The 109613-nt window shown below is 41.0% G+C and overlaps 4 protein-coding genes across 6 annotated transcripts; all 4 read left to right on the top strand.

Annotated features, from left to right (window-relative positions):
* The first annotated feature begins 730 nt into the window (after positions 1-730).
* CFL2 (cofilin 2) lies at positions 731-6381 on the top strand. 2 transcript variants are annotated; one of them, XM_059473438.1, is made up of 4 exons: positions 731-832; positions 2245-2552; positions 2648-2724; positions 2816-6381. In XM_059473438.1, the coding sequence occupies exons 1-4, from the start codon at positions 830-832 to the stop codon at positions 2926-2928; spliced, it is 501 nt and encodes a 166-aa protein (XP_059329421.1). In that variant the 5' UTR covers positions 731-829; the 3' UTR covers positions 2929-6381. The 2 variants fall into 2 exon arrangements, with proteins under 2 accessions (XP_059329421.1, XP_059329422.1); XM_059473439.1 differs by lacking the exon at positions 731-832 and adding an exon at positions 2018-2116.
* A 21282-nt stretch (positions 6382-27663) lies between these two features.
* SNX6 (sorting nexin 6) lies at positions 27664-57200 on the top strand. Of its 2 annotated transcripts, none has more exons than XM_059474377.1 (14): positions 27664-27698; positions 27859-27906; positions 33340-33444; positions 35208-35318; positions 36751-36872; positions 38828-38951; positions 40181-40276; positions 41526-41631; positions 44043-44118; positions 45385-45424; positions 46553-46639; positions 47542-47701; positions 48756-48841; positions 55369-57200. In XM_059474377.1, the coding sequence occupies exons 1-14, from the start codon at positions 27693-27695 to the stop codon at positions 55420-55422; spliced, it is 1221 nt and encodes a 406-aa protein (XP_059330360.1). In that variant the 5' UTR covers positions 27664-27692; the 3' UTR covers positions 55423-57200. The 2 variants fall into 2 exon arrangements, with proteins under 2 accessions (XP_059330360.1, XP_059330359.1); XM_059474376.1 differs by having other exon boundaries at positions 27682-27698; positions 27856-27906.
* Positions 57201-57426: 226 nt separating this feature from the next.
* EAPP (E2F associated phosphoprotein) lies at positions 57427-62420 on the top strand. The gene is made up of 6 exons (XM_059474261.1): positions 57427-57551; positions 57991-58172; positions 58806-58895; positions 59236-59359; positions 60189-60308; positions 61805-62420. The coding sequence occupies exons 1-6, from the start codon at positions 57478-57480 to the stop codon at positions 62064-62066; spliced, it is 852 nt and encodes a 283-aa protein (XP_059330244.1). The 5' UTR covers positions 57427-57477; the 3' UTR covers positions 62067-62420.
* A 5237-nt stretch (positions 62421-67657) lies between these two features.
* On the top strand, positions 67658-73114 carry SPTSSA (serine palmitoyltransferase small subunit A). The gene is made up of 2 exons (XM_059474369.1): positions 67658-68059; positions 71270-73114. The coding sequence occupies exons 1-2, from the start codon at positions 67732-67734 to the stop codon at positions 71371-71373; spliced, it is 432 nt and encodes a 143-aa protein (XP_059330352.1). The 5' UTR covers positions 67658-67731; the 3' UTR covers positions 71374-73114.
* The last annotated feature ends 36499 nt before the right edge of the window (positions 73115-109613 follow it).

Below are 109613 nucleotides of genomic sequence, written 5' to 3'. Positions count from 1 at the left end.
AGCCCTGTCCAGCTTAGTATGGAACAGTAAAACACTGTCGGGAGAGCTGTCCTTCCTTGTTTTTTCTGTAAGTCATTTTCTCATCTTTTCAGGCACCTTCCACCCTACCTGCTGTGTCCCGCCCCACTGTCTGAGCAGCTCTGCCAAGACGGCAGAAAGAGCACTCTTTGTGCCGGGTCCCTTTGTGCACAGGGCCTTTCCTTGCTCAGCCCGGGGCGGCCGCAGCACAGATCCCTTCCAGCGGGGACAGGGCGGCGTGGCACATGGCAGCGGCACAATGCCGCCTGTGCCGCCTGCCGGGGCAGCCTGGCAGCGCCGAGCCGTGAGCAGGGGGCAAACCCTTCGGAGCAGCACAGAGCGCCTCGGCGCGGGGAGCGGCGCCGGGCGGCGCGGGGCAGGGCGGCCAGGGCGGCTGGCTCCGAGCGGCCGCGCCGCCATCGTGCCCCGGCCTGACGCTGCTGCTCCGGGCCCAGCCGAGGGGCCGCCTCGCCCCTCGCAGCCAGCCGGCCGCTGCCAGGGCCCGCTGAAGGGGCCGCCGGGGCTGCGGGGCCCAGGCCAGGCACCCGCAGTCCGGCGTTGCCGCTGCCTCGGCCGGGCGGCGAGCGGACCCCGCCGCCTGCGGGCCCTTCCCCGCGGGGGCCGGCCCAGCGCGGCCCGGCGGCGGCACGTGGTGGCGGCGCGGCCCATGTGACCGGCCCTCCCCGGCCGCTGCGGCTCATCCCCCGCCCGGCCGAGTCCCCGCCCGCCTCGCCCCCAGCGCAGCGCAGCGCTCTCTGCGTGCAGCAGCCCCGCACCGCAGGCAGCCGCCGCCGCCCCGGGACCCGGCGCCATGGTAAGGGCGGCGCGGCGCGGACGGGCGGGGAGGGCGGTGCGGGCGGCTGGCGCGGCCCGGCGGAGCCGAGCGAGGCTGAGCGGAGCAGGCCCGGCCCGGCGCGGCCCCGCGGCCTCCGGCGGCCATTTTAGTCTAATTTTAGCCGGGTGCGGGGGGAAGGGGACGCGGGAGCGGCCGCGGGGCAGCTGCGGGCGGCGGGGCTGGGGCCGGGCCCGGGGCCTGGCCGGGCGGGCGGCGCAGCGCTCCCTGCGGCACCGCCCGGGCGTGCGATACCCGACGGGGCGGTGAGGGGCGGTGGGCGCGGAGAGAGGGGTCCCGCACTCCTCCCGAGGAGCCGCCCGGGCCCGAGGGGCGGCCGGGAGCGGCCGCGGGGGAGCGCTGGGGCCGGGCGGGGCTGCCGGCGCGCAGGGACGGGGGCGCGGGGCGGCGGGGATCCTCCGGCCCCGCGAACAAAGCGGGGAGAGGGGCCCGCGGCTCTGCCCCCGGGGACAAAGCCGGCGGCTCCCTGCGAGCACCTGCCTTCCTTCCCCGGCAGCCTGCGCTGGCAGCGCTGCCTCGGCAGATGTAATTGCTGGACCGAGAGCAAGGGCGCTGCAGATGGGCTGAGCTCGCTTGCTCACTCGCAGCAGGGTTTGCTAAATTATTTTCATTTTGCCTGGAGTTGCCCGTTTGCCCTGCCGGTGTTTTGTTTCCTTGCTGTTTTAGGCTCTTATTTTGAGCGGCTTGCGAGCCTGATGGGGAGCTGTACAGTTGTAATCGGTGTTTTTATATGAACGAAGAGCAGTCAAACAATACTCCCGCAGCAGTATGAAGTAAAATTCGGGAGTTCTTAAGGCGCGGTGTTGAAGCTGACACAATGCAGAAAACATTTCTGCTGCTTGTAGAGCCTTACCTCACGCAACAAAATGAGAGTCATGACAGTGCTGGATGTGAACTGCTGCTGTAGTGTTTGCTCTACTAGAAAAAAAGAAAAAAGCCAACAAAAATCTATCCCCCAAAACCCCATCCCCTCCCATCCCAACCGAAAATTACAAACTCCTCTCCTGTGTTCAGTTCCTACCCCCCCATCCTCCCTCTTCCCCTCCCCCCCAAATAAGCCAATGCATGATAAGGTAAAGAAAACTGTTTGAGCAGTACAGTTGTGTGACTAGTTGGATGAAACTGCTATCCAGAACTGCTGAGCTGAAAATGCTGAGATCTACAACAAGAAACTACTGAATTCACGCCTCCTTTGTATTCTCTGCTCCGGTCCTACAAATATTACTAAATTCATAGTGTGTTCAGGTTGAGTATAGTATTTTTATTCTTACGGGGGCAGGCAGACTTCTTTATCTAGCACTGTGGGCTATCATCTTCTTCTAGTGAGTGTTAATTTTTGCTGTTTAAATTATTCCTTTGATCTCATTTTACAGGCTTCTGGAGTAACAGTGAACGATGAAGTCATAAAGGTTTTTAATGACATGAAAGTAAGGAAATCTTCAACCCCAGAAGAGATTAAAAAAAGAAAGAAAGCTGTTCTCTTCTGCTTAAGTGATGACAAAAAACAAATAATTGTAGAGGAGGCAAAGCAGATATTGGTTGGTGACATTGGTGATACTGTGGAGGACCCCTACACAGCCTTTGTGAAGTTGCTACCTTTGAATGATTGCCGATACGCTTTGTACGATGCCACATACGAGACAAAGGAATCTAAGAAAGAAGACCTGGTATTTATATTCTGGTGTGTGAAAGCAAAGCTTGCTGTCAAAATTGAATGTTCTGGAGCTACCACTGGATGACTTAGTAACTGTTTGTTGTTGGCTTTTTTCTTTAAAGGGCTCCTGAAAGTGCACCTTTAAAAAGCAAGATGATCTACGCAAGCTCTAAAGATGCCATTAAAAAGAAATTTACAGGTATGGACCTAAAAAGGCTTTTCTCGTTAATCACTGTGGCATTTAGATGTTGAGGTTCTCATAAGTACATTGTTGTCCATCTGTCTTTCAGGTATTAAACATGAGTGGCAAGTAAATGGTTTGGATGATATTAAGGACCGTTCAACACTTGGAGAGAAATTGGGAGGCAACGTGGTAGTTTCACTTGAAGGAAAACCCTTATAAAAAGACAGACAAGTGCCATCTGGATCTAAGGAGCTTCCATTTCTGCAGCTCGTTCAATTGGAATAGTATTAGTCTCCCCATCCCCTCCCCTCCTCAAAAAATAAGCCCCTTCCCCACCGCCCTGAAGGAGATGTCATTGTTAAGCAGTCTACCAGTGATTGCCATTAGACTGTTTGATCCTGGTAGTTTTATGTAGGATCCAAGGAATGCTTTCACGTCATACTCTTGGCCAAAACTGACGTTGCAGGCATTCCTTGCAACATGTTCAATGAATGTGATAGTTAATGTAAATAGTCTAGCAGACAGCAAAGGGTAAGCTAATCGAATGCCTTGAAAGTATTGTCCACTGGTCGGATGGTAGACTCTCTACAGTATTACTTACAGTTGCACTTGATTGCAGTTCCATGAGGCTCTTGTGCATTCATACACCTCACCTGCCTTGACAAGCCTATTTTTGTGACATGGCAGCACACAACACTATGCATTTAAAGCACTTTTTTGTAATATGTTTGACCCGCCCCCTCCCCAAGGAATGCCAATTAAGTTGCTGTAACTGTGTCATCAAATTATTGTAGTACCTCAGTTTCATTCCTGTTACATGCATATCTTTATAAATGAAGTAGCTGTTACGATGCCTTTCGTTTTCCATTGAATGTACACTACTGAACAGGAGTAGAAGTTATCTGTTTACCATGAGTCTTGAAACACTAAAGTTTTGTAAAACATCAGTCATGGTGGCAATTTCTGTATTAAAAAGAGCCTTAAATGGAACATTGTTCTTTGAGATCAAAAACTGGCCACGTTGCAATAAAACTTGTGGCTTATTACAGAACGTTGCCTTGTTTTCATTGGAAAATATAGTTTTTAAGTGTTTAAGCATATTTCAAATAACTTCTGTGGAAAGTATTGTAAAGGTAAACAATCATTAATCTCATATTGAATAATGCAAGTTTTTAATACTGATTTAGGCACTGCTTTACAATACTTTGTGGCTCTGTTCTGGCTGTTCTATAAAGGACCTGCTCCTAGTTTACCGTAAAGTAAAGAAGCTACCACTACTGGAGACCATTAGTTCCATGAAACACTTGTGTCAGAAACTCAAAAATACGAAGTAATTAACCATGCAGTGTATTTTGTACCTGAATGTTCTTAAAGTTCTACATGCCAGAGTAAAACCTTGCAGGAGTTTTTACAGCTCGCTGTCTTTCTGGGTAAGGTGGTGTGTAATAACAGTTACATGCAGAGTTTGAAGCGGGCAAAGAGTTTTTGTTTCTTGAGGGTTATAGTTAGAGTGACCCAGTACAAGAATTAGCCTAAATGAACTGTTCTACTTGTTAGCTTCTATGTAAATAGAACTGGAAAGTGTTTGCCACTACTGAGGCTTGCATAGGGGACGTGTTTTGGCTGGGAGCCAAATAATGCTCTCCTTATAGAGAATTTGATCTGCTCTGTGTGAGCAATCCTCCGTTAGCCAGAGCTATTTATGGCAAACACATGCTTTTGTATCTTGTCATCGTTATCCACAAATGGCAAAACTGGACATGATTCTCCTGGTATGCATAAAGGAGCGCTGTTAGGCAGCCACTGGCAGCTGAACTGTATATGCTGCTGAAGGAATGCTCTTTTATCATTACCTTATTTTAAAAAGTTGGTAGAGTTGAACTGTGGAGCTTGTAAATGCAGGCTCTTTATGTTCAGTTCATAGCCCTTTTTCTACAAGGAAGCAGATAATAATCCAAATACTTTCTGTCTTTTTTTTCCCCCCTCCAATAATTTAAGTAACCTAGTGGTACTGTGTTTAGGCTCTCTTGTCCTGTAGAACTTTAAGACTTTATTTCAGGCTTCTGGCTGTCCCTATGACTTGCACACTTCATTGTGTTTGCTGTTCTATGTAGACTAAACTTTACTAGAATTTAAGTAAAAAGGCATGATGACCACTGACTTACTAAGTGTATTAATGAGTCTTGGTTTTGTTCTACAAAACTCTCCTTTCAGGTACCTTTTAAGATTGCAAAATAACTGATGGTATGCATGTTGTCTAGGTGAAAAAAAAAAAACAAACCCACAACTTTTTATTCCTTAAAATAGTCTATTTCTGATCATTCATGTTGTATGCAAAGCCCAGTTTAATGTAAAGATATCTGTGCTTTATGTTTAACTTGACTTCAGTACAGTAAAATGAAATTATCTTTTAATTGATTTTTCACAAGGAATAAATTGTTTCTTTAGAAAAAGCCAAAATGGAAAATGTTAAATTTTAATAAACCATTTGAATTTTCATTTTAGACAGTAAACTTTTTTAAGGAGTATTGTGTTTAAATTTATTGTTTGTTTTTGCTGCAGTCCGGAAAAATGTCTGTGGCTTTTTAGTTGAATATTATAGGTTGTTTTTTTTTCTTTTTTTTTAACTAGCTTAGGTGTATATTCACTCAGTCCAACTAGCTATGAAATTGAAGCACAAACTGTCTTTATGTAAGATTCCTACCAAATTTAAGTTTTGGATCCAAAAGGATCAGCCTGCCTTCAGTTTGTTCTTGAAATGAATGACTGACTGACTGATGCGAGGTCCAATTCAGATGGCTTGCTTTTTAAAAAAACAAAAACAAAAAAACAAAAACCAATAAAGTGCTACAGAACTGTTACTGTTTGAATTATAAAACAAATGAGAGACAGCTGGCATCTGTTCCAAAATGGTTTGTCAGCTGTTGTTTTCTGTCATTATGCAAAATGGTGAAGGCCTCATTGTGATCGAGAAGTGGAGGAAAATCCTCTCAAGTTGAGTATCTTCTGTGTATTTCTGTGTAGACGTGACTTTTGGATATCTTGGCTTCAGTTATTGATAAAGAAATGTTAAATTTTTCATGAGAGTAGCTTGTGCAGAAATGGCATTTTTCTTCTAAAATAATGTTTCAAAGCCAGCAGTTTTGTTTGATTTGGTAAATCCTGGAAGAGGTATAGATAGACGGGTTTGATTTCTCTGAGAAGGGAAACCAAACCAAGACTAGAGTGTGCAAATGAGGTTTATGCTTGTGGTGATTTTAGAAGTGCAAAGCTTAAATTTGTATGGACTTGACTGTAAAAATGACTCCTGGTCAGATCATGAAGCAGAGTTTGAGTATGCTCTGTTAAATCCAAAGTGTTTCGCTAAGGGGAAGACTTTCCTTCTCTACCATTCCCTCAGAACAAGTGATGGAATACAGCAATTGCCACAATTTGATAATAAGCTTTACTCTCTTATGCCAATTCCAGTATAAACCAAATTTTCATGTCTGCCTATTTTTTATAAACTTCTGTAAGTCCCCTTTAGTTTGTGGTGGCGAGTTAATGATTGTAGAGTGAAAACACGGCACTAATGGTGGATCAAAGATCATCAATGTAGCACCTGTCTATTGAACTTCTTTGAAATATTTCTGATTTTGAAAACCTGGTATAAATAAAATTAATTTAAATGTCTTCAGTTGTTGAGTTTGTTTGTGTGCTAGACATCACCTGCGTTAATCACTTTGTAGTCTTCGGACTGGGAGCAGCCCAGATACTGTGAAAGAAGTTGTGGAATACCTGGACTTTTTGTAACAGGTTTCTTCTGCTGCCCATTCAGATCAATATCCAATTGCAGCAAAAGCCAGCACTAGTGGCTCTGGGGATGGATATAAAGAAATTTTTAGTGGGCTGGTTCTAGATAGCCTTTTTCTTTTGTTGGATCCCAGCTCGTGTGTTCAGAAAATTAGATGGCTTTCATGTAGAAAATGTAAAATGTATGTTTACACTGGCAAGTCATTTCTAATACAGGGAAGGAAGTGAACTGATGTGTGAAAAAACTGACTCCATGAAGAAAGATCAAAATATTACCATTTTGGTATCAGTGGCCTGTCTCTTGTTAATATAAGATTTCTTGGATCTAGGAATATGTTATCTGGAAGAGTTAATTTTGTAAACAAAGCTGTGAAGAAACAGCTTCATTGAATTCTCTGGAGAAGGCAGACTTTAACAATGTGCATTAAAAAACCCTTTACTGTTTATCTAACAAAAGCCTTCCCTATGGCTGTGGGGAACATACATAAGAATCTGCATTAAAGAAGAATGAAAGGTCTCTGAAGTTTTTTGAATAAAAATTACTGTTTAGCTTAAAAATGTTCTATTTTTACTAAATTCATATCCAGTGCTTGACCCTATTGAATTTGGACATTTTTCTGCCTCACCTCCCATGCTGTTGAATCTACAATAATCCCCATACATCTTACTCTTTCTTGCATTGCTTATCTATGCATTCTACTAGTAACCTCTGAAAAATAAATACAACAGTAAAAATTAAATCTTTTCATAGGAAGTTCAAACAGGTGACATAATTTATGTTCATTTAATGATTTCATAGAATTGTCTTTTTACATTATAAAACTTAGGGAAAAAAAGTGCTAATTGGAGGTACTGAAAGTAATTTTTACATTCCTAAGATTCTGTGACTGTTTTTAATAACTCATTGTAGATTAATGTTTCTGTTGTCAGCTTTCCTTTATAGATATTTAGAAAACTAATGATTGGAAAATAAACTTGAAGATGCTGCTGATTATTTTTAAAAGTTTCTAAATGTCAATTTGGATTATAAAATAATATACAAACTTCAATTTCCCACTGCTAGCCTAATTTTTATTCTTTTGTGTACAGGCTTAGAAATGTATGTGTAATCATGCCTCTCCTCTTCCACCTCTTTATTTTTAAAAACAGCTGTGTCACTGCAAATCCCTGCCATCTGCCCCACTGTCTTCTGTAAAGGTTTATGGACAATCTCCACTTGTACCTTTCAGTATCTATTTTCCCCTCTCTTGTTTGTGATTGTAGGAGTTTGGTTTAGAAAAACTAACCGCTGTAACACTGTGCTCCTCGAAACCTTTTCTATTATGCAGCAAGTTAAAAGCATCAGTTAATCTCTGGTGAGCGCAGCTGCAGGGTGTACATTGGCTTGGAAAAAGAGATGTCATTTTGAGAACCAGTTTAGAGAGCCTTATTTGTGTCTGCTTCCTCGTAGTGGCAGCACTTTCATCTGTGACCTTCTATTAAAGCTGATGTGAGAGCTAAGCTTTTCTTCCATTTTGGCTGTTTCAACAGAAAATGCAATGTGCTTGTAGCAAACAAGATGCAGGGAAGCAGAGAAGGTTTAGAAGCAGCAGTTTTTCATGGAGACCTGTACATCTGGTGGGCGGTAGGGGAACGCTTACAGCAGAGGATTTGTTTCCTTTTAATTTCAGTAGGAACTTGCAGCTGTAGTGACTGGGCTTATGTTATCTTTTGCTCTGCCTGAACAAACTGATTCCACAGTCTCAACTGTCTCAATGCTTTCATGCAATGAAATGTGAACACACAGCTCTTTATCAGTGAAATGTGGTTTACTCCTACAAAAGTGAAGCCCTGCTACAGCAGTGCTCTTAGTTAGCCATGTCATGTGGAGAGATGCACCTCGGCTGCATTTGAACAATCCTTAAAAAATGTGTGGGTTTTGATTACACCAAATACAATAGTTATGCTATTACACGGGCACTGAGGATGAACAGATGTAGTTCTTAATTAGGTGACTGCAAGTGACAAATATAATTCATGGTCATATTTTTGAATCTTAGCCCTGTTATTTAAGCATGACTTAAAGATGATACACTTCCCAGTCCACAGAATTCATTGCCTGCATAAATTCTTTTAAGCAGCAGTAGCATAATTTTAGCTCTTAACTGAATATACTGATGCAGAATCTGTCACCTGAGGGTTTTTAGTCGTCTGCTTGACAAATTCCTTTTGTAGTGCTGCATTATTTCTCTGCATCCACACTTCAAATTCAGTTCCCAGAACTCTTCTTCCAAGTAACCAGAATTCCTAAACAATATTTATTCTGTGTGACTAAAGTAGAAAGGCATCTTGTAGAACACCCATAGGAAACAAATGCACGGTATTAGCCTGCGTGGCCACTGAGCATGTTTGGCCCTGCGTGCCATCTCTGCCTGTTGGGTTATTCTGATGAAAGGTCACCTCATTCAGGTTTCTGTGGAATAGCCCAACACACAAAATTTGTGGAAACAGGAAAGAATGTTTTAATCCTGAGCAAATGTTTTTGCTCAGATAAAGACTTTGCAAGCTGGGTGTGATAACAACTTTTTAATTTTTTCATTTTACCTGTCCTGACAAAAACACCTGGCTTTGATTCTAGCCAGTTTTATCGATTTAGTTCGACAGGTGCACTGGTTGGAAGTATCTTCAGGACAAGCTATATTTAGATATATAACCTTTTGATAATTCTGGCAGTTGCTTTGATCTCATTATTTTAATTCACTTGCTTCACCTCCATTACAATTTTAACTGCCTAGTGTTCAGCACTGCCAATGTAATCTTGCAACACAGCTTGAGGAACATTTAAAAGCAGTCATCATCAAAACTAGTAATAATATAAATCAATTTTATTTATTTATTTTATTGAGCTAGTCTCAGTTTTGCAAGGACAATGATAACTCTCTTAGAAAGCTAGGTGGTTTTGCAGGGAGTTCCTGACTGACACCTGCCATAGATCTCTGTGATAAGATGGAAGAAGTGTTGGAGCATTCATATCAGAGCAGTTTGCTTTGCTTTCTTGCATAGCTGGATGCATTTCCTCATCTGGAAGATGTTGAGGTCACTGTGGTATCAATATTTAAAGTATTTCACCTTCTGCTTCTGAATAGAATGGACAGACTGCAATTACAGTGGAGTATGCTCCGTTTTTCTTAGGATAATACAGTCAAGGATCTCAGCTATGAATTTCATTTTTTTCCTGATTACCACAAGGGAGAAAAGAATGTGTCTCATCCCACTGTGCAGCATGAGGCCAAAACACAGCACTGCAATCATATGCAGGCATCATAAGTGTTTTCAGCTATTGTACCTGTTTGCAGCTATTGTACCCAGCAGGTACAAAATGTGACCTTGTCAAGTGAGTTGTGCATGGTCTTGGAAAACCCCAGAAAATACAAAGTTGAGATACTTCCAGTAATTGCTTTGTGCACACCAGATTCAAGAAGCATGTGGCTGGCTCTGTGTTTATCTGCAGTTATTTTGTGCACAAAGTAATAATGGAACATAAATATATATTTAATACTAATAGTAATTCAGAGTCTTATGTTAATTTAACAGCTATCTTCTATGGAAGATAGTGAAGGTAAGATTTTACCTTTTTTTTTTTTTTTTTTTTAGCAATGGTGTTAATAACCAGATTTTCTGCTGTAACAGCAAACTGTGGAAATGTGAGAAGAGTTACTTCTCTTTGCATCAGCATCTTATATTCTGTGCAAATACAGACCCTCTCAGTTTCTTCTTAAAATAGTGTTTGGATCACATTCAGTGCTTAACAGACAAGGATATAGGATTTTTGTAAGTCACATTTTACAGTATTAATGTGAGCATGCACATGTTTTTTGAGCTGTGAGATAAAACCTTTTAATTACAAAAGGGCATATTTTGGGAGAAAAAATTAATAACTTTTTAAATCTTATAGTTTCCTCTGCTAGCACTTTACTTTTTATTCCTGAAGGTACCCATTAGGATCTGTTTTTTCCTTTCTGTTAGTTTTTTGGTTTTGGTGTTCCCACTTTCCCCACACTGCATCATGTTTCAGCCTAATATGGACTGGATAAAATTGTTATCGAAGGAAGAAGGTATTATGTAGATAACATATACAGTTTCTGTAGGAAAGAATAAACTGTTTGCTTGACCCAGTTTTATGGAGCTATTTCTTTCTACAGAGATGGGATTCAGTCAAGGAAGAGGGACAAATGGGTTTGCTGAGAGTATTTAGCAGCACTCAGTGGGAATGAGATTATTATTGTAGTGCTTAATCCTGAAATAATCATACACCATCTCATCAACATTACATCAGCATCTGAGAGACATAACTATTCCAGCTAGTTTGTGATATTAGTCTGAGATAATTTTCTATATTATAAATTTGGAGTTCTCCAGATGAATAAAGAATATTTCTACCTGTGATCAATGTTTTGATGTTTTCGCAAACATCTGTTGTGTCTTTTAAAAGATGATTTCCAACTAGTGGAAATTTATTTCTGAAGAAATACATCTTTTATGGGTCTGAAAATTAAAGTGAAGGTTATAGAAGCAACCAGTTCCCTTAATCTTTTTGGGGGAATTCCTATAATGTTATCAGGCTTGATTTTCCATCTGTTGGGCACAGTATGAAAGAATGCACAGAAAAGCTGCTATGGTAACATAGTATCTGTTATCACTAACATTAAATTCATTTAATGGAACTCAAGTTACAGGCCATGCTGTATGCAAAAGGAATAAAAAATATTCTCAGATTAGAGTTTGTCATTTTCACAGACAGTAACTTTTAGTTCCCTTTGAACAGGTGTAAGTGTCCTGTTGTGTCTTTGTTTCGCTGAGGATGGAAATGACAAACCCAAGCCTTTCCCCTGCCTTTGGTTTTCTCTGTGTCCTATCTCCTCCAAAGCACTTTCCCCGTCCTCCAAAGCTTTATCCCTGAGATATTGCTCACCTGCTTCCTCTAATCCTCTTATTTACCTCACTTACCTCAGTTTCACTTCCTTTCATCCCTTTTTTACTCCCTGCTAGTTCTGATTTTCCTCTGGTCCTGCTCCTTCATATTAGACGTGTCCTTTAGTCTTCATCATAAACAGAGACCAAACAATAAAAAAAAAAAAAAAAAACACAAACCAAACCACTTTTTATCTATTTACTATTTTCTTTTATTAAAAATATGAATCCTTAGAAGAAATTATTCAAATTGTAAACCTGACTACCAAAGTTACCAAAGTGTCAGACAGTTTGAAATAATCTCTTGAGATGTTTGAACAGTTCCATTTTGTCCACAGGGTTTAACTCAGAAATCCAGACTTTACCATTTAGATGGGAAATTGCCATATTGGGTTATTTTATGCTCTCCGCAGTGCCATAAGCATGAACTCTCCTTTTTTTGCGATCATTAAAGCATCTGATTTCAGTTGTTAACTTCCATGAAAGTGGTTAACTTCTTAGAGTGTGAGGAACTGCATCAGATGCATGAATTTATGATATATTGAAAACTGAAGCTGTAGAAATAGTGTGAAATAAACTGTGTATCAACACAGAAGCTCCAAGTTAATTGCATGGCTCACTGGTTCATTGCCAAATGCACTGGTTCCTAGTAAAATTGAGAAAATCTCAGTATTATAAAATGTATAGAAAATTGCTACAAGCATTAGAGGCCATATTACAATACTACATGGTAAAAAAGTTAGATTCAATAAATCTTGAAGTAACCTTTTGTATAATCAGAAATTATATTAATACAATACCTTTTAAGTGTTTTTATCTGCTTCCTTTTTTGGAACCCTGTATTAGGCTTCTTCATCTCCTTGGGCTTTTCTCTGCAGTCAGAAGCACTAGGAATTGACAGCATTGCAATAAGGGTGTATGTCCTTCTCCTGATTTTAAAAAGAAAAGAAAAAAAATCTGATGAAGAGATATATGAAGCGGGGCCATCTGAGGGTGCTGTTTGACAACCTACTGAAGGCACTCCAATGACACCAGTGGGATAAGAGGGGGATTCCTGCACATGCTGGGCTGAATGCCCCCCCTCGTTTCTGGCGCTCATATCTGCCTGATTAAGCAGTGAATTTGTCAATTTACTGTTCTCACTTGCTTTGGAAAAGTTTGGGTGTTTTTTTATTAATTTTTGCTTGTTTAGGGAGGCATGATGCCTGAAATGTTTCAGATGTTTCAGAGAATTGCCTTGGTCAGCATTTGGTATGCAGGGTGTCTGTGGGAGAGCTAAACTTAGTGTTCATTGTGGGGCTGGAGCGTGTCCAGAGAAGGGCCATGGAGCTGGGGAAGGGTCTGGAGCACAGGGCTGGTGAGGAGCTGCTGAGGGAGCTGGGGGTGTTCGGCCGGGGGAAAAGGAGGCTCAGGGGAGACCTTATCACTCTCTACAAGTGCCTGAAGGAGGAGTTTATATCCAGGCAGGGGTTGGTCTCTTCCCCCAAGTACCCAGGGCTAGAGGAAATGACCTCAGGTCGCACCAGGGGAGGTTTAGATTGGATATTATGAAAACTTTCTTCACTAAAGGGGTTGTCAAGCATTTGAACACACTGCCCAGGAAAGTGGTGGGGTCGCCATCCCTGCAGAGGTTTGAAAGATGTGTAGATTTGGTACTTTGGGATGTGGTTTAGTGGTAGACTTGACGTTGCTGGGTTAACAGCTGGAATCAATGACCAACTCAGCATATGCCATGATTCTATGGTTATATAATGATTTTATGATTCATAACAGCCACCACACTCCTCCATGTTGCTCAGTGTATTTCCAGGTAATTCTGGGCTCCTGTATCTTGTACAGTAAATCCAACACTTCCAGGAAGAACTGGACATTCTCTGTCCATATATCACACGGCTGATGTGTATACTGTGTATACTGTGTTAAATACAGTGTATTTAACAAAGATCAGAACAATCAGGTGTTTGGGTCTCTGGTAGGTAATGAAGGATTCTGACATCATCATGTTGTGTCTTATCTGGACTTGATGATCTTACAGGTCTCTTCCAGCCTTGAACTTCTGTGATTCTGTGATTCTGTGATTCTGTGATTCTGTGATCTGGCAAACCTGGGGCAAAAATCTGGAAAGCCCAATGATCACTGGCATCTCAGCCTCTTCTTCTGCACATGCTTTAAAGTGTGTATTCTTCAGCACTCTGACTCCTGTAGTTCCCTGATGAAATTCAGTCCATCAGCACTCAGCTGCTGATCGTGCGGCACAGGACATGTAAAGGATTTCAGTGTTCAGGGTGAAGTTGGGAGTTGCACTGCATCAGCCACGTGCATGCCTGACCCCAGCTTGCCTCCTCCCTTCCCTCCCTGGAACAGTGAACTTCCAACCACCCTTCCCCCATGAAATCCGTGATATGAATTAGCTGAATTCCTCAGATTCTGAAGTTCTGACTCCAAGCTTTCAGGGACTGGGAATGCTGCCATGCCATGGTATTCTGAAGGGTGTAGGCAAGCATGCTCCATGTACAGCACAGTCACTGAGCTTTGACTATCTAAGGGCCAGCACTTCTACAGAGTTTGGGTTTCGCTTTGTCCACTTCATTAGTGAGAAAAACTTTTTTTTTTCAGCTTCACTTTCCTGTTAGCATTCCAGGTGAATTGTATCTAGTGGTGTTTTAAGTGGGAAAGTAAGTAGGATTTACTACAGACTAGTCAGAAAACAAAAATAATAGGCAAAATAGCTCACCTGATGTGTATTTGGAATTCAAGCAGTGCATGTATATGCTAAAAATACATGAAGTTGGGAGGGGGTTTTTGTCAGGATTTATGTAATCCAAGCATTATTAGGTGCAGTTCTATTAAAATCAGCAGATGTTAGAAATGCTTGTTAGAAGTTCATTGCTCTCTGGAATCATGAGAACACTGTGGTGTGATGTTAATGGCAGCAGGGAAATGCACTGGGTGTACCATAGATGAAGCCAAACATTTTGCCAGCATTATGCATATTTCAGAGCATGCTACACAGATTTGGAGTTTTAGGCTACAAAGAGTCCAGACTGAAAAGTGATGGCTCTCAATATATACAAGAAATGCAGGCATGATCCTTTTAATCAAAATTCTTTTAATTTAACCTAATAGCTCTCACTTTTTAAATGTACCAAAAGCAATGATAAATGCTGTTACCATGTGGCCATTTATATCTATTATATAGATAATATATAATATTATCTTTGATACTGCCAAGGTACAAATCAGTGCTTTAACACATCCTCACACTGACTGCAGCATAACTTTGCATCTTGAAGGACATTGGTTACTGGTCAGGATCGTGTTTGCCTGGTTTCTGCCTCCAGAACTGTACAAATATTCTGGTTTTTGGTGATAAGGGAGCAGACATTTAAAAACCAGATACAGTGATGTCTGTATCATTGTGGTGATGATATATCATCCTATCCAACTCACTTGGCACTTCAAGATTCAGCTCTTAGAGATCATAACATGAACATCTCCACATCTAACACATGCCTTACTTGTGTTATTTGTCTGTTTAGTACTTCTCTTTAATAAGCCAGGTGAACTTTTTTGAAAAATCATATTCAGTTGTCAGAACAATTCTTTATTTGTTTTGATGGCTTAACATCACCGTGAGTTTAATTTCATTCCTTCAGGAATCATCTCCTGATCGCTGTCTTTGATCAGAGGTAAGTAAACGTGTTTTTCTCAGCCTAAGCTCCAGTGATGAGATGCCAGGAAATATTTCCATGCACTCACAATCTGGGAAGTGAGATAGGCATCCCTGTAAGTTATTGCTATAAAAATCAGTTACTGCTGTGAATTCAGCACTTCACATGTTGCCAGGGTGGGCTCACTGAACAGGTCAAAGCTGCTGGGTTCACACCTTCTCACACGGGAATTGCTTGGTGCTTTGCGTTGCTGAAGGACAGGGCTGCCAAAGGTACAGCCAAAGGGACACAGGCTCACAAAGGTACCCAGATTCCAGCTCCGTGCTGTTCCACAGCAGCCAAAATGCCTGCAAGCCTGGCCACAGAGCCCCATACCTGCAGATGTGCTACAGATCAGGACTCCATGCAGCACATGTGAAAGCTCACACATTGTTTTTCTGTGCAAATATGACAGGAATAGAGAACCTGACCCCACCCAATGGAGCTTTCACTCCAGTCATTGGCTATTGCCTGCACTCAGGCCATATTGCCACTCTTCCTTACCCCTCCCTCGAATGTAACAAGTGCAACTTAATTTTTTTCCCCTAGTACTATGATGAGGATGATGTTTCAGAATCCAGCATTCGTGCCTTGAGGCCTTATTTAAATACTAGCCAAAATATATTCTTGGGCATTGCATTTTGTACCTGTACCATTCTTTATTTAGAATAGCCTTCCCTCCCCTCCCTGTTTTTTATTCTCTGATGTTATATTCCCTTTTTTTCATGTGTTCACACCAAGATATTTCTAGTAAAATAGCCTCCTTCATCCCCTTCACTGCTCTAGCAGCACCTCTTGGTGCCTGGTCCAGTCTGAATCTATCTTTTCAGGACACATTTGACCATGCTTTACCACTACAGATTATGAAGATATTAATTTCTCTGCATCACAGGATCCTCTGCCTTCTTGCACAGAAGTCTGATTATATCACATGACTAGTATATCTAATTCTTTTTTCTCCTCTGCTTTTACAGAAATTTCTTTTGGCCTGTTCAGATGATCACTTTGCAATGTTTGCTAAAAATTGCATCCTATTTCTGTTGCTGCAGTCCTTGAGGTTGTGAAGGTCTTCCTGCATGATACTCCAGTCCTCTTCTCTATCAGAAGTACCTGCCAGTTTTTTGTTTTAGCAGATTTCACTTGCTCATTTACCTCTTATTTTTTGTGCCAAGATCATTAATGAGAAGATTAAATAAGACTGTTCCCAAAGTGAATCTAGGAAACTCCATTAATAATTCCCTTTCTCCTGACAGAAGACTACTCTTCAGTCAGTTTATTATATGCTTTACAGTTCATATGTTAGTCTTGATTTTCATCTTAATTAATATTATAGAAAATACCTTCAGGAGTCCAGCAGGATTAGGTCTAGAATCTATTTCTATAAAGAACACAAAAATACTTTATCAAATAAATGTATCAAACAAGTCTAGAATTTAGAATTTATCCATGATAGTGGTGTACTTTTATCCTATTTCTGATCCTTCTTTATCTTTTATGATGTTTCCCTTCCAAATGTGTCATAAAATCCTGATCATTATTCAGCTCACAGATACATACTTTGGCAGCTACCTAGTTAATTTACTCTCTTTCTTAGTTAAATCTAAAAACTAATATTAAGAGATTGAGATCTCAATTTTATTGATAATAAATTAAACCCCAAATATTTGATTGTTCATTCAAAATTAAAATGCTAAAGCAAGGAAAAATTATTTTCTAACATTTTGTTAATAATTATTAAACAGTGTTTCAGAAATGTATAAAGGGGGAAATATGAAAACAATGAAACAACTATAAATGTTATTGTGGATGGCATTCATAAATTCTGTAAACAGCATTTAGCCAAATTTCAATTAAGGAGCATGCTGTTATCTCACTGTGGGGCCCTCCATGACTGCCTTGTCACCCAATATGATTCAATCAGACTCAGCTGTGACATTGCACATCCTTAAAATAAATTTCAGCATTGATGTGTTTTAGATTCAGAACCAGATGTAAACAGCAGGTGACCCAAAGGGGAGGGGCTTAGAAGAATTGGTAGAACATTGGGATGGGACTTAGACAGAAATTATGTAGATTTAACTAAGAGCCTTACTGAATCTGATTGAACCTTACTTGCTCTTCTAATTTGATTTAGTTCATACAAAGTTTACAGGTTACACACCATGATATCTCAAAAGCAGCCAAACCATTTTATGATTCATGTGGAAAGCAGAGAGCTGTGTACCTTAGGACATTGGGTCAGAGGCATTGCAGAGGGATGTGTCAGCTCATGAATCATGAGGATGGCACATTTTAGAGCTCCTTCCCATAAGCCTGTTGCACAGGTACTGACATGGTGTAACTCAGTTTTGGTTTGTCTGCAGGATTCAATACAATCTTGTACCACTACAGAACACTGGGGTGGTTTATGGATCAGAAATTAATGTACACACTGAGATACAGTAATCATGATTAAGTAAAATTCTTAGCTGTTGGTGGCTCAGAGCTGATTTTTTGAGTATATGCCTGGGACACAGAATTACATGAAGTCCAGAGCTAAGAAAAATCAGCCCAGACTGGAGGGAGAATCCATTGCCAGAACATATTATTGTAACTCCTCAGTCTTCAGTGCTACAGCTGGGTGATTATTTGAGATTTAAAATAAAAAATACAGCAAATAAAATGTTTTTGTGAGAAGTGAAAGGCAAAATTTAGCAAAGACCTTTATTAGGTGCATTGGCAATTGAAGGTTACACTGTTTTGTAAAGGCCTTTCTTTGTCCTAAGCACTGATTCTCTGGGTGGGGAGATTTCAAAGTCTGAATTCCAAAAATAGCATTGCCTTAAATGCTGGGAAATAAGCTGCACAGCAGGTTTGGTAAATCTGAAGGTTTTGCTCAGCCACTTAGTCATAGCTGCCCCCTCAAGCAAGAGATAGCAAAAGGATATTTTTTGAAGAGGTGGGACTAGAACAAACATAATGACCTGAAACTGCAGGGGTCCTTTGTATCTTATAAAAGAAGCAGAGGTAAAAGATTTCCTATTGTAGAGTATTATAAAATAGCTAGAGCCAGTAAACTGTATATAATGATTTTGACTTCATGAAATCAGCAAAGCTCCATTGACTTTAATGGAAAAACATTGATTTGCCCTAGCAGAAGAGCTGAGTGGAAGGAGGTGCATTACTGATTGTCTTGTTAATGTGGGTAATATTCCTGAAATAATTATCAAAAATAGAGATTATTAAGGATTTGTGTTTCTTTTGTAGCTCCATTCTGCAGGTCCTTACACTTCCAGTGACAAAGCTGTAACAGTAATACTGCACAAAGTGCAAAGAACACTTTCCAGAGGGGAGCCTGAATTTATTGTCTTTATTCCCCCTGATTTGGATGAGGATCCCTCACCAGTCCTGAGGCACAGCTCCCCTCTCCAACTGCTGGTATGTATTACTTTGTGCACTTGTACAGCATCTACCACAGAGGGGGGTACCTGAGAATTCAGCAGCAAATAACAGGATACTCAACTCCCTGCCCTTTGCATGGAGTCAAACATTGCCCTCATTGAAGATTTTTTTGAGTCCATACTATTCCATGTATCAGCAGGATTTGGCCCTACATGTCATGGTTACTGTGATAATTGTGGACAGATCTGGACATGGCAGTTAGGATAACAGAGCTGAGATTCCCAAACCCAAACTAATGTTCTGGATTTGGTTTTGTAGCTTGGGAATGAGAAACTTCCATCCCAGTGTGAGGACTAGCAACATTTTCTAGGCTGGCTCAGTCTCTGTTTGCAGAGCCACCCATGTGTGTAGGGAGATAGAACATAAGTAAATAAAGGTAGTACAGAAAGTAAACTTACCCCCTAAAGAGTTGCAGCTGGGTTAATGATAAAAGATTAAGAGCAGGCCTGATGTTACCAGGCCACAGCTGTAGCCCATCAGAAGAGTGTTATAAAAGAGTGGATTGGTTGGCTGAGGGGAGCTGGAGTCAGTGGCTGCTGTGAGGGCAAGGAAGAGTTAGTGCCTGGAGGAGCTGCCTGCAAGAAACATCAAGGAGGTATGAAACTCTAGCAATAGGGAGCCCTTGCAATGTAATGACAATAGAACTCTTGCACTATAATGACAGCATGTGTGGCTTTGACCACATGTAAAATTCTCACTTAGGCTGGTTCACCTGCTCACCATCAAATCCATCCACTCAGATGCAAAAATCTGTAAATCAAAAGGCATTAATGTAGAAAAAGAACAAAAGGAACTCAAAGCACCAATGCTTTCTTTCCCTCCAATGCATGTTGTCCAGCTGGGACATAAAGCATCTTTAACACTGCTTGGTTCTTCACTGAAGAGCTGACCCTGGACTTGTTCATGAACATTACGAGTACCTCTCTGTCTGACCACATGCAGTGCGTGTCAGGGGCTTAACTACCAAACTTTTCAGTTCCTCACATTGCAACACAAGGCTTGTTTGTGCTCAAGTACACAAATACAGTTTTGATTTCTACATACAGATATATAGCCTCTCACAGTATCATGTTATCTTTGCCTTGACCGTGGAACTATTGCAACTCAATAAAGTGCTAATAGAAACCCAAATGTTATTTCATTAACTTTCATTCCAGATTATAGCCTGGCCTGGACAACATCATAAAGCTGTGCTGCCTAGAGGCTGATGGACAAGTGCTTTAGTTATCTTTAGCCATGCATGCTCTGTGCAGACCTCTCTGTCATACAAGCTCTCCCAGCTGAATTTGTGCTTAGATGGGCTCAGTGTTTGCCTGATGGCAGATCCTGTCCATCAGTGAAAACCACTGCACTACTCTAAAACATCACAGCAGAAGCCACACAAATTTTTCCTGGTGAGCTCGCTGGATTTTCACAGTAGGATGCTTTACTGTAATGCACCTGAAGGGCAGGATGAAGTAATGTACTAGCAATGCCACAAGAAGCTTCCTGATTGGTTTGAGCCAACCTAAAACTGCAGGGCTGCTAAAAAGCATTGTGCTACCCTTAGTACTCTCCCTATGTTCTCATTATGCTGGCCTAAATGAAACTGATCCTGCAAGAAAAGCAGGTAACTTGGATTAGCTCCCTCATCTCTCTGCCCCTGGGGCTGCACTGAGGGAGCACTGGGACAGCAGAGAGAGTAAAGGCATGACATGGAGAGACATGACTTCCCCCTTAGTGGGAGCATAGCCTTTGATGTGTGTCCTGCCTCAGCTGAGATAGGGTAAATTTCCTGCCTCATAGCTGGTACAGTGCTGTGTTGCAGATTCTGTATGACAATAACGTTGGTTGCACACTCAGATGTTGCTGAGTGGTGCTTGCCCCAAGTCAAGGACTTTTCACTGTTTCATGCTCTGCCAGTGAGGAGGTACACAAAAAGCTGGGAGGGAGCATGGTGAGGACAACTGACCAAACTGGCCAAAGGGATGTTTCATACCACAGAACACCCAGTATATAAAGTGGAGGGGATACCTGGAAGGGCACAGAGTGCTGCTTGGTATGTGTTGGGCATCGGCCAGTGGGTAGTGAGCAATTATATTGTGCATAATTTAAAAAAAAAAATTTGAGTTCTGTTTATATTTTATTTCAAGTATTCAACTGCTCTTATTTCAACCCTGTGGCTTTGCCTTTTTCCAATTCTCCTCCTGATCCCACTGGGCTGGGGAGTGGGGAGTGAGTGAGCAGCTGTGTGGTACTTAGCTGCCAGCTGGAGTTCAGTGATGACAATGAGCTTAATCCAAACTACACCCTTGGTTGTTTTCCATTCATCATCTCCAGATGGAGAGAACTGGCCTGTCTGGAAGCATGGGCTGCAGCTCAAGCGCTGGTGGTCACACTGTGGGAATCAGTTACTAAGTGTAGCTATTATGATAAACCTGCACATCTTGGCTGCTTGCAGTGAGCACCATCAGTTGAGTCAAGCTGTCTCAGAAGATGTTAACTCAAAAGCAGACAGCTGGAAGTAAAACTGCAGTGAAGCTAAACAGTAAGTGCTTTCTATGGCTGCACTTTAGCCCATGCCTCTTATTGCAACTGGCTGTCCAACACAATTTAAAATTAACAAGCATTTGCATCTCCATAGCTGTTAAGTCAGAAAAAGAGAACCAAGAAAGTTATTGTTTGCCCAGATAATGTCTCCATGGCCCAATTTTTTTTTCTGACTACCCCTCAAGTCCTAATGCCTCTGGCTCTGCAGATACTACATAGAAAGGAACACATCTGGACGTGTAGAATTTATTTTACTGGACCTTTGAGCAAGCAGGAGTTTGAGACTATAAACAAAACATAGGATGTGTCTTAGGTGCAGCTGTGCTGTAATTTGAATGTCACAACAGATTTACCTGGAGATGGAAGCAGCTTTGCTTTTGGGTCAGATATTGTCACATTTGAAGAGCTGTTCCTGGCCATTAAATAATGCCTCAGATGATTGCTGGTTTAATGCTGCTCGATGGCATCTATCAAACAAAGCTTTTCTCTGGTAAACATGTCAGAAGTAAGATGTTTGGGGTTTTTCTTATCTTTGATCGTTTTGAATGAGATCACTTTGGTCAGAAAATTGTTAGAATGTTGGTCAGGTAATATGATATGTGCAGGAAGACAAAGAACACCCAGCTAGTGTTTGGCTGGCTTGTGAATGTTGCCTCAAGCAGAACATGTTAGTGGTCATCACATCCTCTCACACTGCAAGTGATGTCCTACTAATATTGGCATTGACAGGAAGCACTGGGAGACATCTAAGGTTTTCAGAGGAGAAGAGTGTCTCTTCCCAGAGCACAACAGCAAAAAACAGTGACCAAGAAGCTGGTGAGGAGCAGAATAGGAGAAGACTGAATCTAAGACTGAGGTTAAGAAGGGAGAAAAATGGAATGAGCTGATTACACAGAGGACCTAAAGATTTGGTAGTGAGGGGAAAGCAGCAATTTTGCAATAAGCTGGAGAGAACAGACAGCTGCCCTCAGTCAAAACCAAAGGAAATTGGGATATGGAATGGGGTGGTCCAACAAAGAGAAAGGAAGAGACAGACTGGAAGGAGAATAAGATATTAGGAAGGTAAAATGCTAAATATAAAAAAAAAAGAGGGGAAAATAATAAAAAAGAAAACAAATATTAGCATCAAAGGCAATATGATAACAGGGAGCAAAAGACTACTAGTCCCCAACAATGTTCTGACAACATAAGCAGCACTGTGCAGTCCTTCCTGATACCCACTATTGTACCAGTGACAAGACATGACAAGAACTGCTTTGTCTTCCCTGCCTGGTGCTGCCCTGCTGGGGAGAGCTGGCCTTTGAGGAATGACGTGTATGAGGTCAGTCTTAGCAAATCTGCTCCTTATCCTTCTTGGTCACACTTTCATCAACAAGGCCTTGTTTATACTGAGGGCTCTTTTCAATTTTACTACACCCTAGCTGTGACAAGCACTAGTGTAAATGGTCTTCTGGTATTTTTACCTCAGACTCATCTCAACATCTTAAAAAGAGAAATAACACTGCTTTGGAGAAGTCTCCCATAATGCTCTTACCATTGCAGTTACTGACTGACAGAGTTAAGACTGCTGTGAAGCTGATATCCTAAAGCATTCTTATTGCCCTCCACAGCACATGGATTAAACCAGGCAGCTCTAAAACTAAAAACCTGATAACTGACATGGCAAAAAAATCTCCCTGTTTTCAGCTGTCATGTCACCAAAATGGTTTTTCTTTTTATGTTATAATAATAAATTTTGTTACAATAAAGAACTAAAGAATTTTGTGCTGCGCTTGGTAAAAGTAAAACCCTTAGTCTGGAGCAAAGGTGAGGCAGGAAATTTTGGCTTTCTCTTAAGAAAAAGGACATTAAGTACTGGGAAGAATGATTAAAAAGAATTCTCTCAGAATGTTCTCTGAAATATTCCATGTTTCAACTGGTTTATAAAGAAGGGACTGGAGTTTAGGAAAAGAGTTGAGTTCAAATGCTTTAAATCCAGAGTAGGCAGCTGATGCTGATCAGTCTGTGACTTGTTTATAAACATTTCTCTGCATCCCTGTGAACCAGGGAGGAGAGAACTTCTTTATAGGCTCCTTCCTAGACAATCCAAATGCATGCAATAGGAGACTGCATCTCCCAGCTATGGGAGTCTCCTTTTGCATGCATTTGTAATGAAGAATTTGTGCAGATCAGTGATTGCCTACAATCTGTTATAGAAATATGATGGTTAGGTTAATAACAGCATGCAATCCAAAGAAGAAGAAGAAGAAAACTGTCAATATGTACAGAGCTCAGAATAAGTGAATTTTACCTGTGTGTACTGCATACTATATTCTTCCCCTTACAGCTTTTTGGTGTTAGTTCATGGCACTGGTGAAAAATGAGGCTTTAGATAGTTCAACTTTCTGCATCAGTGTAGTGCATATGGGCATTAGGTCATTCATGGCAGACAGTGTCTATAATGCCATGTCAATGAATTTTAAAAAGAAAGAATTTGATTATTTCCTAGGAAGAAGTGTATTGAATTGCATTACAATATAGCTTCATACATGCAGTCAGCATCTTGCACAAGGAGGCCAGGATTTTTAAAACTGCAGAGCGAGCCTTTTCTGGGTCCCTGCAGTCTGAATAGAAACCCACACATCCTTACTATTTGCATATGTCCCCATTATGCTTTGGAATTCACAGAAGACTATTCCACACTGAGGAACAGATATTTCTTTTCTTTTCTTATGGAAATTACTGTTCCTCAGAGTGTCTAGAAGTTACTGAGCAGTACTAAGCTATGTTTCTCTTTCTTCTGTATAATATTATACAATTTTCCCTGTCTGTTCTTTTAATCCTACATATCACATCCTATTTGTGTTTCTAAGGAAATATGATCCATTTGACAGTATTTTTTTGCTATAAAGTGATCTATGTCCATAACAGGTAAAAAACCTCTATTGCTAACTGAGCTTTTTAGACAGATTTTATAAGGTTTTGTAACCTTTTTCTCATTCAGCCTTTAACTTCTGAGATCAGTACACTTAGAAGTCTAGTTTTCCACAGAAATAAAAAGTAAATATTGATTAATCTTTTCAAAATTAATTATCTGCTCTGTCATTAAAAAAAGAAAAAAGCACCACCATCAAGCTTTAATGATATGGGTCCTTAATACAGTTTCAGTTAGTATCAGTAGAGAAAATTGAAGTATGTAAGGGTATAAAGTGTTTTTATCTCAAAACAAAAGGAGGAATCAATTTGTTACTGAGATACAGGAAAGCTGGTCCTTACAACCACAGCAAGATGCTCTGTTTGAGCTTCACCTTAGTAGTACATGAGGTAGTTTGAGGGAAATTTTGAGTAATTAGATTTAGAAAGGAAATTCGAGAAACTTCTCAAAAAGAAAAAAGTGCATGAAGAATAGTTCCTCACACTTAAAAAAACCCAACCAAACAAACATATCAGCTAATGAAATACCAGAACTACAGTTCCTGCCTATATAAAACACTTGCATCCATTGAATCACTCCACGGTGAGTCATCCAGTGCAGACAGTACTATATGACATGATGCTGTCGAGTGGGAAGACTGAAGATCTCCCCAGTGGTTCTCTGATAAAAGCCAAATATTTCTTAAATTATATGGCTTCTGATTTTTCAGGGATAACACGCTCAAACACAAAGGAAATGCCACTGGTTGGACAAACCTCGGCCGAAAAGAATTCCGAAAAATATGGATGTAGCACCATCTACCGACATTATGGGTCTTTGCAGGTGGATGTTTTTTCAAAATCGGGAGACCTACGGGTTACAATAGCGCGGCAGCGCTCCTTCCCCCATCTAGCACGGGTTCGGTTCCTCCTTGTATTTACAGCTCTGTAAACTCAAGATAATGCTGACCTTTGCCTCAAGGGTTTAGCATCTGAAATGAGACTAAGAAACATGGTATCTGAATAGAAAAAATGAGGGGAAAAGGGAGGAAAAATGAGACAAAACATGAGTAGCTGAGTGAGTCAAAGTGTGTCCTGGAGCTAAAGGAGGATGTTGCTACTAAAGGGAATAAGTTATTCTCAAGATGTCATTTGAAAGCCCCAACACTTTCCTTTCCCTTTGGCTTTGAACTGCATTTATATGGGCCATCCATACAGTTTATCAGTCAGTGGAACTCACTGTTGAAAGAGTTTCCCTCTCCTCTGTCCCATGTAATTTTCCTGCTGGTGAGATAGGTTGACAGGAGTAAGGGCCTGCTTGAAGACCAGAGTTGGTGTAGACAGCCAGGTGTGTGGAGGAGGGTAGGAATGCGGTCATACCAAAGGACTGTCAGATTGTCTCAGTTGCAACTTGTAATTCTTCCTGTGTTATATTTAGTTCATTGACTTATTATTTTTATATAGACATAGAAAAGAGTGTGCAAACAGTCAAGATGGAAACTCGTTAGGTAGGGTGAGCTCAGCTGTCAAAGGAAACTGCTCCTGGAGCTGCAGAGCAGGTTTATTAAAGTGAGTCTTGAGAGAAGAGCAGTGAGAAGAGGTAATGCTCTTCTCCCACCTCCTGGCCAGGCTGTCCCCATGGCACATACCATCTGTCCTGGCTGCTGCAGCAGGAACAGCAGGCAGCATGCACTGCTCCGCCAGTGGGGAGGAGCATGGGGAGAAAAGTGGGGCAAGACATGGGCCTGGGATAAGTTGATCAGGACAGGATGAAAGATTCGTATTTGTTTTAATCATCTTTTGGTTTCAAATTTTAGAGCCATAGTACCACTGCTGTTATGGAATACCATAGAATCACAGAATCATAGAATAGGCTGGGTTGGAAGGGACTTTAAAGATCACCTGTTTGAATGCCTCTGAATGCAGGGACACTTTTTATCAGACCAGGTCCCTTATGAGCCTCTGTGCCAAGCAAAACATGACCACACCATGCTCCCAGAGCCACACTGGAAAGCTGTATAACCTTTGGTCATCCTGCTAGATTCATACTAGTCAGCTGATCCACTTAGCTCTCCCCTGTAAGAAAAAATCGTGTCATTGTTCCACGTGAAGCACTTCCTCAACTTTTTGACCTGGATTCTTTGGTTCTAATAAATTGTATCAGCAGTAAATAATAAATATTAAGAAAGCAAACTCAATCTGTCCCCAATTTTTTTTTCCCCATAAAAATAGATGTTTGCTGAATGGAATGGCATATGATACTGAACCCAGAACGTGAACAGATACAGGTGAACCCCTAGAAATCAGTTTTCTGCGTGCTTTTGTCTTTACCCCTTCAGAATGACAAAGCTGGTGTTTAGCCAGAGGTCTTTCATACATCTCCATACTTCATAAAATATTTTTATTTCTCTCGACCTCAGAAGTAAGTTAGTATTTTGGATGATATTGCACACATCTGTATCAAGAGACAAACAGGCTGCATACTTGAAAATTGTTTAAAGAACAGCTTTTAAAATTATTTACAAAATGCATACTCAAATACATTTCTCCATATTAAGAACAATTTTCAAGAGACAATTTCCTTTTCTGAGTCCTAAAGCAGCCTTCTAAGCAGTGTGCATTCAGAAAGCATTATCTTCACTTATCTTGAGGCTACTCAAACACCGTTCTCAAGGTGCAGTTTCCTGATGGGCTTAATTCCACCTAAATACATGGTGCTGCTGTGGCAGTGCTCCTGCCCCACTCGCGCTTGTAACTAACGATGGATTTGGCTAGGGAGCCAGCTAGGATGGAAACCGCGCATTTCTTGCAGTCATAATTTGCAGGTGGGCTGGTGCCCTCCTCTGCGTGAGTGCAGGCCCAGGGAGCGCTGATGTCCACACCGGCCCGCATCCCTCGGCAACACCGAGATGGAGCGTGCTGATCACGAAACCCCACCCTGGGGCCGCTTCTTGACCGCTCTAGCTCTGATTCACACAAAAATGCAGCCTCGGGCATACAGCCCCTCCACGCTTACATGCGCTTTAGTGTACGGATGCTGACCTTTTCCACTGCCATTAGACAAAGCAGGATTTAAAGGCTCCACTCCATGGTGTGAAACAGGCAGCTGTCAATCTTAAACACGTAACTGCCTAAAGATCAAAGCCATATTATAAGCCTCTTAATTTCTCGCGCTGTCATCGCACAGTTTCACACCCAGGTTTGCACACACGTGCGCAGCCCGTGTCCCGCACGAACGCCGGGGAGCGGCGCAGGGCAGCGCGGAGGCCCGGCCTGCGCCCGGCGCTGCGGGTTCGGCAATGCGGGGCTCGGCGCGCCGCTTCCGCCTCGCTCCAGCGAACGGAGCCGCTCCCCGCTCGGGGCACGCCCAGCGCCCTCAGCAGCCGCGTCCCGGCACCCGCCAGCCCCAGCAGCTCACGGTAACACCGCGCGGCCGCCACACAAGCAACCACCGCCCTGGCTGCGGCCGGCCCCGCTCCCCTCCCTCGCCCGCAGCCGCCGCCGAAGCACCGCCCGGCGCCCTCTCTTCGCTTCCCTCCTCTCCCTCCCCTCACGGCCGCTCCCTCGCGAGAGGCGCCGCTCGCCGCCGCCGCCCCGCCCCGGCCCGCCCCGCACGCCGCAGCCCCGCCCGGCCGCGGCTCCGGCGGGCGCAGAGCGCCGCGAGCAGCCATGATGGTGGGTCCGGGGCGGCCGCGGAGCCGGGCCGGGGCGGGGCAGGGCGGGCGGCGCGGCCGGGCACTCGCTAACCTGTGCGCTTTGTCTCCCCTCACCCTCCCCGCCGACGGCCGTGCCCCTCCGTGCCCCCTGCCTGCGCCGCCGCCTCGCCCCCAAGCAGGAAGGCTCGGACGACGGCCCAGATTTCCTCTCGGAGGAGGACCGAGGTGTAAGTGCCGCGGGGAGGCGTCGGGACCCGGCGCCTGGGTCTGGGCGTGGGGGAAACGGGGTCGGCCCCTCTTCGGGGGCCTCCGGGCGCTGCTGGCCCGAGCCCGCCGTGTGGGTGTCGGACGGAGGCGGGATGCTGGGCTGCGAGCGTCCGGGCTGGCTGTCCGTCCGCCCGCCGGGATCTGCTCCTGGCACAGCCTCCCAATGATATCGGCGTCTGTGTGCGTGTGCCCTTCATTGTTGTGTCACCCAAGTTTTGGAAGGACAGTTGTTGGATGCTGTGGTTGGAATGGCTGGGAGGGGGTTGTGGCCGGAGATGGATGCTCTCCCTGCGGCCCCCGCTGCACACGCCCGGCGGGGCCGGTCCTGCCCAGGCTGCCCAGCCCCGGGAGCGCCAGCTTCCATCGCCAGCCGCGATCCAGGGCCTGGGTGATGCACTCCTGCCCTCCCTTCTCCCTTCAGGCCCACGGGGCTCTCCCATAGATAACAATGGGACATTTACACTGCAGGCACATGCTGCATAATAAATTCTTTATTGAAGAGAAGTTCTGTTGTTGGGACAGGATGCCACAATTGCGTTTCTTACTGACAAAACCCTTTTCTCTGCCCTTCTGTTTCTGGCCTTAGTTTCTCTTCTGACTGCTGTGTCCATCTTTATTTAACTTGCCTGCCTCACTTGAGCAACAAATCAGCTAACCTAGTATAATTTAGTCAGACTGATTATCCCTGTCACTTAGTATCTTGAGAAAGACCAACTGTGAGCAAGGTAGGAGAGCAGCTTCAGGGTCGCTTCGGTTCCCTTGTCTGTTGGTGGTTATTGAAGTGACTGCATACAGTCTATTACTAAAAATACAAAAATCTGAGACACACTGTGTTGGTGTGATGTTTTATGATGCACACAATAGTCAGATGGTAAATTCAGTGCATTTTATGGTCCAGTTTTTGGCCAGAAATTTAAAAAGGCATTCTAATATTGTATCAGCCCAATCCTGGCCACTATAAAGCTCTTGCCTTTATGGGTACAGCTCCTTTACTAAGAATATTGGATAAAAGAGAGAGGAGGTTGTCATTGTTGTCCTTTGAGTGTCTTCAGAGCAAGGATTGAAGAGCTTAATAACTGTGAAATTTTATTTACGTAGGTATTTTACACAGGTTCTCCCTGTACTTAGGAACAGTCTTTGATGTGCTCAGTTAAGTTGCCTGTATCTGAAGGTGCAGATAGAACATAACAATGTGGATCTGACCTCCTGTGAAACTTGTTTGTTTGGCTGGTTATTAGTTTTCTCTCTAAGGCTACAGGTCGTAGAGAGTTCACAAGGTAATTTGAAAACCTTAAGAAATCTCTTAGCAGTCTTGTTTGTATTGTTGTAAGACTTACCATCTCAGCTGGCCAAATGCAGTAATTTTTTTTTCTCCCCTGCATCTTCATCCAGTACTGAGGAATTAAACTAGAACAGTGGCCTTCTAGTTTCCCTAGATTTTTAAGGGTTTCTTGTTTTCAATCACCGATCACTGTGGGGGTTTAATTTTTTCTGTTCTGTCTAAATGCCTGGAGTTAAAACACAGGTTGTTATCTACATGATTTTGTTTGTGGTACAGGAAGTTAATCAAAAGCAATATGGCAGTCTGTTCATGAATGGATTTGCTATGCTTTAATATTCAAAACTGTAATACTTTTTTCTAAGTAGAAGTAGTAAAAATAAGCATATTTTCATAAAGTGATTCCCTAGTTCTGATTTGTTGCCTTTCTCTGCAATTAAATAATGAGTAGGTCAAGCCTTTACTTGAAAGCATGGATGGTGACTTCTAGTTGGAGTAATTGAGCTTTTAGTTTTGAAAATCAATACGCTTGCCTCTGTTGAATTCACATATTGCTGTGACAACTGTACTTCTACTGCTGCAGGAACATGTCTGTTGGCTCCAGTTGTGCTAAGTTTAATCTTGGGGTGGTGGGATGAAAGAGGGCTGGAATTTATGCTGATGCCACACAGAACAGTAATTCTCAGACAATGGTGTTAGACCATATGGAGCCTTTTCTGGAGAACTGTAAAACAGAGCACTGAGAATCCTCTTTGAGGAAGTAGCAGTGGGTGGTCTGTAGAAGGAACTTATTATAAATGGTCTGCATAGAATGAACTTGTGGGAATTGCTTTTCTGAATTTCACTTAGGAAATAGGATAGGATTGAGTTTGCTTGGTGTAACTTGGGTGCTGTTGGGATTTTTGTGCTCTCTCTAACATAAACAATACATCTTTGTAAAGTGGTGTAGTATTGCTCCATTAGTACTGCCTTGTGTATTTTATATCTGTATAATCTTTAGGTAACACTCATTCAGTGGAAATGAGCTATCCTTTAGAACAGGTCTGCTGGAAGCTTAATGCTGTGAAAACACTTCAAAAGCTTTTGTTGTGTAAAGGTATTCTTTGTCCCCTTGTTTTGTGTATTTGCCTGTAAAGAACCAGCTGAAGATAGAGTCCTTTTTACTCTTAACATTTTTGAAAGAGCTTAGAGCAGGGAAGTTACTGTTAATGGATGACATTACCTAGGAATGTAACACTTGGTTGTTTCCCTTGTCTGTACCAGATTCCCTCCATTATCATTTGAAGTATAATTGATCCTTAAGCAAGAGCTTAGATGTTAAACCCTCTCCTTGCATTTCGTTCTCAGTTAGTACTGTAACATCCCTTGGCCTGGGTTTTGGCTTCTGCCGTTTCCTAGACCCTTTGAAGAGAACAGGGACATTCTTGGTATAGCTTTGGTATAGTGTAGGAAACTGTAATGTAATTAAATCATGTTTTGTTTTGCAAGTTGTTCAGCATGGATGTAGATAACATATGTAAGCATAAAATTATTTTCCATTGTTGTATGTATTAGACTTGATGGGGCAAGATTACCCATCTCTATTTTTTCCTTACTCTAAAGTACTTTGATTTCAGTTTTCATCTGTATCAGACTTCTTTTATTTTTTCATTGTCTACTTCCTTTGTCACTAGAAAACCATCCATTGGTGGCAGTTTTATTTTGGAAGTAGTGATGCAGAGTTTGTTTAAGTTTGTGGTGTGGTGATGATGTTTATGAATTCAATTTCTAGTAATGCAATGTGATTCATTGTGTCACATGAGTATATTTAAAGTCCTTCAACTTTCTGATTGTCTTTGACACCTTTCATAAATGCTTCATTACCATTGCAGATGAAAACATTCCCTGTTGGCAGTCAGACTACATGGCATGACTTAACGTGTGATTAAACTCTTCAAGACTGTTACAAACTTAACTCAGTATAAATCAAACAAATAGTCCTTTACAGCTGTATGTCATGGGTGAAGTTGTCATATTTAGTTCTTAATTTTCTCAGCACAGATAGGACTTTTGTATATGAAGTTAGGAACAGTGCATAGGATCAGGCTGCGCTGTACTGGATATGCTCTAATGGCAAACTTGATCAGCTGTTACACTGAATTCTAGAATTTGGTATAGTACCACTTTGAAAAAAAAAGGAGGTGCAAAAGTATTTTGGTAGAAATATTTGTGACCTGTGAAAGATTAAAAAAATACCATTTAGATAATCCAAATTATTTGCTGAGAGTACTCAGTCTGTTAATGTGTTCTGGGGGGACCAGAGAAAAACAAACAGTACTCCAGACAGGGTAACCACAAAAACCTTTTTACATGCTGAAAAATGTGGTGTCATGACATAAGAGAGACATTGGTATGTCATTATATTTTTCTTTCCTAAATTAGATGGTAAGCACTTTGGAAGCTCAGTAGGAGCTAGGAGATTGTGCCTCTGAGAAGTGATCTGCAAGAAACCATGGCATGATAATAAGCCTTTGTGTGAGGCAGTGACCCTCTAAACCTTGGGAAAACAAAACAAAAGGCGGTGCCTGAATCACGTGTGTGAATATGTTACTGTGCAGTCATTTTAATGATTTCCAACTTCACTGTAAGGAAAAGCTGTGTGTCAGAGCTTTTGAACAGTTACATTTTGCTAGCCTTAGCAGAAAATGCTGGACTGCGCAATTCTGGTTTGCTTTAACACACTAGTTCTGAGATCCATGAGTCTGGTTGCTACTGCATAGGCAAGAGTTGTGCGTGTATTGAGGTTAACAGCAACACTAGATTGGGATCTGACCACTGTGATTTAATGTAAAGGTAACTTATGGGAAACAAGATGTGGCAGTCGATGCTTCTGTCCTAGAGCTGTTCCAGTGCCTCACAGTTACCTTCAAAATCTGCTTGTGTGTAACTTCCCTACTGTGTGTTGAGAATACTTAAAGCATTTTTGTACTTAAGTATTGACTTAAAAATGCAATCCTGAAGAAAATTATGGAGAAAAGTCCAAATCTCTGTTTGGTAAAGCATTTTTATACTATAGAATGGGATACTTGTACAAAAAAAGCAGCATCAGAGAAAACACCATGTCTCAGTAAAAAGTATGCCTTGTGAGCATGATGTTGAAATATTTTTTGACAATGTGATTGGAAAAACATTCCAAATGTCTGTTGGCCATGATGATGAAATTGTCATGGGACAAATTCCTCTAGAACAACAAGGTGCAAGGGTGAGGGGACTTGAATTTCCAGTTGGGCTCTAGATGAGGTTACACCAAGTACTGAAGCCTTTGGTCCAGTTACTGCCAAATATTGTGGTGCTCAGATAACGTTTCAGTTTTGCTATATTTTATCATTGTCTCTTTTTTTTTTTTCAATGTGACTGGAATTATTTTGTGAAAAAGTTCAGGTTTCATGTCTTGTGGAAAAACCCACATGTATTCCTTGCACTTTTACCATTTCTCATGCTCATTTTGAAGACATCAAAGTCTTGGGTTTGAGTGTTTTGCTTTGGGGTTCTTCAGAAAAACAATATTTCCAAGAAGACTTAGCTCTATGAAAGTTCAGGATATTCTTTTAAGCTTTTTCATTGTATGATGAGATATGTTGAGGAGAATAGTGTAAGACAGTGTGAGTAAATCAGGTCTTTAACTGCTTTTGCTTCTTTGAAATATAGAACCACTTTTCCCCTTAAAAGTACTTTTCCAATTGTTAATATCTTTATAATTACCTTTGCAAGTATATTTACAGTAGCTTGTCAGTTCAGAGGAATGGGGACAATAAAGAGAAAAACTTAGCAAACTTGTTGCTCTTTGGAAATGTACTTTGTCCTGAGCATCTCAATTACTAGCAAGTTAACAATCTACAGAAATTAAAATAGTGCACTATCAAGGCATACTGTAAAGGTGATTATTATTTGTATGGCTGTTCATAAGGAGTACTACTGGAATTTCTTCTTCTGTTGGAAATAATCTTTTAATGTTGGGGGGTTTTGTGACCTGTCTTCAGCATTGTAGGATCAGGGTTCATTTCAAAGGAAGAATAATGGAAATTTAGTTTACCTTTTATTTAAAAAAATTTAAGCTAAATATATTTTTCTGCAGCTAAGAGCAATAAATGTAGATCTCCAGACTGATGCTGCTCTGCAAGTGGATATCTCAGATGCACTGAGTGAGAGGGATAAAGTGAAATTCACAGTCCATACAAAGGTAAACCTGGGTTTGTACATGCAAAAATTCTTAATTATGTACAAAAGAGAGTTTTCTTAAACTGTTTGTTGAAACAAAGTGTAACACAATCCAGAGGAAATGAGAAAGTAGAATTATCTCATGTTTATGAGACTGTGTAGCTGCAGTGCATAAGAAAAAAATGACTAAGAATTAAAAAACTGTTTAGAAGAAAGTTATGTTCACTTTGTTTTTGTATTGATGTGTTGTTATGCCATTCCCATGCCTATTAATTAGTCTGTTTGCTGGTAGAATCTTTAATATACATGAATATACTTCAGTATAGTTTTTTAATTTGATTAGATCTTATACTTTGAGATTCTAAAACTTATTTTGTAATTGTATTACATTCAGGGATCATTTTTAATTACTGTTGTTTATGACTTTTTTTAAGATTTCAATGTTTATTGATTGCAGAGTGACAGAATAACTGAAGTTGAATAAAATATCTGGACATCATTTAATCCTATCTCCTCTCTCCCTCTCACCATTAAATTAGAGTGCACAAGAGCACAGTGCTCAGCATTTGTGCATTTGGGTTTAAATTACAAAATCATGGAATCACTTAGGTTGGAAAAGACTTCTAAGATTGAATCCAGCCATTATTCCAGCACTGCTGAGTCCACCATTAAACCGTGTAGGGACAAGTGCCACATCTCCATGTTTTTTAAGTACCTCCAGGGATGGTTGCTCAACTATTACCCTGGGCAGCCCCTTCTAAAACGTGACAGCCCTTTTGGTGAAGAAATTTTTTTTAATATCCAATCTAAACCTCCCCTGGTGGAGCTTGAGGCCATTTCCTCTTAGCCTCTCACCTATTACTTGAGAGAGGAGACCAGCCCCCACCTGGCTATGGCCTCATATCAGATACTTGCAGAGAGTGATAAGGTCTACCCGTGATTTTTATTCAGCCTGAACACCTCCAGCTCCTTCAGCCCCTCCTCATCAGGCTTGTGCTCCAGAGCTGCCACCAGCTCTGTTGCCCTTCTCTGGACACGCTCCAGCCCCTCAGTGTCTGTCCTGTCAGGAGGGGCCCAGGACTGACCACAGCACTCGAGGTGTGGCCTCACCAGTGCCCAGCACAGTCACTTTCTTGGTCCTGCTGGCCATGTTATTTCTGAGACAGGTCAGGATGCCACTGGCCTTCTCGGCCACCTGGGCACACGCTGGATCATGCCCAGCCACTGTGGACTAGGTTCTTTTCCACTGGGCAGCTTTCCAGCTGCTCTGTCCCCAGCCTGTAGCACTGTCTGGGGTTGTGACACCCAAGTGTGGACCTGGCTCCTCACCTTGTTGAACCTCCTACAGTTGGCCTCAGCCCGTGGATCCAGCTGGTCCAGATCCCTCTGCAGATCCTTCCTGACTTCTGGCAGATCAACACCTCCACCCAACTTGGTGTCATCTACAAACTGACTGAGGAGCACTTGGTCCCCTCATCCAGATCATCAATAAAGATACTAAATGGAACTCCAGGATTAAGTTGATAAAGATGCTCTCATCAACACATACTAGATGTGTTGATGAGAGCAGGCACTCCACAACCTCTTATGGCAACCCATGCCAGTTGATTGCTGCTCTAATTAAGATGAGGGTAGTTACTGTGGTATGAACTTTTGTTGTTCCCTCAAGGTTTTTTCTCATGTAGTAATGAAAAACCTTGTTTTTTGTTGAGCTTTTCTTCCTCCGTATCTCCTTCCTCCGTATCTCCTTCCCCCCCATAATTCTACCTCCTTTTACCCTTCTAGAGTTCCTTACCAAATTTCAAACAAAACGAATTTTCTGTTGTCCGGCAACATGAAGAGTTTATTTGGCTTCATGACTCTTTTGTTGAGAATGAGGACTATGCTGGCTATATTGTAAGTACTGGTATTCTTTTGGTTTATATGTGCCATTTTCTGTGGGCTGGATCAAAACTACTTGAGACTGCTTTTAAATGCAGTGGAAACAGCAGGTGTTCACTCCTTATAAAATCAGATAAGCTTCTCTAATACGTAATTTTATGCAATTACACAAAATTAATTGTTGAAGCGAGCTTGGAAGAAAGCTACAAGTAGCTGTCATACTTTCTTGCCCTTTACTCCTAAGAAGTGAGTAGTTTAATTTGTCTCCAAGTGTATTTTTATGCCACTGTGTTAAAAGTGTGGGAGAGTATATCTGAACTGTATAACTTGGTGGTATTGTTTCTGCAAGCTAATGTTTAACCGAGTTACACGGGGAACCTCAATATAAAATAACTTACAGTTTGAAGTTAATTTCAGGCATTCCAGGAACAGAGGTCTCAAAACAGGCACCATATGATACTGCATATCAAAAATGGTGCTGCTTTTCATATGTTATTTGCAAATAGGAATATTTTTTATCTTGGTATGAAAGTTTGGTATTCATTTTGTGTTTGGGGGGTGTTTGCTGATTCAGAGGGTAAACAGGTATTTCTGATTGATTACTGGGTAAATCATAATGAGTATAATCTGTGATGGTCATACCATTATTGAGCTGGTCTTTTCTTAGTCAGAAAAGCTATTTGAAGTGACTAGACCTTCAGTCAGTGTAGTAATAACTAGTTTCAGACAGTTGACTGTCTAGATGGATTTTTCTTTTTTTTTTTTTTTTTTGTAATATGTTAATGTATGGGCCCATATCAGTAAATTAAAATTTAAACATATTTGGTTCTGTGTTCCTTTCCCAGCACCAATTCAGGTTTAGTTTGACTCTGATGTTTCCTCTTTCAGTGTTAATATACTGTATTACAAAATTAACCTAGAGTCTTGTTGACTGGGGGCTTTGTTACTTCAACACATATGTCTTTAATGTCAGCAGTGCTGCAAGAAAGAGCTAGTGCCTGCAAACAATAGGGAATGATTTTCTTGGTTTCAAGTTTTGGGAGTTAGAAATGGATGGTGTGAAAACAATTCTGGAATTCTTTTTTCTTCTTTCTTTAAATGAGAAATAATCCTTACCAAATAAGCTAAACCAAAACCAATTAAATTTTTTTTTTCAAGTTTTAAGTCATTGTCATGGGAAATGAAGTATTATTTGGCTTCTGTTGTAATTAAACTGAAGCCATTACTTTATACTTTAGTAATCTTCAAGGACACTTGACCGAAATTGGTGTAATAATGCAGCACGAATAACTCATGAAAAAGAGACTTTATCCAGAAATGCTGTAATGAATGATGAAAGAGAGAAACATGTATTAAAAAGCTGCAGGCAGTCTACAGTTCCTGTACTGTGAATGGGTGTTGTTTCACTGAGAAAATGAGAACTTAAAAAAATTGGATTAAATTCCAGATTCCACCAGCACCACCCAGGCCTGACTTTGATGCCTCCAGGGAGAAACTGCAGAAACTTGGAGAGGGGGAAGGATCAATGACTAAAGAAGAATTCACCAAGATGAAACAAGAACTGGAAGCGTATGTAGACTTGATTACTACTTTATTAATTTATTTATATTCCAGAACTTTTAATGCTGTTTGCTGTCCCATGTTTCTGATCTCACTGTAATGGTTCTCTGTGAAACACAGACTTGAGAATCCAGTTGTTATATAACCAAGGTTACTCTTAGTGATCATGATCAGTGCCATTAGGAAAATTGTAGAAATAATTTCATGGAAGATCTTCTGAAACAGGAAATAAATTAGCTTGTTCTTGAGCATTCTTTCATAAGAAGGAAAGTACTTAGATCCTGTTCTTCACAGAAAATCTGCAAAGGGAGGAGATAACCTCTATCTTTTTTAGTTCTGGTATTCCACATTTGATAAGTATAATTAGACTTCAGGGTAATACACGCAGTGATTGGGAGTAGGGATTTGTGCATGTGGTTGGTACTGTAAACATAGATGCCAACCTTCTGTTCCCCAAGAAATACAAAGATTCCTTTTTTGACACTTTTTTTAAAATTTTTGCACAAGGAGAATATACTTCCTGAAAATACTATTTTCCCTTACTATGAACTTAATTTATATTGAAATAACTGCTCTGAAGCTTCTTGTTCCATATTGAGTTACACAGTGAAGTTTCTCCTTGCTTCGTCCATTTTCTTTATCATGCATTCACTTCTTTGATCTTTTTCCTGTCATTGGTTTCAGTTTTCAAGTGTATATTTACGCTGCTTCTAGACTGCTTCTATCAAGAGCTCTGAATTGGCAAGAAAAGTACATAGAACTCTTACAACTGCTGCTTTCTCTCCGAACTTCAGCTGCTGTGAGCAAATGTCTTGAAAAGCTCTGTATTAGTGATATGTACAACATAATTTATAGCAGAGTAGATATACACTTCATATGCAGAAAACTGGAAAGGAGCAGAACACTATAGATTTTAAAGAATCTGGTTTTCCAGCGGCCCTGATCATGATTCTCTTGTGGTCTGGTTAGGGGTTGGATAACACAGAAAACTTTGGGTTTCTTCTACTGCCACCTCCATCCTCTGCATCCTCCTTTTTTGTCTTCACTGAATGACTACTACTCTCACTGAGATCAAACATCTCCCAACACTGGCCCTGCTGGTTTGCTGGTATGTAAATCTTAACCTCCTTGCACATAGTGGAAGGAAAAGCACTGATTTTAATTTCACTGTTTGACCTCAGAATGGGAAAAAGAGCCCTTTCCTCATTTTTAGATGAGTTGCATCTTACTCATTGAATTTGCAAAGCACAATGAATTCTAGCAAACTTGTATTGATAAGAGTGCCTTCCTCTTAACCAAATTGCAAGTGAGTGATTGCATTGAAGTTGAGTTGGCTGAACTGGGCAGCTATGTGATTGTTATGGTTAAATGGGGGTTTTTTGTTGTACCTACCAAAAGCAGCTCTTAATTTCACTTTTAGAACCACTATGAAGTGAGACATCAATGTAAGCTTTGGCTCAAAAAGGCTAAGTGCTTTAACATGAAATAAAAGACTGTCTAAACAGCTAACAAAACTACATAAACATATAAATAAGTAAGGAGGGTGCAAATGGGCAAGGGGATGGAGATGGGGAGGAAGGAATTTGCGCATCAATACACAGTGCTGAGGGACTGTAGTCTGTACCTTAGTTTCTTGAATTTTGGGGTGCTTGGAAAAGGACAATGAAATGAGGTTACACTTTCAGCAAACCAGTGTCTGTTAGCTAACCATAAAAATTAGAGTGCATTTGTTGACTCTTCATTAAAAGTCTCTCTGTAAAGTGTTTGGGCTTCAAATTTCTCCCTAGTATTAACACTGCAGTATTTATTTATGTCTATATCAAACATTGGAGTGATAAACACCAATATATTGGCTTGTAATTTTGTACCCTTTCTAAGGATCTCTTAAAGCTGTTCACGAGGTTTATCTCAATCTAAATTGCTTCATATGAAATTCTTATGTCCGTCTTATTTCTTGTTTTTAGTGAATATTTGGCAATATTCAAGAAGACAGTTGCAATGCATGAAGTGTTTTTGTGTCGCGTGGCAGCACATCCTATTTTGAGAAAGGACTTAAATTTCCATGTATTCTTGGAATATAATCAGGATGTGAGTATTGAAAACTGAATTGCTGGCAAGAGAAATCAAGATGTGCTTTTATGGTGGGATGGAAAACTGATTAAGAGGGAATTACCTCCTGGAGCAAATTACATCAATTCCTTCATGCCAGACATACTTGTATTGTAAAAGTTAGAAATTCATTTAGTCTGTAGGAGTTCATTTTCTGCCACCTGGGGAACCAAATGCACTCTGTGCTTTAACCTCAGCATCAAAAAGATTACTGGAAATCTAGTATATTTTGGATTAAAAAGATTAGCTTTTGGTGGTGATTTCACTTGATAGTATACTTTTCCACTCTTTGAATTATTTTTATTTACTGTGGGGAAGAATGATGTAACAAAATGGAACACTAATTTTTTAGCATATGGAACTTTGGTGTAAATTCTGTTGCTAACAAAACTAGAGAGAATTTCTGATGAAATATTTTGATAATGCTAATGATGTGAGTGAAAATGGGGTTAATTTTTTTCTGAATATTGGACTAGTGTGGCTATCCACATGTAACATAATGAATTGAGATAATGGAGAGTACTTTTGGATTCATAACCTTTTGTTGTTGGAGACAGTGTTTGCTCTTATTCTGCAAAGAGTTTCAGTTACTTTTTAAAATTGCAGGAATCAACATTAAGTGGAAGAAATTATTACACAGACTGGCTCAACTGTGTGCATACTTAATTCAAAATATGTTACAGAGGTTCCTCTGTTGCTTGATGTAGAAATGCTTACAGATTCAGGCACTCAGTTTACTTAAACTGGGAGTAGTTAGATGGACAGAAAGAGAGAGTGTGAGGAGGCTTAAACCAGCATGATCCTCTGGAAGTCAAAGATCTGTCATTCACCAGAGAGTGAAACATGGTTGTGTTAACTCAACTATTGTTACATCAACTCAGCTATACTGTGCATGATAAATACTGTGTTATTGGTAACTGAAATGAACACTCTGTACAGCAGGTGCTAGAATGGTTGCTGATCTCTTTTTTTTTTTCTTTTTTTTTTTCCCTAGAATGGTGTTTTAGGTGATAAACAATCTAGTGAATGAGGTAGTCTTCATTCTGTATGCAAGGTGCCCTGTCCCCATTAGTGCAGAGTATAAGAATAAACAGAGAACAGTAGAACTGTTTTAAGTATAGCTGGTAGGGATATGTAGTTCTATTTGATTTTTTAAAGCTTGTATTACCTCCAGAATATGAATTAACATAAATTAATTTGTTTTTCAGTTGAGTGTTCGTGGGAAAAATAAGAAAGAGAAACTTGAAGACTTCTTCAAAAATATGGTTAAATCAGCAGATGGTGTCATTGTTTCAGGAGTAAAGGTGATTACTGCTTCACATAGCAAGATTTAAAATGTATTAACATTTGTCACCTTTTTTAATGAAGCAGAATTTTACATAGGTACAAAAATGGATTTTTATCGTGATATCTAACTTAAGGATTAGTGGCAGACCATGGGTGAGAACTTGTGGCCTGGATACAAATGAATTGAGAGCTTTCTTGTGGCCTTTCAGTACTCTGTGAAATTAAGCACCTTTTTTATACATAGATAACTGATAATCTTGTTGGGGTTTTTTTTGTTCAGGCCTGCCATTTTATATAGTGGAAAGAAGAACTAGGTCTGACAACTGCTTGTGTTCAGAAGTTACTAATGGAGTGAATTTTCCCAGTCTTTTAGAATCTGTCTGCTGTTTCAAAGAGCAGCAGTAGAGGTTATATGATTTTTCCCATCTCCTAGATGTAAGAATGTAACTGAGAAAAAAAAAGTAATGAAAATTCAATTTCGTTTATGCTTTTCCAAAAGCTACAAGATACTTTCATAGCAAGCAGAAATTCTGCAGAGAATGATTTTTAATCTCTTTTCTTTCTAGTGGTGACCTTCCATTTGGTAGCAATTTTTACAAGAGTTAAAAATGTCTAGGTTAAAATTTTTTTTTTTTTTGAAACTGCTGGAAAGTGGATGTGACCATGGATTAATTATGACTTGGAGAAAAATATGAAGTCCAAACAACTTCCGGTTTCGTGATACTGTTCAAAGCCCAATTTGTAGGCTATTCCATGGTGTTGAGCATCTGTGTTATTTTAGAGGGTTTTTAAAAATAAGTATAAGCCAGTTACCTCAAATTATAATATGGACAATGTTGACATTTACCTTTGTTTACCATATTGAAAGAAGTCTGTCATTAGGATCAGTGTTCTGAGCCAGGAGTTCAAATCATCTTGTCCGAGACCTCAGCCTCTGTGCTGCTGGGTGACTTTCATCCCTTCTCCCCTTTTTCTGAGTAGATTGCATGGATTCTATTTGTCTGTCACCCTTGGTGATCCTTTGCTATTCCTTCATATTTAGTTATATAGACCTTTAGGGTACTTGTTGCAGATTCTTAATTCTTACTAAATTCTTAATAAAACTTAAGGTCATGATATAAGTGGAGAAGAAATCAGTTCATATAAATGGTGTTTTAGAGAATGAAACCAGATGCATTTCCTGCAGTGAATGTGCAAATTTACTCTGCAATTGCTCTGTGGAGAGTGGGTGAAATCCTTTTTCTTAAATGTTCCCTTTTTTTGTAGGATGTGGATGACTTCTTTGAACATGAGAGAACATTCCTTGTAGAATATCACAACCGAGTCAAAGATGCCTCTGCCAAATCTGATAAAATGACAAGATCACATAAAAGTGAGTTTTTCAGGGTGAAAATAGTACTGGTTAAAGTGTACATAAGTTGTTAGTGAGGAAAAGTCATTTTTAGTTTACTTTTTGCATATAAAAAGTGAATTCATTTCTCCAAGTGTAGCCTTCCCTATCTAAAGAAGTTCAGTCTGAATTTCAGAGTTTAGGTTTTGCTGCAGTAGAGTAGATGGAGTAAGAAGAGCCTGGTATTCTTCCTGCTGTCTGCTTGAAAAGAATTGCACTTTAAGTATTAAAATTTTTTAGAAGTCTGATTTGGTCATTTAGGTGTAGAGGTGGGTAATATGGCAGTACAGGTGATTTTACTCCTAGTGCAGTTGTTCTGCATTGGATGTGGTTGTTTCCATTGAGGGCAGTCTCTTGGCAAACTGAGCATTGCATTACTTTACTAACAAAAGTTACCTTTGCTCGTAGCAAACTCCTGTTTGGGCCATTGGTTCTGGACTAGGATTCCATTTTTTAGCCATTTAGAGTGGGGACAGCAGTGTGTACATTGAGTAGTCTGGTTGGCAGGATCCCTTTTCTTCCTGAGACAAGATTTACCACTTGCCTGTTGATTTGTCTTCGTGAGCTGAGTGCTAGCCATTGTGATTTCTGAAAGCTCTAGATGGCCTTCTCAAGTGCAATTCATTTATTGGAGAAAATGAAAAATCTTTGGGTTAGACTATTGTGTTTGATTTAGGATTACTGTGCTTTGAGAAGCTCAGAAGAAATTGGCCTGTGTTGCCTTTGATTTTAAGTTTTTCTACCCAGATAAATCAAAACTGATCTTCCAGATTCTGTCTGTTCCTTGAAGTTTGGGTCTGATTTACAGATACTGTCTTTGCTGTCTACAGTAATATAGTTCATACAAAACCAGGTCACAAACCCTTCATGAATCTCCATTGATAAGATCTCTAAAATGGATATTGGATGAGATGTTAAACCAAGAATTTCCTGAGTTCTTCAGATGCATCTCTTGCTGTTGCATGAATGCTGAGTCTTTTGTAGTGTTAGTATCTGTGCTAGAAGATGGAAGGAGTCAGATATGGCTCAATGAGCTAAAGGCCCTGTATCTGCATTCAATTCCCACCTGAAGTGGTTTCTGGTGGTTTTGGTTGCTTTCTTAAAATGAGAACTGAACTTCATTCATGGTAATGAAGTGCCAAGATTTATTTACAGAGTGAGAAAGGCTTTAACATTGGCTGTAGAAGTGGGAAAATCCTTTGAAATTAGGTTGTAGAGGATCTGATGGGAAAGGATTGATCAAAGTCATGACAAAGCTTCATTGGTTTCCAGGCTCAAATCACATACAGTGTTTACTGTCAACTTCTGCCAAACTGTGAATTGGGATAAATGGCACCTTTTGGAATTCTGGCTAGAGGAGTAGAGCAATGACCTGGGGAACCTGTTTTGGAAATGGGCAATCTGTAGTTTATGGATAACATGATCAACAGAGAGCTGCAGGTCTTGCAAAGACACCAACTTGCTATTTCCAGCAGAAAAATCAATTTTTATGTTGAAATTGGAGGAATAGAAGGGGAGATTAATTGCTTCCTAATACCATTCTTCACTGTAACCAGCTGCATTGATAATGTATGTAGTAATGAATTATGTGCAAGCTGACCCACTCAATCTGTTAAGGTTGTGTTATTAGGAAAAAATAATTCTACTTAAAGGCATATAAACTTCAGAAATAACAAACAAATGTATTTTCCTGTTCATTGCTTGGATCTGTTAGTTTTCGTCATCCATTGAGTTAATGTTTAAAGCTTTTTAAAAAAGGTCTGTATGCAAAGATTTGGTTTTTATGTTTTTTATATTATATAGCAATACCTCACTAGTGAAATTATGCAGCCTTCTTACAAATGTTGCTTCTAATTTATTGTTTAAAGTGATTTAACACTAATGCTACTTTAACCGGTAACTGGTTATTGAAGAGGTAAGGGTTTTCTAAAAACAGGGATTTGCTAGAAAATGTGTTGAGTATATAGTGCTGTATTTTTTGTAGTTTGGGGTTTGTGGTCAATTAACAAAGCTCTCAGGCTTTGTTACTGTTAAACTGTGATTTTTTTCCCAAATGGTTTTAAAATAATATTTAAATTCAGACTTTAACCATTAAGTTTGTACATCTTCCACCAAAATAAAACATTAAAAAATTTCACAATTAATTCACCTAGCAGGTTGTAATTGCATAAAATACTCCTAGATAAATTACAGACTGCACAATTTGGTGAAACCACTGTTTTTATTGTGTGAAGTTATCCTTCCTATTAAGTGATGAGATTGCAGTTTTATTTCTACTTCTGTGTTCAAGCATGTCCTTTTGGAAAAATACCTATTTTTGAAGGAAGGAATTTCAAAACTTTCAGAAAGAAGAGGAATGAGGTACTAAAACAAGTGCTTGTTTGTTTTTCTAGATGTGGCGGATGACTACAATAGAATTGGTTCTTCGTTATACGCATTAGGAACGCAGGACTCCACAGATATATGCAAGTAAGATATTGTTAGTTACCTATGGGGCAATTTACTGTGTAGCAGTCTTAATGGTGGCCTGTGAGATTGGTAACTCTTGTTAGGAGGAAACCAGAACTTATTACAGCTGTATGACATTAAATCATTTTCTCCTCTAGTATTTCATTGCTTTAGCAGGCTGCATTTAACAGTTTTGTTTTAATATTTGTCTGTAAAAAAATGCCAATTTCTAAAGTCTGTAGAAAATTGGATAGTTGAGATGGAAAAGTCCTCATCAAATAAGGAAAAAACCCACAATTCTTTCACCATTTAAAAAAAATGTTCCAAATTCTTCGATATATGCAGCAAGCACAGGTCTCAGTCTGAGTATATGGATTTTTTTTTTGAGTGTACCAACATCCTGAAAAATAGTTCTGCTGTTCTGGCAAGTTTATTGCCCTTAGGAAAACAAAGGAATCTTCAGGGATCCCCAGAACTTTAGAACAGTATCTCTATGTACAGATGTTTCTTTTAGTCTTTCAGTGATTTGCTTGAAGATGAAACCTGGTGTATCTGACTATAAAACTTAGTTACTAGCTTAAAGAAATCAGTGCTTGTCAACATACACACATAGTGTGATGTTGGTGTCGGTGTGATGACAGGTAGGACATGAAAGTTAACTTTCTAATATACCTGAGTTACAGTGATATACTTCCAGATGTGGTGATAGCTTATATACCAGGTACTTTGATGATGGTATTGATATTTGTTGTAGTCCATTAAGGTGTGTCAGAAATCACATCTGTCCTCTGTCAAAATAGTATCATTTGACTGTAATTCAGTCTGCTCTAGGACTGAAGCCCTGTATTGTTTCCTGCAGTGGAGATGTTGCCACACTGTTGCTCAGCATCCCTGAATTCCTAGTAGGACATATGTCATGTTTACTGGGTGAAGAAAAGTACATTCAGATTTGTGTAAAGGACACTTGATAATAGTGTAAGACCATTGACCATGGTGCTGGTGTTAGGGGTTTAATTCACAGAACCATAAAGAATTCTTGAGGAGCTGAGCAATTATTCTTTACTTAAAAATATCCATCTGTTGTGCTTTGTTTGTCCCTTGCCTTTCTTACATTGCCCAATTCCCACATGTTTGAAGTTTGATACTAGTATGTTTTCTGAGTTCTGTGAATTATAATTGTAAGCAATGCCTTTGCAATCTTTATTGCCAGACACAGGCTATAGTGTGAGTTCTAGAAATTAGACTGTTCAAAACAATGTTGTAATATGAGCTGTTTCCTTTGCACAGGTTTTTTCTGAAGGTGTCAGAGTTATTTGACAAAACAAGGGTATGTACTGTGAAATGGACTCGTGTCAACAAGGCATTAATATGTGAATTAATATGGGTGCTTCTAGATAGAGCATTTAAGCAATGTCTGGTATGGGATGAGAAAATGTAAGATTTCAGTTGTGTTTTGTAAAATGAACCTTTGGACTCCTCAGTCCAAACATTTCTAGGCAGTCTGCTGTAATACCCTTCTGTTCCTCTAAAATGCATTGAGGTCTTCCATACTTGTCACTGGGAGTCACAGAACTTGTTTTGGATAAAAGAAATGAAGACATTGAATCCTTAATCCAAAACAATGGTGGTCATGCTGCTTTTTTCCTGGAGCCAAGATCTGTTTCTGCAGTTATTTGACTCAAAAGCAATATTGCTTATGCTTGTAACCAGTTTTTCATATATCTTCTCTTTTGCCTTACTTATTTGGCTTGGTAGAGAGAAGACGTATGCCATGTATCAGGAAAACTTCTAAATGAAAAATATGTGCATTTCCTAAACTGGCAATTGTATCTGCATTAACACATACTTTAAAGAAAATTGACAGAATTACTTGCTTTGACTCAAAATGTTGCATTTCAGAAATTATCTTTTTAAAATTAGAGTTTAAAAAATGCACTTGAAGACTCTATTTCTAATCTGTTTCAAATGCAAGCAAATTAGTTTATTGGTTTTTAGACCACTTAGCACATGCAGTCACACAATTAGTCTGCAAAGGTGCCTTAAAAATTTGTTTTCCTTTGATTTCAACAACAATATAAAACTGTTTGTGCAACTCTTAATATAAGTTTATTTCTCTACATCTTTTTTAGCATATGATAAATATAATTGCTATTGGGAAAAAAAACCAGTTTTTAATACAGAAAGCCAGTTGCCAATTACTGCTTGCAGAGTAGCTTATTCCTTACATTTTAATACAAAATCCTAATACTGCTTCTTTGCATCTTTAAGTATCCTGTCATTAAAGTTTGATCTTAGTTTTTGAAAAAGACCATCTGTTGTGTACTGCATATTGTACATTTAATTTGCATCATACAAATGAATACCCAAAGTCTGGTTGTTTTTAAGTTGATCCTTTTGCTTACTGTTTTTTGTTTGTTTGTTTGTTTTATGGTGGTGTTTTGTTTTGTTTTTCCAGAAAATAGAGGCTCGAGTATCTGCTGATGAAGATCTTAAGCTTTCTGATCTTCTGAAATATTACCTTAGGGAATCTCAAGCTGCTAAGGTGAATCTATGGGTTTTTGTTCAGTGAAACTGTGGGTTTTTAACATTAAAAAAAAAAAAAGGAGAGAAAGTGATACGGGCTCATCAACTCACAATATAGATAGATTAAAATGCTGCCTGCTCTAGCCTGCAGTTTTTCCCTTGGCTGTAAAACCTGTTTGTATTGAGTATAAGGAGTAACAAAGTAGTTGCTGATGTGGGACTGACTGTATGGAACTGAGTAAGCCACTTGTCAAGGCCAAATCATGCAGTAACAAGAAACACTGGAAGGGCTGTTCTCATGTTTGCAGTGTGTTTGGTGTTTGTAAGTGCAAGCAATTCTGCTTTTTTTTTTAATATTAAAATGGGATATTTCCTATAATCTACTAGTGCAGATATGAAAACGCGTGGGCTGAATTTGACATTCTGTGCTTGCAGAAAATTTCATTCTTACTGTTTGTTTGATGTGAGATGATTAAATTGTATCCCAGAATGAGCAAGCATTTGACAGTAAACGTCTGTAGTTACAAGATTACAAACTGTTGCACAAAAAATGTTACTACTGCTTCTTGGGCTCTGTGTGTATTTCAGATACATAATCTAAAGGTAGTTTGTTTCTAATCTAAGAAGCTGTGAAATTTCCCATGGTTTGCCTTCTTTGGCTTTTTGGAGTTTGATCTAAGCCATCTGTTGCTAGCCTCTGTCAGACAAGATGGAGACCAAACAGTATTATGTTGTGGATCTATCTAGTATGGACATTCCTGTCACTTGGAGGATGAAGTAAAGTGAATGCAAATAATTTACTAAGAACTAAAATACAGCAACAAGGACTAAAATTAATTTGATTTTTTAAATTACTTGGAATATAATAAAATCCTTGGGTAGAGTCTTATAAACTCCATACAACCTTTGTTTTTTTAATAGGATCTCCTATATAGAAGATCTAGGTCACTAGTGGATTATGAAAATGCTAATAAGGCATTGGATAAAGCAAGAGCAAAAAATAAAGATGTGCTGCAAGCTGAAACTACTCAGCAAATATGCTGTCAGAAGTTTGAGAAAATTTCTGAATCAGCAAAACAAGGTATTTGGGTGGTCCTTGATCCTATGTTACTACTTGAAATTAACATAGTATGTTATTAATGAGAATTAATGTAATTAATAAGAAAATATTTTTGTACTGTTTCCTAAGCAGGAATATTATTTTTTAATTATGATTTACTTATTTTAGAAAGTTCAAATTTTATTTTTCTTTGGCTTCTTATAGCTCTGATAGGTAGAGCAAAGTCGAGGTGCAAATTGCTTGTTAAGCTTTTTTCCCCACATACATAAGCTAGGATACAAAATGATAACAGTTAGCAGTAATAGCAAATGAATATTTTAGTGTTAAAATTCCCCTTTTGGGGGGAATTATGCTTTCTTCTGTGAAGGCACCTGTCTGACCAGTCTGTCACAGATACAATACTACATTAGAGGAGGGAGAAATAATGAAATGAGATTTCACTGAATTACAGGGTTAGTAGAGAAAACGAACCTTATTTACATGTTACTTTTCTTCTGGAAACTCGCTGTCTTTTTTAGGCTAAACTTCAGTGAGTTAGTAGGTGTCTGAGTCATCATTTGTGGCAGATCTGTTCAAGGTTTAAACACTATGCTCTCCTGTTTTTATTATTGAAGAGTTGTTTGAGCCTGTAAATCTGGTTAATGATTCCTGTAAATGAGACAATGGAGAATGAGTGATCCTGTTAGCCACAATGGTATATGCAGAAGGCATACTGTTGTTCACTCTAGTTTTAGCTTAGTATATTCCCTGAAGACTTTCAAGTATCAGCCTTGAAAGAACAGTGCAGTGGAATAAGAGAAGTAAATGTTAAAAGCATCCACTTGGCAGTCTTTTTTCAAAAGAGCTTAGTGTCCACAAAAGGTTACCTAGAGGTGAGGAGCTGCAGTGATGGTTTCCTTTCTTCCAAGTGAGTGGCAGTATTTGTGAGCCCAGAATGTGCTGAGATTAAACGTGAGGTTTTTCTTTGTTCCTTCTCTCACCCTTTACCTCTTCCATCCTGAAGGAATATCTATCTGTTAATAGCTGAGGTCACTAGCAGGGATACTGTTAATGAGTCCATTTTTATTTTCTATAGAACTGATAGACTTTAAGACAAGAAGAGTTGCAGCATTCAGAAAAAATCTGGTGGAACTAGCAGAACTGGAATTAAAGCATGCTAAGGTAACTGTGATCCTTTTTGGCCTATATTTCAAGTGATTTTAAATATTTGATTAACCAAAATGGCTTCAGTTGTTGTATGATACACACTTCACATTCAGGAAGGAGAATTTTAAGTTTTGTCCATAAAGATTAAATTTCTTTAATAAAGATAAAATGAAGTATAGATGAAGTGTCTCAGGGACTGGTATGCTTGAGGTGCCTCTGGAAAACTCATACCCTGGAAGAGAATTTTGCTTTCAGTCTTGTGTTTGTTTGATACTTACATCTACAGAATTTGAAAACTTACCTGTTTTTAAAACTTCATCTCTCCATTTCACTGTGAGAAAGGAAGTGGTTTCTCCTGTTAGCCAGATTTTGGGACTTGATGTATAGGGTATTCAGCATGAGATCACACTGGCTTGTCTGGTATGATGAGTATGCTTTTTGAACCTTTTTGCCTTTAAACCATTAACAAAAGAGGCATGTTGCAGATAGCCTTTTCAGGAACAAAAATTTTTGTGGGAAAATAACTTTAGGAGGCCTGTACTGTCTTTGAGTTTCACAATGTATTTGGTTTCATGGATGACTACAACAGTCTCTTGTTTGAACAGTCTTACAGCTGGAGGCAGCTTTCTTTTAAAAATCAGTTCTTTAGCATTTCTCTTCAAATCTGAAACTGCATTGGTTAGGAAGCTGTGAATTAACTCAGAATATATCTGATGAAAGGACTTGTTAAGAGGTGTATTGCTGCTTTACTTTCTTTTCAGCAGTGTTGATGGTGTCATTCTTCCTTCTGTTTGTAAAACCCATGTGCAATAATAAGGGTTGTTTGGGGGACTTCTTTAAAAAGATCTTTGTAGGTGTAAGTTCAGCTAAATGAGATATTTATGTATTGCTGGTAAAGCAATCAGTAATGTATGGAACACATGACTTTTTTTTCAGATGAACAGTCCTTACTTTAAATAGTCCTAGCAATCTTACTTGAACAGTTTTTATTGATTTGCCATATTGTGCTTTAGTAAGGGAATGCTTCTGTCCTGCTTCAGTCATTGACTCTTCATCATCTCTTGTAACTGACTTTTCTGAAGTCTCCACATGCCTTGAAGTGGAACGCTTAGACAATGTCTCTGTCTTCTATTAAAGAATCATTTCTTGTAACTATGCAAGTCACAATGTTGGAATAACATTCTCTTTAATTTTGACAGCTAATGACTGTGGAATGCAGGGGGAAGATGCTTAAATTATGTAGCTTTCAACTTGATACATGTTTCCTGTGTCCTCAGTACCTGGAAGTTCTTGAAGATTTTTAGCTTTAGTTTGTTGCCACAGCTTGTGTTTAACGCTAATTTCTTTGAATAGTCTCTCTGTGACTTACCTTGTCTTAGTAAATTTAATAACAAGGAGCCCATGAAGCTGGATATAGAACCTCTGAATTGTAGTTCTGCTTTTGAAGATGAATTTTTTTTGCTGACCCTTTTCACCTACTTTATCATGGAGCACACCATTCACCAGACAGTTTTTAATCTTTAAAGCTTTACAATAATAAAAGGTCATTTTGACTAAGAATGATAAGTCTTGAAACATTAACAAATACTGTAACTTGTTGAATGAAAGATGTTTCATTTCTCACGAGGTTTGAAAATTCTCTTTTTCAATGCCACTGTTTCATATTTAAAAACAAGCTAAGCTACAGATGGATCAGTTTGGTTGCACTGTTTTTCTTTCTGTGAATTCTGAGTTTGATTATTACAAAATTTATGAGTACAGTGGGTTGTACTTTTCAACATTATATAATGGGAAATGTTCTTATTAATGCAGTAACCAAGGTATTTGAAGAGGGACTTATGGATAAATTTTTAATTTTTATTAGTCTATACAGAGTGTTGAAGGATGAAATGGTTTGATGGACACTTTCTAGGTTAGTTCCATAAAAGAAGAAAATAAGATATTAAAAGACTTGTTTGTTGGGTTGGGTTGTGTTTTGTTTTGTTTTTATATAGTATTGTGCCCTGATGTGGGAAGAGCAGTGCTAGAGGAATATGAAATGCAAATCATGAGCAATGCTTCCATTTCAAGGACTAGGTAGCCCTGGTTTTGACTGCGCTAAGCTGGGCTGTTTCTAGACACCTAATTGCTCTGGAAGACTAATGGAAGTGTAAAAGAAAGCTGTGTTTTTCATGTAGGCAGTCAATTAATTACGTCAGCCTAAAAGCCCCCTCCTTCTAGGTTTTTGGCAAAATACTTTGCCTGATGCTGGCAGTCTCTGTCTGTGTGCTTTTGCACTTCCTGGAGGCAGACATGTGAAGTTTTAATAGCAACAAAATGGCAATTGCTTGGTCAGTCGAGTGTGGAGCACAGTGCTGACAAACTTTGCAACATGAACTATTACCCAAGTGTACCTATGTGTGTGCTTCCAGCCAAGTAGGGAGGAGGTCTGGGGACAATGGATATACTGCTGCAGCCTTTTGCTAGAAGTCTTCTATTATGGGTAGTCTTTTTCAGCAGTGAGTGCCTCCAGACTAGATGCCATGCAGATGCATCTGTTTCTGAATCAGTCTAGCTGTGTATCTTCTGGACTCGGAGCTGCCTCACACAAAAACCATAGAGCTGAAATATGATGTAGCAGTTGTGTGTTGAGCTCACCTGAGAGGCTCTTCTGGAGGAATTTGGAGGACACAATGAAGGCTGCTGCTTGACTTGCAGTTTAAAGTTACTTGCTCTGTGTGGAAAGAAAAACACAGAGGTTGCTGCACAGAAGAAGTCAAGAGTGACCAAAGAATTGAGAGAAGGTTCTGAGGCACAGCTTGCATTTTGTGAACTATACCTGCCTGTAGCTCTAGAAGACTTGAGGGCCATAGGGAAATAAACTCAGTAAATCAGGGACACTGTACATACAAATTCTAAGTAAACCCTTTCTGCCCAGTTATGTTCATACTCCTTCCCTATAACATACTTCTTGGAAGTATTAATATCCTCTTCTCCTTTTGAATAACAACTAAAGACTTTTGAAAAAGCTAAAAATCAGACTGTGGGTTGGGTTTGCTTTAAGATGATGAAAAGGCAGACTGCTGCCAGGAAGGATGATGATGCATGATTCTTCCTTTCCCTTATGTTGGCACAGTTATGTGTGCAGCTGCATAGTAAGAAGGGCTGAAGGTCGCTCTGGGTTTTCCTAAGCTTTCTTTGTCTTGTTTTCACAACATCCCTTGTATCAAAACACACAGTTTTGTCTGGGAGGGTCTGGTAATAAAAGAGAGCTGCTTTCTTAGCAGCAGCATGTACCCTAGATCTATTTAGAACACCTGCCAAACTGAAGCTTTAGATTATCATTGGTCAGTGACCTACTCTAAACATGCTGATATTTCTTTTTCTGTGGCCATTCTGGCTGATTACCCCCCCTAGGTAGTGCTTAGCTTCTGTTTTACTAGTTCTGTATTTCTTCATAACTTAATGCAGCTGTAGCTAATGTAAGACCTGAGTCAGTGTTTGGCCATTTTGGTGCAAAAGCTGCATTTTGTGTACACAGTTCAGCATTTTAAATGGTTGGATTTTGAGGTATTCCTGTGCTGGACTTTGTGTTCAGGAAGGGAGGTTTGATAGCTGCTGAAACTGCTACAGTTATAATCATATAGCATTCATAGCCTTGGCTGTACAGTGAGTCTTTTGACATTGAATTGTAACTGCGTAACACAGCCACCTCCTTCATGTAAACAACCAGAAACATTTATTTTCCACAAATACTAACATATACACTCTTGCCTCTCTGCGTTTTTTGGAAAAATAATTTCTTGTGTACTAGCAACAGATGTCTGTTTGGAGCCAATAGAAGAAGGAAGTAAGCAAAATGCAGTGCTAAGGGATTTGCTGAAATGTATTGTCAGTAATTCTTTCTTTCCTGAAAAGGGTGTTTGTGTCACTGTGGTTCTGCCAATAATTTTAATATCTGCAGCTTAGGAGTGTGAACTGGCAAGAAGCACTTTTCTGAATCTGAATGTATTGGACTTTCTCAAGCTGTGGTGATGTAAATCAAGTATGTCATATACTGCAGCCACAAGGAGTAATGGTTCACAGTTTCTATTGTCCTTGATTTATTATAATTTAAATAAGGTGGTTCTTGTGAACTTTGTAAATTTGATCTAATGACAATGAATTATGTGCCTGTTTGGAAAATTTGAGTAGACTGGCTGGCTTAGTCTGGAAATGACTGAGGTGTAAAAGATGTTTTGATGGTTTAACCTCAGCTGGCAAGTAAAACTCAGGAAAGTGAGAAAACTGGTGGGTTGAGTTAAAGACAGTTTAACAGGGAAAGCAAAAGCCATGCACACAAGAAAAGCCAAGCAAAGACTTTATTCACTGCTTCCCATGTTCATCCATGGAACATCTGTTCCCATGGCAGATGTTCATCCATCTCCAGGAGAGCAGGGCCCCATTATGTGTGACAGTGACTTGAGAAGACAATAGTCTGAATGCCTCCCTCTTCCTTCTTATTTCCCCCACATGATATACTAAGCATGATGTCATATGATCTGGAATATCCCTTTGGTCACTTGGGGTCAGCTGTCCTAGCTGTGTCCCCTCCCATCTCCTGTGCACCCCCAGCCACTTCTCCAGCGTGCCAGTACAAGAAGCAGGAAAGGCAGAGTCAGAGCTGCTTGGCAATGATTATGTCATCTCTATGTTATCAACATAATTTTCAGCACAAATCCAAAATATATCCCCATATAAGCCACTGAGAAGAAAATTAATTGTACCCCAGCCCAGCACAGATGTTCTGGTAACTGTTTTTTTTAGAGTGCTACATAATGGTCTGTAAATTACAAATCTCTTCATGCTTCTGTAAGAAGATGGCCAAAAGGTTATTGTCACACTTTAGTTACAGGTAATGTGTGCAGTCCATAAGTGTACTTCAGATTGAATTCCATTTGAAGACTGAAGACTTCAGATTGAAGTATTCCTTTCAATTCATTAGATCATTACGGTCAAGAATCAGCTTTTCAGTAGCAGAGACCTTAAATTTATGAATCCTGTACACCACAAAGATGGGTACATGTCCTCATGTATCTTGCTTATATAGAATTTATTCATGTCACCAAATTACAAGCATTCTGAAAAATACCTTGTCACTGTCCTCTGCCAGTCTAGACATAAAGAGACAAAAAAGCTGTTGAAGCTGTAACTGATATTGCTGTCTTCTAAATAAAACTGAGAAGTATTAAGTAGGCATAACTGGGAATCTGTTTTTAAGCCTTTAAATCAGTTAATTGCTTAATCTGGATTATAAGAACCTGAAGTGGGCATAGAATTATGATTTTAGCTTTTGAGGCTGAGGGATGACTGTCCTGCTTATCTATCACAAGTCATTGGAGTACTTTTAACTGAAGGAGTATTTACAAATTCTTAAGGACTTCTGTGGACTGTTTATGAAAGGCATGGAAATCACAGATACTTAGATGCTTTTGTGTGTCTGAATTTTTTATACGTTTCTTTTTTGTTCCAGAAATTGTTTTAGAAGTCAGCAGTTTCTTCCATGTTCATAACTGGGCATTCAGACTGCTTTGGTCCTGCATTTTATCTGAACCTGATAGGAATTACTCTTAACACTGTCAACAGCCCAACATTTTTTTCTTACATAGAGATTTCAGATTTGGGAACAAATGTAGTACAGGTATTTCATAGTGAATAGCTAGTTGTTTAAAGTGATCTAAGCATACATGAATGAACATACAAATACTGAGTTGTTTTGGTGGTGTTTTTTTCCTGCAAAGTAAATTCTGGCTTATCAATCACATCTGCTTAAATCAAAACAGTATCAGTTCTCTAAATTCATTCAGATACCTGAAAACCAGTCTGTATATTTTTATGGTAGAGCCAGAATGCTTTAAATAAGATTAAAAACTGTATTTGGAAAGGCGGCCAGAGCTTGGCTTAGAGTTGAGTTAATGTTCTGGTAATCACTGCTGTAGCTCCAGCTGTAATGGCTAAACTCGATGGCTAAAGCACCTGGCTGAGCATGTCAGTCAGTCTGCTGTCTTTCTAACTGGGCCTCCTCCTTGAACAAAGCTGTCAGCTCAAATGGCTGCTGTAAGTGAGGAGATCCCGAGTGCTATGAATTGTTTAATATTTGCTGATGAATACAGTATTCACAGTATTCAGTAACACATGAATACTTAGACTTAGGGGATCTCATTCTAGAAACAGAGCAATGGCCCTGCTATATAAAATATTTTAAACTTTGCAACTGTGAATTTCATTGCTGAGAGAGTGCTCTGCAATGAATAGATTTTGTGGCCAAACTAGACCTCTAGGAAGAAATGTGAAAGGGTGTTAAGTGCTTATTTTTGAATCTCAGATTGGCTCTCTTTATTTCCATGACGCTATATTCCTACATTCAAAAAAACTTTCAATACAAAAGTTACACATATTTTTCCATAAGTTCAAAGCCTGTCCATTCTTCTTTAGTTGTGTCATTGCTATTTAAAAAACATTGTTCTGTCACAAGCTTAAAAGAAAGAAGACAAATGTGGTGATATTTTTCTTTATTTTTACAGGGTAACTTACAGCTTCTGCAGAGCTGCCTGGCAGTGTTAAATGGTGACACATAAGCTACGGTCCGTCCTCCCACTAACAAGGGCTGCCCTCCTCTGGATTTTGTTTTCATGACTTTAAATAGGCATTTACAATTCCCTGGAGAAAACATTTGACAAAGTGCACATAAGCAAGCTTCTTCTTTCAAAAGAATTAAACATGTGAAAGTAGCTCCAGACTATATGAACAGCATACTTGTTATACATACATATTCATGTTTATTTAATCATTATACGCTTTCATTGTTCAGAAACCAAATGCTCGGGTTTTGTGAAAATAGCCAATATAATAATGTTCATGTTATGAATACTATGATACGGCTGCAATCTTATTTACCTTTGTAAGTAATTTCTGAAGATCAACATATGAGGCACATTGTTCAAACGGCCTAAATATTACCATTAGATATTTGAATATTGTTACTATAATGGCATTGTATACACTGTCTTAGTTTTTTTTTCCATGTACTTATAACAAAAAACTTATCTTTTTTTCAATTGTGAACATTTCTTAGAAATTTTGGAGAACTTTGTGTAACCTTTATAACTATGATTTAAAAAGAAAAGCAGATGCATTAGTATGTTTGCCTTAACTTGTAGACTAATCCAATTATTGTAAAATAAACCATGAAATCAGTGATTTTTCTAAAATGATGCAGACACTGTATCATATATAAGCTTAGTATTTTCTAGTAAATTAGATTAATTTTTTTCTCTATTCATTGTCTAAAAACCATTGACTAAGTATTGGATTGGTCTGACTCGCCCAGTACTTTTCACTTGCATTCTCAGGTTTTATCTGTTTGTCTGTGACTTTCCTACCCAGTGTTGTACTTAAATTGTTTTGAGCTTGGTGGCTGACTCTGCAATTTCTTTGGCAGAAATACATTTGAGAGAACTTCCTGGGTTTCTTCTGAGAAAGGGGAAATAAAGTAGCAGAAGGGAGTTCAGAAGGTGCATAAAAAATCAGTGAAAAGTAATACTGCCCCACTGTCACACAGATAAAATGTTTTGCTTCAGGAAAAAAGTGAAGGTATCCCCTGTAAAGGAGTGTGTTAAGAGGATCTCACTCTGCTAACTGGACTTAAGACTTAGAGCTATGAATCCAGTATTGTTAGTTGTCTTGATTGGTCTCCCTTCCTTGAACTATGACCCTTTTCCAAGAGGTGCTGCTATGTTGTGTGATTTCACAATGTCATAAAATGAGGCTTTACTTGATGAATCACTCTTCACAGTGGGATTTCTGCTTTATAAGCAATATATGCTGTTTGCAGGCCTTCAGTGGAGCAGCAAAGTTTGGGTGAATGGTATGGTTGAAAATGCAGATCAGTGTAAGTAAATGTCTGATTACAGATGCCCTGTACTGCCACACAGAGGCGTGTGGTTTGTTTTGTTTCTCTCAGATAGGGTAAATTGCACAGTGTTTTATACTTACCCTGCTGCCTTGCACATCAAAACATTGCAATGGCAGAGAAGTTTGCATTGTGCTTTGATTCATGTACCCATCACCTCAGGCTTCGATGCCCAGTGCCCAGTGGGTCTTGGCAACTTAGCTAGTACAGAGAGTATTCCCAGCAATGCCTACTGCACCAATACTGTGCTGTTCATCTTCTAGATATAACAGGTATAATTCCTAAGGAACTCATCTATAAATAGACTACAAGGGACAACGATGACAATGTATATATAGTTAACAATATTGTAAATATTTTAAGTAGGATGTGGGAACAGTTTTTCGATTAGTCCTCGCTGTTGAGTGTTAATAGCTCATTAAATTTTTTCCAAGCCTCTTGGTATTGGGTGTGTCTCTTAAAGCTCTAACTGTGGCTCGGTAACTCTGGTAAAAAGTGCTTAAAGCGTGACTCGAGGACCTGAAACTCCGTGGAGTAAAGGGAAGGAACCTGCCCGCTCCTCGCCGCGGGGCGGCCCGGGAGCCGCCGGGCGCCGCTCTGGGCCGGCGGGGGCGCCTTTCCCCGCGGGGCGGGGCGGGGCTCGGCCGCCGGAAGCTGCCGGCCGCCCGGAAGGGGCCGGGCCGGGCCTGGCTGCGGCAGGGCCGAGCTCAGCGGTGGCGCCATGAGCCGCCTGCGGGAGGAGGATGATCCGTACGTGGTGGAGGAGCCCAGCGACGAGGAGCGAGCGCTCAGCAGGTGCCTGGAGCTGCCGGTCGGGGGTGGGCGGGCCCCGCTCCCCGCCTGGCTTGTGCTGGCCCGGGCGCGCAGTGACGCTGGCGGTGCCAGGCCGTGGGCAGCGAGCCCGGGCAGGAGGATCGGCCTCGCTCCATCATCCGCGGCGATTTCCGTGAAACCGGCGTATTTATATTTCTGGATGCACAGCTCCCTCCGCGGAGCGAGAGCTGCCGGGGCGTTGTGGTAGGCCGCACGCCGTCGGCTGAAGCTCCTTTGCGTTTAAACCAGAGTTTTAATACTCCTAAGCTAATAAAGTGTTTCAATATGTACATTGCCCATAAGCATAGGAGTAAGGGCTCTCCCGTGCACCCACACAATTCGGATGTTCATTCCCCAGTGACTATGTCCACGTTTTAGCCTGTTTGTAATAATTGGGTGTGTACCGCTTGGCTATTTGTAGCTCCGAGGATGAGGTGGATGTGCTCCTGCACGGCACTCCTGACCAGAAGCGGAAGCTGATACGGGAGTGCCTGACTGGCGAGAGCGAGTCTTCCAGCGACGATGAGTTCCAAAAGGAGATGGAAGCAGAACTAAACACCACCATGAAGACTATGGAAGGCAAATGGAAATCACCCGAAATGGGTAGATCAAGCTTAACATCTGCTTGCATATATGAAATACTGAATTATGTGTTAGTGGCCAAATAATCTTTAGGTTTTGGTTGTATAGTTAAGATTATGTAGCAGTATTTACATCACCACATCCATACAGCACAGAATAGGAGTTGTGATGCAGAGTGGCTTGGCAGTTCATGTTGGCATTTTTGAACTTCTGTGGCCCTGAAATTGTGGGGGACTTTTTTAGTGAATTTTATTGTAATCAAAGTTTGTGAAACAATGTGCCACGCCTGTATTTCTTTCACATTACTAAAAATGTCTTGTGTACTCTGTCGGGCACAGACAGGCCCTACAGAATGATGGTGGTGTCCTCTGTGTCTAAAGGGAGTGTTGGGAGAAACTGTCCTTCAAATGGTACCTGAGGTTCATCTTTGAGGGAGAAGGGAGTAGCTTTGCTCTGAGAATGCCTGTAAATGAAGTAACACAAGTGATGTGAGTGATAGGGGTGTGGGAATAACCTGGGAGAGCTGCTACTTAACACACCCAGGTAGAACAGAGCACTCTGAACAGAGTAACTTGAAAGTAAAGGTTTCTTTTGGGCTATATACTTGCTGTCCTTTTAGCAGGGTGTTCTTACCACTTCTAATTTCACCTGTAGGTACTTCCTCAAGTACTGGATCTGCCAGCACTTCAAAATACTATGATGCCATTTACTTTGATTCTGATTCAGAGGATGAAGATAAAATAGGTAAATGACAGAGGCAAGGGGAGGGCATCTTTATACTGCCACTTACTCTCTCAGATCCTGTAAAATGCTCTGAGGGGGTGGGGGTCAGGAGGCTGTTTTTGAAGGCAGCATTTTTGAGGGGAATTATCAGCCTATGTCATCTCAGCATAGCTCCTGCAATTTTATGATGTATCCCAGTGTAATGCTTTGGGGTCATGCACTTGGAGGAGAGATGAGCCAGCATGTAAGTTTCAGTTTAGATTAATTGCAAGGATGGAAAATGAAAATTGGAAATTGTATATTGTATATTTTGATAATTTGTGTCTGATGGATGGAATATGTTCTTGCACATTTTTTCCAGATACACAGGATGTCCGGAAAACCAGAAAACATCAGCAACGGCGGATTCTCTCCAATGATGAGCTGCTGTATGACCCAGAAGAAGACAGTAGAGACCAAGAGTGGGTAGACTCACAGAGGAGAGGGTAAGCAACCATAAATATTTGAATTGTAAGATACTTAACATCAACTGAAAATTTTAAAATGAACATGGTAAATGTAGAGAAAAAGCCAATGCTGTCAAATCCATAATATGAAACTAATTTTTATATATAAACTTAAAGCATAAGAAACTTAAAAGCCTGTAAAATGTTTTGGGTGTATGTAATAGAACTTGAGTCTTCAAAACGACACAAAACTTTAAAATTTTTTAAATCAAGATTTCAAAATTCTCTAAGCCAATTTTGTCTGTACATCTTATCTAAACAACCATGCTATGAATTAAACTGTTGCAAGATAATTTGATTGCTGATTAATATTTGTTCCTGATAAATAGTGAATTTCTGGTTTTGGAAAACTTTCAACTTAGCAAGCCACAAAATGTGCAGAGAAAACAGGAACAATACAAAGGTACTTTATTGAGGGGTTTTTGAAGGTTGAAGTAGAAAAATGACTGCTGCAGCAGAAGTAAAATTTTCCACCTAAATTTATTGATTAAGATAATGAATGTTGCCTGCAGAGATGGTACTTGAGATACCTCCTTTGTCAGAGGAGAGGGCTGTTAGGCACAAATTCTCATGCCAGATGTATTTGTCTCACCAAATGAAAATACTCCGTAAATCAAAAGATACTGGTATGTGTTTTCCCCTCACTTCTCATTTATGTTGACTTAATGCAAAAGGTGTCCAGAATGAGCCAAGTATTAAATGGTGAATTTTAATGCAAAGAGAGGTTTGACATTGAATTACTATGACCAACAGCAAGGGCATGTAATTTCACTTTTTGTGTCTGCTTCCTCCTCTCTCGAATTGGTAGGTACCGGAACCAGAGAAGAGCACCACAGCAGAGGCAGGCAAAGCCCACAGCTGTTCCAAACAGTGATGCTGTTCTGAACTGCCCTGCCTGCATGACAACACTATGCCTGGACTGCCAGAGGTAACAACAGTGAACAATAAGGGGTCTTTTTGTAATTTCTTTTTCTCAGTCAGTAGTATTGTTAGCATCTTCAGTTTGATCTATGGATTTTTATCAACTGTGTCTCACAAGGTAGCCCTAATAACAAGAAGGCAGGTAGATGTGAGTCAGATTTAGGGTTAGATGCTGGTTTGTAAGAGTGATGATCACTTTAACCTGCAGTGTGGAGATGGGGAAGAATAGGGTAGAACGTTAGCATAGTGGAGTAGGTAAATTTTTTAAAAAAACAATAATTGTGAAGACTCAACAGGCATTTCAGGAAGATTGGGGATTTTAGAGATACCTATCTAATATATATTTTGGCTTGATGTTTGGAGGCATAAAACTATTCTAGGTTATTTTTGTCTAAAAATGTCTTGTTAAAAGAGGATTAAGCAAAATAAAGATAGTATATTCTTGCTTGGTTTGAGTCTCACCAGTTAGGTTTTAGTGCAGTTACATTTAAAAGTTCCAGGAAGGTATTTAGGTGAGAGTCCACAGTATGGTTTGCTGCTATTCAGTATCTGACTGCATTGTAGGCCTAGTGGGTGCTGCTGACCTGTGCTAAGGAAAGGACTCTAGAAGTGGGAGTAAAGTAGAAAGAAATCTTCTGAAATGAGGAATAAAATACCTGTCATTTACTGAGTATTTTTGGTGATAGAGGATGAAATTCCACAGCAGCCTGAAATCATCTAAGTACTGGCTGCTGTTTTTCTCTGTTTTGGCTTTGCTGGCTCTGGTACTCCTTGACCATTTTCTGTAGTTAAGTATTTCAATTTGCTAAGCTAACAGAAAACTGTATTTTTATTGTCAGACTGGTCTTTCCTGGGTTCAATCCACTGCAGTAGCTCAGCACAGTGTCATACAAGCAATAAGCCAGCAGAATTCCAGATTGGACTTCTGCAGCCACTGTTGTATTCATTCAGGCTGCTGTAAAATTGCAGCCTGAGGGACATTGAGTTAAATTGAACTACATTACTGAATTTTGCTACATACTCCAGATACAGAGTTGTTAAGACTGATGACAGCTGAAATTTTATGTTTTATTATAGACATGCTGCTTCTAGCATGATATGTCAATGATATTACTTATAAATAAGGAATTTCAGACTTGCATGACATTGTAGGATGTCACTGCCAGCAGATGAGTCACTCACAGATTCCTGATCCTTTACTATTATGAGGTATATGTAGCAATGCATAATTCTGCAATACCAATACCATTGTACTCCAGGGCGTTTCTTTCAGCAACAGACAGTATTTTAAAAATGCCTTAAAAAACAACAGATGGCTGCAATTCTATGTTTTTATTATTTTTGTAGCTGTGACTTCTGTTTATAAAATTTCTGCTTATTTGGCTTTCAGCCCTTTGGCATGTTACTTCCTATCTTTAATCCCATACCCAGTGATGGTAACAGATTTCTTGGAAGCAGTGTTGTATGAATGGTATGACTTGCATTTTCTCCCCTTCTCCATAGACATGAATCTTACAAAACACAGTACAGAGCAATGTTTGTGATGAACTGCGTTGTTAACAAAGAGGAAATTCTGAAATACAGAAAGAAGGTAAAGAGAAGTAAGAAAAGGAAGCACAGCAAAGAAATTGACTCTATACAATCAAATCAAGAAGAAGAGGAAATATATCATCCAGTATTATGTACTGAATGCTCAACTGAAGTAGCAGTAATGGATAAAGATGAAGTTTTTCACTTCTTCAATGTTCTGGCCAGCCACTCCTAATGTGGAAATGCAGGGGGGAAAATCCTGTGCTGTTTTTAAGAGCGTGGGAAGTGTTAGAAATACAGGCACACTTGCCTTTTTGAAAATGTGGTCTTAAAAATGTGCATTTTCATCTGAGAACTTTATAATGGTTGGACTTTTTGCAATGTTTATACAAGGTATACAGTTAACTGTGTGTATATGAGAGCAATATTCATTCCCACCATTGGGAGGTTGTATCATTGGGGATTAAATATTTTGTAAATACCATGTAAGATCTGTATATTATGATCATTCCATGTATATATACTATCCGTTCATCATCTCAGTGTGTATTAGAATGGCTTCTTGGAATAAACACTTTATAGTAACTGATTTTCCATAGCTGCATTGGTTATTTTCTAGCAAGGGATAAACAACATTCACTCAGAATGTTTGATGTCATTAGGCTGTTGTTCTTGGTAGGTTTGCACATGTGGTCTGTGTTATGGTTTTACCCTGGCTGGCAACTAGGCCACACAACTGCTTGCTCACTCCCCTCCACCCTCTCCCCCAGTGGGGAGGAAAATTTGGACCAGCAGACCCACAGCAAGAGGAGCCCACACTAAAGCAGGTGTTCTGAAAAAACTTGTGACCCCATGGCAGGCCCATGTTGGAGCAGGCTGTGCCTGAAGGACTGCACTCTGGAAAAATGACCCACAAAGGAACAGTTTTGGAAGAAGTGTTGCCTGTGGGATGGATTCACGTTAGAGAAGTTAGTGGAGTAGTCTCCTGTGGGAGGTACCTCACACTGGAGCAGGGGAAGGACTTCTAGACCAGTGGCAGGAACAATGGGTGATGAACTGACCATAACCCCCATTCCCTGTCTTGCTGCACTTCTGGTGGGGGAGGAAGTAGAGCCCAAGAAGCAGGGTGAGTGAGCTCTCCCAATACTTAAGTCATGGACCTTTGTGTGTGTTTCCTCTGTCCATTTGCAGAGGGGAGAGACAGAGCAGCTTTGCTGGGTACCCGGTATCCAGCCAGGTCAATCCACCACAACAACACAACTGCTCACCACCTGCTGACCCAGAGCCAGCTTGTCCTTCAACAGTGATCATCTGCCTTCCAGGTAACTCCCCCAGTTTATACACTGGGCATGATATTCTAGGGTATGGAATATCCCTTTGGTCACTTGTCCTGGCCAGGCTCCCTCCCAGTTTTTGATGGCGCTCCTCACTGGCAGAGGATGAGACACTGAAAAGTCCTTGACTTATCCTAAGTGCCTCTTAGTGTTTTGCCAGTGAGCAGGGTCAGAGACACAGACACAAACACCAATTTAAGGAACAGTGTAATTTACTATAATGCAAAACTGCAAAGAATCACAAAAGGATAGGCTATGCAAGGCACATAATCCTTAGCAAAGAATTACAAAAGGAGAAGATAAGCAATGCACCTAATTGTTACTACTGAAGAATGCCTACAGTGATTAAGATACATCACTGGTTACCCTATTACTTGACCATCTAAGTCCTCAAAACATCAGCTGTGGGGAGAAGCTGTCACAGCCAAGGACTGGAGAACCATGCCCGGTAACAGAACTCCAGTGGTGTGTCCACCTTGCAGGCATCCGGGCTCCCTGACTTTGCTGTGAAAGTAGCCCAGATTGTATGCTGTTAAACAAACAAGCTGACATAATTTCTAATTTCCTTCTTCTATTGGCTTTTCCCTAAAGCCTCACCAGTACTCCAGAAGGAACCAAGGGAGTTGTCTTCGATCCTATACACCCCTAGTAAGGCATTCCCAAGTTTCTAGATATGGAAAGGTTTGCAAATAAATGAATACATATAACAGTACTTTTATATAGATAACTTTTGGCTGGACTGTTCACCTAGAGGTTAACTTTGGCTCAGGGGCTGTTGTTTAGACCTTAGTAGTTAACATAGCAACAACCAAACATCCTGGTGTTCATGAGAACATTATTCTCAGACTAAATCCAAGTTACTGACAAGAATATGAACTCCATCCCTGTAGGGAGATAGAACATAAGTAAATAAAGGTAGTAGAGAAAGTAAACTTACCCCCTGAAGAGTTGCAGCTGGGTTAATGATAAAAGATTAAGAGCAGGCCTGATGTTACCAGGCCACAGCTGTAGCCCATCAGAAGAGTGTTATAAAAGAGTGGATTGGTTGGCTGAGGGGAGCTGGAGTCAGTGGCTGCTGTGAGGGCAAGGAAGAGTTAGTGCCTGGAGGAGCTGCCTGCAAGAAACATCAAGGAGGTATGAAACTCTAGCAATAGGGAGCCCTTGCAATGTAATGACAATAGAACTCTTACGCTATAATGACAATGTGTCCCAGCCAAAACCAGGACACTGATAAAGAAAGAATTGTCATGATATTTGGATTTTTGGTTCATTCAGATCTCAAAAAAAAGAGACTTTACTGATTGGAAGATGAGCTTATGTTGGTTTTGCTGGCATAGACTGTTCTGCCACTGATCATGTAAATCAACAGGCCTAGTAATACAGCTAAATGTTATACATATAAATATGTGTTGCAGTGTGTTTTTATTTTGCAGGTTATTGTTTGATTTGTTGTTTGGTAGTTTTTTGGGCCCTTTTTCCACCCGCTTTTACAGCGACACAGACTTGTCTTTGTTATTCAATTGAGCCAGGTGTCGTTTATCTCTTTACTACTTAGCTACTTTTCTGCCAAGTTTCAAACCCCTTCCTCCCACATCCAGTTGTTAACCCCTCCTGTCCCAAGCAGTTTTTAACCCTTGTATCCCTTGCCCTTGTGTTCCACCCCCAGTGCTTTTGATTAGTTGAACATTGTGTCCTCCCTTGAGACCTGCCCCCCTTTATAAGCTGCTGTTTGCCCCCAGCTCATGCCTGGGACCCTGAGGCTTGGGGAGTGTAACATCAAATAAAGGAACCCAGTGCCACCCCAGGCCCGTGCTGCTGCTGCGGCCTTTTTGTTCTGCGTTGTGCCTCCACTGGTAACTGGGATTCTGCAGAGCCCCGAAAGAGGGGGACTGTCCTCACCCCACTGTCACCGTCTAGCCGGGACGTGTGACAAATATGTATATTTACATACATGTAGTAGAAGAAAGTACTGGATTTATTGTTGTTTTTCCTTTTGATGATACATTTTAAGAAGAAATTTACAGTCAGATCTATTACCATAGAACTAGTTTGCTTTTTCTGTTTATTTAGTGCATTTACAGCTTCTTTATGGAAGCACAAAGAGCTTCTGTACTTGGTATTTATGTCTATGAAGCCACTGTATTGTTAATTCTGGATCCTTCTCTGTCTTCATTCAGGTGTGTGCCCTAGAGGCGAACTCTTACTTTTTATTTGTAGCATCTCTTATAGCCAGATATTTTTTTAACTGTACCTTGAACAAGGGTCTGTGAAAAAAAATCTCATCTTTGTGTTTTTTCTTGTTATAGTACTAGGAATAACTAGTTATATGTGCTTTAAGGAATTGTCAGAAATATTTGAATTTAGGAGGTAGAAACCTGAATAACATCTTTTGTGCCATAGATTATAATAACTATTTGGTTACCTTTTGTAGTCCCTGGTGTGGTATTTTACTGATCTACACACACTCATTCTATACTGTTACATGAGATTAGGAAGAAATAAACATGCTGGTTCTTCTGTCAGGATTACATAAGAAAAACACAGAATTACTATTTTCAAATCAGCAGAAACTTAACCTCTGCTTGATGAAGTAGAGAACTGTTGATGCAGCTGCTGAACCTGGTTGGTCAGTATGATGTGCCTTCCTCTGCATATGCAACCTAGGAACAAAATGGAGCTCTGCTGGTACGGAGGCTTGGGGTATGCATGAGACAAGATTTCAATCTCATCTTTGCTGTTGAATGTAGGTACATTGAGACTCAAGAGTGAAGTATCTAACTTGCAGTATCAGATAGCTGTGGGATCATGTGAAGTGGGATAAATTCTTAGTGTGTGCCACGAGCCAAGAGGTGTACACAGGAAATTTTGAATATATGAAGAACTGTTTCTTGGTAGAAGTGTGGAGGAATACATGTAATAGGGAATATGGACTGTGCTCTGGAGCATGCTGGCCTTGATTTACTTCTCTTTATGTTCCAGATGAAACAGAAAGGCTCTCTGTAGTGCTGGGTTAAGGATGTTTGCATTGACCTGCTGGAAACATGAGCATGTGAGAATGTAGTTCAAGGGCTCAAGTGTTGATGCAGGTGGTATCAGGAAAAACAATTACATGATGACAGTCCCTAAGCAGGGGTAGAATGGAGCTGGTGAAGGAGGGGAAACTGTACAGAGGAATAATGTCTATTTCCATAAGGGGCTAACTAACAAAAAAACTCATGAGTATGCACCATACCAAAAAAGTGTAAGGCGCCATCTACCTGGTGGGTTAGGATAGGTGTACAAGACTGTAAAGCTGGCATGCCTCTAGGCATTACCTTTCCTCTCATCCCAGATCCTTAATTTTGTTTGCCTTACCACTTGAATTGCAGAGCATCTTGTTAGGAATCACAGGAACAGAGAGGACTGGACCCCTGTGCTCCATGTTGATACCCTTCCTGCAGCTTTGAATGGGAATAATGATTTAGTTATTGAACTTGTCCTTGAACTTTGGGCATGTTTATACAGAAAGGCACCTTTCATGATTACCACTGTTTACTCAAGCAGCAACACCAACACAGGACTCCTCCAGCAGAGACTGAAACAAGCAACAGCAAACTTGGATAGTGGCCACAGTTCCCATAGGCAGTTATGTCAGGGTATTAATCTCCTTGTGTTCAAATAAATCTGCATAGATAGGGTGTATCTAAATGTCTTCAGGGTGAATCAAGTCCTATTTCAAATTCTGCCACACAAAATAGTACACTCTTCAGTTTTCTTTGCCAGCTGCTTTTCTTTTCCACAGTTATCTCCTGGTCCTGTAGTTGTATTTTGCAGCTGTATAAGTAACTCAAATATGCATTGTCTTATGGTAGTACTTCCTTATTTTTCATTGTATAAATAGCACAGGTGAAGGTAGCGGTGGTACGGCTACAAGGACAGAATCACATTGCTCAGTGACATAATTGTAAATTGATTTACTAAGCAGAGTAAGTAAAGTGAGTCAATTCCAGTGCACACTTGGAATGTATGGTCTGGACTATTGGCCTGGACGCAGGGCCTGGAAGTTGCAACACACACTCTGCTCATTCAAGGTGCCTGATGATTGTGCACATCCCCTTCCAGCGGGTTTGCAAACCGTGCCTTCCACAGTGCCAGGGGCCTTCCTAACCACACAGTCCCAAACCAGTCTCTGGGAATCTCTGGTTTCTGGATGCCACTGCCTTGGGCGTGCAACGTTAGGAACAGTCACAGTAAGCTGATTCATCACCTCTTAGATTTTCCTATTCATATGGATTAATCTCGCCAAAGCTGGCCTGTCTTAAGGTCGCATTTATCTGAGCCACGTTTTTGGGTGTGCTTTACGCTCTGACAACTGAACGAAGTTGAAGAATCGTGCAGATAATTTTTAACATGTCTCCCTTACGCCCTGCCAAGCACAGGCTTTGGCTCTTCGGTAATTCCCAGAACGTCAATTCAGATTAAACAGGATGAGAGAAAGTAGGTTGCAGCACCATCTCCTCGGTGTGACTCGGGCCGGGAGGTTACCAGCTCCAGGGTCAGCCGTATAATTTAATCAGATCGGGCCCGATGTCGGCGTTCAGCGGGGAGAACGGGGAAGCAGTGTGCGTCCCCGCCGTTCTCCCCGCTCCGGGAGCGCCCCGCGCCAGCCGCACAGGCCGCGGCGCCTCCTTGCCGCCGGCCGCGGCCGCCCGGGCCCGGGGCGGGGCCGGGGGAGGGCGGTCCCGGCAGCGCCGCTCCCGCCTCCGCTCGGCCTGGGCCCGGCGCGGGGCCGCTGGCGGGCGGGAGAGCGCCATGGCGCTGGGCTCGGCGTGGAAGCAGATGTCGTGGCTGTACTACCAGTACCTGCTGGTCACCGCGCTCTACATGCTGGAGCCCTGGGAGCGCACCGTCTTCAGTATCCTTCTGCGGGCCGGGCCTGGCGGGGCGGGTGTGAGTGCGGGGCCGGGGCTGCCCCGCTCCCTGTCGCGCTGTGTCCGGCGGCGGCTCCGGGGCTGCCCCGAGGCCGCCGGGCGGGTGTGGCGGCTCCGCCGGCCCTGCGCGGAGCTCGGGGAGCGCCAGGGCCGGGGTCGTGCCGGGGGCGCTGCCGCCGGCGGGGCTTGCTGGGGGCGGCGGAGAGTCGGGCCGGGCCGGGGGCAGCCGGCCTGAGGCGCCGAGCGCGGCCAGAGCCCGCGGCGGCCGGAGGAGCGGCAGCCTCCGCCTGGGACCGGGGCTTGACCTCTCCTTGCTAGCGGGGACTCAGCTCCTCACCGTAACAAACTAACATCCTGCCCGGGCTGGGAGTAAACCTCGCTGGGAATAAACCGGCATGTTTCACGTGCTGTGTCCGGGCGTCGGGCAGCCTAGTCAGTTTCTTTCTCCGGCATAAATTTATATCTTTGGACTTAGGGTAGTTGTGGCTTTTCCACTGAAATCCCGACCTTTCTGTTAAGGATAAGTGTCTTTAATGATTTCTTTTGTATTTTGCCTAGAGGAAAGTAAATGTGCACGCTGCAAAACCTTGCAAACCTAGGCTTTCATGCTGCTTTGTCACATGGCTTTTATTACATGGCTGTTTAATCCTCGAGCTGATAAGTTTGCTTGGCTGTTTTAGAGTGGAAGAACTTGACAGATGCTTATGTAAAGGCGTCTCTATAAAGACTGTTTATAGGTTTGCTCCTTTACCTGGCCCTTTCGTACAGGCAGTGCATTTTCTTAAGTATTGCTGTGGCGTTACAAGTATTTTTCTCTGGTTTTGTTGATCTTGACTTAAAATGATGTCTCAATATGAGTGACCGTGAGCCATCTCCAGTTAATGCTGAGCGGTAGAGAGAGAAATTAATTAAAACATTAACATAGAGAAGGGTATAAGCAGTAGCAAGAAGCTGCTTTTGCTGAGGTTCTGCTTAGTTTTGTAAAGAAACTCACATTTCTTATGTAAAAGTGGTTGCCCAAGTTATAGCAGTGTGATCAGTCTTTTTTTTCCTGTCTCTAGTCAGTAGAAATGGCGATTACTGGAAAAGAGAAGTAGTATCTGTTAGAGACTTACTGTGCACAATTGTGCAGGTAGGGGCTCTTATGTTGTATTCCGTGTTACCGTACCTTCTTCCTTTTATGCCATGCCTGTATCACTGAGAAAATCTAATTTTTGTTTTTCTTCCAATTATATTAGTCTTGAGTACTTTTTTTTCCTTTTTACTTTGTGCGAAATGTTTAAGTAAATGAAAGCGTGTGCACGTTTACTTTCATAAAGTGTTCATATTGTAATTTCCACATAAGGTACAAATGTAAAGAGTGGCACAAGCATCACTTCTGATGTCAGACCAGCAAAGATGTTTTTTGTCCCCAAGCTGGATGCTTTGGCTGTAGGTGGGTCATGTCTGCTGGTGCTGTATGGATGCAGCGCGGGCACAGTGGCCTTGGGAACTGATGGTGTGTGGCTGTGCTACAGTATCAGAAGTGAGCACTGATATGGAAATGTGGATTTATGACCTGACCTTCATTTTAGTATCTCACTGTATAATCTTCTGGGACTATAAATACACCAGGCAGCTCCAGTAGGTGCACCTCATAGTTGTGCTGTGCCGCGGGCGAGTCGGGCGTGGAGCGCTTGTTACGCCTGTGCTGTGCAGACTTGGTCTCATAGAGCACAGAGCACGCACAGCTCCTCGGGTTTCACCTGTGGAAACTGAGTGCTGCTGTCTGGCCTTATCATGCTTGTTAATCTCCAGTGTGTTTTACAGTGTTTGGGGCTAAGTTTACTGAATCTCTGCAGGTAGTTGGATGGAATCAACAGCTTCTTTTATTAATTTTGTGTTGCCTTGTCAAGGCTGACCTAGAACAGAGGCTAGACAGAGTCAAAGAATAAAGTAGATATTTATTAAAAGGCCTCAATGGATACACCTTGGGCAGTACAAGAGCCCAGCCAGGGCTACACCCAAGATGAACCCAAAATGGCCACAATAGGGACAGCCATTCAAAAGGGAGGTCTCTCACTTTTATAAGTTTTGCTTCATTAGCATATTGGAGTTAATTGTCCAGTTATAGCTTTAGTTTATGAAGTCCCATCCTTCTTGTTTTTCTCTCTTCAGTCCACATTGTTTATGCTCTTGGGCCTGAAATTTGGATCAGTCGTCCTTGGTCCCAAGCTAGAAAAGGAATTGTTTTGTCTAGCTACTCTGTGAAGAGAGCTTACCATCCCTTGATATGAAGCTCAGAACTACACACAAAAGCAGTGCAGAATCTAAAAAATATAAAACCTAAAACCTAAGGCATTTTTCCCCCCCTTCTTTTTTGGGGGGGGGGGCTTTCCTGTCTCTTGTGATGCCAAAATTTGTTTAGATAAAGCTTCAAAAGCCCTAGAGGTTCTCTGAAGTCCAACTGTACATGTACTTTATAAGCTATTGTCTCAGTTCTCTATATACGTTTTACAAAAGCTCCCTGCTATGAGTTCAGCTAATAAAGTGGTTATCTGCAGATTTTTTAGCAGATAGCTTCACATGAAGTTTATTTTGCAGCACAACCTCCTAAAGCCCTAATGAGTGTGTTTATTTAAGTACACACCTTGCCTCAAAACTATGCTGATGCTCTGAGGCATTGTGAGTTAAGTAGTTAGAAAGCATCTTATGCCGTCTGCTTAAAAAGGCAGTCATCCACAAATAAGAATGGTGTTGCTCTTATTTAGTAAAGCTGCTCATATTATTGTAGTTTTGTTTTCTTTTTTATTTTTATGGTGGTTGATTTTTTTCTGTTTGGCTGAATGAGACTGGCTTCTGCAAGACTTGCTCAACATCTGAGAAGATGAATGTGAAAATGTGCGTTTTCTCAGTGCCCATTTTCTGTTCTCCATCACACTTCACATGCTCTCGTCTGTCCTCCTGTGTCACTGACAAGGCAGTGGGGAACTTGCAAGGCATCCTTTGCGGTTCAGCTGATTGCTTCTCCTGGCATTCGGGTTTTCAGTGTTCAGTAGGTTCTTCTGTGGCTTGTAATTGCTGAATACAGTTGATTGTGTCTGTTTCAGAAACATAATGTGATAAGATAGTAATGACTAAAGTTTTAATGCTGTAGTTTGTGATGTCTTCTGTGGTTTCTGTTTCAAAAGCTTTTTTCCTCAACTGTAGTTCAGATTCCATGCTAGTTTCCATTGTTGGAATGGCACTGTACACAGGCTATGTATTCATGCCTCAGCACATCATGGCAATATTGCACTACTTTGAAATTGTGCAGTGATGAAGAACATGTTTTCAAGAATAACCGGGCTTTGAAATCTGGTCTACAAAGAAGAATGAACCTCTCAGTTTTACCAAGATTTCTACTGATGTCCGAAAGACACAATTATGACTCTGAAGACTAGGAAATGAGATGTGTAGAGCAGGGACATGAGATGTCCCCTGTGTTGTGTTCATTCCCTTTAATTTTACAAGATATGCCCTTGTATAGTAGTTTTGTCTACTTTAACATTGTGATTGTACTTTGATATCAGTATTTTCTTAACTTTGTGACAGTTTCAATATTGCACTGTGAAAGCTTTTCTTAATTGTACTTTTGAGTAAATCTTAATTGCCTTCTATTTTTAATCAGAAAGTCATCTTATTAAATGGGGCTTAAAGCTTTTGCTATTGTATGGTATGTATTTGCCTAGATATTTCTATTAATGCGTTTTGTAAGAAAATACATCTAGATTCATATTAGAGACATGGATATATTCGTCTAATCCTATTTACAAAAGCTAGTTTGTATGACTGAACTCAGGTGTACTGTTCGCTGTCCAAACTTTGTTCAACAGTATATTTGTGCATATCACCTACATTTGGAATTAGCAGTTATTTCAAGTTTCTGTATTCTACCGGTGGGAGGAGGGAGGGGAGATGAGGCATTGAAGCAGAGTGAAGACTGCATTCATTATGTTTTTTAGTAGTGCTGTGGTTCTGGACTCTGTTTGGGTGGGGGGGAAATGGACTTTTCTTTACTGGCATTGGCCCACATATGGCTTTGGGATAGCACTTTAAACCAACCTTTTTTCTAGCTACCAATTCACTTTTACAGGATGCTTTATTATGTTTCAGGGGCTTTGGTTTCTGCTGGTTTTCACTCAACAGTGTAACTATGTCTAGGTTTTCAAGGGGTTTTCTATTGCTGCTAGTGTTCCAAACATGTTTTCGCTACAAACGACCAAAACATAGGGATTTTCAAGGGACTTGAGTTACAACTACAGCAATAAGTAGCTGAATACTTGGCTGAAGTCCTGTCTTTTTTTTAATAGGGATTTTTTTCAGTTTTGTATTCTGAAATGTAAGAGGGTAACAACTTAACTTTGCTAAGTGGACAATTTTTTTGTTGTTGTTGTTTAAAAAATAAAAGTTAAAAAGCAGAGCTTTGATGCAAAACTTTCTTGGAGAAGTTAATCGGTTTCCAAGTGCTGCTTGCTTTTCTCAGAACTTCCCAAAAGTGACATTTGACCAAAGACCTGTGATTTTAATGGCCCAATAATCAGTACTGTTACATCTTTTATGCAACATTTGTTGACATCAGAAATTGTAGATTTTCAGTATCTGTAGGGATATTGTCTTTCAGATTATTTCATTTTCTCAAATGTGTACTCGTGAGAAGAGAGTGTTTTTCCCTGTATTTAAAAACTTCATATGTATTTGATTAAAAACACTGCTGTTGTTTTGGGAACTAAAAACAGTGAGCCTTAAACTTCTTAGGTGAACCTGGGATTTCCTGAAGTTGGTAGGAGTCTCCCTCTAATTCAGTGCTTTCACTTCTTAATAACTGGCCAACAAAACATGGATGGGTTTCTGGGATTGTGTTTTTTGTTATTTTTTGTGGTGTTTTATTGTGGTTTTATTTAAATGTATCCAGAGTTGTATGTGCGCATTATAAGTGTATACATGGAGATATTGATAAGTTAATGTACTCGTTTTGAAGTAACATAGCATAAATCCAGTCTCTCTGTTAATTAAATCAATACTTGATTGTGATGTTTCCTTGCAAACTACTACCATGGTTGATAACCTCTTTTCCAGCAGTAGATAATGTTATTTGTATGAGGGTGAAAAAACCCCTTCTGTGTGGTGGCATTAGGAATGTTAAGCATGATTTTTTTAATTGTAAAATGTTTTTTAAAAGGCCTTTGGTATAATGACTTTTATTAGCTGCTTTTTGTTGAGAAAAAAAAGAGTAACCATAATTTTCCACTTACTTGCCTTATGTTGACTTGATAGATTCCACACTTAAATTCAATTTGCTAATTTGAGTACAGTCTTTTTCAGTATTTCTTTTAGTATAAATCAAGAATCTATTAGTCTTGGACAGTTCTTTTTAGATTCTGAATACTTTATTAAAGATGGAGTAATTTCATTAATAAAATATGATGTGTTTGCTGAAGTTTAAATTTCTAGAAGAAAGTTTTTGCAGTGTGTCCTTTTGTTTAGGTTGAGCTAGTGAAGAAACAGTTCAACTGGTGATAATTAAGATTTCTTTTTTAAAGTAGGAGTATTGGTAGGGATTTAATTAATCATTACGTTTGAATAATAATAAATAAATCTGAAGACTACCAAGTTGTTTTCCCACTGCAGTCTGCCTTATTGTCATGTCAGCTATCATATCCTCTATGATAGAACTGTAAGTTTTTTTTTGTTTTTTTTTTTTTTTTTTTTTTTTTTTTTTTTTTTTGTGCAAGCTGGAGTTCAAAGGCAGTTTAAATATCATTTGGAGGCAGCTGGTCAATCATGCTTTTGTTCTAACATGTTGATAAAAATTGAGGCATTAGTAATTTAGGTAAAATTGGAAAAAAAACCAGTTGTGAGAAATGAGGAAAAAGTTACCTGAGAGACATGCAATTGGCTGTCTGTTATTCTTTTAATAGTAATAGCTCTTGGGGTTTAGATTGCATCATTAGAAATAAGCATTTAAAAATGCATTAGGTGTGTCATATGGCAGAACTGATAATTCCAGTTTGTGAGGCAGCAGACTGAGCCGGGTGACTCACTGTGCTGGAGGCCCTGGGGCTCCCAGAGCCAGCTCTGCAGAGGCTCTGCCTCCAGGGCTGGCTACTCTACAATTATTTATTAAAAACCTTTGCAGAAGGAGCTGCTCTAACCAAAACAGGCATTGTACTGCAGAATGTCAGGCTGGAGTCAGAAACAGATCCAGGACCTGTGTAGTGTATGTATGGCTTGAATCAGTTACATCTTTTTATATATATGCACAAACTCTGTTTTATCAGTATGTGTGTGTGTATATATATATATGTAAATACTGTTTATTTCTTGTCAAAAATTATTACGTAGCAATTAGTTTGGAGACAGTGAGAGGCAGTGGAGTTTCTTTTCTGGTTTCTTCCCTATGAAGGAAAACACCAGAGAATCCTAAAGTGAGACTTTCTTTACAAAATTTTGTAAGAAATATATTTTGTATATCCATAAATATTAAAAAGAAGTAGGCGTGAAAGGAGCATAGCACTGCAAAGGGGAATCTTGGGTGATAGATGGACATTGTGTAACTGCAGACTGATGTGATTGCCTTGTACCATTCAGGTGAAGAAATGAAGTGTGCATTATAAATGCTGAAGAAGGGGTACTTGCTGTTGACTAACAGCAAATAAAGATTATATTGAGGTGAAGAGTCACAACTTGAAGAGAATTGGGTACCTTAGGCTGTGCACAAAGGTGTGGACAGAGGACATTCTGCTTTGGTAAAATACCAGAGCTGTGGACTCTGGAATTGGCACCCTAATAAAGCTTTTCTGTGCCAGAAATTCCTTGCACCTTCTTGTTTGCTTGTGTCTTCTACAACTGCTATTGTAGGAAGACAGTTTTTCCCCACTTGCTGACTGACATGTTATCTTGTTACCAGTGTGATGCCTTTGTCTTTCTTTTTTTTTCAGACAAAAGGAAGCTGAAGCCTGTATGCATTGTTTTTCTGTTTGATCTGCTAGGTCAGCCTTCAACAGTGGTCATCACCGAACACAATAGCTCCTGTCTTTTCTGCCTTTTGTTTGTGAAGTGATGACTTAAGAAGAAAATCTGGCATCATAGCCCAGAGCTGGATCTGCCCTCTCCTTGTAATGGAAAGAGATGAATATCTAGGTCTGATCTAGATTCCAGTGTAGGATTTGGGCAGAAATCCCTCTGCTTTTCATAACCTTCAGTGCATCACCACATCAATCCATCTTAACTAGCACTGCATGGTGGAACACAAGTTATGAAGAACCCTTTCTGAGAGTTTAGCTGGATAAGAGTTGAACAGGTCTTGATTTAAACCTTAGTGATCCAATTTCTAAAGTAAAAAAATCTTATCACATCATTGGAACTGATCAAAAGTGTTGATCACCTATTGTATGATGTATCTGGTGTTTATTTATGCCTGTATCTGCAGGTGGAATTGTCTCAGCATGTCTTGCATTTTGCATTCTCTGCAATTTGAGATGGATAACATCTCTCAGGCCCAGATTTTACAATGACAAGAAGATGCACTATATAACCCCTATATAAAGATTCACTATATAACCCCTATATAAAAGAACTTCTTTGGGGAAAAAATTGCCATGGCAATGATATTATTTGTCTTTTCTGTGAAATTTGTTTTTGTCTACTGAGGCAGAAAAATCATGTAGCTATGATCACACTGGAATTTAAACTAAATGTCTTCTGGCCAAGGTTTATGTTCCTTTCTTGCCTCTGTAGTGATTGGCTGTTGTCCTCTCTTCCAAGAAAATATTCAAGATGTTCTTCCTGCGCATACTTCAAAAAGGAAGAAACAAATGCCTCAGAACACATATCTCTGTCTTGCTATTAAATACACAGAGATAAGGTTGTGAAATTCTGGAAAATGTCTTTGAATAATATTCTTGCTGGAATAATAGGACTATCTTGTTAGCTCATCTGAGGAGTGATCCACAGGTATGCATGCACTCTGAAGTGGAATACCTAGTTGAGACTACTGGCTAGTGCTAGACTGCTCACAGCTTATTATTTTGCTCATGTTATGTTAGCAGCTCAAAGTAAGCATTTTTGAGAGAAAGCCTCCTGTGCCTCATCGCAGGATCCAAGAAGTTTATATACTTAGGTAATACTTCCTGAATTTTAATCAGAATTAGCAAATAGTTCCCAAACTCAGGATAGATGTTTTTTTGTTAGACTTGTTTTCAAAAAAATCTTCAAAACCCTTTCTGTGTTGTAGAGTATTTCAGTAGGTTGGACAAAAAAGTAGTGCTCAGCTCAGTGTGACTGAGGATAAAATGTACAGTCTGTTTGTCTTAGACCACAAAGAGGGACTGTTGAACTCTTGATTTTCTAATCAAATGGAAAGGTTGACTTCACTGGAAGGGGATCAAGGGACTATCTGTACCCAGAGGGTAAGTGACAACTTCTGTGGACTGTGAGGCTTTCTGGGTCAGGACACTGCAGGGTCTGCCTGCACAATGTGATGGTGCCTAATGCTGAGATCAGAAGTGCCCTGCAGAAGGACTTATGCCACTTCTCTACATTTCCTTGAAAAGAGAGTTATATTAAGCTATGCTTACATTGAAAAAAGTTCAAGTGTTTGTGAGGAATCATGAAGAACTGGAAGTAAAGCATGGCAGCTGTGGTCTCTGCTTTGTGCTGTGTGGTGAGGCAGACAGCCTGTAGGTATCTGCATGACATGTTGGGTTTCCATGTTGCCTCTGACAATGCCACATGCACATGTGAGCACAAATGTTCTGTCTTGTGCCTTTTGAAAAATCTTAAGGCTTGTTCAAAAGGGTGGCAAGTGTGGTTCAAGTCTTTTGTTCCTCCTTTGCCTTGTGACTGCAATCTGGGGAGCAGGTGCAATTACACTGATTGGTAATCTCTAATTTGACAGATGATGACTCATTCCTTTTGAAACCAGTATATATACATCCCATGATATATCAATAATATGGATATCTCTACTTGCTGCAAGAAGCAGTCTTGCTGGAAAATCCGCTTTTGTCTGATATTTCAGCAACATTGGAACTCCATAAAACTACTGATAAACCATTTGCATTGTGCATTAAAGTGGTTTCAACCACTGTATGCTTTCTTAAATAGTTTCAGGCCTAGACAAGACAGCAGACATGCCAAGGAAACAGGGCTGAGAGAAACAGAAATCCACCCATGTCCATTTTATTTCACCTGCTGAGTTACCAGGTGTGTTTTGACTGTTGGAGACTGGAGTTACCAAGGGTAAAGCATTGAATTACATTAACAAAAGAAAACAAGACCTGGAAAGTATCACTTGTGATACTGTGGTGAGGGTCTGCTGAAGCAGTGGAAATAAGTAAGGACAGGCTATAAATGTGTAAAAATATTGCTTAGGCAACCAGATGGCTTTATAAGATTAGATGACTTGTTACATCAGCAAGGACAGTGGTGGATATTCTCACACACTGCCTTTAGAATGGCTTCTGACACACTCTCCCACAGTGTTTGAATGGGGACCAGAGGAACCATGAATAACATGAAAGGACTGGTGGTTTGAACTGGATGGATCACTGTACTCACTGCAGTTACTCAATGTTAATTTGTAAAGTGGCTGTAAGCAGAGTACCCTGTAAGGTGATATTGGGGCTGATGTTAAGTATTTTCATAGCTGACCCTAATAATTAGTCAGTGTTCCTCTATGGGGAAGATAGAGCCTGGGTTCAGAATTTGGCTGACAGAAACCTCAAGCTCTTTGACAAGGAGAAGTGCAAAGTTCTCAGCTTTGCTGAGAGAGATCCTTGGAATCAGTGGTGTGTGAGCACGAGCCAGCAGTGAATTCACAATACAATTATGGCAGCTTGCATGCTAGACTATGGTAGGAGAATGTAGCCACCAAATTGAGGAAAATTTTTTGTCCTCATCATGTGCTAAGGCAGCTGCTGCAATACTGTGTCTGATTTTGGGCTCTTTGATTTCAGAAGTATGGTAAGAAACTATCCTGAAGAGACCATAAAGAAAAGGAGGAGTTAGGAACATGTTTCCTAGAGCAGTTGTGAAACCTTTCTCCTTGAAAGTATTCAAGGCTTCCTCTGGACAAAGCCACCTGATTAGAACTAGTGTTGCCATTAGTCCTGCTTTCAGAGGGAGGCTGGACTAGGTGATCTCAGGAAGCACTTTTAAAACAGCTTTTCTGTTGTCCTTTAAAGACAAGGAAGAAGTCAGATGAAGGAGTGTGAGAAAAGTATTTACGTGGCTCATAACAGCAACTGAAGGAGTAGGCATTAGGAGAGTGATACAGAATCCAGTGTTAGAAACTCATAGGATGACAGAGTGAAAGGATAGGGAACGTGCTGAGGTGACACTGGTGACACAATTCCAATGTGATTTTTCAGCAACACCGCATTTTTCTCAATGCTATTTTTAGTCAATGAAACATTATAAGACTGAAACCAACAGAACACGCCCAACTATTTTCTGAGCTTGAAATGAGGAAAAAAAATCAAGACAGGCATCTGCTGCAGTATTTTGCAAGCATGTTTCCTATGAAACTGAACAGCTTGCAAGCTGAGCAGTTATTTACCTTCTCATGAGCTCTGTTTCCAGAACAGGTGTCTCATAGACTTGCCCTGTAGTTTGTTGTTATTTTTGCCTTGGAATATATGTCCTGAGTTGTCTTCTGGGCTTCAACATTGATTCATTCTTACTCATGTTTGAGGACTTTTATATTTGAGACTTAACATGTCATAGTCTTGAATGACTCTGCTGCTGAGAAATCAAAATATTTCCTCTCATTTTCTGTAAAGTATTGTTTCTGGAAGAGAACAAAAAGAAGAATCTAATTCCCACTCATTCAGTTTGAGGCTGTTCCATGTGGACTTGAAAATAGCTTATTTTTGGGAGTTTGTTCTTCTCATGAAAGGTCGAAAACTGTAAACCAGGGAAAACAAGCTTGTTTTTACAGTAAATATTTATGGACTAATTTTTTTCTTTCCTTTTGGTTATTATAGAATTGCTGTTAATGTTCTTTTGTGAATTCCCAAATGATATGTGGTTAAGAATTGTGTAAAAAGAATGCTCTGTTATCTCCCAGCCCTGGATCTTCCTTAGCAAGAAAAAAAGCATCTTGTAAAGAACTCTTTTGTTGTAGGAGTCAGAACACTTTAAAAATGCCACCTAGATGCCTTCTGTCGAAGAGGAGCCCTTTATTTTTTGGCTTTTTGCAGTAGTTGAAAAGAGAGAGAGCTTTTCTTCTTGCTAGAGCTGATTTTTAGCTTCTTTGGACTATAAGGTCTCTGAGATCTTGGCAAACAAGGGAATCCCTGTAACCTGAATTCCTCTTGTCTTTATGTCCAGTCTAATGGGTATGGGATGTGATTACCCTTTCTAGCTGAAGTCAATGTCAGCTTTAACTTAGGTGGCTAAAATGCAGTAATATGGTCACTTATCTGGGGGAAACCCAGCTTCCAGTCATTGGCTTTCACATCCAAATAAATTTAGAAGAGTGTCAGGGAGACTGTAGCATCCTTCTTAGCATGTGTCCAGGCTAGGTATCCCCCGACCACACTGTGTGTTTGGCCTCAAGTACATTAGCTTCCAGTTTTTCTTTACAGCTTGATTGAAAATTTTACTCTGGGAATGAGACAGATTTTCCATTGACAACTCAATTGATATACCTCAGGGCACCTTTACCTGATCCCTGCAATGCCCCTGGCAACAGCTCTTAATTCAGTGACTTGTTTTGAATGACAGCACTCAAGGAATTAGAGCTCACCCCTACAGTGTGGTGTGAAGCTTGTGAAAATAGTCCCTGCTCTTCGTTTAATTAGCCTGTTTGTCATACCATCTTGATGTTCTGGTATAACAAGCCAGGATGTCAAGTAGATTAAAACCATCAAACAACTGCTGCGCTTCTAAATGAGCTGTAAGTCTAAGGTTTCTAGTCAAAACAACCTTCTCCCAAAGCCTTCAGCAAATGACATCTCTGCAAGAATTATTCTTTAACAAGGATGCTGTCAAGTGAGCCGTGGAGTTTACACTGGTGAAAAGGAACTGGCACCTGTCTGTCTGCAAGTGGCTGATTCCCCAGCTGCTCCCAGCTGTGGGCTTTTGCAGAGCTCTGTTCCAATTAGAGATTCATTTTGGGGACTGCCAGCACAGCAACATGCAGTGCATGGTTTTGAAGAGAAAGGAGACTATTTTCATGATCAGCGGGATCTTCTGTAGCTTTGGAAGCTAAAAAGCTGGAGATCTCTATCCTTAGGGCACATCAACTGGTGACTTCTGATGCAAGGTCCTTGGCTTAGCAGTTCAGCTTTGCATAGGGCTGAGAACTTCAGATAGCCTGAGCTGACTACAGTACAGCAAATGGTTCAGTCTATGGCAGCACAGAGCAGTTCCGTGAATTTTTTTTACCTTATTTCTTATAGTTAGGTAGACTGAATTTCAGTGAAGAATAAAATTAAAATATGCTTTCTGGTGGGAGTCCATTTGCTGTACTTCATAAGGAGTATATCTCTGGCAAACTGCCTAAAAAGCTGCTCTCCATTTAGATTGCACTTCAGGCTGTGCTTAGGGAGTTGTGTGGAAAAGGCTTCTTGCCTTCCCTGGGATGGTGTTCAAGTAGGGCTTACTCCCATAAGCTTTATGATACAGTTTGAGACCTCTCAAAGTCAGATGAAACTCCATTTTATCCTTACTTAATGTCTCCCCCTTTCTTATTGCACTGCCACCTCCATGCTGCACCACAGGTGATGGTGTTACCCCATGCACACCCTGCAGCACAGCCCAGATATGAGGGGTGGGACTGGGGCATGCCCTGCAAAGCTGGGAACAAAGATTCCTACTGCTCATCTTCTGCACATTGATTTCCACTAGTTTTAACACTGAGCTTGGCAGCAGCTGAAGAAGTGGAAGGTAATCAGGGATAACTGAGAAGAAAAAATATCAGATTTTTAATTCCTGCAGACCTGTAGTGGTGCTAAACACAATCTGTTTTGACATAACGAAGGGGCAAAAATTGGGTAATCCAAATTAAGTCCATACCTTTTTCCCTGCTTCTGGTTGGGTAATAGGATGATTCAACCCTGAGTTGGGCCATTTTATTTATACAGAATTGAAAAACTGGTGATAATCTGAAAGATGGGATTACCTGGTATTGAATATTTCTGTCTTCCTGAATGGAAGCTCATAACTATGACAGTACCACTGGAAATTGTTTTGAAATTTTGGTCCTTAGATACTGTTTTCATTATGAGCCACTATACTTGTATACCACTGATAGTTGCAATGATTATCTGTGTCTGAGGTCAACATTTCCTGTTCACAAACTGCTTCTGAGGGGAGATGGCGCCTTCTAGAAGGCATTACTGACTCCTTTTTCCTAGAAGCCCCTTCTGGAGGCCAGACCAATGGGCAGCTGAAGAAATTGTTTAACTGGGTGTGCTGAGTTAGAGCCAACCCTGTGCCGGCCAGTTTCTGCTGAAGGATTTGTGGATTGTTCACAGTGGTCTGATTTGCTTTGGGAACAGAAGGGACTGACATTCTGTTATATAATGACTTATCCCAGACTCTGTGTCTATTTTGTTTTTAACTGTGGTAATTAATTTTTGCATTCTGTGAGCATGCTATTTCTATGCTGAATCTACTGTACACACATCCACATGCTGGCTGTCTTGGGTCTCTTCTTAAGCACAAGAAGCTGAAATAACCCTTTTTCTACAGGATCTTCTTAGTTAGCCACCACCACCTTGCTGTCCCTGGCCAGCCTCAACTCCTGCATTGTTTTCTAGAATTTGTTATAGATCTATGTATTTGTGGTCAAGCCTGAGCAAGTAGGCACTAATGAGAACCTAGGTGATGGAACAAAGCATGGAAGTGTGTAGCATTGCTTGGTAAGGAGGGGTATTGATGTGAGGAGTAAAAACCTTGGCTCCTGGACTGTAAATTCAGGCAGATAGTATTTGTATAGTGCCTATAATTGTGCTTTTACCACAGCCAGTGAAACCTCAGCAGGAGAATATGGAGCCAAGGTCTGTGCTCTGAGGATGGTGCACCTGAGCGAGGATCACCTGTGCCCACAAATGCACTCAGCTTTTGAGCAGAGGCAGAAGCACACTCCATGTGTATTTTCTTCTTTGTGATGCACAGAGACCAGAAAGGTTATGATTATTTTATGGCTTGTGGGATTAATGAAACCTTTGATAAACATGGTCTTTTTCATCCTCACTTAAAGCTGACTTTCAGTAATTTTTTGTTTGAAATGCAGATTGGCATTGAAAACCTGTTCCAGGGGAACAAACTCATACTTTTAGATGGTTTGTTTCAAGTCAAATCTGGACATAGCTGCAGTACTTAAAAGGTAGGTTTGAAGCTAAGCTAAACATGATATTATCTTTCACATCTTTCTCCTTTTCTTGACCTGGCACACAGTAAAAGGGAGACACAAGAATGACCATGCCTAGGCACAGCACAGAAGAAAATACTCTCATCTCATCACTATCGCTGTTTTGCAAACGATATCCCAGGCACAGTAGTGACAAACTCCTATTTATCTGGTTCCTAATTCCCCTCTGAAATGTGTTACATGCCAAAGTTTATCTGGAGTCTCCAATGCCTCATTTTAGGTCCAAACAGACATTAATTAAAGACATTAAGCTCTCTGCTGCTCCTAAGCTTTTCATACATCACAGCTGGAGTTTGTTTGTATTGCAGCTCAGTGCCAAACAAGGCACACCCAAGTGCAGGCTCTGCACAATCAAAATCTTTAATAAACAGAGTGAGGTTAAGCCATTCTTAAAAAAAAAAAAAAAAAAGAAAAGGAAGAAAAAGAAGGAGGAGGGGGAAAGTATTTTCAGTCTTGAAATCCTGTAGGTTTTGTTTGTTTGTTGGAGTTTAATGTCATGGTGTTTTGGAGACAGAATTGATATTTTTATAAAGATGAAAGTTGACAAGACTGCTCTTTCTGTTGTCTTCCTGCTTTTTTTCTGCTGTTGGCCCTCTTTCCCCTCTTTCCTTACTATTTTCACTTTCAGTTTCCATGCTGTTTTAAATTTGTGCTCTTTCTGATTGTATTGAAAGTCTGTTTCCTAATTCATCCCATTTTCTAAGTCTTTGGTTGGTTATACTCTTCCTTATTTTAAGGCTATTAATAACCAAGGATAGTAATACTTATGGATATCCTCTCCATATTTATTACTGTACTGTTCTGGTTTTATTTGGTCTGATTTTTAGCATACCCTGTAACAAATAAAGCCTAGAATTTTTAGCTTTCTCAACATTTCAGTTTACACTTGTGTTGTGTTTGTTTGCTGAAGTCATTTTCATACAGTAGCTGTGGATATTTTGATTAGGAAAGAACTGGAGAGTGCTAGTTACAGATTATTTAGGAGCTCTCCAGATGAGTCAGGGTCCATATGTTGTTTTGGCTTGGTCTGCCATAAAATTACTCCTGATTATTACCTAGTGCTGTCTCCCAGCTACAGCTTCTGGGTATTAACAGAGGTCTAATTATTAATAATTGCTATTATTAACTATAATTATTAATTGTGAGGGGAATTTGACTTAATAATTGGGAATTGTCAGCGAATGCTTGTACCACCAGGTTGCTGGCTAATTTTATCAGAAGTGTTTGGTGTGGGGAAAGAACAAACACCTGCTTTTGTAGTTTTCAAAGGTCCATGTAAATCTTGCCTCCATGATGAAATGTGGCAGAAGTAGGTTGTTTTACTGTGTCAGATGCGTTTGCTGGGCACCCACAGTGTTGCCTGGGTATGCTCCTAACCACACCTCTAATTGCACTGTGGTTATGTCTAATCTGGAAGGTATTTTATCTCCTTGAAGTGTTTCAGCTACTCTTGGGCAATACTCCCACATCATTTATTGCAGACAGGACCAGTGTGTGACGCTGTTCCAGCCTCTTCCAGTGCTGAGGTGACCTTGAGCAGACTGGCCAGTGCAGTCCCCTTTAATTCCCTTTCTTCAGACAGTGTAATGATGGGCTTGCTCAGGGTCTAAGTTAGTCTGGTGTAAGGGGGAAGCAACTCTCACTGCTCTGCACGTTTGTGGGTTTTAAAGTCAATAAGCGCTTTGTTTTGATGAACAGACAAAAGAAAAATGGCAATGTTAGGACAGCAAAATCTGAGTTCCACAGAAAAAGTTACAGTGAACATGGCTTTGCTCTTGTCTCATCCAAGTGCAGAACCATTGTGCAGATCAGCAGCATCTGCTTTGTTGAACTGGACTCTAACCTATCTAACCTATGCCAGTCTAACCTGAGATACCCCCAGTGCTGATTTCATAACATCCCTGCTCCATCTATTCCCCTTTGAATGTGCATTTATTAAATTAATGAGTGGTGATTAATAACAGAGGTGACTCTGAAAAGAGGAGGTTGAATCTACACATGATTTTGGGTGCTTACTGCTTTCTGAATGTAATACTGAGGCATGGTCAGCTCAGTAACGATGAATATCGTGGAGCTTATGTTCTGGAGGCAGATAGACAACATGCAAACACTTGTTCCTTGCCAGCATGATAGCAATAATGGGGTTACAATGTCAGCAATGCTAATTGAAATTAAAACAAAGCCAGGTGTACAAAATACAATGCAATAATCTAGAGCAAATTAAGCTTCATTGTAAACTGTCAATGAATTTAGCTGCAAATTATTCAAAACTTCAAATGATGTGACAGTGGGATTAGTTTGTTTCCATTAGTATATCACTGTGTGTATCAGGCTGGCATGAACAGACTATTTTTTTTTTAAAAACAAGAAACACTTTGCTAAATTTGTCTTTGGTTGTTAATTTGTATCTCTTGAATGAGACCCACCTTTTTTACAAGATGATTGAAAAATATGTATCACCACCTTGTCAGTTTCTCACACTGCCTAATTTTTGCTTTGATTAGATTGTTTATATTCAGACTAATCCCCATTCCTGGGTTATACTAGATGAATAGGAAGATAAAAAGGGAGACAATAATCCACAATCTCTAAATGAGCTTTATCGCATATAAGACTTGAAATGTACTGCTGTTGTGGGATACTGAGTTTGTGACAGTTCTCACTCTTTCCTATTTATATAAATTTTCACCTTTTTGGTCCAGTTGCTAACTCAGTTGCCTGAAATAGTGCTACAGGACAGACTCGTGGAAATGCTTAATTTCAGTGTTTCAAGTTTAGCAGCATCATACTTCTGTCTCAGTCTCAATGACAATTCATAAGGATTCAAACCTTTTAGAACAGAGGGAGGATGACAGCTGTGACTCATGGCCGGCGTATCTTGACATTTACCCTTGTGAGGAGATTTTTGTGATTCATTTGGGAACGGCCTGAGTTGCCTGATGTGCAATCACTGTACCTCTGAGAGTGAACCTTACCCTTCTCAAAATAGGTTTCTATACAAATTGTTCCTGTGAGAAGTGCCTCAGTGCTTGGGTGACTCAACAATGAAAATAGCAGTGGGGTACAGAGCTGGCTCAACAGTAAGTGCCACAAAGCCTGAATATCTCTCTGCTCATCTTCTGCCTCATGTTATTGCTAGGAAAGAGCTCCCTTGACAAAACTCCAGGAGACACCAGAACTATTACTTTTCAAAAATACATGAGAGGCAGCTACTCACCAATAGATTTATTTAGACCGCAATACTTGTCATTTCTTCAGAGTATTGACATGTCACAGTGAGCAAAATAAGAACTCATCTTTCCAAAGATGTGCCAGGAACAGAAGAGCTCACCCTTAAATGAGCACCTCTTACACTGAAGGTCAACCTTATGTGCCTGAGTCATACAAGAGGTGAAACAGAGCTCTTCCTCATGTTGACATGGGACACTTTTTGACATTATAGCAGAATGGATCTGTTATGATGAAGCAGTGTTCGTGCTAGGCGGTTGTTTGGGCTGAGTGGTTGTTGCAACCACCTAATGCTGGTTTTGCCTTGTTCAGTTCCTGTAGTTCTATTTCCCCCTCCTCCCTTCAACATATTTGATCTGACCTGAGGCTTCTGCTCATTACAGCCTTCTAGGCTTCTGTCTTTGCTTATGAATCAAGCTCCATCACAAATATCTGCAGTTTTAATGCTGTGATGGTAGCACTCCTGACATGTTGTTATAGCAACAGTGCATACTGGATATCTCAGAATATCCCACCTTATATCCCTGAAATGAAATATTTCATGTTCTATCAGGTACATAGAATCTGTGGTGCTTTAAAGGATATGTTGTAGCACTCATCTCCTTTCTGAGATAACAGCTCCATTTCCTTGCACTTACTCTACACTTCCTGGGTTTCTAATCATCCATAGCATTTGTCCCAGAAACACTGTCAGTGCTGATGTTTCCCTTTTGTACTGGAGCAAGCAGAAATGTGTGCCTGCCTATGGCAAAGGGCGGACAATTGATTTATACAGAGGCAGCAAAGGAGCCACTCCCTCCTGGAATAAATGTGTGTAACAAAGCAAATTAATGTTTGGCATTGAAAATGGGTGAGACCACAGGAAAAGTAGGCTTATTTCAGGGGAGGATGGGTTGCATGGCCCAGAGTTCACAATGTACTGTGAATTACTGGGATGGAGCAGAAGTGATGGCAGGACCTGCAGAGCTCTGAGGGGGGACGATGAGGGGAGGTCATACTGGTCCTTCCTGATTCTTCCCTGTCCTACCGTGAGCGACCTGAGGATTTGTTTCTGCTTGAAGCCTCTTTCTTCCCCTGCAGCTGTCTCAGTCTCCTGGCTGTCAGTGCTGCTCAGCTCAGCCCAACACAGCCCTCTGCTGTGAGCGGGTGGGACGCCTCGCAGCCTGGCTTCGGCTCAGCTGCATGAGCCCGATTTTCAAACAGATTGTAGGGGTGCTGCCCACGTACTTTTCTTTCTTTACTGCAGGGCTGGTATATTGTGTTTACATATTAGTTCAATACTATAAATGTTTATCTTGGATTCTCTAAAACAAGAACTGAAATTAAAAAAAAAATCCATCGATTCTCTCAAAAATTTCACAGATAAACCTTGTCCCTGCTTCAGCCCACCAAGAAGCTGCACAAGGAGAGCCTGAGCCCAGGCTTGTGTGAGCACAGGTAAGGACAGCTCTGACTGGGGCTGTGTGTACAGCTCCCAGCAAAGTGCTCTCAGGGAAAGGAGTGGGAGCTGCAAATGGTGTATTCCCATTTATAGATAAAGTGACTTGAACTGCTGCAGTTTCTGGCTGATGACACCTAATGGCAGTACGACTTTCTCAACAGTTTTACCATTGACAATAGACGGTGTGAATATGTGAATTTACAAAGCCTTTATTTGTGCCTGCCTCTGCATGCTCATTGTCGAGGGGTGATCCCCGCTGTGTGTTTATGGGAGTTTGCTGTAGCTTGTTTCTCATGGTGCCATACGGAGACACCTTTTGTTCTCTCTGGTGGAAAAATATGATGTCTGGATAAGTTAATAGGCTAGAAGGCTTTTGAGTCCTTTGAAAAGTTCATGGATGAATACCTCCTGCATATGTTCTGCTTTTGCATGCTTGCAACACAGAGATTAGAAATCTGTAGCAGAGCAGGGGATGGACTAGATGACCCACAAAGGGTCCCAATCAACCTTAGCACCTCTTTGTGTGAGGCATATTGCTAAAATCAACATAAAGTGATTGGGGGGAGAGGGAGGGAGATCTCATATGCATGCAGGGCTTGGGGAGGAGGGTGAAATCAAAAAGGAGTGAAAGTTCCCTTTGTTTTGTGTGTTGCTTACATTGATGTTATTAAACCAACCAATGTGTGCTCCTTGCAGAAATGAGTGCAGAATGGGAGACCCTGTTGTTAGAAAGAAATGAAGGGCTGGTTTCCAGCAAGGCACATACATAATAGTGCTTTCCCCTCTCCTGAACAACACATACTCTGTGCTTTCTTCCCAGTGCCTGTTTGAGGTGTGCTGAACTATTCTGTAATTCCTTTCAACTTGACATCTTTGAAAGGTCACATCAACAGCAGGCAGTTGTGTGAAACTAGAAGGTTTTGCATAGGATCAGCAGGGGTATTTCAGGCTGGGCTGAAGAACTGTTTGTAGAAATCTGCTTACAAGTTTATATGGAATTTATTTATGTCATTCCTGTGCTAGTATTTTTACTTTCACAAGCATTGCAATTAAAAAAAAAAAAAGTGTAAGTTAAAAAAAAAGAGGCTATCACAAAACCTTCTGCTAATTAAGGGATATTAAAACCTTGAATTATTTACTACCTGGGTAGTAAGTATTTACTCTCCTCACCATGGGCTTTGCTAGACAGAAGGCTGTAATAGCATGCAGTGTCTTCTCTCTGAGTGATGCATGACAGTGTAGTGTGAGCAGCAGTGTGCAGGCTGCATGGGGCCCGTGCACACTGCTGCCTGTCCTGTCACTCAGACACTGCCCACAAAGCCAGGCTCCTCCTCTGGCACACACCCAGGCTAGAGCTCCATCTGTCATCACCTCTCCCAGTACAGGTGCTCAGGAAGTAGATGCTTCCACATCATCTGCTAGGTGCTCTGGATGCATTTCCCTGTGGCGGGGCAGATGCTGGAGCACCTTGGCAGGTCTGTGAGGCTGGACTGAGGGAGGGAGAAGGTGCAGTGTTCAAATGGTGCTTGTGGCTCTAGATGTGTGAGAGTCATGAAGACGTGTCTGAGAAAGGAATTGTGGTTACAGGATCATCGTAGGGACAGCCTGGAGCCACCTCCGCAGTGAAAGAACTTGGCAGAGGTAGCACCCTGAGTATTCCAGCAGTGTAGCAGAGCTCTTGGACTAGAAAAAAACTGGGTAACCAGTAACCACAGAGCTGCAAAGATAGTGAAAGTGAGCTGTCAAATGTGAGGTTCCTGGGATCAGTTAATTAGTACTAACACATGACTGGTGGCACCTTTGAATTTGCATTGCAGATGGATGCTGGGTTTAGGTCCTGCTCTGTGGATAAATCCCTCCTGCTTTTTAGCCTGACCTCTACTTGTGCCTCGTGTTGCCTGCAAGGGTTGGAAGGGCTCTAAGATCTTCAGGCCTCCTCACTGATCTCAGTGGCACTGTACACTTGTATAACAGATGCCATTAGCATGACTCATAAACACTTTGCAGACCCTTAAGCTTATTAATTTATCTAATCTAAATTAGAACTTGGACTTTTAGTCCCTCTAAATTTAGGGGAAGTTTGGATTTTGTCCTGAACTCTGTGGTGATGTGGTCTCATTTCCAATCCCATGATTTAGTGGGCTGGGAGTGCTAATTCTCTATCTCTCAAAACTTTGATTTGTTTTGTGTGCCTGGCAATCTGGGCAATCACTGGATCTATTTGTCTCACAGTCCTTCAAGGTGGTCAGTAATAGATACTTTGGGCAAGATGTAAGAAGCTGTGTAATGAATGGCTGGCTAAGGCTCTTTTTGACCTTTGATTTAAAAGTTTGGAACCTACATAGCTACATAGCCCTTGCTGCTCAGGATGTTCTTCATTGGAATCAGTGGGACCTTGATGGGTCTGTGGCTACGCTCGCTCAGCAGTTCATCCCCAGGACGTGCTTTGCTTGTTCTGTGCCTAAATTATTTCTGCAGCCTGCTGTTAAACATCTAGCATCACTTTGCTTCAGCAACAATGGAGAAAAAATTGTCTGAAAGGTAGTTTATGGTGGGAATGAATCTCAGGCATTGTTGTTTTTATTGCACATCTCTGCTCTGCATATGATTTTCAGCATCTTTATTGGTTTGTTATGTGGTGCAAGTTTCTGTGTGCAAAACACCTGAGGCTCTTGACCCAATAATTGGACAGAGTTTTCTTGTGCATAACAAGAAAATGAGAGTAATGACTTATTTGTTGCCCTACCACAATTCCATTTTTTACAATGATGATAGGAAATGTCCTGATTCTCTAAAACAAGAACTGAGAGCAGTTTTAGAATGCATCAGACTGCAGTCAACACATGCAATTGTTTCTGCTTTCCTCCCCAAAAAAGTGTAATTCAGCCTCATGCACATTGTTCCAGGACAACTGCTTGTATAAATAGAACCAGTTAACAGCTGAACAATTTCTGGAAAGATTTAGCAAGTAAGATAAACACAAACCACTGATATTAACTCTCTGAATAACCTTATCCTAAGATCTGAATGACTTATGACTTATGTTTCTGCTGTATTATTTAGGTGAGATCTACTTTTAATGCTTTTTTTAGAGAGTATATTGTCAGAAATTCAACTTATTGTTAATAAATACATGGAAAAAAATGTTTCAACAAAAACCAGATTAAGCCCACTTTCTTGAGAAATGCTATTAACTCCTGTCAACAACTGCTGTGTGTTCATGCAAGATAATAGGTACCCTCCCTGGATTGTTTTTAACTTGCTTTGGATGTACATTTTATGAAATAAGATGGAATTTCAGCTTGTGGCTGTAGGACATTATCTTGGTCTTTTTCAGCTCCTTTTTGCATCACTTATAATTTTTGTTGCTTTTATTGGGAGAATGATCAGACCCCTGGTTAGAACCAGACACGCGTTCCTGAATACCCACTCGCAGCTTGAGGGGAATCTACCAGTGGTTTTGACAAGAAAAACCATTATTCATCATGCCTCATTTAGCAGGCATCAAATTTTACATTTTCCCTCTGCCAGCTATTCACTCTTCTGCCCCTTCTCATCAGTCAAGTACAATTAATATCACCTTAACTGACTGTTAAGTTTGATTATCCAGTCTAGTACTATTACTAGCTTTGTTTCTTGACATTAGCAAACCATGAGTAATGATTTATAAGCCAGTTAAAATGGTATTACTGGCATGTCCATTTACCTGAGTTTATATTTCTTTTCTTTTAATGCTAAATGCCTTCCAGACTAATTTCATCTTACTGTGCTGTTTTCTTATGCTTTGGCTCCCTACCAGCCTTAGTATTTCTGACTGTCTTTCACTGTGAATTCCTTTCTGCCATCAGCTCTTCTGCACAACTGCACAACCTCTTGCTGACTGCTCTTCAGGGAAAGTGTTTTAATGGGGATATATTGTTTGTTTGGTTTTGTTTTTTCTTCCTTCTAAAAAAATTTCATTATCCTTGCTAGTGCATTTTCCTTGGGTGTTTCCAAAGTAGACTGTGACCTCTAAAATAACATAATCTTTGACATTTAGTCACCATCTTGTATTATCTCAGTTTAACAGAGCTCTTCGGCCAGTGTTCCCCACTGCTCAGAAGCACCAAGGAAGGAGAGCTGTCAGTCTCAAGTAGATGGTTGCTGAGATTATTTTATTTGCTGGACCACCTGCTGGTAGCTGTTACTCTGCTTCTTCAAAAATACATTTTTATTGTGTTTACTCTGAATGCTGCAAATGCTCCTGAGGTATTTGGGTGGCTGTTTGGCACAAATTGGCTCTGTGTGTTACCTGTATTTTAAAAGCAATGATTCTTGCCATGACGTGTCAATACTCAAATGACTCAAAATAATCCAAACCTTTTGTTGCAAATCTAGGAAGAGCTATCTCTGTTTGAATCAGCAGAGTTATTCAGCCCTCCTGGAATGAGTTTGTGTAGTTGTCATGGAGGACTCCCATCAGGGCACTGGAGCTTTGCGTAGATTTATTTGTCTGATACTTCTTCATCTAAACTCCACTTTATCTTCTGCAGCTCGCTTGCTGAGGGCTTGCAGAGTTTCATTTTCCACTGTAGCCCTGGTGGGAGCCCAGCAGGCAGGCAGGAATCCTCTGGCTCACACCTTTCTGTCTTACACAGTTTTTGTGGCTGACCAACTGGCAGAAGTCACCTCCCTGCATTGTTGTTGGTTATATTGTCTCTTTAAAAAAAAAAAAACTAAAAAACAACAAAACCCCCCCACTTTTTCATTGTTAATTTGTTCTATCAGGTCTCTTCTTTTGATCTTATAATCACATATAACCACATACTAATGTGTGAAGAAGGCAAATTTAATTTTCTGCATGAAAGTGGTATACTGCAGTACTCATAAAACATGGGAGTGGCAATATCTCACCCTCAAAGAAATCCATGTTCTAGAAACTTAAAAAGAAAGATACGCTCCTGTGTCTGGTTTGGACACGATTTAAACTCTCTACAATGCATCTTGCATGAAATGACTATTTAATCATTCCCTAGTCAAAGTTTCTGAAGCTTTCCTAGAACTGTTGGAAAAGACAAATTATTTTGTGGAGATCTAGCATCTGTATTTCCTCAGCTCATATATCCCTTTGATGGCTACCAAAATTTTTATGACAGTAGTTTTTTACTTACAGGGGAAAGTAATATTCAGAAGGACTTCTAAGATATTGGCTTTAAATGCAACAATTAATATTAATGAATCCCTACAATCGAACATCAAAGTATTCATTAGAAGAAGAATTTGTTCTTTTAGCTTGAACTTAAGCTTTAAGGATGTAGCTGGACTTTCTTTTGTTCTTGTGGCCCAAGGAATATTTAAGTATTCCTTGAAAAAATAGAACAGCTTCTAAACCACCACAGTCTGGTGGTTTTGACACCATCCTGGCCCTGGATGCTGCACACCTATTATGTGAGTTTGGATTCCAAGGGGACATGAGGGAAGTTGTACCAAAATTTCTCTTTGGTGGCCAGGTTCTATAATAAAAGGTTAGCTCCTTAAAGCAGGGGAGAGCTGAAGGTTGTGCATCCAGAGCAGACAGGGGCAATGCTCTTTACAGCAGGTCTCTGCTTCAACACCTGCAATTCTCTTTTGTATCTCCCACCTCATGACTCCTGCTTGCATGTCAGTGCCCTGAACAAGGCAGAAGCTGTGGGGCTGAGGAACAGCACTGCTGTGCTTGAGCAGCACCTGGGCTAAGCACCTCCTGTTTAGACAGAGTTTGACATTTAGTGATGAACTGTTTGAGCCAATATAAAACACAGGGCAGACCTGTGACTGTGTGTTCTGGGGTAATGTGCAGGCACATGGTTCTGTTGAGCCTGTCATCAACAATAGCTGTGGATTTGCCAGGGAGGTGTGGGGCCCTGCAGGGTCCCATTAAAGCTTCACAGAATCATCAAGGTTCTGAAAGAGACCTTCAAGGTCATCCAGTTCCTGAGTAGCACATTCTTGGTTATGTGTTGGCACTGGTCAGTCATCCATGCTGCAGCTGCTTCTGCCCAGGCCACCTGGGCACCGATTAAGGACTCCTGGTTCTGCAAGCTGGCAGAGTACCCAGGAGGGCTGAGAAACCAAGTACTGTATTTCCCAAACTCTTTGAGTCAAGCTTGGAGACTCTTATCACTTGTATATTTTAATTTCATAAGTTTCTGGAGGCTAGAGGGAGGATCAGAATCTCACTGTATTAGATGTTACACAGAGATGTAGAAAGAGTCTTGCCCTGAAGGACTTTAAATCTACATACAAGAAGATTAAAGATTAGAGAAACGGAAATATCATCAGGAACAATAATCAGATAATAAGTGGTAAATGTTGCATTAGTTCCACATTAGATTTTCCCCTTGTTTTTGTGTTAGATTCCTTTACTCTTACCACCAAAGGTAAGAGGTAAAGAAAGAGGAACTGATGCTTTCCACTCCTTTTCATATATTTCACCTATGGCGAAAGAGCAACTGGCATTTTTGTTGGTCTCTGGTTATTATGTTTAGGCTTGGGCTTTTTTTAAAAATAACATTTATTACTAAAAATATTACCATCAATTTTTTTTGCTATTATAGTGTGCAAAGTCTGCAGAGATAAGGGCCGTATTGAAAAGATGTTCTATAAGCAGAGGAATAAATCCACCTCTAGTTGGTTTAGCAGCCCTTATTCTGCTACTTACAAGAAAATGAAGATACTTTTAAAAGAAAAATAAAATTTCAATAATCAAAGTATCATCTCCTTGAGCCCTAGCCCTCTTAAGGGACAGCAGAATATTGCTGTCATTAAAAGTCTGTGTTTTCCAGCTTCATAGCTATGGAATGATTTTTATGCACAGACTAGTCAATATGCTTCTACGAAGATTTTATTTCACTTAAGTACAGCAATCAGCTGTCAATACTGAAGCCCTGTATGAAAGGCAGTCAATTTTCTTCCTATGTTCAGCTCTATCATGCTGCCCAGAGCTCCAGCAGATTGCACTCTTTGGCACACCTGTGAACTCAGTGGAATGCAGTACATATGACAGGAGGCTTCAGTTAAGTTACATCAGCATCTGGCACTTGCCATGATGAGATGTAGGAGGATTGCAAGAAATCATGGTCCCATTGAAATCAGCAGTGACACCGGCTGTACTCAAGTGAGGACAGGATTTCAGGATATGTATTGGTAAGGGCAAGTCCCTGGCTTCTCTTAATGGTTCCACTTGCACAAATTGTCTTTTATGTCCTATGTGGAGAGGATCTTAAACATAATTTCAGCTTATTATTGCTCAGTGTTCTGCTGGGGAGTAAATCTAACCAATTTATATGATGACAAAGTCTCAAACATTGAAGAGGATCAGAGCATGATTTTCAAAAAGTTAAAGGAAAGAAAAGCTTTCCTTCAAAAGGTCGAATGTCTCAGAGGCTCAGTCATACAAATCGTTTTTCTGAGACAAGTTGAATACAGTGTCAGAACCAAAACTTTTGCCTCTCACGTTCGTAAAGAACTGCTTCAGTACAGGGCCCTACATTTCCTCCCGTTTCTCTTGCCGCAGCCCCGTGCTCCTCATCCTGGGGCAGAATTTTCCCCGGCCCACGTGGCTGTGGGGAACTCGCGTGTTCGCGGTGACCTCCCGGCTCCCTCCTCAGCAGGCCGCGGCTGCGGGAGCGCCGCTCTCGGGGGCAGGGAGGCGCTGTGAGGGCCCGCTGCTCCCACCGCCGGCAGCAGATGGCGCTGCAGCACCGCTCCCGCCGCGCTCCCTTCCCACTGAAACCCTTTCCTGATTCTAACCATCAGCTCCTGCGAGTGCCGCGTCTGCTCCAAACCTGGGCATCGCTCAGCCCAATCTCCTTGTTTCCTTTTCTTTTTGAAATAGCTCTGCTCCTCCTGTATTTCCTTGGTCAGTGTGGAGGATGTGACAGGCATCAGAGACCTGGGTTACTGGTAGCCACAGTATCTCATTTATCCCTATTCTGTTCCTATAATTCCCCATCTCCCTCCCTCCTCCTTATATGCTCCCATTTCTTAACTTATATTTTCAAATGTCGTTTAAGAATATAATGGAAAACCCCTTTAAACCTGCTCTAAACAGATCTGCTTAAAACAATTTGCTGTATTTTCCAATTAAAAAATGGATTGGATAGGTTCAAAAGAAAGAAATCAATAATCTCCAGCACAGAGGACAATAAAAGCAGGCTTTTCAGTACAACACAGAACAGTGCTGTACAAGGGCCATGTAGAGAGACTTTTCAAGCATCTTCCATTTTGCAACCTAAGTGCTTGAGCTTTGTCTTGAAATGCTTCTGCAGCTCTCTTCCCGAGTCTGCCTGAAGCCAATTCTGATGACCATGTGAATGAGGGTGGAGGCCTTCATTTGAATCCCTTCTATTCCCTGCCTCCCACCATATGATCGCTGCTGGTGTGAGATACCAGGCTTCAGTGCTGTAGTGAGATGCTGTGGTAGGAGAGATGTTGATTTGTCTTTGGTTCAGACCAACATGGGCATAGAGGTTTTCCTTCTGCAGGTGGATGTGGCCCTGGATCCAGCTGATTAAGAGGCAGGTTGAAGGCTTATGTGGTGGTTGTTGGGAGCCTTCTGCTGGGAGCATGGCTAAACCTCTCCCCAGTGATCTCTGGCTCCTGGTCTGGCTGTGGGCATGGGACACAGGCCAGCCTGTTCTCCCTGGAGACTCCTGGAAGCAGGCAGTGGGCAGCTGTGGGGGAGGAGAGGGCTGTCTGAGGTCTGGCAAGATCTCTCCGGTCTGTTCTCAGTAGATTTACTGCAGCTGTGGGTAAATCAAAGGATGATGCTGATGATGATGCACAGCAGAGTTTAAGACCATTCTCTGATCCTGTTCAGTCTGAGGATGAGGTTGCACTCTGGAGAAGGGGCTGTAATAACAATGTACCTAAGAATCTAAACCTGTGAGTGACAAGCCTGATCTTCAGCTGTCCATTTGGGTTTCTTTAAGGCTTTGCTTTTGTGTGTGTAATCCAAATCTGTCTATACCTACAGCAAAAAAGCATGTAGAATGAGAAATGTGGAGTTTAGAGGATTTGAATCTATCTATGCCAGATCCAGGAGAAATATCAAAGCTCAGTGGAAATGAGAGATTCATTCCACCAAATTTGTTTCCTTGGTCCTTGAAATTTTACATCCATTTAGGGTGAAACTTTGCAAAACATGGTATAGGTGTCTGTTTAGCTCTAAAACATCAATCAACACAAGAGTATTTTCTCATTACTGCTGACTGAGGTTTCACATGACGTTAGATAAAATGGATAGGAGAGAGCCTTTGAAATGGTCTCAGCACAGAAGTTTGGTAAAATGTATTGCAATATGACCATTATACTAAAGAGGAGGAAAAAAAAAGTGAAATTTTCTATGACAGAGACTCTGTGTGAGCTTGAGATGCCCTCAGAATTACCCAGGCAAAATTCAGCTGAACTGTATATTTCAAAACCTGAGACAGGAGAAAGAGCAGCACAGATTAGTCTCTCATTTGTAGGAAAATAGTTAAAATGACAACAAAGACAAGAAAACGTACATTTCGATTTCAATACATCTGTTTGAATTATGGTTATTTCGTACATTTGAGAATAAATTGCATTTGAAATGGAATCTTTCTAATGACTTATCTTTCAGGCAGGTATTGTGCACACCTTTTTAATGCATTTTACATGTTTGGAGGGGGGAAGAAAAAAGATGAATTATGAAGAAGTTAAGAGGAAAATAATTTCAGGAGGTAATGGATGAGCTCTGTCTGGAAGATTAATCAAGGCAGTTGCAAGAGAGTGCCAAAAGCATAACTGAAGTAGAACTAAATATCTGATTGTAATTAAAACTTTAGCCTTCTAATGGCTCCATGAAAGATATTTTAATAAACGTGAAATGCACTTTCTAAATGGCACGCTAACTTTTAATGACTTGGGTGTTTTGTTTGATTAGTAACCTGGACTGTTAAATTAAAGCCAACTGCAAATGCATGATAAAATATTGATGGTTTCAGGCAAATGAATTGGGGGAGTTATGCTTGACAGATTTTTGGTATCATTAAGGATTTTAACTGGTGGAAAATATATATTGCTGGTGCTTAAAGATAGTTAAAGAGAGTCTCGTCATTTATATGTCCTAGTTTTAATTTTGCAGTAATAATGGGAAAAAAAATCTGAATTATTCACAGATGGTTGGCCAAGAGAGGTCACTTAATTTAAAAAGTGTTATTTTAATTACACCTGTTTCTCATTTCCGGCATAGAAAATTAAATATTTGGTGCTATTTGGTTATTTCTTTTCTTTGAATGCCTGGAGCTTTCTTGAGGCTTCTGTGTGTTTTGTATGTGTGTTAAAGAAGGAAGAGTGACATGGTAGAAAGAGTTTTATTGTTTCCAGTATAAGCAGCTTTATTGGAAGTTAATTAAATTAAAAAAACATAATGGTGTCTGCAGGTTCAGAAATAACACATGGGATTTCCAAAGGAAATGGGGATGATCCCAGAACTCAGCCTCTTTTAAAAGCAGATTTACTGTATTGTCAAATTTCAGCAGCCTTTCTGATATCTTCACATAACTGAAAAAGAGAGTTGGAGGATTGTGGGGAAACTGCTGGAATTTTGCCTGGCTCCTATTAATTTGCATCAGCAGAGAACAGGTTCTTCTACCTGAGATGTGCTCTGATTTTATTGTAATGCCTTAGACTTTGCACAGATTTTATTTCTGCTGTACTGTACTCTATTCTCTTCTCTATACTCTATGCAAAGAGCAGAGATCAAAATAAGGCTCAGCATCCAGAGCAGGGTTAATAGAGCAGCACTTGAGAGGAGTTAGAACAGGTGAGATCTCACTGGAGAGGAAGGGAGCACGATATCTTTTCATGTGCCAGAGCGGTATCTGGAGTGAAATCGTATTTCCACTGAGCTGAAAGGATGCCTGGTAAGGGATGTTTGACTGGGTGTTTCCCAAAGCTCTGCATCACCTCTATGTGTCCCGGTCTCCTTCCCTCTTTCTGGTTTCTGCTCCCCATGCCCAGGCAGCTGCTGGCTGTTCTTTGGCTATTGCCATGGCACTGTTCTTCTGGCCCTAGGAACGAATCTCTCAGGCTCTATGGCAGAACCTCTACTTCATTTTCTCCTTCTGAGTTTCCTCTTATAGGCAGTGGCTTGCAGCAAAGCAGCACGAGGCAAAAGGCAAGTCTTTGGATGCTGAAAATAGACCTAGAGTCAGGAAAATATTAAGGGAGGAGAGACTTGGGCCAAAGTCACATGTGAGTACCTCAGTGGCATCTCATGGAAAAGTGACTGTCCCTCTGGCTTCCCAAGGATCCCAGATCTGGGTTAGGACCAAATTCAGTCCCTGATGAGAGAGAGGGAAGGTGGGAACACAGCAGGTACTGTCCTCTTCTGAGAGTCTTGGGGAAGACATTCAAAGAGAAATGGTGTAAGCCAAGGCAAAAAAAGGCTGCTGCCATCTAAACCAGAATCTGCAATCATGGGAGCATTTGAGATGTCTAAAAATGCCACGTGGAAGTACCACAGCTGAGGTACTGCTTAGAGGAAAGCTCCAGGACTAAATCCAGTTTGAACCTATATCTGGGAAGCAGGAACTTGCCACAACCTGTAGGTAATGTCCAGTGGTCATGTAGTCGTAGGCAGAGGGCCATGAACTGGTTTGCAGTCTTTTGGCCAGTATAGTTTATCCTGTGGAGGAAGGACTTTGTTGCTGAGAGAAGAGAAAGTCACCATATACACTGAGAACAAGCCCTGGAGACCCTGACTGCTGTTGTGTATCTGATGACAGCTTGTTACCTGCTGCTGGTACCAGCTGCTATTGGAGAAACCTTCAGACTGCAAAACTGTGCTGGTAGTTCTGAATTTCATGTTATGTTCCACTTCCTTTGTTTCTCCATGGACATGAGACATCACCCAACACACCAGACACCTCAAATTAATTTTATGCCTGTGAATATTTCAACCAGAGCATTTTCAGAATTCAGTACCTTGGATTGCAAACTCATCAGGCTCATCTTCTCGTTCAGTCATGTGCAGTACTGAGCACACTATTGGTGCACAACTGATAAATTCTAAGCCCCTGGAGACTCCCACTGGTCAAAGAAAAGTGTATCCATGTTCAATAAAATATTCTGTCACTCTCTTGCTGTTTGCAGCTCTCTCAGATTTATATATTCAGCTGATGATGAGCTATTCAGTCTAATGGGTGTGATGTGTCTTTCCAGTTGGATGGGATGACCACAAATGTTATTAAATTCCACCAGTCTGCTGATGGAAGACAAAATCTGTTCCCACACAATATCAGTAGTACCAGCATAGGAGATAATACAATATTTATTTATGTACAGGAGGCCGTAGATAAATTTCCCATATTGTGAGCCTTGCGGAATGCTGAATGCTCATAAATGATGTACCAACTTTATCCTGGCAGAACTGGTAGACATAAACATGATGATGTTTCTGACTGGCTCAGTTTTACTGTCATCCAAATGGCCTAGTATATAATGTAAAAGCACGTCTGAGTCAGCGAATGCCCATTTTTGAGTGTAGCCAGATGGATTTCTACTGTGCAGGCCCTTGTCTGATGTCTAAATTTGTCTCCCACACACTCTCTGTATCAGCATGCTTGGAAGAAAAGCTTTATTTAAGCTGGTTATGGAGGCTCCATGCTTGTGTTTACAATTTTTCTGATGTTCAGCCAAAATGCTGGCTTTATTCCTCACCAGGTGGAAAGAAACACTTTAAAAATTATTTCTCTAAAAAACCACAGACTATGGAGTGGAGTTCCTACTCTTTGGTTTCAGCTGGGGTGATGTAGGCACTGTGGCCTTCTCTGATTTCCTAGCATCAGGGAGGTGGTTTTCTCCAGCTCTGCTCTTTGAGTAGCTCATCTGGATTTTTTTAAAACCACCCAGGCAAGTGTTTTTGTCGTTAGGTACCTACCCACCTCCCTCTCAAGGATGGTGGGGACCCTTAAATCCAGCTGGGAGGAAGCTGAGATGTTTGAGGGTTAAGCAAGGATATCATCAGAGCAACCTTTGACTGAGGAACTTTAGAACCTCTCAAGCTAAGGAAAATTAAATTCACAGGTGAGATTATTAAACTCAGAGCTTTTTTCTAAAGTGCCATATTGAAATCTTGATCAGATTTAAAATCCATAATGTTTATTCTGAGTAGTTCTTGCCCTGTTCTTTTAGCCATACTTTTCTTTTTCTAGATCCCCCTGTCTTTCCTTTAATCCAGTTACACATTTTTATTTTTCTGTGCTAAATCCATTTGTTACAGATGAGGAAAAGAACATGGTAAGTCACCAGTCCTGACTTATCCTCTTTACCATTGGGTTTTCTTTTCTGCCTGATCTGGATGCACTGTCACATATTGTTCTCAATTTCTGGAAAAGCAGAATGAAATAGACCCTCATTCAGTCACATCATAGTCTACCTGAAGTGGTTATAGGATATGGTGCCAGTACTGTTAATATTTTGCTTTGTTGAGCATTTCATTCAGTCTGCCACTTTGCTATGGAATTTGTATGAATTTCTGACTGTGATCTTTCATCCATTTTTCCTATTTCTCTCACCTATTCCTACATATGTTTCTTTCCAGTTAGATTCTTCTTCATTTTCAAATGGATGAAAATTTCCCTTTTAGATAGAATATTTTTTTCCTCTTCTCATTTTCGGGCTTTTCTCTTTCTCTTCCTGACGACTCGTTGCCAATATGTTTCATCAGCTTGACCTTGCTTGTTATCATATGGATGCAGCAGTTCTCTCTTCCTGTTCTCCAAAGTCCTTCCACACGTACTTTGCTGCTGGATGCATTTTCATCCCTTCTGCATCCCTGGCATGAGAGGATTTGGTCAGGCCCTGCAGCCCTTACCTCAAGGATAAAAAAAGGCTGGAGCGGGGGTGGGTGGTAGGGGGTGAGGTTGGATCAAAGATCTCATCTGAGCCTGGGGGAGGTTCTGGGGAGTGCCAGCCTCTGTGAGCAGAGGCCTGCAAGGAGAGATGCCAGGATTTACTGTGCTGGGTATATGATAGGGAGAGCTGAATTCCCTGCCTGTCTTTAGCCCTTAGGGACACCCAAGCATGCCAAAACAGGGCAAGAGTGCTGTATTTTAATACATGTGAGTGATGGTGATGTGACAAGCATCACATCTGCTCATTTTGTTTTGCCCTGACTAGAAATTCTGACAAGACTTAAAGCCAGAAACCCAAGTCTAAGTTTGTGATGGGATCTTTACTGTTAGTGCTTTTTAAACATCATAGTTTGGGTGTAGTAGCACAAATTGTTGCTGTCCTTCCTGGGTTGCATTGATGCACTGATAGACCCATATTACTGTCCAAGCTAATCAGTGCCCAAGATAATATAAAAATTTTAGTATTGTATACTATATTGTAATATATATTATGAACCCTGGCTTGCAGTGTAAAGCTACTCTTCTGCTTTCATTTGGTGGGACTGTGAAGCCTCAAATAGTTCCTCTTGAGCCTCTGCCAGAATCTTTTTGCTTTACATTAGCTGAGGGTAAATTCACAAAACACATGGATGAAAGATTTTATATGGTGACTATTCTCATGATGAGACAATTCCTAAGAGACAATATAATTCAAGTAGCTACATTTCGAAAGCGGCCACCAAATTTTGATATGTACCACTGGGTTTTGAGGATTGAAATTAAGAGTGTTCACTGGGGAAACCTCAGTTACCCACCTTGCACAGTGGCAGCCACTTACCTATAGAAATAGAAGATTGCTTCTGCCAGTGAAAACATCTGGAGACAGTGAGAGGGCAATATCTGAGGCCAGGAAAGAGCCTATAATGACTGCTAATGAAGCCAGAGAGAGACTTCTGCAATGAGCTCTAACCTCCCGTCACCCCGGTCCGTGCTGCGTGACTAGAACTAGAAAATACACTTCAGTATCTTGTCCAAACTGTTCTGTAATGTTTGGACTGAAGCTGCTTTGAAGGTGTGATCCTTTGTGAGATTTTTTTTGTTAAAGTAGAATGAAAAATGTTCTGTCACGTTCCAGGTTACAAACTGGAGCTGGAGTAATAAAAGGTCACTTTGCCATTCAGCATCCATTTCCTATTCCTTTGAAGTCCAGCATTTACTGGCAAGTAAACCATGATACTTCAAAAGTTTCACAGCAGTGTGGTGAGGCAGAGACATAAGTACATGAGTAAAATAACTGATTATCTGGTAGTGCTTTTGCTGCTCAACAAAATAGGGCCTACCCTGGTTTTTTCCACATCTGTGCTCTGTGCACTCTTCCAAGTTATCTCTGGCCATCTGTCCTATATCTTTTATACAAGGATAAATATCTTTGAAGTGTGTGGAGAAGGGGAAAAAGCACCTTCTTTTGACATCTCCTTTGCTTTGCTGCTTTCATTTATTTAGGAGAACTTAAAATTATTTTATCACATATTCTCTATCCCTTTCCTCTTTGCCTCTCTCTTTTCTCAGCTTTTTGTACTCTGAAAAGAAATACCTAGGAAAAGGTGTTAGCTGTCCACAAGCAAAAGGAAAGACTACGTGAAGCTGCAGTGTTTCTTACAAGGTAATTTCTTTTGCCAAGCTCCTCTTGTAATCAGAGAGACCCATCTGGAAACAAGCAAACTAGATTTCCCTGGTTCAGCCAGGAAGGCAAATGCCATTGAAATGAGCGCAGAGCCTTTTCTCGGGGGTGATTTCGTGCACCGTGCCACGCTGCGAGGCCGCCCCGGGCAGGGGCGATGCGAGCCGCGGGCTGCAGGGGGCAGTCCCGCACAACTCAAGCCGCTCCGCGGCCCTGAAACAGCTCCTGACAACAAAGGCCAGAACTGTGCGCTGACTGTGCTCTGGGCACTGTCGGGCTGTGTTCTAGCGCAAGGAGCTCTGACATTGCATTGTTGTGCAAACCCCCCCTCGTAGCTGCTCCTGTGTGCCCATGGGGTGCCCTGGAGTGCCTGCTGTCTCACCAGCAGTTGGTGTTGCTGCTGGAGAGCCTGTGTGGGGCTGAAGTGCTGCCTTAGACACTGTCTGTCTGTCCTGCCGGGCTCCTGGCCCGTGCTTCATGCTGTGCCCTCAGGTGGCCTGGTCAGCTGGGGTTTTGTTTCCTGCAGTCACAGCCAACCTGGAAGGTATTTGGCAAATGGACTTAGAGTAAGCACAAGTTCTGGAAACAGTTGCGTTGGGTCCCAAAGAGTGGTCAAAACCTGTTGGTACAGGGGGACACTGGTGCAAGGGCAAAGGCCTGAGAGCTGGTGGGGAAAAGGGGCAGCAGCTGTGACAGCATTTGGGTTTTCTGTTTCAGTCCCTAGCGCACTTAATGCAAGACAGTGAAGTGTCTGCTCCTGCTCCAGGTTTGCAATGGGATGATTGAGTAGTGCTCAGGGACAAAGTGGCTGTGTCAAAGGCAGGGCAGCCATCTGTGCTAGTTTCAGCTGAGGCAGAGTTAACTTTCTTCACAGTGGCTCTGTTTTGGATTTGTGCTGAACAAAGGGTTGGTAACACAGAGATGGTTTTGTTATTGCTGAGCTGGCCTTACACGGAGCCAAGGCCTTTCCTGCCATGCTGGTGAGGGGCTGGGTGTACATGGCAGGTAAGGAGGAGACAGAGCTGGGACAGGTGACAGAAACTGACCAAAAGGATATTCCATAGCATAAAACATCATGCTCAATATGGAAGGGAGAGACATTTGGAGTGATGCAATTTGGCTTCCCAAGTCAATGTTATGTGTGATGGGGCCCTGCTCTCCTGGAGAAGGCCTCTCTGCCCATGCCTGTGGGCAGTAGTGAATAAATTCCTTGTTTTTCTTTGCTTGTCTGCACAGCTTTTGCTCTTCCTGTTAAACTGTCTTTATCTCAATCCACAAGTCTCCTAGCTTTTCCCCTTCCAATTCTCTACGTGTTCTTGCAGGCGAGGGAGTGAACAAGTGACTGCATAGGGCTTGGTTGCTGGCTGGGGTTAAACCATGAGACCATCCCAGTGCTCTCCAGAGACTCAAGTGGAATTAGGCAGAAGACTTGTTGAGATCCTACTCCTCTAATTCCCTTGTGCAGGCTTGTTGAGGACCTTCTCACTTGTTCAGATTCTGCCTCTGCATGCGGACTGCAGGCATTTCTCCTGAGCTGTTGCCCACTTGGCAGCATGGTCCTTGGGTCATTTGTTTTGCTTGCCTTTGCTCCTGAGTGCTGCAGGTGTTTCTGGTGGGTGCTGGGCACACAGCTCACCATCACTCCTGCTGGTGGACAGAAGATGAAGTGGTCAGATTTGAATTGTCCATAGAAGTCCCCTTCATATTTCCTAACAGTGACACCAGAAAAGCTCTGCATGAGACTAAAGAGCCTTTCTGATGGCAGTGGAGACAATGTTGGTAAGAAGGGTCTTCTGAACCTGAGCAAGTTGAATGGTGAGAAGAGGAGGGCTCGGTGCCTCCTGAGTGCTTCCCACCTGTGTGGGGGAAGTAGAGGGGAACTCCCCATAGCAGCCCTTGTGCTGCGAGGTCATTGAGCAGTGGAATTTATTGCACTTCATTTATTGCACTCATCTCATGGTGAGGCTCTCTCTTGCCCAACAGAGTGCAGAGATTGATCAAAACTTGTCCTGTGGTTACAGCATGTAAAAAATATCTCCAGTGTAGATATTTGGCATCATATGATACTTGTTTTAGCAGAAGTGTTATGCTCTTGTCAGATTTGGTTAAAACTGCATAACAGGTTTGGCATTATTGGAAACAAGTAGAACTTGGAAATTCAGGCAGTGCAGTCAAATCAACTACCTCACTTCAGTAAGTTGGATTAAAAATCAATAAGTGATGTTTTTATTAAGACCCTTTAGGTGCAATGCAACCCAAAATATTGGCAAAGATGAAACCACGGTGATAGGAGACTAATAGGTTTCTCTCTGATTATTTGCAATAATCAAGCAGTGCAGAAAAGATTGGTGCAGTTTTTCTATGACAAAGAGCTTGTCTATTGAATAACAAAGGAACACTATTTTATTTGTAAATAGGAGGAAATGGTTTCATCTGTTTCTTGTGTGTGGAAAGATAAAAAAGTAAGACCATTAGAACTAGAATAACTAGTTTATCATCCATAGGCAAGCTAGGCTGCACTGACACAATCTGTGAGGAGCCCACTGTTCTCATCTAAATTTTTCTCAAGTCGTTGGAAGTTCCTATAAAGGGGAAAGGATTAAATCTCCAAAGTTAGATTCAATAATGAGACATTGATATTACTTTAAACTTCACAATTTAAAAAGAAAAAAAAAACTTTTAGAAAGGCTCTGTAATTTCAAACCCTGTGTTTTGGGAAGCATGTGGGATGCCTCATCTAACAAAGTCCTCTCCTTGCCCCCATCAGTGAGAGGCTCTGTCCCCATCCCAGGACCAGGTGCTGTCCCTGTGTCCCCCTGCTGCCCCTGCTCCTCGCTGGGAGGAGCAGCTTGCCCCTCCAGCACGGTTCTGCAGTGCTCCTCCAGGGAAGCATCACTTTGCCCCTGGTGGTGTTTCTGCTTCAGGTTTTAGAAATTGCTACTGTCCCTGCACAAGGCTGCCAAAGTTTCTGTTTTGCCTGCCCTAGATACAATTTTATTATTAATCACATCAAGGAAAGCTCAGAGGTTTTTAGGGCTAGAAGAGACTATTACTGTAATCTAGTTTGGAAAACATCTTCCACTGTGGTGTTGGGTTTTGTCAAAAAGAAAAATATTATTTGTTTTCCTTTTCCCCTTGGCCTTAAAGTATAATTTAAGTTCTTATAAACCAAACAGAATGATAGAATAATCATTATCAGTATTTTAAAAAAGGTTTTTCATTTACTGAATCCATTTCTCAAAATTATTTTCAAGTATTGGAATAAAAATCTACCCTGGTTTTAAATGGAGGAAAGCCCCCCTACCCTTTCTGGTTAAAACACCGAAAAACTCTGATGCCACAAGGAAGTCCAAGGATTGGGTGGACACAGCACAGCAGGATCTGTCCAGGGAAGTTGAGGAGGGTTTTATCTGAATCTGAATAACAGGCTGAAGTGGGCCATAGAGAAATTCTGCTCACATTTCTGACAGAAGCAAAACTTTCAGCTATTCTTGATGTTCAACTCTCAGGACTTGTTTAATATTCAGCACTGGTTTCATCATCAAAGAAATTGAGGCAAAATTAAAAATTCTTTTCCTGGGTCTGTTATTTTCACAGCTTCTACTTCCTTTCAATTTTGATACTGCCATCCATTTTGATAAAAGAAAATGATATGTGAGGAACAAGGCAGGCAGGAAGAAGACAGAATGAGAAGTGCTTTTCAACGCTGACTTCACCTCTGCAGAAGTTTATAATAAGGTGTCTGCAGATCACTCCTGCTGAAAGCTCTCACAAATAACACCCTGTTAAATTCACCCTGGAAAGTGAATTTAACCAGTCCAGCTACCCATGACTGCTGGGGAGCGCCATGGCACACTCTGATCTCTCAACAGTTGGTCTCTCTTGTTTAGTGCTGTGCAATTTCTTTCTGCTCTTTTCTCTTGAGCACTTATGACTTCTGTGTTGTTTTTGTGTGTATCTTGTCTCCTCCCTTCCTGAAAGCTTTTTGTTGGGAGAAAAGGCTTCCAGAAGCTTGTTAGGCTTATTGGTCTGGATTGACTCCTGGGGCTGGCTCTCAGGATCCAGAAGAAAGCACTTTTCAAGGCACCTGGTTTATAAAATATCCTCTCTGTCATTTTTTCCCCAAATGACTGGGTGAAGGAGGAGCTTGGCCTGTGTGGCTGAAGGTGCATGAAGGTGGTCTGGGCTTTGGGGGGAACCCCTGAAGCTCTGTATGAGGGTCAGTCCCTGCTCCCTAGTGTGACCTTGAGCAAGTCATTTGGTCTGTTCCTATGTGCCGTGGCTAAGAGCTGCACAAAGGATGTGACACAACTCTGAACTATTCACTCAGACAGCATTTGTGCTGCTGTCCCTGGGGAAACACCTCCACTGCACCAGCCTGGACAACGCTGGTAGCAGCATAGCTGAAGCTTGGTGTGCATGGATTTCTCTATTGGGGTGAAACTGGGAGGTTTTCTGTGACAGAAGGAAAATTGAATGAATTTGTGCTAGTGCTCTAGACTCCAGTAGGCTGTTAAGTACAAAAATCAATGTTAATGTAACATTACAGCTGAACTATTAAACCTGTTAGTTAACCTGTGGAGCTCAGCCTGTAATCTCACAGCCCATTTTTGAACTGCACATAGGCCAGTGTCTAAAACACTACTTGCACAGAAAAATGGTAAGGTACTTAGCTTTTCTGTAATTTCAAAAGAGTTTTGCAAAACACAAAGTAAAATTTGCTTAAGAACAAATTAAATATGTGGGAAGTTTCATTCTAGGGACTAAAGTTTTTAAAAAGTTCCCATGTTTTCCAGAATATATAAAGCTGGCCTTTGTCTGTTAGGTATTTGTTCACACTAGTATTTCTCAAAGTCCTCCAGCAGAAGGGGACAGATCTCTGAATAGATCTTTGGATGAGATGCTGTTTAGATTAAGAATGTCCTTCTGTGGTCATACATGAATGGATATGATGGGATGCTGGTCCCAGCCAGGCCTCCAGGCATCACTGCATTTGCTGGGGTTGCTGTTGGAGTCACTCCTGTTGCTGGCAGTTAAAAGTTGGTTCTGTAATTGTAATGCCTATTCATACTCCATATGACTCTCAGCAGTTTTGCAAATTCTCTTCCTTACATGGCACCACTCTTTGCATAAGGAAAAAATGGTTTAATTGACATAGTCTCCAGGGGAGTGGCAAACAAAACCTGCAGCCTGATTGTTTTTCCTGTCATTACCTATTTTTTTGAGAACTCTGTGTCACTTTGCTCATATAACCTGATACTTTATTGCAATTAATAGACATGAATTTACTAGTAGCAGAACATAGTGGGCATTTGTTGCTGTAGTGGCCCTTGTCTTCTCTTGCCCTAATAACTCACACAACTCATTCAACCCCATCTGAAGCTGTGGATTCTCTGAGACTGCAGATGAGATAAAAGGCTGTGTAGCAGCTCAGAAGGGTGTGCTGTATCCCCTTTAATGTGATCCATTGTGGGAATCAGCCCAGATGCACTTTCCTGTGGTTTAAAAAGGAAGGATTTTTAAAGCTGTGTAGCCATTATCATAGCTCATATATACAGAAGGGTCAAGCTAAAGTTGTCATGGGGATTGCATCTGAAATCCTAGTGGCACTGAAGTCTGCCAGAGTTCTGACAGCCCCATTAATTGAGTTTCTGTGACTGGTAAGCCTTCTTTCCTAATGTTATTTTTATTTCCACACAGAGAAATCAGAATGCAGTGGAGTTTACAGAAGGGGACTGAAATGTCAGTGCCCCCATGCCATTCAAACAGCTTTGATGGGGTGGGCAGAGAGGGTGAGGGCAGATCCTCCATCCTGGCTCTTAGCTGTCATGGGCTGGGAGACTGCTGGCATTGCTCCAAGGTGCCCAGTGCCATCAGGGGAGCTGCTGTGTGGGAGCTGGAGGTGCAGCCTAGAGGTCATGGTCCCATTCTTCCCTTTGCTGGGATGTGTGGGGATGCAGAGCCCTGGGGTTTGGAACCTATCCTTCCTGCTACCATGGCTCTTTTTGGGGTGTTCTGGTTTGGACTTTAACATGTGGGGACAGGCTGTGCAGCCCTCAGGGTTAAGGACTGCATTAGCTGGCTGCTGGGTACCCAAGGGGAGGCTCCAGCTCTGAAGGGAATGTTGTACAGTGGCTTCCTGTTTCTTTCTTCCTTGAATTTAAACTCCTTAAAAACAAAACCCATCACTTCTCAAATAAGCTCTTTACTTTTGCCTTTCAACCCTAAATAGCTTAGCATATAAGTAGCTTCTTTTGGGGGGGGAAAAAAAAAGTTCAACGCTGTCTGTGTTTCTGTGATCAGATGCTCAGAATGAATTTCCGTCTAATCCTAGTTTTGAAATTGATTCAGCACAATGACCTTGGGCAAGTTACTTAACCTCTCAATTTTTTCCAGTTTTTCCATTTGTAAAATAGAGAGCAGAATACCCCTGTGAGCTGGGTAAACACCTGCAGAAGCCTAATTTAGATATGCCTGTTTTAGAGGCCTTTGAACTCAGGTTGGAAGCATGATGGAAGAGCAGAACCTGCTTCTCGGTATGGAGTTGAATCTCCCAATGCACTCTGTGGCCCTGGTGCACAGGCCAGCCCAACCAGAGCCTTTCTGTAGCCATTAAACATACTACCAACAGCAGGTTCATGCTTGCTAGGGATGGTGTTGGAGCATCTTAGTCCCACCTCTGCTTGGAGAGGCAGTGGAGCAGCCTTGTGCTGCCCCAGCTGGGTGCTGGCTTAAGGAGGAATGGCTGAGGAGGAATCTCAGGTGTTCTTGACCCTCCTGGTTTCCAGACCTATTTGGTTTGAAGCATGACATGTGCAGACTGGATGAATTCTGGAAGCCAAGTGGGAGTGTTGGCATGCCCGTTTGCATACTAATACAACCAGAATGCCATTATTTTTCCAGC

Source organism: Ammospiza nelsoni, chromosome 6 (genome assembly GCF_027579445.1).
Source record: "Ammospiza nelsoni isolate bAmmNel1 chromosome 6, bAmmNel1.pri, whole genome shotgun sequence".
NCBI lineage: Eukaryota > Metazoa > Chordata > Aves > Passeriformes > Passerellidae > Ammospiza > Ammospiza nelsoni.
Note: the sequence above shows the minus strand (reverse complement) of the source record. Positions and strands in the feature narration are given on the sequence as shown.

What these genes read in the sequence shown, in the direction of transcription:
- CFL2 (XM_059473438.1), top strand. An exon ending in GACCTGGTATTTATATTCTG is followed by an intron (nt 2,553 to 2,647) that starts GTGTGTGAAAGC and finishes TTTTCTTTAAAG; the next exon opens with GGCTCCTGAAAGTGCACCTT. An exon ending in CATTAAAAAGAAATTTACAG is followed by an intron (nt 2,725 to 2,815) that starts GTATGGACCTAA and finishes TCTGTCTTTCAG; the next exon opens with GTATTAAACATGAGTGGCAA.
- SNX6 (XM_059474376.1), top strand. An exon ending in ATGAAACAAGAACTGGAAGC is followed by an intron (nt 36,873 to 38,827) that starts GTATGTAGACTT and finishes TCTTGTTTTTAG; the next exon opens with TGAATATTTGGCAATATTCA. An exon ending in TTCTGAATCAGCAAAACAAG is followed by an intron (nt 47,702 to 48,755) that starts GTATTTGGGTGG and finishes TATTTTCTATAG; the next exon opens with AACTGATAGACTTTAAGACA.
- EAPP (XM_059474261.1), top strand. Translation starts at nt 57,478, where the DNA reads ATGAGCCGCCTGCGGGAGGAGGATGATCCGTACGTGGTGGAGGAGCCC. An exon ending in GAGGAGCGAGCGCTCAGCAG is followed by an intron (nt 57,552 to 57,990) that starts GTGCCTGGAGCT and finishes GGCTATTTGTAG; the next exon opens with CTCCGAGGATGAGGTGGATG. An exon ending in GTAGACTCACAGAGGAGAGG is followed by an intron (nt 59,360 to 60,188) that starts GTAAGCAACCAT and finishes TCGAATTGGTAG; the next exon opens with GTACCGGAACCAGAGAAGAG.
- SPTSSA (XM_059474369.1), top strand. Translation starts at nt 67,732, where the DNA reads ATGTCGGCGTTCAGCGGGGAGAACGGGGAAGCAGTGTGCGTCCCCGCC. An exon ending in CTGGGAGCGCACCGTCTTCA is followed by an intron (nt 68,060 to 71,269) that starts GTATCCTTCTGC and finishes ACTGTAGTTCAG; the next exon opens with ATTCCATGCTAGTTTCCATT.